General features: G+C 37.9%; 6 protein-coding genes, 1 long non-coding RNA gene and 7 pseudogenes across 8 annotated transcripts in view; 9 read left to right on the top strand and 5 right to left on the bottom strand.

Annotated features, from left to right (window-relative positions):
- Positions 1 to 14,802, bottom strand: part of LOC109063912 (zinc finger CCCH domain-containing protein 7B-like) — a 16,252-nt gene extending 1,450 nt beyond the window's left edge. The window contains 23 exon segments of the mRNA XM_042767503.1: positions 1 to 1,504; positions 1,606 to 1,739; positions 1,874 to 1,982; positions 5,495 to 5,600; positions 5,786 to 6,051; positions 6,208 to 6,284; positions 6,881 to 6,906; positions 6,908 to 7,060; positions 7,196 to 7,296; positions 7,402 to 7,607; positions 9,089 to 9,250; positions 9,356 to 9,458; positions 9,585 to 9,643; positions 10,033 to 10,327; positions 10,429 to 10,679; positions 10,786 to 10,828; positions 10,959 to 11,018; positions 11,110 to 11,190; positions 12,733 to 12,891; positions 13,045 to 13,242; positions 13,356 to 13,392; positions 13,515 to 13,575; positions 14,557 to 14,802. The exon segment at positions 1 to 1,504 is cut by the window's left edge and continues 1,450 nt beyond it. Of these exon segments, the coding sequence (XP_042623437.1) occupies positions 1,463 to 1,504; positions 1,606 to 1,739; positions 1,874 to 1,982; positions 5,495 to 5,600; positions 5,786 to 6,051; positions 6,208 to 6,284; positions 6,881 to 6,906; positions 6,908 to 7,060; positions 7,196 to 7,296; positions 7,402 to 7,607; positions 9,089 to 9,250; positions 9,356 to 9,458; positions 9,585 to 9,643; positions 10,033 to 10,327; positions 10,429 to 10,679; positions 10,786 to 10,828; positions 10,959 to 11,018; positions 11,110 to 11,190; positions 12,733 to 12,891; positions 13,045 to 13,242; positions 13,356 to 13,392; positions 13,515 to 13,573 (2,727 nt within the window). The 5' untranslated portion in view covers positions 13,574 to 13,575; positions 14,557 to 14,802 and the 3' untranslated portion in view covers positions 1 to 1,462.
- Positions 14,803 to 17,416: 2,614 nt separating this feature from the next.
- Positions 17,417 to 19,390, top strand: LOC109063911 (protein chibby homolog 1-like). The gene is made up of 5 exons (XM_042767502.1): positions 17,417 to 17,655; positions 17,882 to 17,987; positions 18,072 to 18,177; positions 18,266 to 18,378; positions 18,481 to 19,390. Exons 2-5 carry the CDS (start codon positions 17,910 to 17,912, stop codon positions 18,559 to 18,561), a joined length of 378 nt encoding a protein of 125 aa, XP_042623436.1. The 5' UTR covers positions 17,417 to 17,655; positions 17,882 to 17,909; the 3' UTR covers positions 18,562 to 19,390.
- Positions 19,391 to 19,523: 133 nt separating this feature from the next.
- On the top strand, positions 19,524 to 24,159 carry LOC109063909 (monocarboxylate transporter 3-like). 2 transcript variants are annotated; one of them, XM_042767500.1, is made up of 5 exons: positions 19,524 to 19,817; positions 21,735 to 21,963; positions 22,062 to 22,205; positions 22,827 to 23,657; positions 23,775 to 24,159. In XM_042767500.1, the coding sequence occupies exons 2-5, from the start codon at positions 21,747 to 21,749 to the stop codon at positions 23,948 to 23,950; spliced, it is 1,368 nt and encodes a 455-aa protein (XP_042623434.1). In that variant the 5' UTR covers positions 19,524 to 19,817; positions 21,735 to 21,746; the 3' UTR covers positions 23,951 to 24,159. The 2 variants fall into 2 exon arrangements, with proteins under 2 accessions (XP_042623434.1, XP_042623435.1); XM_042767501.1 differs by lacking the exon at positions 19,524 to 19,817 and having other exon boundaries at positions 21,252 to 21,963.
- Positions 24,160 to 26,187: 2,028 nt separating this feature from the next.
- LOC109063910 (28 kDa heat- and acid-stable phosphoprotein-like) lies at positions 26,188 to 30,842 on the top strand. The gene is made up of 6 exons (XM_042767499.1): positions 26,188 to 26,432; positions 26,826 to 26,908; positions 27,026 to 27,094; positions 27,950 to 28,074; positions 28,171 to 28,322; positions 29,717 to 30,842. Exons 1-6 carry the CDS (start codon positions 26,420 to 26,422, stop codon positions 29,749 to 29,751), a joined length of 477 nt encoding a protein of 158 aa, XP_042623433.1. The 5' UTR covers positions 26,188 to 26,419; the 3' UTR covers positions 29,752 to 30,842.
- A 1,263-nt stretch (positions 30,843 to 32,105) lies between these two features.
- LOC109063908 lies at positions 32,106 to 43,494 on the top strand (annotated as a pseudogene).
- Positions 43,495 to 45,418: 1,924 nt separating this feature from the next.
- LOC122146993 lies at positions 45,419 to 48,948 on the bottom strand (annotated as a pseudogene).
- A 368-nt stretch (positions 48,949 to 49,316) lies between these two features.
- On the bottom strand, positions 49,317 to 53,223 carry LOC109053140. Its single transcript, XR_002011650.2, has 3 exons — positions 53,008 to 53,223; positions 50,233 to 50,658; positions 49,317 to 49,436 (listed from the first exon to the last, which is right to left on the bottom strand). It is a non-coding gene; the product is annotated as an uncharacterized LOC109053140 (long non-coding RNA).
- An 18,028-nt stretch (positions 53,224 to 71,251) lies between these two features.
- On the bottom strand, positions 71,252 to 74,183 carry LOC122147130 (annotated as a pseudogene).
- Positions 74,184 to 74,951: 768 nt separating this feature from the next.
- Positions 74,952 to 81,898, top strand: LOC122147129 (annotated as a pseudogene).
- Positions 81,899 to 96,076: 14,178 nt separating this feature from the next.
- LOC122147128 lies at positions 96,077 to 104,005 on the top strand (annotated as a pseudogene).
- Positions 104,006 to 107,167: 3,162 nt separating this feature from the next.
- Positions 107,168 to 111,277, bottom strand: LOC109053147 (transcription factor MafF-like). Its single transcript, XM_019070566.2, has 3 exons — positions 111,075 to 111,277; positions 109,386 to 109,447; positions 107,168 to 108,562 (listed from the first exon to the last, which is right to left on the bottom strand). The coding sequence occupies exons 2-3, from the start codon at positions 109,419 to 109,421 to the stop codon at positions 108,119 to 108,121; spliced, it is 480 nt and encodes a 159-aa protein (XP_018926111.1). The 5' UTR covers positions 109,422 to 109,447; positions 111,075 to 111,277; the 3' UTR covers positions 107,168 to 108,118.
- A 7,792-nt stretch (positions 111,278 to 119,069) lies between these two features.
- LOC109053222 (mitochondrial import receptor subunit TOM22 homolog) lies at positions 119,070 to 122,177 on the top strand. Its single transcript, XM_042767498.1, has 4 exons — positions 119,070 to 119,314; positions 120,134 to 120,252; positions 120,362 to 120,479; positions 121,239 to 122,177. The coding sequence occupies exons 1-4, from the start codon at positions 119,222 to 119,224 to the stop codon at positions 121,311 to 121,313; spliced, it is 405 nt and encodes a 134-aa protein (XP_042623432.1). The 5' UTR covers positions 119,070 to 119,221; the 3' UTR covers positions 121,314 to 122,177.
- A 765-nt stretch (positions 122,178 to 122,942) lies between these two features.
- LOC122133914 lies at positions 122,943 to 127,981 on the top strand (annotated as a pseudogene).
- Positions 127,982 to 129,709: 1,728 nt separating this feature from the next.
- LOC122146992 lies at positions 129,710 to 140,839 on the top strand (annotated as a pseudogene).
- Positions 140,840 to 144,179: the final 3,340 nt, after the last annotated feature.

The raw sequence follows: 144,179 nt of genomic DNA, 5'->3' as shown, positions 1-144,179 counted from the left end.
GGTGATTCAATTACCTTTCTATAGCATTTTTTAGGCAGTTTGAGGCAGCACATTCTCATCTAGACCTCACAAATCGGACACTTCTGGAATGACTCATAAGGAAGAAAAAAAATAAATCACTAACCATCTAATCAGCAATACATGTCATATAGCATAGCTCAATAACAAGAAGTTCTATGTAATCAATACAAGGTAAGGTTATACTTAATTAAGCTTAACTGCTAAGTTATCAATAATCCTTAGTAGTATGCCAGTATAGTAGATATATTTGTGTGTGTGTGTGTGTTTGTGTACATATTTATATATATATCTCATGTCCACTGAAAATAAGGACAAGGCGTACTAAGGGTAGCACTGCATGTCTTGACAGTATATTATGAATATAACTACAAATAGGCAGGGCAAGTACAGCTCTTTTTCTTATATTCTTGTAATGCATTTCCGTTCATGCTCTTAATATGAAATCTATAAATGGTACATATGGAGAACTAATGAGCCACTGGCCCACGCTGAACCGTGGCAAACAAGAGTCTCTTAATAGCATGTTTATGGGTGTCACAGATTATGCACTTCAAATCCTAATCTATTATCTTGAACGAACACAGAAGCATCTTCCAACTGCCAATCACTTGATCAAAGAAAAAAATAATAATAATACAAAGTGTATTTTCAATCCATATAGTCAGATCACTCAAGACTGCAAACAGCCCTTGTGTGCATTCTACCCTCTTCTTTATCAAGCACTGCCAAACTCACTCAGTGCAAATGGAAAAAAATGATGAAATGAGTGCATGTCAGTGCAAGATCTGTGACTGGCATTATGCGAGTTGGGTGGTTTTTAGTCCGTTATTAATTGCCATGGTGTATCAAATACATTCGACATCTGAACAAATCTCAAATTTCTTGTTAATGGCCACTTTTGGCTGTACATTCAAACTCTTCTACCAATATGGCAGGAACAGTTAAGCACCACTTCATAACTTCAGACAAAATCATCAATCTGCCACCTGCCACTACATACTTGTCTGAAACATGAGTGGCCTTCATGACAGGTGCTTTGATTTGATACGGGGACAACTGGTCTTTTTTGGTTTCGAGTTAAAAAGCACTGTGGGAATAGATCTTCAACTCCTAAGAAATGTGTTTAGGGAACGTAAAAACAAACTGCCCTTACTTGAGTTAGCTGTAAAGGTACCAGTGTGCACTTACATACACCCTATAAGCCTGTTCCAAGAGTCATGACAATGAGTGGGTTTGATAATGGGTGTTAAAGCATGTGGGATGTGTGTATGTGGCAACAATCACTGTATTAGTCCTATAGTCAAGCGCTCTGCCCTGAAGGGCAGCAGAGTCTGGTACTTCCTAGAGTGGCACTGAAAGAGTTGGAAAGCGCCTAAGAAGCTGACATCTGAACAGGAAGACTCATCCAGACTGCCTGTAACCACACACTTTCAGGCCCAGGTCACAGATCCCCTCCTCCACCACCAGACATTCGTCGCCCAACCTGTCAAAAAGAGCACGGACAACGCAGTTTAAAAAAAAAAAAAAAAATCTAAGAGCTTTCCACTTAATCCAAACAAATCACTTTCTTCTGCAGCCACCCACCATTGACTCAGAATAGTCAGTTGGCATGGCGATCTGTTTTTCTTCTGGGGGTGGAGTCATGAGGGTGTCTTCTGCACGCCGGTTTTGATTGGTCAATGAAAGCCACATCTCGTACATCTGCTGCATGTCTCTCACTTAGAGAGCACAGAGATACGCAGATTGTATTAAAACACATTAATGGATTAAGGAAACATCACTGAATCACACCCACAAAAATGCATAAAAAATGAAGCTATAAATCATTCAGTTGAAGGAAATGGATTCTCACAGCTGTTGTTTTTCATGTAGGTCCACACATCCCGCTCCTCCAAACTGTGTGCAAAAGAACAGTTCCCAATATAGTGGCACTTCTTCTGTTTCATGACATGAACACACATCTGCAAATAAAAATAGAGAGTCGCAAAAACATGAACTAAAAATGCGTATAAATTGTAACCAAACTCAAATTTCTCAATTCATTTAAAAGTCATATTAAATGGGAAACAATGGTAAAAAATTCAGCTGTGAGCGATTAAACATTTAAACTTCTACAGTTTATTTTTAGATTTGTTTGCTGGCAACTTTTTGTAGTTCAAAGCCCTCAAAAAGATCTGTTTACGAACTGTGCTTCATTCAAATTAAGCTAAAAATGACCAAAAAGGGCTGTGTGGGGGGCTGAAATGTTTCCATTTCCACACCACTATTAAAGAAGTGTTCTTTCGGTGGTTCATGATACACATAAATATTGATTTTACATAAATAATGTCAATTAAGGGGCTGGTTGAAAATTTCTACACACCTGACACCCTTTAATGTGACAAATGAATGAGGTCATCTCAGTTCAAGTTGCAACTTGGAAAATGAGTGAAGCAATCACCTGTTCCACTTAACCACTAGTTAATGAACATCAGAAGGTATGTTTGTATTAAAAAGTATAAAAAAGTACAACTTTCTGAAATATGTCACATGTAATCGCTAGTAACTCGTGAGTTAGCTGGAAAAAAAAAAAGAACTCTAGAGGGGAACATATAGATGAATATATGTACTCTGTAAATTAAATTATATTTCTTTGCCTGTTAGTGATGTCTTAATTATTTGTATTACATTATTATTACATTACATTATTGTATGTCTGAAGAAAATCTCTTCTGCAAACTAATTATGACAGGTGTTTAAACAATTATAATTCAACACAAATTAGAAAAACAACCCTCAAGGCACACCTTGGCAATATAATTGCCATTGGCTAGTAAATATTTTATTTTACTCGCCGGACTGATATACTATACTATACTATATTACACACACACACAGACAGACAGACAGACAGACAGACAGACATAATGTATTTAATTCTACCAAATCAGCTTATCTTTGTAAAATGGCACAGCTTCTTAAATGTGACCCTGGACCACAAAACCAGTCATAAGCAGCAGAGGTATATTTGTAGCAACAGCCAAAAATACACTGTATGGGTCAAAGTTATAGATTTTTCTTCTATGCCAAAAATCATTAGGATATTTAGTAAAGATCATGTTCCATGAAGATATTTTGTAAATTTCCTAACTTAAATATCTCAAAAATGTATTATCATTAGTAATATGCATTTCGACAACTTTTCTTAATATTTAGTAGTTCTTAATATATGTAGTTCCTGTAGCTCAAGTGGTAGAGCATTGTGTTACGAAGCGCAAGGTTGGGGGTTCGATTCCCCAGGAACACATGATAGGTAAAAATTGATAGCCTGAATGCACTGTAAGTCGCTTTGGATAAAAGCGTCTGCTAAATGTATAAATTTAATTTAATTAAATTTAATTTAGATTTTTTTTCACCCAGATTCCAGATTTTCAAATAGTTGTATCTGGGCCAAATATTGTCCTATCCTAACAAACCATACATCAATGGAAAGCTTATTTAGCTTATTTATTCAGCTTTCAGATGATTTCAATTTTTTTTTTTAAATTGACCCTTATGACTGGTTTTGTGATCCAGGGTCACAAATCTTAGTGCCTCATACATACACATATATATAAAAATGATAGAACTAAAATTTGTAACCATGTATGAATGCATATTTGTCATTTTAACTGAACTTAGGACTGGTGGTGATGCTTAAGGTATTGTTGGTCATTCGGGGTTTCTGTAAAAAAAAAAAAAACTATATTTACACAGTACAGACCAAAAGTTTGGAAACATTACTATTTTTAATGTTTTTGAAAGAAGTTTCTTCTGCTCATCAAGCCTGCATTTATTTGATCAAAAATACAGAAAAAAAAAAAATTAATATTGTGATATATTATTACAATTTAAAATAATAGTTTTTAAATTTTTCATACTTTAAATTATTTATTTCTGTGATGCAAAGCTGAATTTTTAGGATCATTATCATATGATCCTTTAGAAATCATTCTAATATGATGATTCATTATCAAAGTTGGAAACAGTTCTGCTGCTTAATATTTTTTCAGAACATGTGATACTTTTTTAGGATACTTTGATGAATAAAAAGTAAAAAAAAAAAAAGAAAAAAAAAATAAGCTATGTTTTTAAAATATAAATATTTTGTAATAATATACACTACTGGTCAGTAATTTTTTTTTCTTTCTTTTTTTTAAATAAAATCAATACTTTTATTCAGCAAGGATGTGTTAAATTGATAAAAAGTGATAGTAAAGAAAATATATTATTAGAATTTTTTTTTTATTTTGAATAAATGCAGTTCTTTTTAACCTGTTATTCATCAAATATATTAGACAGCAGAACTGTTTCCAACACTCATAATAAATCAGAATATTAGAATGATTTCTAAATGATCATGTGATAGACTGGATGTTACATGTGACACTGAAGGCTGGAGTAATGATGCTGAAAATTCAGCTTTGCATCACAGGAATAAATTATTTTTTTAAAAGTATATTCAAATAGAAAACTATTTTAAGTTGTAATAATATTTCACAATATTACTGTTTTTTCTGTATTTTTGATCAAATAAATGCAGGCTTGATGAGCAGAAGAAACTTCTTTCAAAAACAGTAAAAATAGTAATGTTTCCAAACTTTTGGTCTGTACTGTATATAGTAATAGATAAATAGCACATTAGCTCCGCCCCACTACTGGAGAAACCGCCATATCTTAACAGGAAAATACAACAAAGAATATCATTTACATGTAGCGCGTCAATACAGCGTGGTATGTTTAAGACTCTCACTCTCTCTCTTTGCATGTGTGAGAAACAGCACTCTCAGCAAAGCGATGGCGAGTAATGCGCCTTCACACTAGAGCAGGGATCTCCAACCCTGCTCCCGGAGAGCTACCATCCTGCAGACTTCAGTTCCAACCCTGCTCCAACACACCTGTCTGTAAATTATCAAGTAGCCCTGAACACCTTGATTAGCTGGTTCAGGTGTGTTTGATTGGGGTTGGAGCTGAAATCTGCAGGACAGTAGCTCTCCAGGAGCAGGGTTGGAGACCCCTGCACTAGAGTTTACGGTACGTCAAATACAGGTATGCTGTGCATCCATTGAGTTGAACTGAAATAGTACAGATCGCTTGAGGGAGAGTGAAACTCAATCCCTCAGTCAGAATGTTCAGTGAGTGAAAATATATCTATGCTAAACAGCGAGTAAAATCTAAGAATTTATTAGCCAATGGCTAGCGACAGACATTTCGCCCAGAGTGAAGATTAAGTCGCATATTACAAGTGATTTACTCGCTGTGAGGAGGGTTGAGAAAATTATATCATTACAATTTTTTTTTTATAATAACTGCCTTATGTGCAATTTAAATGTTTGCATACATTTCAGTTTACCATTAGTTGGTAGAGTATTTTTACCTGAAATATCAACAAATCGAATCAATAACTTGTGAATCAGACTCAAATTGTGAAATCTGTAAGAAAGGATTGACTTACATCATATTGTTGGGGGTAGGTACGGGAAAAAGGGAGCGGTCGCACTACCACCCACTTTTTCTTCTCAAATGATTTCACTAGCAACACCCTGCGCTCTTTTGTCCAGCTGGAAAGAAGAATAGACAAAACAAATCATTATCGACCTCAGGCAAAGCTGCTGTCTACTGTGTCCAATAAAAGAAGTCACATTACAACTGTTGCAGTAAACATTCCAGGTACGTTAATTTTTAATGAGCTCATATTGTGCATCCTGGTGGTAAGATGATGCCTGCTTGAATAAGGGAAGCTAACCTGTGCCTGGCTTTGGCAGTGCAGTACTTCAGTGACTTGTCTGGCTCGTTGACCTGACCCTCCCTCCAACACTGTCCACACACAAACTTCATCTTCAGATTCAAGCCGCGCCCTCGACCGCATCCTACAAGTCCTCCTCCACCTCCTCCGGTGCTTCCAGCCCCGATGCCATCTCCTCCTCCACTGACAACTCCTCCAGAGACCACAGCACTACTGCTGACAGCACTGCTGCTGCTCCCGCTGGGCTGGTGGGGGCCGAGCATGGGCTGAAGACGGCGGGTGAAAAAACAAAGACTTACTAGACTTAAAACAACAGAATTTACATCAAATGTAATCTGCTGCAGGGCCAATCAAATAAAAGGACAAGATTCCGGCAAAGATGAGCATTTGTGAGGTGGCACAGTGTTGTTGTTCAGCCTCACCTTCTGTCTCTGCGCATTCTGTTCCAATCTGTGCCAGTGTCTCTTAGACTCCTGCACCATCTCCTCATGGGTAATTCCTGCCCCAACACAAATCACAAGCAAAAATTTTATTTTTACCATCAGTTGCTTTAGAGTTTAGACCGTAATGAACCAGAGCGTGGAGCAAAATAAGACACAAAAGTGACAGTGATTCCCTACACTACTGTTTAAACATTTGGGGTCAGTAAGATTTTTTAAACATCTCTTCTGTTCATAAAAACTGCATTTATTTGCTCAAATACAGTAAAACAGTAAATTAAATTAGATTAAAATAACATCTATTTATTCCTGCGATAGCAAAGCTGTATTTTAAGCATCCACATAACATTTCTTATTGTTGTCGAAAATATTTGCTTAATTTTTTTGGTACTTTTTTCACAATTATTTGATAAATAGAAAATTCAAAACAACAGCATTTATTTGAAATATTATAAAATATATTTACTGTCACTTTTGAGCAATTTAATGCATCCATGCTGAGTATTCTTTTCTTTCCAAAAAAAAAAAAAAAAAAAAAAAAAAAAAACTTACTGACCCCAAACGTTGGAATGGAAGTGCAAACTTAATTTTCTTAAATTTTCTTAAGATTGCTGTGTGCATGCATAAAAACATTATTATAGCATGTCTTATGTACCTGTGTCCTGCTGAAGCACCCAACACGAGTTCTATGACTGAATGTGCAAAGGAGCAACTGTCCTCCCGCTGGCAGCCATATCGCACCTCATGGCGGCACACATCAAACTGGCAGAGTGGGTGAAGAGGGCGTACTTTACTGTAGCGCACGTTTGCTGAGCGAACCACGTGAACCAGGCACCTGTTCGTTTAGACAGCATCATAAGACACAAACGTATGAGAGGTGATACGATGCAATGGCTGCTCAAGTGCTGCAAAATCATATTAGTGATCCAAGTCTCAATGCAGCAAGGAATTTAAAAAAAAAAAGACTCACTTGTTATCATCAAAGGGATGTCGTGCAGTGAGGTTGGAACACACAGCGAGATTCTCCTTGCTTCGCTTGCTAATGATACGAGGCTTACTGTCAAAACATTCCTACAGGAAGCCAGAGACCAGAATAACCACTTAGACAACATATCAAAACAAGAATGTAACATTTCAAGCTGTGAGACTGGCATTAAATATGAAGGTGCACATTACCTCACAGAGGAACATAAACATGCCCATATGGAGCTGAAGGAGACGGGTGACACTGAGGGCCCGTCGTTCATTGGTGCCCAGAGGGTCAAACAGAAGCTCACGACTAAGAGCGCCCTTCCTCTCTTGTGTCCAAACATCTATCTCCTCCTGGCAATAGGCAAAAGTGCAGTTTTCACCATACTGGCACTCCTGACGCTCTTGTACTTCTGCAAAGAGAGAATGATCAGTGAGCTTAATTATTAAATGATTTCATTATTAAATCATAAATTAACATATTACATACACATACATATAATAATTTTTGAACTAGAAGAAAAAGATCCTGATATCTGTTTCCAGCATGAGCTGATTTCTAGAGGTGTTAAGCATCGGGTAAACAGCGAATGGATTTGATTCACAGGTTTTTGATTTTCAAAATTCAGAATAATTTGATTTAATCCGATTCACAATGGGATTCAATTCAATTATAGATTTGATTCTATATTTTAATGCATTCATAGGATTATGTTAATGATTCTCCTTATGTGTCTTAGGTTAAAAAAAAGAAAAAAAAAAAGTACTTAATATGTAAGATTATTACACTTTAAAGTAAACATTAAACATGTACATACAGGCTATTTTGAATATAACAGAGTGCAATGCACCGATAAAATATTTCAGAGCCAAGCAAACCTAGAAAAGCATTCCATAATAATTTTTTTTTTTTTTTTTTTTTTTTTTTAAGATTTTCTTTCCATGAGTTTTCTGGCTTTTATTAATGTTTTTCACGCATCTGACTCAAGACCATAGTGCTATTGTCAGTGAGCAGTCATCTGCTCATGTGACAGCCAGTAACATTCCTGAGGAAAGATCAAGCATTAAGTGTTCAGAAAGCTACTCAGAAAAGTGTCAATGAAATTTATTGACGAAATGGAAAGGGATACGGTGATAAATGAGTGTGGCACATGTCTGTGAGGGACAGCTGTGAGGACGTGAATTACACCACACTATGTCTACAATCATTTGTGAATAGGAGGAATTTAATGTTTCTATATTTTAAAATATTGTAAAATACTTTTACAAATATCGCAAAACATTTTAAGATTAAAAAAAAATGATTGATGCATATACTGATATACTGCAGGATTTGTAATCAATCAAGAAAACGAGTGAATCATTAGATCTCTAGCTGATTCAGAATGATTCCAATAATAAACCCCACTCTAACACTGGCCACTCCCATAATCTATTCAGTACTTAAAGGGGTCATAAACTGCCATTTTTTTTAAATTTTGTACTGTTCTCTGAGGTCCACTTATAATGTTATCAAGATTTTTACATAAAAAAAAGCCATCATCATTTGATTTCTGCATAGACCTGCGTTTGCCTCTCTCATTATTTACACTACATGTGCGAACTGGTGGGCGGGGCTTAACAGGCAGTGATGTCGAAGCAGTCATTGATCATCAGCGGAGGCGGTGTTTAGCCACACTATTACGTCATAAAGTGGCACATTCCACAACCTGTCGTTTTGGCAGACTGGCTTCAATATAAGCTGTTTTTAGACTAAAAAAAGTTTTGAGTTCTGAAACTTACAGGATGTTTTTATAGTACAGTGATCTCAAATGTTAAAGATCAAGAGAATTTTGATTTCTCAGTTCATGACCCCTTTAATTTCCACAATTCTTCAATAAAGACTGAGCCATACCTTTGCAAAGAACAAACGCCCCAAGAAAGTTATTACGAGCAGGACGGGGTCGCACCCTCTTCCAGGTGAGGTCATCTAAGGATTTGAGGCGGCAGAGCAGCACATCTCTCTTACAGCGATGCGCAGCATCAGGTTGATAATGGTAGTCCATGACCCGTGGCCCTAATTTTGAAAAGATTCACGTTTTTTTCAGACAGGTACAACATGTTTAGGAATAGTTCTGCTATGCATCTCATTTTTCATATCACATAGTAAGAGGTACAGTACCTATGCGACTGTAGCAAGCATTACAGGCTTGTCTGAACTCATGTGTGGCACCCAGAGGGTTTCGTGACAGCAGAGAAAGGTTGGTACCAACTGGTCCATTCTGCTGGAAGCAAGAACAATTCTCTGACTAGGTGAGCGCAAACCATTTTTTTTTTTTAACAAACATTTTAAGTTATATAATAAGGATTGAGACTGAGCAGTTTATAAGTACAGATCAGTTCAAACTCACTGCATTGGAGGCATTATGATTCCGCAAACTGGGGATGAAACTGTGAGAGATTCGTCCACCTAAGATTTAAAAAGAAAGGAAAATACATGGGATAAATATGCTTGCTTTATCAATATTAAGTTATTGTCATGTCAGGACATTTTATGTATTATTTAAATACATGCATAAAGCCAGTAAGGTTTTATAATTTTTTTTTTCAAAGAAGTCTCTCATGCTCACCAAAGCTGCATTTTTTTGATCAAAATGCAGTAAAGCAGTAATATTGTGAAATATTATTACGATTTTATGAAGCATTTATTCAAAATGGAAATGTGTAGCATTTTAAATGTCTTTGCTGTCACTTTTAATCAATTTAAAGAATCCCTGCTAAATAAAAGTTTAAATTTCCTTCAAAAACTCAGTAGTGTGTTGAACGGTAGTGCATCACATTCCAAGTTAAAACACTCACCAGGAAGTGTGTACTCAGAGAGGGAATCCAGTCCTCCTGTGCTTAATGATCCTGACCCCCCCTTCCCAGCAGTGTCTCTAGCTCCAGAGCTAAAGGAGCCAAGGGAGTCCATCGTCTGAGAAGAGGCTTCGCTTTGACCTAGAACTGAGGAGGACTCCAGTGGGGGGAGCGGACTGACAGCAGAGTTGAAATATGGAGTCGTAGCAGAGGATGCTGGGAGACCTGGAGAATATGGAGGCCTCAAACCCACTGCAGTGTTTGGTAGGTTAGTAGGAATAGCCCCTTGAACTGTGTTCTGATGGATAAAATAAGAAAATCAGTACTTTTACATTGATCACTCCAGTATTGAGCAACTATGTCCCATTGTCCCTCCCTACAGCTCTCTATTTCACTCACCACACTGACCTCAGCTCCTTTAGGAATACTTTCCATCAAGGTGTCCAGACATGAGGTGTCCTCATTCATCACACATTCATCCATGTGTTCAGATACAGGCACAGAGTACGGCACCCGCCCTGATGGCTCCAGGCTTGGGCTTTCTGGCATGTCTTGGGGCAAAACTGGGCTCAGTGAGGGCATCTGTGGGTCATCGCTTACTGGGATCGGTGTAGCCAGAGGAGCAGGGATGCACTGGGCACTTGTTAAATCTGTGGGATAAAGATAAGAACACTGAATCACCCACTTCATTTTTGCTTAATGAAAATTCAATAATGTACATTGGAATTAGATTTTTAAATACTATTATGTATATACCTGATCCAATATCAGTCAAAGACTCAAGACCATTTGATGAGGTCTGAAAAGAAAGAACTTGGAGGTTTGTTAATGTAATCCAAACCATGCAATTCTCAATTTACAAAATAGCTTTTAGTTTATACAACAACTTTATGACCAACAGAGGGAAGGTCTGGTTTTGTAAAACTTGCCTCCCCTGTAGGAGAATTAGTTTCTCCATTGCTGTCTGCCGCAGATGTTGTAGAATCAAGCTGAAATACAAATGTGTGATATGATGGGATGAGTACAACTATATAAACTGAATATTTAAAATAATTTAACCTAACGACTTAAAAGACAAACCTGAGGGCTGACATACGCTTTGCGGATTTTTAAACCAAGTTTGTTAGCTAGATCCTGAGCAAGCTCACTGACTTGCCGGTCCTGTGTAAAATAAATCAAGCAATTAACAAATGTTTTGTTTGTTAAAGGGGTCATATGATGCGATTTCAATTTTTCCTTTCTCTTTGGAGTGTTACAAGCTCATGGTGCATGAAGAAGGTCTGTAAAGTCTCAAATCCAAAGAGATATTCTTTAATCAAAGTCAAGACTCTGCCACGCACTCCTAAAGCGGCTCGTTCAAACACGCCCCCACATGTCTACGTCACTAAGTGGAAATATTTGCGTAAAGCCGCCCAAATGTTCACGCAAAGAAAGGCGGCGTGGTTTCAGTAACCGCAGTTAGTGTTGAAGCAGCCATGTCAGGGAGATGCTGTGTGTATCTAGGCAAAAGCACTTTATTAGGCCTTCCGAAAGTAGATCCATTTAGGAAGCTTCAAGATTACTTACAACAGAACAGCAACGCATTTTATGGACAACCGTTCTGTAAACCTAGGAGAGGAGGTAATTCTGACTTTGCAACGACAATCTGGTGCTTCTGAATCAGCTACTGTAAGTATGTTCTGTTATTAAAGTATTTGCTATTGACTGTTCAAATGTGGAGTTTTGCACGTTGTGTATGTGTGTGTGTGTGTGAGAAAGAGAGAGAGAGACAGGGTCACACATTGGAGTCAGCTGTCTTAACCGTCCATGGCTTGTGTACTTGAAAACACATAGGAGCTTCATCACTGTGTCTGTCACGTGACTCTGTTCCCCTTTGGGCTTGAACTGATGGTAAAACTAAGGACATTATTAACTGTCTTTACATTTATTTTTAAAGATGAAGCTTGAGATTATGGAAAGGGGCATTACATTTCCAACGAGCGCTTGCGATGTTTATCCAATCACAATGCACTGGGTCAGTTGGCCAATCAGAGCAGAATGCACTTGTCAGAAAATAATGATCTTTTAAAAAAAAAAAAAAACACATCATATGACCCCTTTAAGCATTACATGAACCGGCAATACAAGTCATACAAATCTCTATGCATAAAATATATATCAAATTATATATACTACCGTACAAAAGTTTGGGGTTGATAAGCTTTTTTAATGTTTTTGAGAGAAGTCTTGCTCAGTAAGGCTACATTTAATAAAAATACAGTACAAAAACAGTAATATTATAAAATATTATTACAATTTAAGATAACCTTTCTATTTTTATTAATTTTAAAATGCAGTTTATTCCTGTTATGCTAAAGCTGAATTTCCAGCAGCCATTAATCTAGTTTTCAGTGCCACATGATCCTTCAGAAATCAATCTAATATGCCTACTTGGTTCTCAAGAATCATTTTGTATTATCATCAATGTTGAAAACTGCTTAATATTTTTGTGGAAATCAAGATACATTTTATTCAGGATTCTCTGAATAGAAAGTTCAATAAAACAAAATTTATTAAAAAAACGAAATCTTTTGTAAAATTATAAATGTCTATACTGTCACTTTTGATTAATGCATCTTTGCTAAATAAAAGCATTAATAAAGAAACAAACAGTAATACAAACTGCAGATTAATGTGCCATTCATTCAGCATATAAAAACATACGTGAGGGGCAGTTAATAGGCATCCGGTGCCACACTCATAAGCCTCTCTGAGTCTGCCCAGCTCCCTCAGACAAAGTGCCTTCCTGTAGAGTGCCCTGCGACTGCCCTCCGACACACACAGTGCACTATCACAGTCCTGCACGCCCCGCTCGTACTCCCCTAACATAAAATACAAGAGAAATCAGACTTGCAGAAATTGTCTTTGCAACCCTAACGGTTGAATTACTACAGAATTTAAACACATACTGAATTCCATTACATCTCTAGTTTACATTGACCGATTTAAACTTTAACCAATAAAAATCCAATTTACCAGACTATAATGTGCAGCTGCCCGGTTCACATAAAGGCTCTCTAACAGCTCAGGGGGAATGACCAGTGCTTCAGACTGAGCATAGCGAGCTACATTCACACCCTCGCTGTAATGGATGGCTGCCTGTCTCCACTCTCCATTGCGATACACTGCGTTACCTTCATCCAGCAAATTGCATACAAGCTGAGTCAGGAACGCCTGAGGAAAGCAAGCAAGAGTGTTTCTATTTAAATTAAGCTCATGAAATACAATAAATATGGATTATCTAGGTGGGGCAATTTTTCTCCTGCGATTATACATATAAATCATACCTCATAACCTTCAGGTTCAGGGAAAGGCAAAGATGACCTGTGGCAAAAAGAAAAATACATTTAGCAATTTTGGGACGATAAACACATCAACACAGTAGAGAGGAAGCAGTTGATATTAAATCTGAATTATGGAGATGCAGCACATGTGTACACACTTACTGAATGAATCCCAAAGCTTTCTGAATTTCTTCCTTACGCTTTTGTCGTTCTAGATCCATAGCTGTAACAAATCACAACCAATAAACAACATTTTAAACGTTTTATTACATTTAAACAAAACCTAACGTACAATGAAACAAAATAAAAATACACTTTTATTGACAAAACTGATTTTACAAAGAATAAAACCACAAAATGTTAAGTGAAAGCATTTCAGTTATGTGTTTAACATTCTTAGTAACATTTGAAACTGATACACTGCTGTATAAAATGTAGTGGTAGTAAATGTAGTTGCGGTAATTAGTCAGAAAAAGACTAAAGATTCAAACATTTCTAAACATAACTGAGCACCATTAAGTAATTTAAAACATAATTATATGCACAAACAGTTGATATTGCATATATATAATCTCTAAGGCCTAAACTTCGAGATAACTCGGACTCGGATCAGATCCCCGGGTTCGCTTTGGAAAAACACCCACTAACGCAACTCTCTCCGGACTTCAGAAAACAAAATCAAATACCAGCAATCCTTTAGTCGTACTTGAAACACTCCTCGATATAATTTACAATATATAACATTTTACCGACTTAACGTTGAAAGATGATTCCAGCAGAACACACTAATGAGAAAGTGAACTTGCACGGTTCGGGTTAGCATTAGCTTTAATGCTAGCTAGCGGTCGGCTAATGCTGTCAACTTCAGGTTTGTTTACACCAATTAATATCAATGATGCGTTTTATATACCGACACAAAACAGTTCCAACAAACATCCAAAACATATTCCTGGAGTCTAATATTTTATAATTAAATTCTAACGGAGCTTTTCTACAAAATATTGCTTAAAAATCGCTTTAAAATTCTCCTGGTAGCCAATTAGCAAGCTACATTTCGCGAGGATGCATTTAAAGACTGGAATAAAACACCAGACGATAAAGTAAACACTAGAGCGGTTTGGCTATTAAAATTTTAAATACAAGCGAGTCTTTATTTCACAAGTCAAGCTAAAACAGAACCGTATCAGAAGGAAAGCCAACCCACCTAAGACTTTAGATCTTCTTTTCCAGCAGGAACTGTTCGTTTAAGCAACAAATCCCTTTAACTATCAGGTAACAGGTTTGAGTGTTTTATTCCTTCAAAATCATACTTTTAATAATTAATTCGCCTCCTTAAATCAACGGACAAAACACGTGCGACTTCAGTCGTTTCCCCAAGTTGAGCACAAGCTGAACTAAAGCGGCTGTGAGGTCCTAAAGGCGGAGAGATGGACACTTCTTCTTTTTTCTTCTTTTTTCAAGAGGAGCATTCAGCCACTAGGGGCCTGGGTGATTTCCTTCACAATAACTTGACAACTCTTTCATAAAGCAAACCCAAAACTCTATCTTTCTTTAATAATAATAATAAAAAAGGGTTTATTAATACGGGTACAAATGTCAGTCTCTGGTTTGAGGAACAATTGTTTATATGGATATAGCATTAATATTTATCTATATTCGAATTTTTTTTAGCTTTTAGTTCATAGGAAAGCATAAATCAATTAAATAATGTATTTTTTTTTGACTAAATACTAAATAATAACAGTAGCGGAGACTGTATCACATCAACATAAGGAAATAAATACATAATTATTTTCCATTTATCATAGCTAATAGCTTTAAATCAGATTTAGGTGTTTTCCAAGAATTTGTAATATATATTTTCCTAACATGTTTAGTGATTTAAAATGATTACATCTCCAAAATTATTCATCTTGTGTAGTAAAAATTAAACAGAGCCTATATTAATATAATAATCACAGAACAGAGCTCATTCAGCATGTCATTAAGCATTCAAAATGATTTGTACCTAATGAAAGTGGAAGAGGGCTAATGTTTTACAAAGCAATTGCACTGTATACCTCTAGATGCACATTTCTATGTGATCTGAGAAATATAACAGGAATATTATTGTTATTATTATTTGATATTTTAGAGAGTGTCAGAAGGCTGGCCTGACATGAATATGTCCAGATTTTAACCTCATGCATGGAAAGCTTCTCAAGAAGGGTCAAAGCATAATGTAATCATAACAGTGGTGCGATTTGTGCTTTTTTCTTTCTTTACCAGCTAAGAAGATCAGCACTTTTAGAGTTTCATCTCCCTATCTGATGTGAGCGTAAGCATTGGAACAGTTGGCTCACAGGTCTTTCTAAGTGTTCAGCTGTGTCCTGTTGCATTAATTCTTCAGATATTAACAGCAGGGAATGTGTCTTATCAGTTATATCCATTACTTCTGCATTCTAAGTCTTGCATTCGATGATGACACACACAAACCAGTATGAAGATGAGGAAGCCGACTCTGAAAGAAAAGCAAGCAATTTGAATGCTAAAAGAAAAGAGGAAGTCAATTAGAACTATAGGAAAAACAAAGTGCATGGAGAAATCAAGAGTTTGGAAACTACCGGGGACATCAGCAACCGACGATGACCTGATCGGCTGAGAAAAACAACAGTAGTTGATGACAGACAAATCATAAAAGCTGTGAAAATGAACCCTAAAATACATGTCTGTAAAATCACCAACAACCTCCAGAAAGCTGGGGTGATGCTCTGTCAATCTACAGTCCGCAGGAGAATTTGACACAGAATTACAGAAGCTACAAACCTCTGATCAGCACCAAAAATAGAAAGTGAAGTGACATACAGCCAAGTATGGTGACCCATACTCAGAATTCGTGCTCTGCATTTAACCCATCCAAAGTGGACACACACATACGGAGTAGAGGCCAGCCATTTATGCTGCGGCGCCTGGGGAGCAGTTGGGGGTTCAGTGCCTTGCTCAAGGGCACCTCAGTCGTGGTATTGCCGGCCCAAGACTTGAACCCACAACCTTAGGATTAGGAGTCAAACTTGCTAACCACTAGCCCATGACTTCCCGAAAGATTCTTCACAAATGTGAGGAAGTAGAGTTTTGGAACTGATTTGATGGACCGATGAGGCAAAGATTAACCTTTATCTAAGTAAGTGGAAAGCAAAAGTGTGGAGAAAAAAGGGAACTGCAAATGATCCTAAACATACAACCTCATCTGTAAAGCTTGGTGGAGGTGGTGTCATGGCATGGGCATGCATGGCTGTCTCTAGAACAGGACCTCTTCATTTTAATGATGACTTAATGTATGATGGCAGTAGCAGAATGAATTTGGAAGGGTGCAAAGTCATCTTGGCTATCAATATTCAAGAAAATGCCACCAAACTCATTAGAAAGCACTTCATATTAGATCAGGACAATGACCCGAAACACCCTGCCAGTTCAGTCAAGGACTTTATCAGGGCAAAGAAGTGTAAAGTCTTAGATTGCCCAAATCAATCTCCAGATTTAAATCTGATTGAACATGAATTTCACCAGCTGAAGAGGAGACTAAAGACAGAAACTCCCAAAACAAGCAACAGTTGGAATTGGCTGCATTAAAGGCTGGACAAAAAGCATTTCAAAGCATGAGACCAAGAGTCTGGTGATGTCTATGGGTTGCAGACTCACTGCTCTGATTGCATGCAAGGGATCTGCAACTAAATACTAGCTTTAAATCTGCCTTAAATTCAACTGTTTCAATACTGATCCAATGCTCACATCAAATAGTGGGTGCTGTCCTTTTTATTTGGTAAAACATGTATGTGTCGAAAGACCTAATAATAAAATGTGACATTCTGTAGTTTTGTTGCATATTCATCTTTTAATCATATCTGCAAATGTCTTGACTCCACAGCAGAGAAAGCAATTTTGTCTTTACTGTTCCAATACTTATGGAGGGCACTGTAAATCTCTCACCTTGACTAATATCACTTCACACTCCAGCACAGGGGGTGGCGGTATGCACATAAAAAACTGGTATGCGACCCGCCAATAAATCCAAAAGAAGAAGAAGAACTTCCGGCGTTGCTAGGCTCCTCCGGAATTAGCCGTTTGTTTACACCTTTCTTTGACTTTAAGGAGCGTCATTAAAGCTGCCTTGAAGAGAAACTAAAACAGAGGAATACGTTTTTTTTTTTTTAAATACGTTGTTACGGTGTTTTTTGAATCTGTTGTGCTCGATCGATATATTGAAGAATATGTATTTATAACTAGCTACTTGCCTGTTACAGTAACTAGTCCCTCGAACATAACGGTAGTCACCTTATTATTATCATTATATCTTATTTTGTTTCTTATTTTATATCTTATTACCATATCGCCACCTTATTTGACTGCCATTTTGAAATCAAGAATAATTGCCTTTGGTTTGCTTAACTGGACAGCTGTAATGAGCCTCATCTGGACACTGGCTGTCATTATATATTGGCTACAGCGATTCATGCTATATATCTTATGCAAAATATGTTATGTTGATGCAGGTTGGAGAGTTTGAATATTCACTCCAAAATGCCCTTGTTTGGCAACATTTTCAGTCCCAAGAAAACACCGCCTCGGAAGTCTGCATCCCTTTCTAATCTACATACAGTAAGTACAAGTTTCTGTTAGTAAGGTGCATTTCACATCATATAAAATGTATTTAAAGGCCGAATCATTTATTGTCTTTATCAGCTGGATCGGTCAACACGAGAGATTGAATTAGGTCTGGAATATGGATCTCCGGTGATGAATATTGGCGGCCAAAGCTTGAAATTTGAAGATGGCCAGTGGATCTCCGGTTTGGCCTCTTATAATAAAAAGACCAATTAAATGTAATGTAGTTAAGCCTGTCTGAGGAATGTAATGAATGTCTCTGTCAATCACAGAGTCAGGAGGTAATGTAGCAGGAAAAGAGGTCCAGCGACTGAAGAAAAGGAATCTGCAGCTGGAAGAGGAGAATAATCTCCTCAGGCTAAAGATTGAGGTTCTTCTTGATATGGTGAGTGATGATGAATGTGGAAAATTATGTAGGCTAAATTTTTATACGGTTATAAATTTAATTGTGCAAACTGCAAAGTGATTTTACTTTTTTTCCCTTAAGCTTTCAGAGTCAACGGCGGAAACACATCTAATACAGAAGGAACTTGAAGATGTGAGGAGTAATTCTAGGAGAAAGAAATGATGAAAGGAAATAAAGGGGATTCAGTCATTTTTTTATATGTGTATACAGTATAGGGATTTTATAATGAAACTGGTGTAACTATATTACACATTTCTATTTTATTACTGTTTTTTTGCCAATTATATGAAAAAAATATTGGGTTTTTTTTCAGTTTCAATTAATAATTTAAGGTAATCTTTACGCAAGGATCTATTTTTGGCATTTTTTGTTTATTCACATAATGTTGTGTAGAAAATACCTTCAGACTACTATTGTCAAAAAACAACTGCTGAATTAAACAGCATGTTATCAGGTTACATAAACTCAGCTGAAGCTCACTTATAATGTGTTTAGAATACAATATCTTGTCTTATAGCCAGGTATGACAAATCTTCATTCCTTTGGCCCCAGTAAGTGCTCTTACATGACAGTCCCAAAATCTTTCTGCATTTTAGATCTGAATGTGCATTCAAGTAACAGAGAACAATTACACTCTTTCTTTGGTTCAGCAGTAAGATTAGTCAAGAGCTGTAAAGGTTTAAACATGTACATGCTGATTTAAGAGGATTTTCATATGGAGTGTGAGGCACGTATTACACGCCTAGGGTGGCAAACTCTTGATCTGGCTTTTTTTTTTTTTTTTCAATAATAATAAATTGAATACATTTCAATTATAATAAATGTTGTACAAATTTTATGCCAAAGTGTTATTTGAAAAATATAGCATTGTTTCCAAGTTTTGCTATTTTGTAATTTGACCTGTCAAAACATTTCATTTAATATTTTGCTGGCAAAAAAAAAAAAAAGTGTATTTCCAAACCAATAAAAGAACACTTGTTATTGTATCACATTTTGTTTTCAAAACCGATCCAAACTACTTTCATCGGGGTAATGACTCTGTGTTGTTTTAGAATTAAAATGCATTGTGCAAGTTATAGTAGGGACAAAACAAGTAAACAACCAAACAAGAATTCTGTAATAGCACTTGTGCTGTCCAGGAATTTCACCTCATTACTTATTAATAAGAGACTTTTACAGGGACAGATTAATTCCAGATTATTAGCAGGAAGTACAAGTAAAGGAAGGAGGTGCACCAGCAGTTTATTAAGTAGATTATGCTCTGAAGTATTTCATATGTAGCTACAGTGCAATAGGGCTTGCTTGATGACAAGACTTGGTGCCTTATGTATCTGTATTATTATACATTATGTCTACTAAGAAGGCCAGGTAGATCATACAGCTGTTTGAAGAGATTTTTTTGCTATTTCAAAAGCCAGGTAAGACATTTACTTGTGTTTGGAGTAATTTAAGAACAATCAATTGTTCTCAAGCTGAGTTTTGTTTATTTATCTACACTCTCAATGCTGGGTCAAATATTGAACAGAACACATGCTGGGCTATTAACTCAACTATTGTTTAAAAATGACTAATATTGTTGTCTTAAAATGGTTTGGAAATAAGAAATCACACACAGAATTACTAGAAGCAACAGTAATAATCAAAAGGTGAACAAGAACAACCAAGGACAAAAATATGAGAAATTTACTGGGATGAATACAGCATAGTTCACAATATTACATTTAAACTCGTTTAACAAGCACTTTAGAATAGATTTTTTTTAAGTATCATTTTAATTCAAGTGTATCCAACCTTTGTGTGAAATTTCTGAGTCTCCTGGCGTTTAACTTGTAGCTGAAAGGTGCTATAACTGACTCCATAACCTTTCCATAAACAAACACTACTGAGATTAGATAACATATTCTACCATCGATAAAATTAAGTTCAATAATATAACGAATAAAATCAGTTAGGCAAGGCAAAAGGCGTTTCCATCACGAGAATCATCCGCTGCAGACTATCTCGTCTCTGCATGTATGTTGCGTTATGTTAAATGTATACAAAGATTAATTTCAATGAAGAAGTGCACCATTTAGTCAGCGCTGAGAACCGCTCTCTCCCGAAGAAGACGGACAAAGCCCAAAGTCACTTGATTTCAGAAAACGAGGTTTTGTAACGTCACAACTGTTTCAAAATGTTTCATTTTTCAAAATTCCAATGGTTCGTATTCCTCATATTAAATGGTTTTGCTAATTGTGTTTAAAATATTAACTTGAATAAAATATTTACAATGGGTTTGTAAAACTGTTTTTATGCATATATTATTTCTTTGGGTTGAGTTTTTGTTGCGTTCACACAGTTTTGACCAGCAGGCGTCGCCATCGTAGGGTCACACTGAAAAGCTGTGATTCAAAATCTAAGTTAAACAACATTTTGGATTTTGAAAAGTTTAAAAAACTATTTATGAAAAACTGCTTCAGAGATATTTAATAATCTGCATTATTTGTATGATAACCAAATACAGATTATTATCTGAACATTTAAAAAGTATGTGCTGTATAAATACAGTAACCCAATAGCTGGGTAACACAAAAACTACACCAATGCTAAGAAAAGAAAATTAAAATAAATAAAAAAACAACCCCAAAAGGCTCAACCCAGTGGTTGGGTATAAAAATAACCCAGCATTTTTTAGAGTGAAGAGATTCTGTACAACAATGTATTGTCATGGACACTTATACAAAATTAATAGAAATTATTTTAAATAATGTGAGCATTACACATTTGCTTGATACAAAGAAGCAGAGTAAAAAACATTTTATTGTGTAGCGGTTAATTTCTCAATTCAAATTAAAATTTTACAACATTATATTGATGAATTGCAGTAATGTAAAATTTAGTTGTACCTTTAAAAAGTCTGTCCCAGTTGTAATCTGTCAGATGTTAGATTACGTCCAAGGCTAGACATTTTAAATCAGATTATACTACAGTAATGCGCAAAGTAGGATAAAATATTTTTTAAAGGAAAAATCCACACCCTTAATGTATTCCCTCAACATTGTACAAATAATGCATGCTGTTAAATGAATCTCACAAGGACTTGGCATATATAAACTCAATATGAGATTATATTGTCAGTGTAAATCACATCATGAGTAAATTGGCCTATGACTGTACTTCCTGGGGGTGAAGGGAAACATTTGAGCTTGTGCTCATGTACTCACTAACTTCCTTTGTGAATGTGATGCGAGTGCTCTATCAGCAGCACATGTTCAGTGTCAACTGAATAGAAATTGTTCTGTCTGAAAAGTTTTTATTTTTTATTCTAAAAACCTTTTACGTCTTCTGTTTTGGAGGCTTGAGCAAATATGGGAATAATTGTAGAGGATGGAGAGATGGTAGGTGCCCCGGATGGTGGCTGGGGCTGGATCGTTTTGCTAGGATGTTTTGTCGTCACTGGCTTCTCATATGCCTTCCCAAAAGCTATAAGTGTGTATTTCAAAGAACTGATGAAGGACTTTGATTGTGGATACAGTGACACAGCCTGGATTTCATCTATAATATTAGCAATGCTGTATGGTTCAGGTAAGATGCTGTAAACTGAATTATAAAACCTTTACAAGTTTCAGAAAAGTTTTTTTTTTCCTGTAAATGCTATGTATATTCATTTTCATTTAATCCAGGACCAATCGCCAGCATCATGGTAAATAAATTTGGATGCCGGCGAGTCATGTTGGTTGGAGGATTGCTGGCCTCAGGAGGGATGATAATTGCATCTTTCACTACTAATATTATCCAGCTTTACCTCACTGCAGGAGTCATTACTGGTAACTAAAATACATTTGATATCAAAAATATATAAATCCATAAACAGTTTTAGTGCTCAAACTGACTTTTCACTGTTTGTAGACTTTAGTTTTGTTCTGGCTATGAAATGTGGAGAGTTTTTATGAATGTTTCAGCATGTTATGTTGTTATGCCAGTAGGTGGCGTTGTGGTACTGTCTTTATTAGGGAGTCATTGAATCGTTCGTTCATCCAATTCGTTCAAATACACTGATTTATTCAAGAACTAAACATCTGTGTTGCTTGGAGACATCTGGTCTGCTTTGACTTATATTTAAAATAAAAATATTTCCTTAGTAGTAACTTGGTTTCGGTGACGATTCTTAAAGTATTTTATGTTCTGTGGTGAAAAATGTTATGGAACAACATGTCAAGAAAGTCACACGTCGCCACCTACTGGCGTAACAATGTAACAATATCACAATGCTGATATTCAGACCAACAGGATGATTGTGTGTTATATTTATATTTTGTTTTTAAAAAAATGGACTGCTTTGTTTTATAAACAAAAAAATACTATTAAAAAACTAGTCCTTATGTTGTTAATGGCAAAGTTTGTTAAATTCCATATTTTGAATGAATAATGCCTTTGTCTCTTTAAAGGTCTTGGATTGGCATTAAACTTCCAACCATCACTGATTATGCTGGGGTCTTATTTTGACAAACGCAGACCTCTTGCCAATGGACTGGCGGCAGCCGGAAGCCCTGTATTTCTGTCAGCTCTTTCTCCGTTAGGACAACTGCTGCTCAACCGCTATGGATGGAGAGGAGGCTTTCTCATCACTGGTGGTCTTCTGCTCAATTGTTGCACCTGTGGAGCAGTTATGAGACCCCTGAAATGCAAAGAAAGGAAAGTGATAGCCTGTTCCCAAGAGCTCAAGGAAATGCTCCCTCCTGAGGCTGGACAAGAGAATATTGTTTGTGAAAACAATAATGATAAAAAGCCCAGTAAAAAGAAACTTTTGGACTTCAGTGTACTTGCTGACTTAGGGCTTATTATATATATTATTGCAAAATTTATAGTTGTACTCGGCCTATTTGTTCCAACTATTCTACTAGTCAACTACGCTAAGGACCAAGGAGTGCCTGACCAGGATGCTGCCTTTTTGTTGTCTATTATAGGATTTGTTGACATCTTTGCTCGTCCCACGTGTGGCGTAGTGGCCGGTTTAAAATGGATCCGACCCAAGATGCCTTATTTCTTCAGCCTTGCCTTGCTCTTCAATGGCCTAACAGATGTTTGTTCAGCTACAAGCACAGACTATAAGGGGCTGGTTATATTCTGTGTGTTCTTCGGGCTGTCTTATGGCATGGTGGGTGCTCTACAATTTGAAGTGCTGATGGGTATTGTGGGAAAAAGCGGGTTTTCCAGTGCACTTGGCCTAGTGCTCCTTGTTGAGGCAGTGGCTGTACTGATTGGACCTCCCTCTGCTGGTGAGTTATGATGAAAACCTGTATTAGATTGAATCATCCAATATCAAACAGTAATTTTTATGATAAATTGGTAAATTTAATCTTTTTTTATTTATTTCATGTATTTTTTTCCCACAGGTTATTTGGTGGATAAGTACAAGAACTATGAACTGATTTTTTACATGGCTGGAGGAGAGCTGATCACTGCTGGAATATTTCTTGCCCTAGCGTCGTTCTTCTTTATTAGACGAAAGAAACACAAAGACAGACAGCAGAAACATCATGGTGATGTGCCAATCAATATTAAAACATAAACAATGGAGAAAGCTGAAAAGTGGGACACTTATGTTCAATTAACTGTTTTGTTTAGATATGTGTGTTATTAATATATTGTGTGTTAGTGTTTAGATTTTCCTAATTTCTAACACTTGCATATAAATTACATAATGCCACAATCAGCAAAACCACTTTTGATCATGCGGATCAAGGAAGTCTAAGACAATAAAAAGGATTTTGAGTGCCATGTTCTTAGAAAGGTTATTTTATATTCATGTTGGTTTTATGTGCTAAATGCCTATATATATATATATATATATATATATATATATATGAACACAAAAAATGTCATGTTAAATAGATATTTTTATACATTTTAATTGACTCTATAGAATCAGTGTTATTGCTAACTAAAATGGAAACTATTAAAAATCATTTCTGTAATTAAGATGAAGCTGAAATATTGGATAAATACATGAAAGACTTAAATTTAAAAATGTTAAACGAAAACTAGAAATGTTGCCTTGGCAACTAACAGACCTAACTGAAATAAGTTTAGGTTGAAATACTTCATTTAGTAAAACTAAAACAGAAATAAAAAATAAATAAATAGTATAACTATTTAATTATTTAAAAAATTAAATTGACAAAAGCACATGACTTAAACAAACTAAAATTAAAGTGAAAAGTGAAAATATTAAAATATTCAAAATATTAAAGAAATTCTAAATATTAAATTCTATAATGATATATAAATAAAATATAACAAGTCATATAATAAAACAACACTGCATATAATTATTATATATATAGTGAAATATCTAAGACATAAATGCACACAACAGAAGCATGGACGAAAGATACAGCAGTAATATCATCTCAGGTGGGAGGCTGGGACGAGTTGAGGCTCCAAATGTCAGACTGACCCGGTATACTCTACTTTACCAAGCCTCTGAAAGCTTTTGGGATATTTGAGTAATATGATCTCCTTAAATTTGTGCACATTCTCTTTATTTTGAAAATGGGGTGTGCGGTGATACTGGTTTTCTTTCAAAAGCCATTTTCATCTTGAAAAATGATCCTCAAGAGAAAGTGGATTAAAATCCTCAAACATGCTGTCATGAACTGTTTGAGCACAGTGATGTGGTGCTGGTGATCTCTCTCCTCAGCTCTGGAGGGGGAGCCTCTAGAATTCTAGAGAAATCATAACTGCATCAAAGAAAAGACCCAACTGAAAACTCATCTCTTCTGTCAGCACCTTACTGAATGCTGTTAAAAAAAATAAAAAATAAAAATAATCATCCCTTTCACTATTCTTGAATCCCTCATTGTTCTGTCTTACACTATTCTAAACACTGTTGTATTAATAACTGTAACTGTGTATTAAACTGTGCTTCTTGTGTTTATTTCCTCTTAATGATGAAATGAAATTCTTCATTTGTATAAAAGTGAATAAATAAATGAATAAATGTAATGTAAATGTAATGAGAAATGTGATAAATTATACGAACATTGCATGACTTTGCATAGAGACAGAGCGCACAACACGTCATAATCTGAAGACCACGCCCACCGCGGGGTAGGGGGGTGGGGGGTGCATCAAACGCTCTCCATTGACTTTGAAATTTCTGGCTTTTTTTTTTTTTTTTTTTTAAAAACAGAGCAATGCCTAAAAGCTGCTATGTGATAAGGTGTGTAGTAAACAAGCTAAAAAAAACAGTACTACGTTTTTATAAGCTGTCGACCCAAAAAAACACGAGTATTTAGGTATTTTATGTTGGGCCGTTCATTTGTATAATTTCTCAAACAAAAGGATGGTTATGAAAAGGGACACTGGCATCGACCAATAAAATGTCATCTCATCTCAGATTCACATAGGGTGGTGAAATAATCCTTTGACATGGTTCACAAAATAATGAATGTTTCCTGTTTCTCTCTAGTGGGCGCAGTTTTCAAAGTAATATGACACGTTGCGCTCTACTTTTGTGTCCTAAACGCTCGTTTTTTGGGTCGACAGCTTATAGTTCCCGGGGGGGGGGGGGGGGGGGGGGGGGGGGTATTTATTTATTTATTTATTTTAGTTTGTTTGCTGTACGCCTTGTCACATAGCAACTTTTAGGAATTGCTCTGTTTTTTTTAAGTCAGAAATGACAAGGAAGCAGCTTCCCGCGATAGAGAGTCAATGGACCCCGGTGTGGGCGTGGTCTAAATGCGCTTTGTCTCTATTGGCTAAGTTACTCTGTCGTAGAAACTATTTAGAATTTTGATTGGCCAACCCAGTAGTCAATCATCAACAGTACGGTCGCCTAACGTCACTCTCAGGAAGCGGCAAAATAGTGCTTTCATCGGTATCAATTTGAGTCGGCGTTTAACTTTAAAATAGCCCATTTTTAAAAGGTTTACAGAACACAGTAAAGTTATTCAGTCCTTTCGGTTGTATTTAATTTAAGGACCAGAAATAATATTTTTCTCTCTGAGGGTTTTCATCGTCACAGAGTGTTTCAACAATGCCGAGAGGAGGCGAGTATCGTCTGCTTGCTTGATCGCTATTTTACATACACTACTGTAATAAAATACATATATATGCAAGTTTTATTGGAAGTGAAGGTGATTTTATGGCCCTAGAGGGTACTGTTAATGGTTAGAGCGTTTCTATAATGGGTAAATCACGGTGCATGTACCCTAGCACAAACTCAGGCCATGCTGGACCAGTGCAGCCACATGTATTGTCTGATAAGTGTAACTTACAGTTTCATCGACGATTCTTATTCATGCTTAGTCTAGTCGTAATAATACATAGCTGCATGCATTGTCATTGCCTCTTAGTGTTTTTGTGTGTGTGTGTGTGTGTGTGTGTGTGTGTATTTATTGATTTTTTTTATTATTATTATTTTGCCTTGCCCACCACCTTAGGCAAAAAGAACCATAAGGGCCGTGGGAAGCAGTTCAGCAACCCTGAGGAGATTGATCGGCAGATGAAAGCTCAGAGGGAAATGGTGAGTGTGCTAGCGTTCATCTTCTGTCACCTACACACTCCTGAAAGTGATACAGTGGAGGTGATGATTGCTCCGCATCAGTTTGTTTAATGGAAACTGTGATTCTTTTGGGTGTAGGAAGAGAACGAAGGGGCCGAACGTGGAAGTTCAGCAGAATCTGAAGAGGAGAGCAGCAGTGATGATGAAGTATGAGATTTGAATTAAATTAACTTAAAGAGTTCATCCAGAAATGAAAAGTTTTATGTACTCGCTCTCTCGTTTCAAACCCGTAAGACTTTAGGTAATCTTTGAAATGCAAATGAAGATATTTCGTGTTGAAATGCAGGAGAAATCCATTTCTGAAATTCCACCCAACCAAAATTTTGATGTTTCAAAATATTTATAAAGACATTGTAAATGAAATCCATATGAAACAAGTGGTTTAACCCAGCTATTCTGTAATTACTTTCCAACAAGAACATATTTAATTTTGGCTTTTATTTACCTATAAATATTGATCAACGCACATCAAATATGGTAAACATAAGCTCAAATTGGCTTGATGTGAGAACCAAAGAGGTTTGTTCTAGCAAATCCAGCAAGTACAGTTGAGCCTTTGCGTGTTTATTTATGAATAAATATCTAAATTAAATCTGTTCATCATATTAATCAATTATGTCTCTTCAGAAAACTTGGAACGACTCAATTCAAATGGATTACTTTTACAATGTCTTTTTATACTTTTAAATGATTTTTGGTTGCGAGAACTTTCAGTGGATGGACAAAAATGATGAGAGAATATTAGAAATATCTTAATTTGTGTTCTGAAGATGAATGTAAGTCGTTTGAATGTCAGATGAATGTAAGTTTGGAATGGCATGAGGCTGGGTAACTGATGAGAGAATTTTCATTTTTGAGGGAACTAACCCTAATATTATGAGTATTTGTATTAATACTGAAATTATTTTATATAAGATGGAGAAGGTGCTACAATGGCTGTTTATGATTTATGAAGGGTTTTATTATTTTTTTTAAACTGAGTTGATTTCTTTTCTCTTGAAGCAACCTAAAAGGAAAGGTGTAGAAGGACTAATTGAAATCGAGAATCCGAATAGGGTCTCCCAGAAGAGCAAGAAGGTTGTGGAAATAGATGTCGATGCACCTAAAGAGCTCTCACGTCGGGAAAGGTATGGGGGACAACATATACTTGAGAACCACAGAGTAAAATAAACTGTAGTTTTTTTTTTGTTTTTTTTGCTTTATATATGTGTTTCCCTGTGTAGGGAGGAGATTGAAAAGCAGAAGGCTAAGGAGCGATACATGAAGCTGCATCTAGAGGGAAAGACGGAGCAGGCCAGGGCAGACCTTGCCAGGCTGGCCATTATAAAAAAGCAGAGAGAGGATGCAGCAAGGAAGAGAGAAGATCTAAGGAAAGGTGAGCTGATCGCATAAAGTCTTCTAATGAGAGATCAATCAGTAGCTATGTTTCCATCCAATATTGCGAATTTAACTTAAGCACAAGATTGGAATATCGCATAAAACATTTGTGAATACAGCACAGTTTCCATCCAACAAAATTGTTTTTTTTTTTCCTGATAAACTGGCACTAAATATCACTAAGAAAAAGGTAATTTGCTGCAGTAGGAGAAGCCACTGTGGATCTTTTTTTGTGTAATAAATTACTTATGCATCATAATGCGTAGATTAAATGCAGTCATGTTTTATTTTACTTTTGGAGTTTCGATGCAGCTTCAAAGGGCTCTACACGATCCGAGGAATAAGGGTCTTATCTAGCAAAACGATCAGTCATTTTCTTAAAAAATTGTTTAAATTAATATACATTTTAACCACAAGTGCTCGTCTTGCACTAGCTTGACTTCACACATTATGTAGTCACGTGTGACGTAGGCTGAAGTACTGACCCAGTGTTTACGAAGCGATTGTGCAAACACCCTTCACCAAAAAAGGTAAAACGACGATTTTGAAGTTAATGGAGAAAATAAGTTTTTGGCCTTACCTACCTTTCTGAACTGGATAACACAGATGAAGAACTAACCGTGCGTGACCTTTCCAATGTGATTATGTAATCCGTGAATTTGCGAATCCTTTAAGCGCATATGTTTTTTATGCACATTTTTAGAATTTATGCGCATCTTGGCTTTCCATTCAGCATTTTTTGAATGCTATATCCCAAAATGTGCATAAAAATAGGTAAATGGAAACATAGCTAATGACCACCTAAATAATGGACAAAGCTTCCTGTTTTGTGGTGTGTGCATGTTGAGAGATGCCCAAACCAAAGTTTGCCCATGATAACCTTTGATATGTACGGAGCCCCGCACACGGCATGCAGGAAAAAATGGTAGGCTAAATCGTGCGCACGATTTACTAATTCGTTCCCTCAATTTACTAAAACGTGCACATGATTACTATTGCATTCCCTTGATTTACTATTTTGTTCACTCGATTTATAAATTGTGTGCACGATTTAGCAAATCGAGTGAACGCAATAGTAAATCGAGGGAATGCAATAGTAATCGTGTGCACGTTTTAGTAAATTGAGGGAACGAATTAGTAAATTGTGCACACAATTTATTAATTTTTTCTTTCTTTTTTTTTTTCTTTTGCATTGAAGCATACCTTTGTAAATGTAAGCGGATTTTTACTTTTTTTTTTTTTGTAAATTTAATATAATAAAATTGAAGATGCATTTACTTGAGAGATAATACTGATGAACTAGTTAAAGGGATAGTCCATCCAAAAACTCCTTATTCTTACTTATTTTTAATAATGACACTGATCTTGTTTGCTTTATAATATCTCTTTCAGAAAAAGAAGCAGAAGAGCCAAAGTCGAAACGCTAGTCCAAGCATCATCACACAGGACAGGGCTTTCCTGGGGAGGGAGGGAAGGGGACTAGTTATTTAGAGGAAACAGCTCAGGGGAATCCATACATGTCATCCTTCCATCCATCCAAGGTTGGAGGATTTGGACATTTGTAGGAAGTCAAATGGGAGGTGTGTGTGTATGGCGTTGGAGTTTGTTGGGTTTTTAATTTTAAATACCACCAAACTCCGCTCACCATATCCCTCCCCTGACACCTTCACTGTGCTCAGACTCTAAAGCTGCTGGAGTTTACTCTTAGTTTCTACATTTCTATGATGCTATCACCATAACTTAAGATTGGGATGTTATGGAAGAGTGAGGCAGGGTTGCAGGTGTGCTCACGTGAGCTGATAGGAAAGAATGAAGCAGGTTGTTGTGTGGGACAGTCGAACACTAACTAGACATTTTGTCTTTTTGTGTAAAGAACGACATCAACCCTTCTACAGTACTGTCTTTGTGGCCTCATTCTGTTTAAGTGCAAAATACATCTGTAGTCATTTAAAGTTTAATAGGAAGGGTATTTTGGTTGTTACCTGGTATCAGGAAATCAGGATGCTGCAGATTACATCCTCATTTAAAATGTTATTGTTTTTAAGTACTTAAACACAATATAATGCAATATCAATAAAAGGCATCACTAGGACAGTATTAAAGTAGCTGCTTCGTCACAGCCTATTGAGCTGTTGCATTTCTCCACATTCACCACATCATCTTCTATAATGCCCCTTTACTCAGGGGTTTTGCATTTCTCTTGAGGTGGGACCATGGTTTTTGTTTTTGTCACTACTAGACTCACTGGTGTATCCTTGTAGTATTTTGAAGAGTTTTATGCTTTAGCCCATTGCTGGGACCTGACTTGCCTTGACCGTTAAAGGAAAGCAATATTACCCTTGATGATGCTGATGGTGCAACTTTTTTTTTCCCAGTTCTTAAACAATTATTTACAAAGTATTTTAGCATTTGTAAAGCATTCACCTGTACTGAAGTAATTACATGGGTTATTGATATTAAATCAGTGGAATTCCTTATTTGAAACTGTTGTATACAAATAAATAAATTGGTAAAAGAATAAGTGTTTTCTCTTTGTCAGTCAGTACTTTTACATTTCAACGCAGGGATATTTAATTCACATTACTGATGTAGAAATTTGAAATAAAAATTAAATAATTAAAAGCAACTCGAATATTAATTTCTTTTATTTATTTATTTAAGATTAATTGAAAAGTTCATTTTACGTAACTTATTTATTCTAAGGATGTGATCAATCTTGACGTTGAGAATCCAGAAAGTGGTTGAAAGGATGAGACCTGCATGCGAGTAACATTTTTAATCGATTATTTAGGTATTCTTAGCTATCATTAATAAAATACGCTTACTGCTTCAGCTACGTCGCATGATGAAGCCGAGCAGCGAATGTCACGTGTTCCAGTTACTTTTCTCAACGCTGATGTGAAAGGACCAATTATATGCGCCTGTGGTTACACGAATAGATGTTTTCCAGTATTAAATACAGTGTATAATAATTGAGCAATAGTTTATTATTCTGAAGTGAATCACTAGTTTTTTTTTCATGAAAATATCAAAGATTAATCCGTGTTATTTAAATATTTAAAATACGCGTTCCTTATCCAATGTTTCTGACTGACGAATCAAAAAACGTCCAGTGCGGATTAATCTGGTCACTTACAAAAACCACAGCTAACTATAGTTTGCGTGCGCAAGTATGGCACGATTTAGTTATGATTCATTATTTATTTATTTTCTTACATTACAAACGATTTCGTATTTTTCTGTGTTGCAGTGGGCCCCCTGTAGGAGGCTCCATCTCCCCCTCATTGCTTGTTTACTTGGACATTCAACTGGTTTCAGTTCATTGTCATAACCACAGTGTTTCCCAAAATGATTATTTGTGATGACACTACAATATATATATGACATAAAAAATGATTTCCCCTTTTACCTATCTTTCACATCCTGCTGTTTGCACACACAAACATGCATTTTTAATGGTTGTAATGGGACGGACACTTGAATGCCAAAGGCAAGACAAGAAAGGGAACATTTATTATTGCCACAAAATTAACTATGGTGAAGCAACTCCCAGTTTACATTTAACGCCGATGTATATATAAGTAAATATTTACATTATTAATTAATATTATTTCTAGTAGGCTATATAAAGCCCCTTACTCCAGGCAGTTGTATGACAAATGAATGCTCTGTGCTGTCCAAATCTACTTCAGTGTTCTCTGTGGCCAGAGAGGACTGCATGACTTTCACAGCGTGATACGAAAATGTCTTTCCTCTTATGCATTTGGTAACTTCCTCTTTCTCGAGTCGATGAGGTGTGTGCACAAATGTGAAACAGTCAAGCAGAAACTGTTGCTGACACAAGTCTGAATGACATGCCTGTTTACTGACTTCAGGGAGCAATATTCTCCATCAAATGAAACTAGTATACTCTTAACCTGCATGTACGAAACAAGGACTTAAAGGCGACAGATTCTTCACAATCATGCTAAAGCAGTTTAACATCTTAAAACAGTTTGGAAATGGGGGGAAGTAAGTACTTTCATTTGTTGCTTTCAGACTATGTTTGTGGTGTTTTTCGTGACACTGTTACAGGAATGTCACTACATGTGACCAAGTGACTATTTTATGCAGTAGATTTGCTTATCTTTTGTATCAAAAAACAAAATATTAATATTATTGATAGCTGTTTTATTTCTCCTAGTATGAGCCATTTGTGGGTTAAGGTGGTCTGAATTGAAGAAGGCGATATGTTTCATATTCTGTGAAAATGTTAATCTGATAACAGTACAATTGTTCATTTATTGATATATCTAGAACTTTAGCAATTCTTACATTCAAATCTTGTTTAAGCCTGAAAATAAAATGTCGTGCCAACAATGTGTACCAACATTAGATTTTAGATTTTAATGGACATTTCCGCTCTCTGTGCCTAGCTTAAAATATGATTTCAGAACATATTTCACATATAATTATGTAATATAAATAACTTGACGGTGATTAGGTGATTGTCTTGAAAGAGGCCATGAAAGGTGTCAGTTTTTAGTTTGTGAGGGTGGAGAGCACATCTGCAGGTTGCAAAGAAAATGATGCTAGGTTTGCAGCTTGCACTGATATGACGGTAACAGGATATTAATAAACTTCTTAACCCCAGACTCAAAGGAGAGACAATAACACGCTGATAAAATTATTTGTGTGACCTTTGAAGCGGAAAATGTATACCACGTACTGCTTGTGCTTGTTTTGGTCCTATGGAACAGTCTTTACAATCCGCAATTCAATTAAGCCAGCAAAAAAATACCTAGTATTTATTAGTTGATATACTGAATGTACACTAGTGTTCAAAAGTTTGGGATCAGTAAGATTTTTTTAAAATAAATAATTCTTTTATTTCATTAAAATTGATCAAACGTGATAGTAAATTTATAATGTTACGCTGTAAAAAAGAACTCATTTTTCACTGACTAATAAGATTTTAAAAACACAGATAACAAGAATATCTGATGCAATCACAGTATAAACTGATCACCACTTCAGTGACACAAAAATGCCTTCTCATGATTTTTGTGTTCTTGTATGCTTTTAGAAACATTGCAAAAGTAAGCAATGACATAATTCATCTGTCTCTGTGATTATATTTCAGGCTCGAAATTATGTTCTGTGTATCTACTAATATTATACGTGCTGCAAAACAGACTGTGGTTAAAAACGAGAGAGTAAAATGGTTTGTGCTTCAGTTTGCAGTCCACTTCCCCTCTACCTACTTTGTTTGGCCTGTTTTCTACAGCGGCCTTGGCGCTCTAAGTTTAGTTTTAGCTGCTTTGAGTGACAGTGGGTTGGCAACTTTTTCTAGGTAAAACTTCTGAATTTTTTTTGAGCTTTCTACATTTACATTTATTCATTTAGCAGATGCAATATACACGAGAATTGCTAGTAATACAATGTTTCCGACATCGTTCAGAAAAGTACAAGCTAGAACAAGGAGGAAATAAGGAAAAGTGAAAGCGTAGAGGAAAATAAATACTGTTTAAATACTAACTAACTAGCTAGTTTAAAATTAACTACTAATACTTACCCTTATTTACATGTCTTTATTTGATTACATGAACACTTTCTTTATGAGTCCAGTACATTTATACAGCAGTTAGTTCTGGCACTTGAATTTGATCACCAAGCAGCGTTTCAGGAGTACACATTCCAACAAAACTGGGAATTTTTTTTTCTTAAACCTTTGCATCACTGTCAGTCTGTGTATAAGCAGTATCTGGTGAAAATTGTCTCTCTTAGTAAGTTAGTCACTGAATCATTAATTCAGCAGATTTGTTTATACACACTGATTCATTCAGGAACACTAGCTGCGTCAAAAATCACAAGTAAATAATTTGTATATGAATGTGTGTACTGTAGTAGGATTGAAATCTCAATGTAGCACAATGTTGTTATCATCATGTGACCTATCAGCGTCACTGCCATTCACAAATACTCTCCTGTGGCCTTATGGGATAGTAAAGTGTCCATTGTATGCATACCATCAGTATCTTTCTGGAAGTAGCGGATTATCTGTGTACTCTGTTTTATGAATATTGTAAATTGGGGACATGCTACACTTCACATACCTTTTTTTACCTACTAAAATAGTAGGGAACTATGCATATTCAGATTCAGCCACTCTCTTTATGAGTGAGTCATTGAATCGTTCATTCATCCGATTTGTTCAAAAACCACTGATTCATTGAGGAACAAAAAGGTCATCACGAGTCTTTCAATTCAAGTCATTTCAAACCAATTTACTAAGTAAATAACTTGTTTATTGAACTTATGGCTTATTAAGCAGTTTTACATTTGCAATTCATGCTGTTGTTCCGAAAATCAACATAGCTGCAGCATCATGGAGTTTGCCATCTGTATTATGTAAGTGATGTTCAGTGTAAATGTTTTTTTACTGTAGGTCACAAGATGCAACTGACCTTCTCTCAGAGGATCTTGTTATGGTGAGGCATTTCCACCACTAATACACTTAAACTAATAAATCTGCACAAGGCACAGTTCTTGAGGCGCCTATATACATACAAGCTGTTTTAACAGAATATGAATACAGGGCCCTGTAAATGATTACTCCATCTGGTTCTTTTAAGGTGGAACAACGTGTGGAGCCAGCAAAGAAAGCTGCCCAGATCATCTACAAGAAGTGGTAGGCTGCCTGCAGAGTCAGCAGGGACTGGACCTCAGAGAGAGGATGGTAAGCCCCTATTCAATCATGTGGATTGTAAGTGTGTTGGATGAAAATTTTGAAGCAGATTAAGCAGCTGCTGTATATGAAAAATGAGTAACGTTCAAAAAGACTAATGAAATGGTCATATGAAGAAATGCTGTGGCTGTGAAGATCATCTACATGGACCACCATCACAGTGGATGGAGGTGGGATTTCTTCCAATAGTATATCTTGGCCTACCATTTTGTTAAAAAAAGCTAATCCCTAATTGCTGATGGAGAGTCCTCGAATCTGTCTTCTGAGGTTTTTGTTTTGTCTGTAAATGTGGATGATTATGTCTGGACAAAAAGTTTTGGATATGCGTTGAACATGTTTGAGAGCTGCTCATAAGTGCTAAGTACAGGGCCTTTATTTTCTTTTTCCTCAAAAATGTGTATTTTTTTTCTTTGTAAGACAGAATTCAGTGTGGAAAATCTGCTCAGTTTCTCAGATTTTTGTCAGTTTTGCCCTCTTTTCCTTCCTTTGCATCTTGTCTTGGGCCATGAATTTACACAGTTATTTTATATTGTCCCTTAGCTGTGATACCCGTGTAAACTAATATAAGTAGATAGGTTCTAAAGCAGAACTATCCAAAAACTTGCTACGCAATACTTCCTGATTTCTTCAATCACTTCGCTCATTCAAATTTTTTCATTGTTTACAGAAAAAGTTACCCCTTATGATGCTGTCTGTCAGTATGGCTGAAAGCTTTAAGGATTTTGATGGCGATTCCTCCATAAGGTGAATATTTTAACATTTGAGTGTTTTAACACTGTGTAATGTTCATTTACCTCGGGCAGAGTTAAGAGTAAATCACAATATGGCAAAGTTGCCTTGGAAATACACCCTTTACAGTCTGCTTCTAAGCACACCTGAACTTTCCTGCAGGAAAGTTCTGGAAATGTGCTGCTTTATGCAAAATTTCCTGGCACGGACTCTGGCAGACTTTGAGATGAAGTTGGAGAAAGAAGTTCTTGTGCCTCTGAATAAGCTCAGTGAGGTAGCTTCTTTCTTACTACTAAGCTATATGAACTGAAACAGGCTGTATTCATGACCCATTCATGAACCATGTTATCTATGCAGGATGATCTGCCAGAGATCTTGAAAAACAAGAAACAGTTTGCTAAACTCACAACAGACTGGAATAATGCTCGCGTCAGGTGATTTTTATTTTCAACAATTATGACCAGAATATGTCTCAACTTTTCTTTCGGCATAAGTCACACCTTCATAATTTGCGATCCTCTTTTATGAAGATGTAAACTTTTATGCAATATGTGTCTCACTTTTAGATCCCAGGCCAGCACAGGCCCACAGGCCAAGCAAGATGGACTAAGAGAGGATGTAGAGGAGGCCTGGAAGAGACTGGAGTCTATCAAGTGTTATACTTGGATATAGTTGGTTTCTTCACTAGTCACAGATTTATTATGCTATTATGGCCAATTCAATATCTAGTTCAGTCATGATCAGTGGTGTCCAATCTCATACCTGCAGAGTTTAGCTCTCAACTGCCTCAACACACCTGCCTGGAAGTTTTTTAGTACGCCTAGTAAAATCTTAATTAGCGGTTCAGGTGTGTTTAGTTAGGGTTGAAGCTAAGCTCTACAGGAGACCGTCTCTCCAGGACTGAGTATGGACACCCCCAGCTCTAGATGGCGCAATTACATCATTTACTACATGGTACAAGCTGATTGATCTGTTTCTGCAGGTAATTAACCTGTTTGTTCAACATTTAAATAGTTTGGTTCAGTGTTCGCTGAATTCTTCTGAACCCTCCACCTCCCCCAGCTCCACCTGTCTAAAACTGCTATGGGATTTATACCTGCCTATACATGCAGCAGCAGCAACATCAGCATTTCATACATGTTCACAGTAGTGTGGTTGTGTATCTACTGGCAGTAGAAATGCTAAGCAGATCAGGGGTCGGATTCACCGAAAATCTTCTTAAGAAATAAATTAAGAAATTTCTTAAGATAAATTCCAGGAAGTTTCGTAAGAATGTTCTTAAGTGCAATTCTTGAAAAAAATTCTTAATAAGTTCTCAAATATATTCTTAAGAACATCTTAATTTTTTTTTTATAAGAAGAAACCATCAGCCGTTATCTGAATGAAAACATGACGCACTGATAAAATCACACTATTGTCTTATGCCGTATTTATAAGCTAAAATTAAAAGCGTTCAATTAAAGCTCCCTATCTGACTCGTTTTACAGTTGCTACTGAGTTTTGAAGTCAGCAAAAAGTAATGTCACACATAGGCTAATCATCATGACCGATCGTGTTTACATTAACGGTCATCGATCACTTCAGAAAACTCGTGCACATCCCTAGTCCTACTATGTATTATATGTAGCTGTTGTTGTAATGCTTAAATATAACAATTAATTTGAAATAACCCAATATATTAAATGACCGATTTTAATGTTTGGGATTTAAGACCAGTCTGGGGCTGTCCTGAATTTAAGAATTATTTACGATGATTTTCAAGAATTTGAATTCTTCTTAGATTTTGTCTTAAGAACAATCTTAAGAAAAAAGATAAGAATATTCTTAAAATGGATTTTTGGGATTACAAAATATTCTTAACTGTTTTCTAAAGTTAAAAAATAATAAGAAAACTGCAGTTAAGAAGAAATTTCTTCTTAAGAATGTTTGGTGAATCCAGCCCCTGGTCTGTCAAGACCAAATACATTAGCATTGTCATAGCCATGATAAAACTCTCATGGTTGGACTATTTTTTGTCATGCTCATTCTATTACCTACTACTTCCTTCTATCTGATCTCAAGCCAGAATCATGAAAGAGGATCTCTTTAGATCGTTCTAAACTAGGGTGCTTATACAAATGATTATGATAAAATGCCATTTGGCTAACAAGTGTAACTTTACAGCTTGTTCAAATTAAACTCAAACGACTTGATTATCTAATTTCCTTCCTCTGCTGTTCATACTGTCAGAAGGCCAAGAAAATCCATGTTACTTGTACTGTGAAAAAGGTCAGCTAATCAAATATTTTCGGGTTTGCCAAGTCGACATGAAACGTGTTGCTTCTTCAGAAGAGGTCTTAGTATTTTCAAGGAATGCACAGCAAGGGAAATCAATGACACAGTACATTTTCTTTCTCTCAGGATCAGTATTCTGCAGACCTTTATCATTTTGCCACTAAAGAGGATGAGTATGCCAGCTACTTCATCCGTGTGAGTACATATGTCCTAAGTGTTTCTCAAACTTTGGCATCCCCACAGGCCCATCAGTAATGCTCAAGTGCCCTTTTTCACCAATACCATGTCAGAATTGTGTTCCTTTTAACTCTTATTGCACTAGATATCATTGATCATTATCATTATTATTATTAAAATGTTAATTATTACAGTTATTAGATCAACAAATAGTCAATACAGTGAGTTATATCCCTTTCTTTTTTTAAAAAAAGCTTTAGTTATCTTAACCCTATTTATTTGTTTATTGTTTTTCAGTTAACTTGGTGTATATAATTGTGTTTGTCTGACATTTTGCGTTATTTGTATTATATGTATAAAATTTACTTGTGCTTTGTTTATAAATCATTATCTTATCATTGCCATTCAGTTTTCCTCGGATGACTCCTTGGAATGTTTTCAGTCAGTCACGGGGTAAAAAAACATGCTTAAGCTTATTGTATGTCTTTTCTGATAGCTTCTAGATCTGCAAGCTGAATATCACAAGGCCCTCATACGAATTCCTGGAGAAAAACATAACCGAGCTCAAAGAGAGTCATAGCCACACAGGTGAGCAGAGGAAAAGAATGTAGCATTAGCAGTGATTAAAACATCTAAACATTCAAATCTTACAAACAAGAGTATATCTGTCTGTTTGAAGAGCCCCAAATGAGTTCATCAGAAGAAAAGGTTTTCGGAGAGCCTCTGCTGTCTCACCTTCAGAGCTGTGGAAGAAAGATTGCTGTCCCTATTGAGGAGTGTGTCGGCATGCTGCTACGTACAGGGCTCAGGGAAGAGGTAAGCACACACACGCACACATGCATATTTAAAAGCCACAAATGCACCTACACACAGATGATTGAACAGCCACATAACTGCATGCCCAGTATTATGAGCATAGTGTTTTCACTTTGCACTCTCATCTTAACAATCTCTCACTATCTATCTTTACATCTGTTAGCCTAGGGTTTGTTCAGGCTAGCAGCTGCTGCATCTGTTGTAAAAAAACTGAAAAGCTGTCTGGATTCAGGGACTGTTGACCATAATGAGTTCAGCTTTGACCCACATGCTGTGGCAGGTGAAAGGCCATCGTAACTTCTTTTTGTGTGATTTGTATGACCTTGACCTTGTTTGTATGAGTTTAGTATTAGCTTATGGCTTAACTGACAATAATGGGGAAAGTGCTTTGTGACACACCAAATGTGGTTGCAATATGTGGGTGAGGTGACAAACTTGCAGCATCAAGCATTTAAAAAAAGCCCAGATGTGTTTGTTAGGATCCTCATTGTCTATTACAGAAACATTTCAGCCATCATTTATTCACGTTGTTTCAAACTCGTATGATTTTCTTATGTGGAAAACAATAAGAGAACTTTAGCAGAATGTTCAAGCTGCTCTTTTTTTTTTTTTTTAAAAACACTAATAGTAAATAGTGACTGATGCTGTATATAAATGACTGAAATTAAGCTTAAACATCTGTGTTATATATTCATATACTGGTATTTAATATTATTTTGTTTGTACTGTCTTTGGCAGGGGCTCTTAAGTGTTACTTGAGAGAAGTTGCCTGAACCGCTCATGACATTTGAGTTATACAATGAATGGTTCAAAGCTGCAGCGTAAGTCTGTACATGCAGCTTGTTTGTTTCCTGTATCAGTGTTAAAACTGCTTAGATACTGAGTTTGAATGCTTTTTTTAATTGTCTTGTCATTTTTTTATTTTTTAGAGAAAAAGAAACAGATGAAAAATTAAAGCAATTGCGGACAGTGTTGGAAAAACTTCCCACCAGAAAACTATAACAACCTCAAGTACGTCAGAGTTTCCACTCTGAATGTCTCCATTTCCACGTCAAAACTATTAACACACATTTTCACACTTCACAATTCACATTCGTGTGTCTGGCAGTGACTTATCTCTTTCTCCATCAGATACCTTGTCCAGTTCCTGTCACACTTGTCAGAGCAGCAAGCGGTGAATAAAATGACACCCAGTAATATAGCCATAGTGCTTGGACCTAATCTTCTGCGGCCTCGCAGTGAAGAGTCAGTATAGCACCCAGTCTAGACTAAAGTATGCATCTAAAATGTAATCTCCTAAAATGTCACTCTGCCTTTCTCTTTTTCAGTTCATTGCTGGACATGGCATCTGCCTCTTCGGTGCAAGTTGTGGCTGTCATAGAGCCGCTTATACAGTATTCCAAGAGCCTCTTCCCCGAAGGTACAGGAATATTACATAAGTCATGGTTCACTGTTGTAAAAACAGCAATCAATAACTTTAATTATAACTTTAATCGTATTACTTCCAGAATTTTTATTTCTGTTCATCCTTTAATGCAGAGGTTCCCAAACTTTTTTAAAATAAAACATTTACTTGAAGTACCACGTGGTATTTTTAAGTTAATATTTTAATCATTTTACTAAACTTTTTCATGTTTACAATTCTCTGATGTCGCTTAATGGTAATATGGCATGCAAACAGATAAAAGATTTTAAGTTTTTAGTAAGTGTTTTATTTTAAGCTTATTTTGTCTTTAAGGTAGACACAAATCTCTTTTTAGCTGTGACAGGGTCTCAGTCCACATTACATTCACACACTGCTGTTTTAGGAACCCAATTAAATTGAATAATACTAATAAAAAACTATATTAATATTATTATGTTTTACTCTAATTACAAAAATGAAAATATATTTTTGTTGTAACTTACAATTGTACTGTAAAATACAAATGAATATTTGCTAATAATTATAATCATTTTATTTAACACTACAAGTTATAACATTAATAATTATGTTTTAAATTTTAAACGTCTAAAGCTTTAAACATTTCAAATCCTCAAGCTTTTAGTTTGGTGGAATACTGCTGAAATGCTACAAACTTTTGCTCACAAAAAATGTTGGAAATTATGCAAATGTGTAAAAAAAAAAAAAAAGTGAACCTAGCATACATTTGCATTCCCAAATGTATGTTAAACTCGCAGTTATTTAGTATGTTATTTAATTAAATCTTTAATTTGACTGAAACCTTTCATTTAAACCTTTAATTTGATAATCACTATATTGTGATTATTGTGCTGCCCTATTCCTTTGTTTTCATTTTATTTGGAATTTTTAGCTTTCCATCAACTCATGAACCTCCTTTGGGGAAACCCTGCTTAATTCTACGTAATTAGGAAGTTTAACATTTTATTTTTGCTGAATTATTTATTAAGTATTATATATATAAAATATAATTAAAACACTGAAGTGCAATTTTATTTTGTGAAATTCAAAATATTTTTTTAAACACAACTTCTTTTTAGAGGTTGACTTTGAGGTCCCAAAACTTCCTGAAAGCCCGATCCCGAAAATATCCAAGAGACCTCTTTCTGACAGCATCTTACCCTCTCCCCTTTTCTCCTCTGGTCGACCATCCCTATCAAAAACTGACAGGTAGTCAACCAACTTGGTCATTTTTAAGGTCAAGATTTTCTACTAAATGAGACTAACTTAAACTTACAAAAGGCTTATTTTTGTTTCGGCTTTGTGTGCTTCTAATTTCAGCTCGGCATCATCTGAGGATCTTGGGGTGACAGTAGTTGTGAAAACTCAGGTGAACCGTGATGCTGTTGTGTGGGATAACAATGATTCTAATCCAATTGCTCAGCCACCTACACTGAATCACATGCCTTCGGCACTTCCTCGTTACACTCCGGTACACGCCCACAGCCAATCACAGGCTAAGACACAGTGCTCCAGCCAATCAGAGCCAACTCAGGAGCTGGCCTCCCAATCCCAGGACCCCTCCCTGAAGATCACTGCCCCTTATAAACGTATGTTGGTGATGATCATACAGTACAGACCAAAAGTTTGGAAACATTACTATTTTTTAATGTTTTTGAAAGAAGTTTCTTCTGCTCATCAAGCCTGCATTTATTTGATCAAAAATACAGGAAAAAAAATGTAATGTTGTGATATATTATTACAATTTAAAATAATTGTTTTTGAATTTATTATACTTTAAATTATCATTTATTTCTGTGATGCAAAGCTGAATTTTTAGGATCATTATCACATGATCCTTAAAAATCATTCTAATATGATGATTCATTATCAAAGCTGGAAACAGTTCTGCTGCTTAATATTTTTTCAGAACATGTGAAAAAATATACTTTTTTAGGATACTTTGATGAATAAAAAGTAAAAAAAAAAAAGAAGCTATGTTTTTAAAATATAAATATTTTTTAATAACAATATACACTACTTGGTAAGTAATTTGGGGTCAGTAATTTTTCTTTCTTTCTTTTTTTAAATAAAATCAATACTTTTATTCAGCAAAGATGTGTTAAATTGATAAAAAAAGTGATAGTAAAGAAAATATATTATTAGAATATATATTATTAGAATTTTTATTTTTATATTTTGAATAAATGCAGTTCTTTTTAACCTTTTATTCATCAAATATATTAGACAGCAGAACTGTTTCCAACACTCATAATAAATCAGAATATTAGAATGATTTCTAAATGATCATGTGATAGACGGGATGTTACATGTGACACTGAAGGCTGGAGTTATGATGCTGAAAATTCAGCTTTGATCACAGGAATAAATTATTTTTTTGAAGTATTTTCAAATGGAAAACTATTATTTTAAGTTGTAATAACATTTCACAATATTACTGTTTTTTTGATCAAATAAATGCAGGCTTTATGAGCATAAGAGACTTCTTTCAAAAACATTAAAAATAGTAATGTTTCCAAACTTTTGGCCTGTACTGTAGATGCTTTTTGTGTTGTCTCATTGTGGTAGAACCTAAATTTCCAATTGATTTCTGCAGCAAGGAGGTCTTTCATCCAGCACAAGACACCAAACCCTGCCAAAGGCCCTCCTGTGAACCAGGCAGGTGCTTTCCCAGCAGCCCAGACGAGAGTGTTTCCTGTTCCTCTGCCGAGAAGCTCTGAAATAAAACCACCACCTTCGCCCAAGCCCGAAAAACACCCAAGCTTCATTGCCCCCGTTGCCTGAAGGAGGACCACAAAAGAAACCCCAAGGCAGAAGACCTAAAGTTCCTCCTCCACAAACCACCCCAAGCACTGAACAAGCAGCTCTCCTCTCCAGCTCAGTGAGTCTTGGAGAAGAAAGTTAAACTGGGGGAAAAAGCACTGGTTTGCTATGACATCTAACAGTTTGTACTTTCTCATGTGCAGTATCTTCTGGTTAATCTTTTAACTGCAGTGGTTTTTTTAATACACTAGTGTTCAAAAGTTTGAGGTCTGTAAGATTAGAAAAAAAAATGTTTTTGATTTATTTCGTAGCGAAAAATACAGTACAAAAAAACAGTACATATATTGTAAAATATTGTTACAATTTAAAAGAACTGTTTTCTATTTTAATATTCAAAATGTAATTTTTCATGTGAAGGCAAAGCTGAATTTCCATCCACTCCATTACTCATCATCACTCCAGTCTTCAGTGTCACGTGATCCTTCAAAAATCATTCTGATATGCTGATTTGGTGCTCAAGAAAAATTTTGAAAGCAGTTGTGCTGCTTATTATTTTTGTGAAAGCCGTGATGCATTTGTTTCTTTGATGAACGAAAGTTCAAGAGAACCAGCATTTACTCTAAATTGATAAATATCTTACTGTCAGTTTGATCAGTTTAATGCAATCTGAATATAAAAAGTATAAATTTCTTAAAAAAAAAACAAACCTTTGACCCCAAGCCTTTGAACAAAAGTATATGTCTTTTGGTTAACCTTTATTATCTTAGATCAGCTTTAGAGATACAAGTTTTAAGAACTGTCAAACACAAATATACCACAGTACAATCTGACTTCCTTTGGTTTTAGTTTAAGGCGTACTGACAAGCTTCACATTAGATATTTATATATAAGCTTATACTGAAGCATGACATTTGAAACGCCATAACCGTAAGATTATGTTCGCACTTGTTTAAAAGCCTTTTAAGGCTGATGTGGTTCATAGCTTCTTTTAATGAAAACTTTATTGCTGTCATTGAAGGGTAACATACATTGCTATTTTGTAAATTTCTTGTGCAAAGCCGCTCATACGTACAGTGTGTACATATTATATTGTGATTAAGGGAATGGAGAGGTTAACTTTCATAATAAAACTTAAAATCAAAGAAAATTCATATTAATATTTCAACAGAATTCATAATACATTGATAAAAGTTGTTGGGCATCATATAATATTACCGTATACTGTGTTGCTCTTAACATATTTATCATGTAATAAAGGAAAGAGAAATGAAAGTCATGGTTGGTTATTTGATCTGTTTTGTTTGTGCTGATGTGAAAACATAAAGCACATCACAGCGACCAGTGGGTCTTCGTCTTATCTTTTAAAGATCACTGGTTTCTCAGGAGATATTTGTTTTAAAAAAATTAAACTGCCACACAGTGTTCACGATGGGAATATGAGCTATTAAAACTACATGAATGCAAAATGCAAAGTGTTAGATAAACTTGTATTAGATACAAGATAGCTAGCAGGTATATGTCTGTACTTCTACATGGTATCACTGTACATTACATACGATAGAGGTTTACTTGAAATCTAAATACTGTAAACTAAAATTTTGCATATTTTAATGGCATATTGTTACCACTGTATAGCTGTGTTTATGTGCATTTACAGAGCATTTGTGGCAGGTTTTATTTCCCTGGATCAAATCTAATATTTAGGAATGAGAAGGTAGGATCAAACATAGGTGAAAATCTGAGATGCCAGAATTTATGTTCTTGTCCAATTTTAGAAAATTGATAGATTTACTCATATTGCATGTAAATGTGATGTTTTTTGTTCTGTTTCTTTTTTGTGATACTTTCTTTCTTTGTGTAGGGGTAAATAACAAAATAATTAGCTTTCATTTTCCCCATTGCAAAATTTTTAAGGAATAGTGCTTCCCAAAAAATAATGTCATTATGAACTTGTATGACCTTCCTTATTGGAAACAAAAATTTTAGGTGAATATCCTTGGTGTTCTTTTCCATATAATGAGTCTGAATGAGAACTGTAAACTCCAAACTCCAAAATGACAAAAAAAAAAAAAAAACACCAAAAGTTGAACAAAAGTAATCCCGTTGACTTGTGGGTTGTAAGTAGTCTTCTGGAGTCATACCATAGCTGTCTGTGAGGAACAGAACAAATTTCATTATTGTTACATTTACACTTTATTATTTAATTGTTATTAAAGGGACCCCAGCCAAAAAGAAAAATCCTGATCTCATTCCAAACCTTCCACACATTTCTTTCTTCTGCAGAACAAAATATTTTGAACAGTGTTGGGAACCAAACAACATTGAACTATCTTTTCAATGAATCAGTTTTTGAAGTACAGAAAACCAGTCTGGATGATTCGTTCAAAAATCAACTCGAACCCGAGTTGATTTGGTTCACAAGTGACTTAATGATCCAGTTCACAGCCTAAAGGAACAGAATATTCGAAGTCGATAATGACTTTTGGGAACTTTGGTCTGTGGCATTTTGTGCCAATCTTTTTTATTATAGCACAGAAGAAAGTAACAGGTTTGGAACAACATGAGGCTGAGTCAATTATGACAGAATGTTCATTTTTGACTTTTAAAGTATCCCTTTAAAAGTGCTGTACGATTTGGACGATAGGCGTCTCATAGTGTTAGACTTTGATTTCTTCCTCTTCTTCAGGATAGCTGTATATGGTCCTCTCCTATGAGAGTTGTTGGTGTTTGTATTCCTGAGTCCTCCACTCCCATAATGACGTGCCAGCACATCAGCAGCCCTCTGGAAACTCTCTGGCTTCATGCCGTGATCCTCAATGGACATGGAGCGCATCCAATCCCCCAGCATGGATTTTTTGGGTGACTCACTATTACAAAGTCTGAATGCTTCCACTCTCCTCCATATAACCGTGTCCTACCGTCATCATCTTCTCTCAGGAGAGAGTCCACCAAAGATGTGGTTGCGTCTGAGTCCACCTCAGAGTTATCATCGGTGGACTGTGTTTTTTCACTGATGGGATCAGCCTTCTCACACACAGGGCTGTCAATCATGGCAAAGACTTCAGACATGAGGGAAGGGCCCAGGTCAAGAGTGAAGGAGTTCATGGAGTCAGAAGGACTGATGGAGTCTGAACAGGGGAAGGACGGGATACCCGTGTCCGTGAGTGAGCCTCTGTGGATTTCAGGCAGGCAGGCTGAGGGGAGAACTGCCCTGGGCTGGACGCTCAGTGCGGGACAGTCTCGGCAAGGTTACAAAGCCAGACTCCAAACCTGCAAAACAAAGAAACATGAAAAAAAAATTGTTCTTGCTTATGAGTTTGACCAACAGAGGGCAGTGAGAACCAACACACTGCATTTAGCAATTCCAGACTGCAGCTAAGAGTAGCAAATAATTTCTGCAATATGGCTGGATGCCCTTAAAGTGATAGTTCACCCTAAAATTAAAATTTTTTCATCATTTACTCATCCTCATGTCTCAGTGTTTTTGTCCATACAATTATGGACCCCACTGACTTTCATTATATGGACAAATACAGCCAAAATATCTTCTTTTGTGTTGCACAGAAGAAAGTAAGTCATACAGGTTTGGAACAACATGAAGAAAGTGAGTAAATAATGACAACATTTTCGGTGAAACTGTCCTTTAAAGATCTGTGATTCTGACCATATACGAGCTCTGTAACACTGCACACTTGGCACAGAAAGGGCAGCATTTACAAATTACAGGGAAAATCGTGGATATAGAAACTCTTCACATGATTGACAAACAGGGCTCTAAGACGGGATTGTGCGCTCAGCACTAAAACATCTCATTCATAGCTCCCGGTCAGAAAACAACATTCCAGCCTTCTGTCTGAGTGGTTAGTCATTCAGTCAGCTGAATTAAACACTTAGTTTGCTTACTAAAACTTTCCATATATTGATAATTAAACTCATCAGACTGTTTGGGTGTGCATTTGGTGTATGTAGTTTTTTTTGTTTTTTTGGTATGCGGGGGGTTGTTTATGAGCAGCTCTCCTGTAGAGCAGCCAGTGAGGCATGTTTGAGGTATTTGAATGGGTGAGGCAGACGCTGATCACTGAACTGTAATGTCGGGTCTAAGGACTGTGGGATTGCACAGGTGTTTAGATGGTTTATCAAACAATTTCTGTTTGATCTGACACATGTTTCCCTGAAGGACACAAAGCTAGTAAACAAACATATTTAATTCAGACAAAACATACATGAGACACAGTGCCTACGTACACTACCATTCAAAAGTTTGGCATCGGTAAGGTTTTTATATGTTTTTAAAAGAAGTCTCTTATGCTCAAGAAGGTTGCATTTATTTGACCAAAAATACAATAGTACAACAGTAAAATTATGAAATATAACAATTTACAAATAACAAATTTCTATTTGAAAATATTATTTATTTTTGTGATGGCAAAGCTACATTTTCAGCAGCCCTTACTCCAGTCTTTAGAGTCACATGATTGTTTCTGAACTCATTCTAATATGCTAATTTGGTGCTCAAGTAAAACTTCCTTATTTATTACCATTAAAAACAGTTAATGATTAACATTTATGCTGATATACTAACAATGATTAATATTTTTGTGAAAACAGCTATGAATACTTTTTTCCAGGATTCTTTGATGAATATAATATCTTTTGTAACATCATAAAATGTTTTACAGTCACTTTTGATCAATTTAATGTGTCCCTGCTGAATAAAAATATTATTAATTTTATATATTGCTTAATCCTGTTCAGTACACACATTTCAGTTATTAATATTTTATTTTCTTCTGTTTTATTTTATTTTATATTTCATTTTATTTTACTGCTTTCTACAACATTTTTTGCTTACAAAAACTGCACATTCACAACTTCATTTACTGTATATTTAATCCATGTTATGTGTATAGAACTGATTCTGAATTTATTAATGCAGTGATGACTATCCTTTTAGATGCTCCTTTGTCTGAGATGTGGTGCTACAAAAAAATGTGCAAAATTATATTCATCAAGGTAACGTTCATGATTTTTTCAAGCTTTATAAGGATTTCATTTATTTTCATGACCTTCTAAAGCCTAGTTATCTCACATTTTAAAATTCCTTGATTTTGTACCATCATAACTTCCATCAGTAATGCGGTTTCAATCATATCAGGAGTGACTTATGTACACACACAGAAGGCCCATAACTTATGGGCTTCACTTCTGCATTTGAATCTGAATCTGACAAAGGTGAACAACACTTACAAACTCACCGTACAAGTATGTGGAGTTCTCTGGTGTTTTGGGTGAACTAGGGAAAAGCACTTTCACAGGACAGCCGTTGGGTGAGTCCACGTCCAGCCGGGGGAGGGAAATGGCATTCTTTATGATTGGGGAAAGAAATGGGTGGAGGTGGGGGGTGAAAGGTCCTTGGAGCTGCCGCGGGGCCTTTCGGGGGTCCTGCGGACATGGCGAAGTGTGCGAGAGAAGAATCCCTCATTCTTCTCTGAAGTGCAAGAGTCTCCATCTGCGTTATTTCCTGCTCCACCATGGTTGCTGAGGAAACGAGGGTGTCCCCAAACACATCCCCTCCACGGCCCACATGCATGGTGTGGCGGAAGTCGCCCAATGGGGGGCTGATCATGTCTGGGGTGAGGTCACCTTTAAATCGACGCTTTCCTGAGGAGTGGGAAAACCAGGCCCTTTCAGGCCGACAAGCTTACCCAAGTTCATGGCTTCTCCGGGTTCAAAAAAGTATGTTTCCAGAATCAGAAAAAAACAACAACACAAAAATTGTTTAAAAAAATGGTGAGAACACCGTAAAAAAGCAAAATTATACACGTATCAAGCTTCAAAATATCTCAGCAGAATAACAACCGCAGTTGAGTGGAAAGTTTCTTTGCACAGTTTCTCAAAAGGCAGAAGCATTCAGCTATGTCCTGTTTTGGCCATCGGTCTTTGTTCATATCCAGAAAGATTCTGTGAAGATAAATGTGAGCTGAAAACATGCATGACTCCAATTCCTGAAAACCTCGGCTGCATATGTGGTTAAAGATTCTGGGCTTCACAGTTGTTCTGGGTTTGTGCTTTTGAAAAAAAAAAAAAAAAAAAAAAAAAATCAGTTCAGAAATAAATTCAACTCAGACTGCAGATGTGTGGTTTAGGACTGAAACCATGTGCTCCTTCTTTAGTAAGGTCCAGAGAGTCTGCTGCTACATGCTCTGAAAGATGCACAAATATTAACAAAATATCTGTAAACAATTCAGTTGCTAAAAAGAAAGTGATACAATATGGTATGAGACACAGGCACAGACATGCTACACTAATTATCAAAATTAATGTAAAAATGTTATAAAAGGTTTTTAAAATGCATGTTGTGTAAAACTGAGTTAATTTGACTTAGTTTTTAATGAGCCTTTAATGAGTGTAGTGCCCTTTAAATACCTAAATTCAGCTTTAACGCACTTGCACTGTACAGTATTTTGGTTGTTAACTTTAAGGGCATCCTTTACCAAAGTATGCATCTTTACCAGAGAATTTTTCCACTCTCAGATTGTAAATGTAAAGAGGCGCTAAGGTTACATTTCACAATGACATGAAGTTTGAAAATTTTTCCAATAAAATTTTCTAATAAAACAAGTTTTCTCAATAAAATTTCCCATATAAAAAACATTTAATTAATAGATCAAAACATTTTGTTTACTATTAATAACTATTCATACCTTTTTTTAGCATTGGGTCAGCTCAGGCTTTTAAATTGTTCTTGACTAGTTAAAGTCATGAGAATCATTTCAAAAGGAGCAAAGTCTCATTCCATCAAACCACGACAAGCTTTACTTCGGCTGTGTTGCACATTTCATGCTAAATTACCAGTAAAGACTCACCATGTGTGATAAGGACAAACTCTTTACCTGATTAGTGTTAGGTCATAAATCATATCCATTCTGCTGGACCTAGGAGAAACACTACAATATATATATTTTAAATATACTGCTAAAAATGACAGAGGCCACATACCTTAATCAGACTTGTGTAATCAATGAGATCGCATGCTTTTCCAATACAAGTTCATTCAGTAACCTTTGACCTGCACCCTGCTAAGGCGACAGGGAGGCTTGTTGCTTTATCCCTGCATGTATACTCTCCTCATGCTCCTCCACTCCCACTGGCCTCTGCTCCTGATCCTTTGTTTTTAAAGATACTCAAATCCAACGGCCCACTCGCCAGGAATCTCCAGGGGGAGATAAAGGGTCTTTAAAGGCAATAAATTAAATGTAATTATCTGGGCAATAGTAGCCTACGGCTTGACGGAGGCTCCTTAAGGATTGGTCATGTTCAGGATAAGCCCCTAATCCCTCTTCCCTTCCTTCACCCCGAATCCTGCTGGTTTATTCCAATCAGTCGTCCCAGTTTGAAGGGGTTTTTGTAAAATCAACAAATGTCCTGTATGAGAGAGTGAAACAGGTGGATGCGTAACAGACCATGATTAAAGCAGACCAAAAGTCCAATACAAATGATATTATCAGCATAACAATTTGAGTGAAAATGTGAATTTAAAAAATAACATGAATTTCAGAATGTCTTAGCATTTGGTACAGTTTGTTTATTAGTGACCTAGAAATAGTGTATTTATTATTTTTTATTCATATTATTTATTGTTTATGTTATTATTTATATATGTCTTTGTTTTACATATATATAATATTAAATAATACTACACTGCCCAGTCAAACATATGGAATAATTAAAAAAAAAAAAAAAAAAAAATATTAATGTATTCTAAAGAAGTTTCTTTTTCTTACCAAGGCTGGATTTATTTGATCAGAAATACGGTAATATTGTGGAATATTGTTATTTTATTACTGTATCACCAATTTTACTGTGTTTTTAATCATATGAATTCAGCTTTGGTGAGCAAAAACATTAAATAAATCTTAATTATTCTAAACTTTTGACTGATAGTGTATATAATATATCATAACATTGTTTTATTTTGTTAATATGTTTTCAAAGTATTAATATTTAGCGTATTTCATAAGTATTGGTCAAACATGAAATCACATGTGTCCATATAGATTTACGGTCAAAAATGTATTTTGCGAACATTGTCCCCAAAACATAATTTTTTTCCAACATCTGCCGAGAAATAAGAAAAGGTTGTTGGTGTATGTCGTTGTGTAATGTGCTAAACATAACTTAACAAACTAATACACTGACATTCAGCAGAGCTGCTGTTGGCTCTTGACATGACAAATGGCAATAAACCAAAACACACTGTCTCATAATTCTTGCAGCTGTTTTTAGTGAAATCCAAACAATACAATTATGTTTGTGCATTGTTTGAGAGAAGGAGATGTACGCGTCAACCCTAAACGGCAGTCTAATAAATCCCGTGTGTGTGTGTGCATGCATGGGGTAAACATCTCTGTCCATTACAGACATCCATTACAGTACCCACATTCAAGATTGGAAACATGTTTGGGGTTTTTCTCTTCTTTCCCTCTGCGGGACTGTCGGCCTTCCTTCATGTGGGAATAAAAAAGTTGATCTGTCTGATCTTAATAGCACTTGCTCTTTGCAGCCGTCCAATGCAGATTCATATAATATAATTAAAGTAAATGATTTGAACATCAGTCACATTCAACATTTGTTCTTTTGAACTGAAAAAGGGTTCAAAAAGAGTTTCATATACAGTACTTAACATATTTCTCCCATTCTTGATCAGCTAGGCTACACTACTGTATAACTTCGCTAACTAGGTGAACAAACATTCAAGATAAGGCCTCATTTTTCCTTTTCACCCAATGACCTCCACTTTTTTCTTTCATCTCATGTGGTCTAAAGAAGAAGAAAAAAAAAGGCTGCCAAGGCGTAAATCATGAATACAAATAAACTAATTTCATCATTTGAACATATCCTATTATTACAAAGCACTCAGCACGACCGTCTGGCAGAGCGAGTCCATTATGGAAAATACCACCAATGCAAACAATCTCAATGGTTTTGTGTGAAATTATACTGTAACTGGCCCTGTCTGTTTTACTCATATATTTATTCCGTATATTTTCCTATTTACACTTCTTTATTTTTGATCAGAAATCTAAATGCTATCTTCAGAACAATAACCTAATCTAAACTAATCTAAAAAGGCACAGTGGCACAATGAATACTAGTTAACGGACCTCTAATACAGTGTAATGCAAAATATAGCCTAAGGAAAATGACAAATAAGAGTAACTAAATATATGGGACAAGGACAGATCAATGTTGCTGAACTAAAATGTTGCTGTAGCAGTCCATTGATCTAGTCATTTGTGAACTTTGGATTTCATTCACAGAAATGACATCCTAGTTTATTCACAAAAGTAGGCTACAGTTTAACATAAAAGCAGAGTTGCAAGACAGTGCATGTTTTCCTCATCAGTAACCAAAATCAAATCTTGAATAAAGCTCATTGACTAGTATGTAAACCTTAAATTCCACCATCTAATTAAATTGATTTATCATAAAGAATGAAGTCATAACTGCCGCTCATAACGGACATGAACTGTAAGTAGCCTATGCAGTGGAGCGCGCATTCTAATTTTACAGCAGCACAGATTAGGTTTCCTCCGTCATGCACTCAATAACACACGACTTGTTGACTAAATTAACATTGGTTACGCTGTTAATAGTACGGACTAAACAAAACGCGAATTTAGCATACTTAATATGGTATGCTCCTAAATAAGTAGACACAATTCAAAATGCTGAGACATTAATGTGACAATTGAGTATACCAGTACAACTCACCTCGTGGGTTGATAAATACAAGTTTATCATGCCCCAAAAAGCGATGAATGAGATTTATCTCCACATATAGTAAGAGCCTGCAGTCCACCATAAATCTTTTCTCTTTTGTACAGTCTTCCGTTTGAGAGGCAGCGGTCAGTGTGGAGCTCCGTGTCGCGTTTGGTCAGGAGAGACTCGCGGGGCGGGCGTTTCGAACGCTACTTGGACAAGTTCCATGTTCCCAGTGTGTTCAGTGCCACGACTGTATATCTCTCGAGTAGTTTGCAGTTTGCAGACATTTATCGCGTGTTTAGTGCTGAAACGTTACATATCTGAGGTTTAAAGCTTTGTTTATTTAGCCCTGTTTATTTATCTGGTGAAAATGAAATGCATTTTTTGGGTAATGCTATTATAATGATGCATATGGTTATGAAATCACATGACCAGTCCTGTCAAATGTCTATGCTACTGCTTTTCAAACTTATAATACATTAGAATCATAATAATACATTATTAATTAGAATAATTAACATTATTAATTTAATAATAATTCATTAAATAGTTATGGAAAATATATTTTAAAGGTTTATCGCTCGGCTTAGCAACAAGATTCCATTTTAAGTATCCTCTTTTTTTTTTTTCAAAGCATGTGCTGTGTTCAGGAATTGTAATTATAAAGTCTTCAATTTTCAAATGTAAATAATGCATCCCTGCTTGAGGATGTTTGCTTTCAGCAGGGATTGCATAAACTGCAAAAAGGCCTGTGATCAAAGTCTAGATGGCTTTAGTGTTGGTGTCACCATTGGGTCAAAATAATTCATAACCCAGAGCAGTGTTATTGATGTAAGCAGATCAGTAGATCAATGGAAGTCCTGCAGTTTGTATCCAAGGGCAATGCATGAGCATCAGTGGGAAATTGATTGTGATTCAGAACAGTCCTCTCATGTATTGAGAGGGAAAATAGCCCGGAAAAACACGCTGATCCATTCAAAACCGCTGCTGCTGTTAGAAATGAGAGATGGATTGGTAAAAAAAAACAAAAACAAAATCCATTTGGGGAGGTAAAGTTTCTAAAGTCATCATGGAGTATAAAACAGCCATCTCAGAGATGTAACTGCATCGATTGCATTTAATATCAACAGCTACAAGATCTTTTCTGATCTTTTCTGTCATATATTTTCATCTTTATTCTCTGTTTTTCTCTCTGCTCCTTTATTGTCCCATTAGCTGCTCTATCTTGTTCTTCTTAGAGTAAACAATCCCCTCTGCTCAAGCATGCCAGGTATTTGCTGTGAATAACATGTAGCTTTTGGATACTTTTCAGATGCTAGTCCCAAAAGGGAGGCAGGGATATAATTTTAGGTTTTTCTCTCCCCTTTTTGACTTCACAACAATCTGTCTTTTCCTTTGTCCACCCAAGTCTGTCTCTCTCAATCTGTTTCCCCCAGTTCCTCCTCTTCCTTTCAGTCCAATGCCTAGTCTTTTTAATTATTATTGTTTTATATTAATACAAATGCAATTAGGAAACAAAAACCACAGTGTCCTTTATCAAACCCAATCCTAAAAAACTATTACATTTTTTTCTATAATATAAATAATATAAGTATTTGTTTACTTGAAATGAAATGAAATGAAAGGGTTACACTATAACATCAAGTGTGTTAAACACACACACACACACACACACACACACACACACACACACACACACAACAATATATAAAACTGTGGTAACACTTTACAATAAGATTTCAGTTGTTAACATTAACTATATTAGTTAACATTAACATAATTATATAGCATTTATTATATGTTAGTTAATACTAAGTTCAAAACTAACTAATACATTAAAAGGTTGTTTAAAATTGTATCTTTTAACATCAGTTAATGCACTGTGAAATAACATGAAGATTAATATTTTTTATTAACTAACATTAACAAAAATTAATAAATGCTGTAAAAATATGTTGTTCATTGTTAGTTCATGTTAGTTAATGCATGCAAATGAGACCTTATTGTAAAGTGTTACCAAAACTTTTAATGTAAAAGCTTTGTTCGTCTTCAGAACACAATTTAAGATATTTTGGATGAAAACCGGGAGGCCTGTGACTGTCCCATAGACTGCCAAGTAAATAACAGTGTCAAGGTCCATTAAAGGTATGAAAGTCGTCGTCAGAATACGTCATCTGCCATCAGACATGCAATCTGAGTTATATGAATCGATGGGAACACTTTTTGTAAGCGAAGAAAACAAAAATAACTATTTTATTCAACAATTCCTTGTTTTCTTCGCTTACAAAAATTGTTCCCATTGCGTCATATAACCTAGATTGCACGTCTGATGGCAGATGGAGTATTCTGACGATGACTTTCACACCTTTTTATGGACCTTGACACTGTTATTTACTTGGCAGTCTATTTGACAGTCACGGGCCTCCCGGTTCTCATGCAAAATATCTTAAATTGTGTTCCGAAGACGAACTGAGCTTTTACGGGTTTGGAACGACATGGGGGTAAGTGATGAATGAAAAAATTTTCATTTTGGGGTGGAGTATCCCTTTAAGTAAAGCAGCACAAGGCAAATGGCAGATAGAGTACAAACCAGTGAAGTAAAGAAACAGTGCAGATACAATTATTGTAGTGCAAGAGAGCTTATTCAGTCTGATTAAAGTGACAAAAAGCTCAGAGAGCAGTTCTTTATTAAACTGTCTGAAGAGGTAGCTGAATGAGGTAGTGAGCAGACCAATTCTACACACAGTTTCTGGTGCAGGTCACAGTTTGTTAGTGGGAGGGAGGAGTGAAAGGACCTGGAGATGTGGGAGCTGGGGGGGGGGGTCCTTCAGTCTGCTGGTCCTGGCCTGGAGACCCCACATTTTCCTCCATGATGGAAGCAGACTGAGGAAGCTGTGTGTCAGGTGGACGTGATCACCTTAGGGCTTTGCGGTTGAGACGGGCTCCATAAATGTCATGGAGGGAGGGGAGAGAGACACCAAAGATCTTCTCAGCTGCTTTTACTATGCGTTGAAGGGTCTTCTGGCAGGACACGTTGCAGGCGCCATACCACACAGTGATGCAGCTTGTCAGAATGCTCTCGATGGTGCCTCTGTAGAAGGTGCACATGATGGGGGCCGGGCTCTGGCTCTTCTCAGCTTGCGGAGGAAGTAGAGATGCTGCTGTGCTTTTTTGGCCAGTGCTGCTGTGTTTTTAGTCCAGGAGAGGTCCTCTGTGATGTGCAAACCCAGGAACTTGGTGCTGCTCACTCTCTCCACAGTCGCACCATTGATGGACAGAGGAGTATGATGAGTGTGCATTCTCCTGAAGTCAACAACAATCTCCTCTTCTCTTCTCCACATTTAGAGAGAGATTGTTGTCACTGCACCACCCGGCCAGGCGGCTCACCTCGCTCCTGTAGTTTGTCTCATCTCTGTTGCTGATGAGACCCACTACAGTTGTGTCATCCGCAAACTTAATGAGGAGGGTGGAGTTGTGTGACGGTGAGCAGTCATGTGTCAGCAGAGTGAAGAGGAGGGGGCTCAGCACACATCCTTGGGGGGCCCCAGTGTGATGGTGCTGGATGTGTTATTGCCGACCCGTACTGCCTGAGGTCTTCCAGTCAGAAAGTCCAACAGCCAGTTACACAGTGTGTTGAGCCCCAGCTGGACCAGTTTGTGAACGAGCTGTTGAGGGATCATTGTGTTGAATGCTGAACTGAAGTCTATGAACAGCATTCTGACGTATGAGTCTTTTTTAGTCTACAGTCGTGGCCAAAAGTTTTGAGAATTACATAAATATTAGTTTTCAAAAAGTTTGCTGCTAAACTGCTTTTAGATCTTTGTTTCAGTTGTTTCTGTGATGTACTGAAATATGATTACAAGCACTTCATACATTTCAAAGGCTTTTATCGACAATTACATGACATTTATGCAAAGTCAGTATTTGCAGTGTTGGCCTTTCTTTTTCAGGACCTCTGCAATTCGACTGGGCATGCTCTCAATCAACTTCTGGGCCAAATCCTGACTGATAGCAACCCATTCTTTCATAATAACTTCTTGGAGTTTGTCAGAATTAGTGGGTTTTTTGTTTGTCCACCCGCCTCTTGAGGATTGACCACAAGTTCTCAATGGGATTAAGATCTGGGGAGTTTCCAGGCCATGGACCCAAAATTTCAACATTCTGGTCCCCGAGCCACTTAGTTATCACTTTTGGCTTATGGCACAGTGCTCCATCGTGCTGGAAAATGCATTGTTCTTCACCAAACTGTTGTTGGATTGTTGGAAGAAGTTGCTGTTGGAGGGTGTTTTGGTATCATTCTTTATTCATGGCTGTGTTTTTGGGTAGAATTGTGAGTGAGCCCACTCCCTTGGATGAGAAGCAACCCCACACATAAATGGTGTCAGGATGCTTTACTGTTGGCATGACACAGGACTGATGGTAGCGCTCACCTTTTCTTCTCTGGACAAGCCTTTTTCCAGATGCCCCAAACAATCGGAAAGGGGCTTCATCGGAGAATATGACTTTGCCCCAGTCCTCAGCAGTCCATTCACTATACTTTCTGCAGAAGATCAGTCTGTCCCTGATGTTTTTTTTGGAGATAAGTGGCTTCTTTGCTGCCCTTCTTGACACCAGGCCATCTTCCAAAAGTCTTCGCCTCACTGTGCGTGCAGATGCGCTCACACCTGCCTGCTGCCATTCCTGAGCAAGCTCTGCACTGGGGGCACTCCGATCCCGCAGCTGAATCCTCTTTAGGAGACGATCCTGGCGCTTGCTGGACTTTCTTGGACGCCCTGAAGCCTTCTTTACAAGAATTGAACCTCTTTCCTTGAAGTTCTTGATGAACCTATAAATTGTTGATTTAGGTGCAATCTTAGTAGCCACAATATCCTTGCCTGTGAAGCCATTTTTATGCAATGCAATGATGGCTGCACGCGTTTCTTTGCAGGTCACCATGGTTAACAATGGAAGAACAATGATTTCAAGCATCACCCTCCTTTTAACATGTCAAGTCTGCCATTCTAACCCAATCAGCCTGACATAATGATCTCCAGCCTTGTGCTCGTCAACATTCTCACCTGAGTTAACAAGATGATTACTGAAATGATCTCAGCAGGTCCTTTAATGACAGCAATGAAATGCAGTGGAAAGGTTTTTTTTGGGATTAAGTTAAAATCATGGCAAAGAAGGACTATGCAATTCATCTCATCACTCTTCATAACATTCTGGAGTATATGCAAATTGCTATTATAAAAACTTAAGCAGCAACTTTTCCAATTTCCAATATTTATGTAATTCTCAAAACTTTTGGCCACGACTGTAGATGTGTGAGTGCTGAGTGGAGGGCGGTGGCGATGGCGTAATCGGTCGAGTGGTTGGACCAATATGCAAACTGAAAGGGGTCCAGAGAGGGGGAAGGCAGACTTGATATGGTGCATGACTAGCCGTTCAAAGCACTTCATGAGAATAGGAGCAGGATGGAGACGGCTTCTTCGGGACTGGAATGATGGTGGTAGCTTTGAAGCATGTGGGGATAACAGCCTGATTTAGTGAGAAGTTGAGAATGTCTGTGAAGACACCAGTGAGTTCCATTGCACAGTCTCTCAGTACACGCCCAGGAATGCTCAGGACCCGGAGCTTTGCGTGAGTTGATCCTGCTGTGGGATCTCCTCACGCTGTCCGGGGACAACGTCATCACCTTGTCGACGGGAGGAGGTGGAGTCTTCTGTGCAGTGGTGCTGTTTTATTTCCTCAAAGCGAGCAAAGAAGGCGTTAAGCTCATTCAGCAGGGAGATGGTGCTGTCACAGGTCCATAGTGGAGCCTGTAGTCCGTTATGGTCTGTATCCCCTGCCACAGGCTCCGAGTGTCTCTGCTGTCACTGAATCGATAGGCTAATCTCCTGGAGTACTGTCTCTCAGCCTCTCTGATGTAAGGGAAACAGGTCAATTTAGCTCAAAGGGAATCATTTAAGATTTTAAAGGGAATTCGAACAGAATCACTGTTTCACGGCTGATCACTGAAACGGCCAGCGATTCACTGAACGAGCCGTATAACATCAAATCTGCGCTGGATATTAATATCCAAAGTATAGTGAAAACACTATTAATTAGCACAGTAACAAGATCGGCAGTTTAAGACATTAACTTGTGAGCACAAAACACAAGATACTTCTCTTTTCAATATAAATAAGGCTTTATTAGATAAATCTAAGACATATAAACTAATCTAACACATAAGCACACGCACTCACACATTCACACAAGTTGCAGGAGGATAGAACGTTAGGAAAGAATGAGTTTAAGAGGATGAAAATGTGAAATCCCAAGTTTACAGCATTACGTGAAATTGCATAGACATGATGAACAACCATTAATCACTTAATTAACCCTCGCACTGAGTTCCTCAATGAGGTTAAAATTATATAAGATAACACCAGTACAGATGTGAGTCTGGAGGTTACTTGCGTTGCCTGTTTTAACGGGGTTCCCCTTTGTTGTCGCTGAAAAGGGGGTTTCCCGAAGTTGCTGATTGGCTGGAAGTTCAGTAGTCGTTGAAGTGACGTCTTGGGAAGCCCGTGGGTTGGGCGTAGGCTGAAGGTGCGGAGTTGTGGGCTGGCTGAAGTTTCAGACGGGCACTCGAGGTCAGACTCGGAGACACGGCGTTACAAAACTTAACTCAGAACACGAAACTCTCAAACGGAAAAGAAAAGAAACTAAAGTAAAAGGACAGAAGTAAAGTTTGACGAGACTAGGTGGTGTTTCTTCTCATCGTGGCTAAGTAGCAGCAGGCGTGCAGGCCGAAGCACGCTGGAACGGCGCTCGAAGAACGCTAAAAGTGATGACATAGCATGACTAAAAGCTAAAGCTAAAAGCTAAAGCTAGGAGCAGGCTAAAAGCCGGCATGACTGATAGCAAAAGCTAAACGAAAGCTAAAAGCTAAAAGCATGACTAAAAGCTTAAACTATAAGCAAAGCTAAAAGCATAATTTGATGGTGTCCTGAGTATTTAAACTGGCCTTTTGGCCACACCTCAAATGTTGTCTTGACCAATTAGATATTGTCTTTTCTCAGGGTGTTCCGATGTTTGTCCCACCCATTCATAAATCATATGTTATCTTATCAAGCTCGTGGTCCGAATTTTCTCGCTCTTGCAGGGTATAATTTGGACATGATTCCTATAACAAGAATATGATACATTTGACAAATAACTGATGGTCAGAAACGTTTCAAGCAAGAATATTCGAACACACACATACTAAACATGAATATGATCCCTTAAGCTATTCAAGAGTTATTTAAAAAGACATACACAATAAGTGATTAGAAACATTAAAATCAAATGTGTGGCTTCATGTATGATATGGAGTTGAGCAATGGACTGATATCCATTTAGAAGTCTTTTTTGAGTTCATTTTGGTGCATATATGCATTGGGAGGCATTCTCTGTGCCATTCTGGGGAGAAAGGATATGTCCTGTGAAGACCAGAGGGGTTAACAGGTCTCCTTAGGAATTTCAGTCTGGTTTTGCTAGGTGGGGGGAAGTCAATCCAACGATCTTGTTTACTCTCATGGCTTTACATGTGAGGTTCAGACTGTCCATTTCTTCGATTACTTGCCCCAAATTAGACAGTCTCTTCTTCGAATTGAAATTGTCAATAATTGTTCTAATGGTGTTAATGTTGAAAGCTGTTCTGTGAAAGAGTTGGTTAGTTATCTTGCTTCAGACTGTGGTGCTAGGAGTTGATTTACAACATCCTGCCTTTCTGTGGAATTCGGCTCATGTTTCAACCAGGCTCCCGATCGAATCTTTAATTTGTCTGGTTCACGCTACACTGATGCTGCAGGATAGGTCGTCCCTAGATGTCCTCCGGCCCACCTCATCTCCAGCTCTGAAGGCAGCATTCCGCGTCTTCAGGAGTCTGTAGACCTCCCCTGTCATCCACGACTTCTGGTTGGCCCGGATAGTGATGGTCTTTGTGACTGTTACATGATCAGTTATTGTATGTGGCAGCCTGCTTAAACATATTCCAGTCAATGGTGTCAAAACAGTCTTGAAGAGCCTCTGATGACCCTTCCGGCCACACTTGTATTTGTTTGTGAACTGGTTTGGTGACTTTAACGAGCAGTCTGTATGCAGGCATTAGCATGACAGTGAAGTGGTATGAGGCACCAAGGTGGGGGAGGGGGAGGAACTTGTAAGCTCCTCTCTGGGTGGTGTAAACAAAGTCCAGAATGTTGTTACCCCATGTTGGAAAGTCTATGTGTTGGTGTATTTTTGGGGACACACTCTTTAAGTCTGTGTGGTTGAAATCCCCAGCTATGATGAGAAAAGCATCAGGGTGGGCTGTCTGCTGCTCACTGATGTGTTGGTACAGGTAAATTAGTGCCTCGCTCCTGTTGATGTTTTTGGAGCTGGGAGGGATGTATACAGCAATGAGCAGAATGGCTGTGTATTCCCTCAGTAGATAGAACAGCTGGCATGTAATAATCATAAACTCCACCAGGGGTGAGCAGTGTTTGCAGACCACAACAGCATTGCGGCACCATGCATATTTAATGTAAACACAAAGCCCACCGCAGCGGGACTTACCTCCCTCGACGAGAACTAAGTAAAGGATCGGGCTTAAAGATTTCTTATCCTTTGAGTGAGAGAGGGTAGGATAGATCAAACTTTTAATGATCTCTAAGATTTAAAAAAAATGTAATGCTCTATAAGGATTTCTAAAATAATTATGTAAAAGTGACAGTACAGTACATATCAACTGATCCTATGCATTTATTTGTCATTCTAATAGATGGAGATTATGCAGAACAAAGTAAAGCTTAAAAGATTTTTTAATCCTATGAACAACCTTAGTTGGACATAATGTACAATTTTAGTATTACAGCCTTCATCTGTCAGCTGAAATGTCTGATAGTTTTACATTTTCTGCTGGCCCCTGAGGATTTTAAATTTACGAAACTAAGCATGTTTCCTCAGAATGACTTGTTCTTCATATGGAAATTATTATTATCATTTTTATTTTTAGAGTTTGGATAATGCACTTTATAGATAAAAGAAAATTAATCTTTTTTTAATTGTTATTTTTAATAAAAACCCATGGCGACACCATTCAAGATATCCAAAATCCTTTCACAATTCAGCATCTTCATTATCTTGGCATCATGTTGACAAAGTTTGTTGTAAATTGCATCATTCTCCTAGAAGGAGTATCCATTAATTCACCCCAAAACTCCCAAAAACGTGAAAAAAAAATTCTTAGAAGAACAATAGTGCCCTGCGCCCATAGTGGCTTCAGCCTTAAAGAAATAAATAGCTGAAAGTAGCCACCCTATGTGTCTACCACATCCATGAGTTTTGTCTTCCTGCATTTTTCCTAAAGTCTCCCATGATTATGTACAAATTGCTGGTGTTCAGGCCCATTAACTGTGATTCCTGTCTTGAGATCAGTGCCAAAAAGGGAACGGATCCAGCAGAGTATTCTTAGCTTATCATGGCAATGTTTATTGAGCTCAGATTTGAGCGATGTCCTGGGGCTGGCTTTCCTCTATGCTACCTCATAATGAACTCTGGGTTAAAAAATAGAAGTGTTGAAGTTTGTAATATCATGTTTTGCTTCAAAAGCTTCAAACAGTCCACAAAGGCATTTAAACGTGCTGAGTTATTTTCACACATGATCTGATGATGACAAATTTCTTTGAGGAAACAATCTGATTTTTTCTTTCCCACACTTGATGCTTATTATTGATAGTGAGGTGATTTTTAAGAAATGTAAGATAAGCTTGTAACTGAGTGTATGTATGTACAGTACACATTGTTACAAGTCTAATGTTATCAGAGTTTCCTCCCTCCTGTGCTTTGAGTTATTTTCTGCTTTGGGCTTTTTGTTTATTTCCTTTTTGACATTAGACATGTTTTGTATTCAAAACTCACTTCAGTCTTATCCTGTTCTTGAGTTGCACTGTTTTAAAAGTGTTTCTTCTTGCATCCGCTCCTCTTACCAATATCACTCTTGAGTTTAGTCTAGGCCATCATCTCTTTGTAGAGATATGGATCATCCTGTATTTTCCATGATGAGAGCTTGACAAAAGACTAATTACTCCAATCCACAGAGAAACTGCAGGGCATGTCTTTAAGGGAATAGTTTACCCCAAAATTAAAATTTTCTGAAAATGTACTTGCCCCCAGGCCATTCAAGATGAGATGAAAATTAATATTACATCACTTACTCACCAATGGATCCTCTGCAGTGAATGGGTGCCGTCAGAATGAGAGTCCAAACAGCTGGCATTACAATGATACACAACATGACTCAATGAAACACCATCTTGTGAAATGAAATCTGCATGTTTGTTAGAAACAAATCCATCATTAATGCATTTTAACTTTAAACCATTGCTTTTGACCAAAATATGTGTCCATGATCTATAATAACTCTTCCTTCAGTGAAAAAGTCCATCCTCTGTCATGCTGTGAGTCATGCTGTAGATCGTTAATGTTATTTGTCAGATGTTTGGATTCTCATTATGACGGCGCCCATTCACTGCAGAGGATCCATTGGTGAGTAAGTGATGTATTGCTATCTGTTCTGATAAAGAAACAAACCTATCTACATCTTGGATGTCCTGAGGGTGAGTATATTTTGGGTAAAATATTTGAGTTCTCACTGGATGGATCTTTTTGCCCAGTGTTTTGTCCATGTGACTGGGACTGGGTTTCTTGCTTACAGCAAAATACCATTAGATGTCAATAATGTTATCTTTCTGGATCAGTATAACAGGGCTTTGGTTAAATCCTAAATGTAAATATGCATTTGAAAGACAAGACAGGCAGTGATATCACTAGTAAGTAGATCAAGTTTCAAGAAAGAGGTGGATAGTGCAGTGTAAGGGATAAGGATCAAGAGCACTTTAAAGTAGTTGGGGTAAAGGAAGGGAAATGGAGGCTGGGGAAAGGGGGCCATAGTAAAACAGGACGAAAAATGTTCCTGGTGAAAAAGGATTTCTCCTCAGGAAATTACTTTTGCATAGGTTACAAAGCCTGCCAAGGATTTAAACTCTGTCAGCATTTCATGATTTTTTTTTTTCTTTTTCACATGCTAAAACTATTTAATCCACATAGTAAACTTGATGTAGTAACATCTTGATGTAACAAAAATGTAGTGACCTATTTAGTTAGTTCTCCTGTCTGGGTGTGAAATAAAATTCCGTCAGTCCCACAAAGCAACACAATCATGCTCTTTCTCGTCTCTATGTTGTTATAGGCAATAACAGGCATGTTTATATGTTTATTTTGTCCAATTCAAGTCTTTAAAGGACAAGTCCAATTCAAGTATCATATCCTTTTTGGTAATATTTTCTATACTCTGTGCACCCCTAGAAAAAAAAATGGTAGAAGTTGTCACTGTTGCTATAACCTTTCAAAACATGTACCTTTATGGTACTGATATGCATCCCTTTGGGGTAAATAACGTACAAAGATGTACCACTTGAAAGAGTTTCCACACCAGTAACAGCTTTTACCTTTTTTTCTGACAGTGCAGGTAAGTTATATAAACCTTATTAAAGAGCAATCCATTTCATTTTTTCCCCCAAAGTCTCCAATTTTGGTGTCCATGTCAAGTCTCAAATAATTTTGTTCACAAATCTTTGTTCTGTAATGTAGATCAGCTGTTTAAACTGCTAAAATATATATGGCCAGAGCATTCGCTTTTGCTAGCGTGTCATTGTTTATTATAGTATCAACACAAATGTACTTAGAATTTTTAGCAATGGATGTTTCACCATTGTTTATGTTTTTCATAAGGGCAGTCTGAAATCTGAACAAATTCTTTGTAGACAAGAGAGAAAAAATGGGGAAAAGTGGCATTTGAAAAGGTTTAATATCTTCTTAAAAGTAAACTCTCGTATAACGACCACACACACAACAAATGAGAAAAAAAAAAAAAGAAAAAAAAAAAACCTAACCTAACCATACTATGGAAACCTATTTCATATTATATGAGATATTAAGTCATAATTATGAGATTAAAAGTCATAATTATGATAAAATAGCAATGTTGTATTATGAAATATAAAGTCAAGATTAAAAAAAATTGTGACAATATATATATATATATATATATATTTTTCATAATTTTGGTTTTTTCCTCATAAGTTCAGGGTTTTTCTTATCTCATACTTAAAACTTAGTATGTCATAAGATTGACTCCATATCTCTTAATTATGACTTAGTACCTCATAATTTGGACTTTTCTCTAATAATTATAACTTTTTCTGTCAAAATTTGCCAAAATTTTCACCTTATGTGAGGGAAATGGACTTCCAAACTTAAAAGCATGATTAAAAATCAGATTTTAATCAGACTACAAACAACATAGTAAGTTTTTTGTTGACTGAGCTTGTGGAATTTCGTTTTTTTGATCAGAAGTTTCCACCTCTGAAGTATGCATTTACGCAAGCAGTTAAGAACGTGTCCAATGTCATTTTTGCTGTTTTGGAGTTTTAAATTTAGGATTTTGGAATCCATGCAGTTAATTATTCAGTGAATTATTAACTTGCCGAACGTTACTCGACTATCAGAGATTCCCATCTGTCTTGTTTAATGGTCATTTTCCTGATATACACCATCATTTACATTTCTGAAGAATGCACTATGTGGGATTCTGTGTGTGTGATTTGTGTGCTTGGTATTAAGTGTCTGACAAGAACAATAGAGAGTTTCAGAGACTGTCAATTATACAAGCATCTGCCAATACATGTCATGCTCACAAACTCCAATATATTTTTTCTCATATTTCTCCATCCAATTTTCCCCTAAAAGCAAATATTTGTCTAATTGTTGCGCCAAGGCACAGACACAGAGCCCAGTGGTCAGATCTCCTATTTAAAGTCTATTAGTAGCTGGAAAGGAGCATTGACTTGAGTTATGAAAGCCAGATGTTGCCGTCTGAAAAGGAAAGAGTTTTTTCTTGTCTCTGTGTGTGCGGGTCCCGGGTTGGATGGAGGATAGGGTGTTTAATGTGTGGGTCGGGGCTATTAGAGAATTTGTAGCATTTAAAATCAACCTAGAAACTAAAGACAGAGCATTTTTATGACCTTACAGACTAAATTAACACATAATTAAGATAAACACATCCATCTTTTTTTCATTAAGTAGGCTACATGAGAAACCAGTCATATTCCTGACTACACCTGCTTCGCCCTGCTTTTCTTGATGCTAATTAACTTCCTGTTGGGAACATGCCTTTTCTTGGCACACGTCTCCTTGGAATGGCGGGTGCGATGAAGCCGGGGTGGAGGTGTAGCCCAAAGAATTTGTTTGGACTATGTCCCTGCTTCCGTGAATTCTGCCCTGTCAGGAAGTGTGACTCGGCCCAGACAATAGGCAATTGTGATGCTGGACCTGAGCTAGCAGGAAACTCAACACACACACACACACACACACAAATGCCCACAGTGTCAGAATCAACTTTTGTAACTTAAAACAGTCCCCTGAAGTCAAAGTAGCTAATGAGATATGAAAAGTCTACTGTGGATCACATGGAAAATGTCGTACCATTCCCTAATCCTAAATCTAATTGCTTGTTGTGAAAACACTTGGGAGGACAGTTTACATAACTGTGTTTGTTTACTTAGTTTAGCCTGTCTTTAGATTTTGTCCAAGGACAAAAACACAGGTCAAGAGTGTGGGTGTGTGTGTCCAGAGCTATGAGGAATGTTGTAGTCTGACCTCTGACCCCTCTGTGTGTTTGTGTGTCCATGCCTTGCTTGTCTCCACTCATGCACATACACGCATAAAAAGATCTGAAATCTTTCCCGCTGGCCCTTGACAAAGACTTACACATAGTCAAAGTAAAGCACCTGAAAATGTACGCTTCCTAAAACAAACAAATGAACCATTGTATCCTCACATATCTGTCATTCTTTCAGAGTAAGCATCGTGTGTATATTGCCAATAAATGCTTGTGTCTGTCTGAGCAAACTTGGGGTTTCCAATCTGTTTCTCTTAGATCCTTTTGCCTGTGTATTTGAAGTCTGTGCACATATCTCAGTGTAATTACCCTTGTGGTGTGGTAGGTGTGTGTCAAGGAGGGCACAATGCATGGCACTCTAAGTCATTTGTGTTTTCATACAGTAGCAGCATTTAAAGTGGAAGCTAGTTCATACACAGATATATAGAGATATATTATAGATGTTTTTGTCTTTTCATAATTTCTTACTGTTCAAATCAGTGTAATGCAATGGACATTTACACCAAAAAAAAAAAAGGTCTTATGAAAGTCAGGGATTTATTGAATTAAGTGCATGGATTACATATAGTTTATCTGTATGAATACGTTATGTCCATTATTGGGAAAATGCATGTGTTAATTTGTAGAATTTTTTACAACAAGGTAACATTTGTTACTGCCTTTAAATTATGATGATAAATCCAGAATTACAGAATAACAAAATAAGCTGTTTAATGATTTTGATATATCAAATAAAAAAAATATGGGGCTAAGATTTTTGATTCTAGAAGTTTGAGGGTCACTGGTCTACTGGAGAAGCATTATTGTAATGACAATTAGTTGGGTGCTTTAAAAAAAAAGAGCAAAATATAATTTGGATTTATTCCTTTGATTTAGAGTAAAAAGTGACCTGGACATGTTTTTATGAGTTTCAAATCTGTCGTCTCATTAGCACTCCATCAAAAATATTCATCTGCGTCCTTCAGCTAAAATTCAGGGATGTAAATATTCACTGGCAGGCACAGACTATCTGGTTGTTATGTGGTTTACCAGAGCAACAGGACTCTTGGAGGACCAGGCTGGAGCCTGTGGCTTCTGGGCTGCTGTGTGTGAAGGCCTGTCACTCTGTGGCTCTATGCCCAGCCACCACTCCGGAAAATTCCTCATAAGGGTCAGCAGCGGAGACGCAGTCAAAGCACAGCCTTTTCACTAACTGCACCGTTAAATGGTTAAGTCAAAATGATGCACATTCATATGGTTCCGCATTTTTAATAAATCTTACATTGGTCTTTTCTTGCTGACAAACATTACACTAGAACTAAATTAGAGTAATTGCAATTGGTTTGGAATTGAGAAATGCAGTAGAAAAAGTCTGTGTGGTCCATTGATTTTGCTCATCTGGCTCATAAGGTTCTCAGTCTGTTGATGTGAGTCTTTGCTAAGCCTAAAGTAATATGCGCTTACCAAAACATTGGCATTTGCAGTTTCTTAAGGACACTCAGCAACTGTGCTGCGTTTTTTTCACACGGCCAACGAAAACTGCCATAGGCCCTCAAAGGATTTCAAATATTTTTTTTTAACCCAAAAAGGTTTGTTCTGACAGATCCCAACAAATGTGCGACATGGGGTAAACTACAGTTCAAACAGTAACATCTGATTATGTGAAGGCCCAGCCCATGCTTAACAGGAGTCCTGCAGCTTCGAAACAGTTTGTTCTTCTTTGCCTTTAGCTGTTTTTAAGGTAAGCTGAATAGTGCATGTATGAAAATAAAATAAAAACAGGATATTACACAATATTATAGCCCTTTTTATTCTAGAATTGAGTATTTAACACAAAGTATATAAGACAGTTTAAAACCTCAGGGTCTAATAAATAAGTTTAATAATGCCAAGTTGTTTCATTTCAAGTAAAGTCCAAGTAAAACATAATGAGACTTGGAAACATTTTCATGCCATATGTGTACCAAATGCTTTATCCCCTGGATGACACAGAGAGAAACCAAAACAGAACACAGATCAGGGACAAAATACATATTCATTCAAGTACTTCTTATGATTATGTTTCAAAACCTCTGGTTTGCCCTGTAGTTTATTAACTCCCTGAATGATATTTCCTGTTGGCTGGCAAAGAGTAGCAGATTCCAGTGTAAAGCACTTTTGTCTTTCTGTATGAAATTCACACTTTAAAACATCCTTCCTACTGCTACTTTAAAAGTCTAGGCAAAACATGCTAAACTTCCCAAATTCCAATGTCATCGCGTAAATGTCATTTTCATGCTTACAGATGGCAGCCGTACTAAAAATGTGTTTTTGCAAGACTGCATGTGGCATTCTTGTGTGGTCCAGCTAATGATGGGCTGTGAATGTGCAGAGCTGCACCCTCTGTGTGAGCAGCTGTACCTGAGGTAGGATTTAGCAACTGGGCCTGCGGTGACGGGTGTAGATGGTCAATAAAATTAAAGTAGTTCCCTTCAACTCTAACTGATAAGAAAGATATTAGGGAGGACTAAGCAAAATATTTACAACAGTGAAAAGACATGACACACAATGAATAATCTTACAGTTGCTGCTTCTGACATATGTGTCCATATTCTGGTTCCTGGCTCCCTCTTATGGTCAAAATGTTGTTTCTAACCAGAGATGTAAAGAGTACCACACTTCAGTAAAAGTACAGATACCTTACAGTAAAAATGACTCCATTACAAGTTACAAGCCACCAATTCCAAAACAACTTGAGTAAATGTTTTAAAGTAACCGATTTTAACAGTATTTAAGTATTTTACTTATTCTAAATAGGCTCAAAGATGCACTAGTCAAAGAGACATGCCAGTGAAAAACAAGAAGGAGTTGATTTCTGAGAAGAGCAATCACGTTTATTTTCTAAAACCAGAATATAACTAAACAACTAAAAAAAAAACCAATATCGTTCAAAAACATTACAGTCATCTCATATAAAACACCTGTGATTCACGACAGCTTGCTAAGGAATTCACATTAACATAAAGTAGCCTTGTTGACAAGTTTGGGTGTGTAAGGGCCAAACGCACAAGATATTGTACTTTCAGTGTCCTGTAGTTGATGATATAACTTCTTTTGTAGCAGAAATAAACTGCTGGAGAGAAAACTAGGTGCCATGCAAAATGTAATGTGTAATTGCTGCACTCATTACAAATGCAGTGAAGTAAAAAGTACAAATACTTACTCAAAAATGTAGAGAAGTAGAGAGTAAAAGTTGCTAATATCTTTGATACTACTACAGAGTACAGAGTATCCAAAAAGATACTCAAGTACAGTAATTAATTACATTTACTCAAAAACATTACACCTGTTTATAACACCAGAATCGGCAGAGTCTTATGAAATGTTCAAAATACTGATATATTTAATCTGTGTGAAGACTAAATTCATCGATTTTTAATTAAAAGGAAAAAAAACTGAATATTTGTACTATAAACAAAGATGACCTCATTAAATAAAGACCTCATTAAATGCTCAATTAATAGCATGCAGGCTGTCATAAACAGGGACATATTTATTATGCATCATTAATAATAACTGGCATCAAGCAGATGTTTAATTGTTCGCCTTTTTTCACAAAGGGAGTAATGGAGCTCTATCTGTTCAGCAGACTCAAAACCTGGGCTAGAGAGAGAGGATGCAGATTAAATGCATGTCAGTGGTGCCTGTTCATTTAATTCACAATAAAATGTTGTTTATCCAACCTGAAACTTACCCACCAGGTGTTTCTAGAATCAGAGGGATATTATCCAGTCGAGGCTCATTAACAATTTCTCGGAAAGCAGTAATTGCTATTTGGCCACGTCCAATGTCTTCATGGCGGTCCAGATGGCAGCCTAATTTTCCTATTTAAGAAAGATTACACAATCTCAAAAGAAGTAACAGTGCTACATAATATGGGATATATAAGCTAAACTGGTCACACTGTCAGTGTATTGCATATAAATTAAGTCATTGCATAAACAATTACAGTAATAGAGTGCTGCAGTGATGACATATTTTTGTATGTATTTTTGCCAGCCAAGAAGTTAGCTTCACCCTGGTTCCCTCAACAAAAATCCATTGGATTTTTTTGTAATTGAAAAAAATCATAGGGGCAGATTACTGATGTATTTCAAGATGTAGAAACGTCAAAATGTACTGAGCTTGAGTTAACCAAAGCCTTATTTCTGGCATTTAACCAAAAATTAAAAAAACAAAAATGAATGATATCCATTGGATGAATGATGAAAAATGAATGATGAAAACTTTTTATTTTGGGGGGAAACATGTATCATCTGTAGCTTCTGAAGGGCAGTACTAAATTTAAAAAAAAAAGAAAAATATTTCAACAAAATAAAAATAAGTTACACATCTTCATAATGTCCAAAAGTTTTCACCCCCTGGCCCTTAATGCATCTTTTTTCCTTCTGGAGCATCGGGGAGCGTGTGAACCTTTTGTAATAGTTGCGTATGAGTCCCTCAGTTGTTGTCATTGTGGAAAAACTAGATCTCAAAATCATACAAATCACTGCTGGAAAGTGTTCAAATATGCAAAAGATCCTGGAAAACCAAAGAATTTGCAGCACCTGGATGATTTTTCTGTAGAACAGTGGACAGTTTAACTATTCAGGAAAAACAAGGGACTCATGAACAACTATCTCTAAACAAACTGAAAACATTTGTGGAGCATCTAGGTGACAACACACAGTATTAAGACACACAGAATCAAGCGTGGTGTAGGTTTGCTGGTGTGTGTGGTTAATAGCTTGGGCAATTTTCTCCATGCATTTCTCGGGGGTGGAGTCTATAGAAGCTCCAGGGTGAAAGTTAAACTGGCTGAGGCCCAGTGCACTGCAGCGACTCAGTTCTTCCACAAGCATGGTCTGGCTCTTACTGAACACATCTGGATTACAAGATGCAGAGTCATTTGACATACAGTCTTATATACAAAACATAGAGTATTAATTATTGACTGGGTATCGATGAAATCAACAGAACTGTTTTTAAATATGCCAACATTGCGGCTTCATCTTTAAATAATCAGGATTTGGTGGATGCACAGAACCACAGCGAATACAGGGGGAACCGCAGTTCATCAAATAAGATCCATGTGGCAGGATGTGTATCGGATCAAAGCCATGTAGAGCACAGGCTTCTTGAAATTGAACTGCAGCTGCTGTATCAAGAGCTGGTCTCGTCCAGGAGCGCTGGGAGCCCAAGAAAAGGGCAAAAGCATGACCTGCTATGGCCACACTTGATTTAACTGCGTTCAATATTCTTCCTTAAGAATATTATTGTAAAATGTATGAATGTATTCAGAATAAAGCATCTTTGATCACCTGATACTGAGACATGAGCGTCTATGTATTTTTTTCTTTGGCTTTATTTTCCTTGCCATGCCATTTTTCTTCTCTGCTGCTGCCATCTGATGGTTCTGCATCAGAATGTTGTAACTCCTTTGTTTCAGTAACCTCCTCTGTCTTTCTTTTCTTCTCGCCTTTTTTTTTTTTTTGCGCGGCCATATTTTTCTGAGTCAAGAATAAACACGTGGTTAGACATTCTTGTTGAACACCATGAAAAAATAAAACTATAGTCGTGAAAACATTACTAATGCTAATCTGTAGGCATACTTATGAAAACATTACTAATGATGAAGCAGAAACTGGTGTGTTTTTTTTCTAACACACTAATAATATTCTGAAATTTAAGGGCAGGTCATTTGTGATCTGACATTAAACACACATTTCAAACATTTTATACTTGATACTATAAGACATTTTATACATGATACTATAAGACAAGTTTACAAAACTTCAAAACTTGGATCCGGGGACCCCCCAAGGGACCAAAAAAAAAAAAAAAAAAAAAAAAATAGAATAAATAAATAAATAATAATACATGACATATTATTGTTTAATTCTGCGTTCTAAACACATAACTGATTTATCGTGATTATTTATTCTATGGGCAATTTGATTTAATTAAAAAAAATATTTTTTACAGATAATATTTTTGTCTTTAATAGCTTTATTACAATGTCAACAAAAAAAGCAATTATTTAAATGTGCAAACATGTACTTTTTTAATCTCACCTTATAAAATGGATGTTTTTGCAAAAAAAACAAAAAAAAAAAACCCTGCACTGCACTAAAACATTTTCTATATTCAAATAACGTGAGATTTGAAATGATGGCGGTAATCTTCAGCCTGCAAACCGAGGAGCTTTATTGCGCAATCAACAATCATACAAAAAAGAAACTAGACCTCAAAATAAACAGTGCATATTTTTTATTAAAGAAACGGCCAATTTTAAGAGTTATTGGACTTTTAATATTGAAGGTCAAAAATCTCCCTCGGCTGCCCCCCTTCCGTCAGATCTGTCCAGACACACACAGACACACCGAGCAGGAAAATGGGCCGACCGTCAACCAACTGACTTTACAGCGCTTTAAACACAGATTCCGCCTCTTTCGTTTACATTATCGTATTTCATATTTAAACAACTATAGAAGGAGTGGTTTCATGACTAGCTATTAGATTTTGATGGAGTATTGTATTTCACGTTGCCTCAAAACCAGAAAATTCGCACTTAAGCACTTTAGCTGCAGCTAGAAGACTAGCTGCGGTGTATGTATTAATTCCTGAGGTAAGTGCTTTGTTTCAAAACAGCAGATCATATAAAATGTTGTTTATTACTGATGACAAATAGTATGCATTTGAAAAACCGAAGTAGAGTGAAAGCCATTTAGGTGTGGTACAGTTTTTCCTCGTCGATCATCTGTTAGCCACTAGCTCGGTTTTGCTAGTTAAATTAGCCCAGCCAGCTAGTTAGCATCCGTCTGGCTTGCAACTTTAGCTTTCCGCTGGGCGATCGTCAAACATACTTGTGCTTATTTAATACATATTACATACTTAATCTGGACAATGTTTTTTTGCATTAAATGAAATCAAATATGAGGCGGCTTTGTGGTTTTGGTGGGCAGTGTGTGCCCAAAACTCACAGTCCTGGCTTACGTTACTATTGCTTCACAGTATTTGACCAGATGCATATTTATGCATGTCTGGGTTTTGACAGTTTCTTACGTGGTAACGTTACCCTTTTGATTTTTCTCGTGATCCGTTTGCAAATAATCGGCGGGCTTCTGGGGGAATGTAACAGAACTACCTGAGATTTACCTTTAATATGTGTCAATTTATCTTGCTAACAAACAAGCTAACTCGGGTAACATTGCATCCGAGTTTGGCAGGGCCACAAAAGCGCACGATTTAACACACTCTTTCAGTTATTGCCGTTTAAAACACTCGTTTTAATAATTGTTTTTTTGCACGAATCGTTTCGAATAGACGTTTGGAATGCATGGTAATGAGTATATTGCACCGGGAGGAAATGGGCGGGTGAAACAGAGCCCCTGTCCGAAAATTCTGCCTGCTTACTGCAGGCTCACAGACTGATAGCCGCAAGACATTCTCCCATTACGAAGAGATCGTGAATGATTTTTGATCGGCATCTCTTTTAAAGCACGCATTGACAAACTCAGGTTGAGCATAAAACGGCATACCTATGATGTTCCATATGCAGTGATTTGGTGAAATCATGATCATGTGTCGGCGCCGCTGTTTGTGCCTGAACGTCTGTTATGCATGTTGTTTGGTAACAAGGCAGCACCTCTGGACTGCTTGAAGGGGTGATACTCAATGAAACTGTACTGTATTTTACAGATGTTTAGTACTGCATAATCAGATAAAAATAGGCCTTTATATCATTGAGAAGGTTTTACAGTTAGCATGTTTTGTTTTGACTGAGACTGTTTTAAACAGTACAATTCATGTTTAGGTTTTTTTTTTTTTTTTGTAGAAAGCAGCATCAGGAAAGGGAACAGCAGGTCCTGGAAGACGCAAGAAAAGGAAAAAAAAAGGAAGCATAAAAGGAAACGGGGAAACCTCACAGAAGGTTCGTTGTTATATTATGTACAATATAATTATGGTGGACTGTTACATTTTTTTAAATTAATGCACAGCCTGTGGTCCATACGTGGGCATACACGCCATACCACTCTGTAGGGTACGCATTCATTTTACACAATTCTGTAGTCATTTTTTTAGGCGGGTGTGGCGTGTTGTAGAATGATTCAGTGTCTTGTTAATAGTTGAAAGTCATCCGAGCCTCGGTTAGTAATTTGTCAAAGTGTTATTTTAGAACTAGAGATACAAAAAATTTATCTGCTTTGAATGCTCAAGCTCTATGAAGTTGGGTGAATTCTAATTGGCTGTAAATGTTTCAGAATCATGCATCATGATATCTGCCATGAAGCACAAATCTGTGGAGGAATAAAACTCAAGCATTGGCCTAGCAAACATTGTTCTGTACTTTGAGTAGCCTAATTTAAATATCCATTGTCATCAATACTGACTCCTTTTACCCTTGTTTCAGGTTGCAGAGCAAAAAAAATAAAGGTAACTACACATTTTGTTGTCTTGCTAAGCGTTTTATAATAGTTTTTGCATTTTTTCATCTTTCATGTTTGTACTGTGTACTAATATCCTGAAAGTTACAAAGATAGATTAATGTGTCATTGTGCTGACAAACAAATGAAAAGTGTGTCACCGTGTAATGTGCGTAAATCTATTTTATTTCTTTCATTTACCTGAATGTAGCTTTTCTGCAGTTCTGCTTCATTTGCTCCTAAATTTTCCACTACACAGTGCCAGAATTGACCCCAAGCATCCATCTGCACAGTCTCCTGTCACCCCCAACTCAGGCTTCCCCCAGCCCTGGCCCCCGCCTCCCCTCTTCAACCCCATCCACTGCCACCCCGGCTGCTGGCGCCCTCCCTCAGGGTGGGAACAATGCTAAGCGGCGCCGGTGGTGGCCAACGGACAGCCCTCCCCGGCACACAGGAATTCTCAGCGCTACATGCTGTGCCGTGAAGTGCCCCCTCGATTCCGTTGCCAGCAGGACCATAAAGTGCTACTGAAGAGGGGCCAGCCGCCCTGTCCTCCATGCTGCTGGGGGGAGGCAACAGCGGGGGCGACAGCCCCAATGAAACAGTGGCTTTTCTGCCTCAGGTAAGAATCATCAAGGGAATCATTTGATTAACGGAGGGAGAAGGCTCTTTATTTAGAAAAATATGTGACAGATCACAAACAGTAAGTTCTTTAGATACACTTTAAAAAACATTTCATTTCAGTTGGACCTCTAAAACAATAATTTTCCTCTTTTTAAAATGTAACGGAAGCTTTTTAGTTAAATTGTCCATAAGTCTAACAAATCTTGATAATGTAAAGTGTAGCTAGCTGTCAGCTCAAAACACAACGCAAGGTGTTGTACCAGTCTGTATCCAAATTTTAGAATATACATTGTGTCCTGTGTATACTTTGGAGTTACACTTACATGCTGTAGTGAAATTTGTAAGTTAGGGTTACATACTTCTTTGGAGAGAGGTTGCAGCTTGCAGCAAAAAATGAAAGTTCATAAAAATGTAGTTCTTCTGTGAAAACACTAAAGACATTTTGATAAATCTGTGTTTTTGTCAATACAGTGAAAGTCCAAGTGTTGCGAGTCCACTATTGTTTTGAAACCCAATGACTCAATTTTTTTAACAAAAGCAGTTTTTTCAAAATATCTTATTTTGTGTTTTCACAGAAGTTTATGCAGGTTTTGGAACGGCATAGGTGAGTAAATGATGACAGAACCTTTTTGGGTAAACTATCCCTTTAAGACTTTCAGACTCATTTGTGTTACATTAGTTTATTTGATACATGTAGGTTGTGTCATTAAAAATCATAAAAGAATCATCCTACGGAGGTTCATGAAAAAGTTTGGTATTTTGTTTCCAGATCCAAGTCAGGGCCCTGTGGGTCCAGCTGCTCCCTCACTGCCCCATACGTCATCCCTCCTCATCAATCGCTGCTTCTTCTTCTTCAAATTATGCAAATTCCATGTGGGGGACCAGCTCTGGCAGCCAACCCCCCTCTCAGGGCAGGGAAAAAGGTGATAGTGGAACGGTCAGACCTGGAGGAATGGCCTAGTATTGCTGCTGGAGATGGGTCAAAGGTTGTGGATACAGCAGGTACCGGAGGTGCGGACAGTAGCGGAATTCTGAACCGCAGCGCCTCATGGGGTGAGAGGCATCTCCAGCAGCAAGCAAAAAAAGTTGTGGGAGGAGGAAATGGGAGGAAAGGAGTGAATTCCAGCAGCCCCTCCCCACCCACATCCTCTGGTTCACCAAATGACATGTATGCAGTCTGGTAGTGTTTTGGGCTTCATCCCTCCCATGAAACTCATAGTGGGGAATGCAGTAGCAGCATGCTTCATTGCCCCCCATATCCAAAGCTGCCCCTCTCCCCAGGGAGTCTCCTGATAGCTCCCTCGGTGTCAGCTGTGGGATTCCAGGTGCCAATTTCACCCCTAATGCCAATCCCTCTGCTTGGCCAAGCCCTGTAGGACAGGAAGGAGCTGGGACAGTTGCAACAGAGGGTGGCTCCTCTTCTCTCCCAAAGCTCATCTTTGTCTGCCAGCAACCTTCTTTCTGTGAATCAAGCCTCTCATCAGCACCAACTTCACACCAAATGCAATCCAGAGACAGAGAGCCGCCCTGTGGAGAGTGGGGTGGTGCAGCACTGGAACCAGGAGCAGGACCAAAAAACACAGGGGTGGCAGAGGGGGGCTGATATGGACTCTGGAAGCACAGGTGGAGGGGATGGCTCCACTTCCTCTTCCTCCTTCCACCAGCTAATCATTGTGGGAAAGCTCAGCCTTTGCCTGCAATCTCCAAAAACGGGGTGCCTCAAGGACTGAATCTTGGGAGGAAGGGGCAGGAGGGAGCTCTGTGTCTGCTGAAGGCGGGAAAGCCTGGGGTTTTGCTGGGGTCAGGATGATCGAGGAAGATTTGACAGGGGCAAGTGCGTGGGGAACTGGAAGTGGGGGTCAGACCCCCGGGGTATCTCAGGGAGCGTGGGGTGGGGACCATAATGTGGCGGGGGAGTGGGGGGCGTCCAGTGGTGTTGAGAGTGCAGCAATCCAGGTGGGAAAGATGGTTCGAGCAGTAACAGCAGCAGCAGCGGCGGTTGGGTTAGTGCAGGTAACCCGACGACTTCCTCCTCCACACCTCAACTATGACAAGAGCTTGGGACAATCAGAGAAGGAGTTGGGGATGTGGGAGCAGGAGAATCGAGTGAGTGGGGGAGGCCAGGGTTAGCAGAGGTTGGGGAGGTACCCTCATCCTCCAGTGGCGGAGGGAACTCCAGAAGTGGCAATCAGCGCCAAGGCTACCACCCGCTCTCATCAACCTCCCAACCCTGAAGTGGCCTTACAGAATCTGCTTAACCCGGTCTGACCTGGATCCCCAGAGTGCTGTCCAACTCTGGTTGGGGTCAGAGGCAAGTCCGTCAGAATGTGGCATGGGATTTGGAGGTGGGAGGTGGCGGAGCAGCAGCACCAGGTGGAGGAGACTCCCACCCTACAATGAGAGTGCACCTGCCAACGCTCAACCATACTCTGGTTCTTCTGGCACCAACAACTACTGATCCATCTTCCTCCTCTCTGCACCAAGGTGCAGCTCTGAATGCCAACTTGAACTCAAACTCCATCCTCGGGCCACCCCCCGCTGTTTCACATGGTGAAGGTTGGGATAAACAGTACTAGCAACAGCCAGTTCTTCTTTGCATGCCGAGGCCCTCCACCCTCCGGGTGTCAATATATCCAAAAACCCTGTCGTCATCCACAATCTGTAGGTGGAGTAGGTAGTTCAGCCGGGGGACAAGGCAAGCCATTCTGGGGGTTGGGGAGGGAAAACTGCTTCATCTCAGAAGGCCCAAGGGAAAAAAGTTGGGACAGCGAGGGACATGAGTGGCGAGAATGTAGAACAGGGAAGCTCGTCAGGCAGGTGGGGAGATTTACCAAACACAGGGTACTCCATCAAATGGAAGCAAAGTGGCTGGAGGAGTGACAGTTCAGGAGGAGAAAGGAACAGGTGGGTTGGAAAAAAGAAAAGAGACGGGGGGGGATTGCAGGCCCAATTTGGGGAACGAGATGGTAGTCAGTGGACTGGGTAGAGAATGAAGCCTGTGTCATCATGCGGAGGGGGGTTTGGGGGGAGGGGGAAGGGTGGTGGATGGGTACTAGTTGGGGACGTCAGAAGAAGGGTACATGGAGTAATTGGGACTGAGGGAGGCTCTAGCGAGGGGCATGGGGAACTGGAGGTACAGGGTGGGGTGGAGGGACATGGGTTGGGCAAACCCCCTCAACCCAAGGCTGCGGGTGGGAAGAGGGCACCGTGCACAGATGCCAAAACAGCCAGTCGGCCTCACAGAAAGGCCGGCACAGGCAGCAGCCAACAACAATCACAGCCTCAACAGTGTCCAGTCGTGGGACACAGGGGCCATGACAAGGGGGCTGGGGAAGACACCAGGTCCCTTCAGACCAGAGCCAAAGTTAAGGGTGGACTCTCGGGACCATTACCACATATTTCCCAGTGGCCCTTTAGACACTTTAGAGTTCCAGCGGTTGGGGAGGAGCCTTCTCCTCAGTCCATCAGCAGGGAAATGGAGATTGATGATGGAACATGCTGCTTGGGGGATGACCCCAGCAGCCTGCAACAAAACTGTCAACTTGTGGGATAAGAACAATGCCCCATCTGGCCAGGCAAACACAATCAGTGTCCCCTCAGCAAGGGACCCCCAACCCTACAGCAGCAGCCCACCTGGAAGGCCGGAATGCTTAACAGGCCTCGGGAATAGGGACATGAACCCTGGCACATTCAAACAAAACAAGGGGGCCAGGAATATGTAAGAATATATGCTTTCCTCTTTGAAGTCTTTATTTTAATTGGAATTTCCCTGCTGCTTTTTTTTTAACCCTTTGGCAAACATGAAAACATGACGTTCAAACTCTAAAAGACACATCATTTTTTTAATGTAAACCTCCATGGTAGTTTTTTTTTTTTTTTTTTTTTTTTTTTAACATGAAAATCATTTGTCAGTGCAGCATGAAAGCCCAAAAACTCTGTGAAACAGTTACTTGGTTGATATTTAAAAGAAAAACTACGTGTCAACATTATGTTTCCATGTCGTCTACCATAGAACCTATTTTATTAAAGCATTTGCTTTGTTTATCTCTTAGGCTTCTTCTGGAGATGGGGGAGGCAGTGGCTCTCCTTCCAGTCCATGTGTGGACAATGGTACTGCAGCCTGGGGGGTAAAACCTACTGATGCACCCAGTCATTAGTCTTGGGCCAAACCCTGATTGACACTGGCAGGGCATCAAAGCTTGGGGGGACCCCTCTCCCCATCCACGTGAAGTCTGGTGAGGTCTTGGATAAATTTTGTGATAGCAGTAATGTAAATTGTTTGAAAATTGAAACTCTTCCCGAATGTATTCCTTTCCTTTTTTTCCTTCTTTTTTCAGTCATACTTGTGGAATATTCTATAAAGGAATAATGTTTTTTAATTTTTACAGGGTTTTTCAAAGTCTATGCAAGAAGAGAAGGTTGGGGTGAAGGAGAGGGCTCAGTAGTGCTTCACGTCACTCCAGCTGGGAGGAGGCGGATTGAGAGTGGGTGTGCATGGAACAGCGATGGTTCCCAAGGCAGTAGCTCATCCTACAAACTCTGGAGGCAGTTGGGGAGCCAAGCCCTCCGGGCAACAAGGTATGCCAATGGTCAGGCTAGGGCCTATATTCAGGCAAATCTGGTACACAAGTTACCTCCTGATTTACTAGTAACTGAGCTTTCCGTCTAATTTTATTCAGGGTTCCTTGAAGGGTGTGCAGGGGACTCTTGGAATGAACACCAATGACAAGCACCCAGTTTTTCCAAACATGGGAATTTTGGTAAAGCAACATCTATAAAAGAATGGTGTTCTTAGAGGAATATAGTTTTGGGGAAAAAACATTTTATTAACCGTTAATGCACTGTATATGGAATTTACCTGTTTTTTTAAAAATGCAATTACAGAATCAATCACCTGTAAATTCCACCAGTAGCTTTAATAACCCATTTAATTTTTCCTAGGATATAAGCCAATAGTATAATTGCTTCATATGATTACATCAGCACCTTTATTAACACATTTGAGTGAAGTCTGGTCTATTGAGGTTTTTCCAATGCAGTGATTTGTTAATAGGGAGAGGACCACAGTGGTCGTTCTTTGGATCTGGCCCTGGTCCTCCGCAGGACCCAAAAAAGATGGAAGGAGAGAAGCGTGGCATGGGCTAAATGAGTACAATGGAGAGATGCGTAAAGGAGGACGCGGAGGTAGGAGGGAGCAGGAGCAGAGCAGTTCCGTTCACCTCGTTTTCCAAAGAAAGTGGGGGCATGTTGAACCTGGGACCTTACTATGACAAGGTATTTGCATTTCTTTTATGTGTCTGAAAATGGTAATCTGTAACCTCTGCTGTCACTGTGAGTAATGGTGAGTATCCTTTTTCTTTAGGTGAGTGGTCAGTTGTTTAAGTAGCGGAGGTGGGATGGCACAGTTCCAGGCACCAACCAGGGGTGCCTCCCATCAAACCCATCAGTACGAGCGCAAGTGCCCTCATCAGTTCCTGTCACCGCAAGGTACCTTGATAATACGGGATATATAATATTTACTTCAGTAAGTTGCAAAAAACTGTTTTTTATGGTTGTTGACAGAAAAGTTTTGTTTTAGAGGCAGACATTTTGTTGAGCTTTCACATTTTTTCATCTTCAACGATACGTGCACTGATTATGCACAATAGGATTTCACATTGTCTTTAAAGATAAAATTCTGTTAACCCCAGAAATGCCCCACAATTGGCCCTGTGAAAATGTAAGTCAGATGTGATTTGGTTTAATAAGCTGAACTAATTCTATGCTGAAGGTGACAGGCTCCCCTGTGCTGACCGCCGATGCTCTTTCCCAGTGGGGGTTTTGGAGGTGTTAGGGGAGGCATCTTTTCCTCCTACAGCCTTCCCCATTCAAGCACATCTGCCATTGACTCGGCAAAATTTTGTACCCCTCATAATTCAGTTCCAACTGGTGGGTAGCTCCATGTTGCATGCTCAGTACTTTTGTCCTTTGCAGGCCAGATTAATCACTCACTACAGTTCTGTTTGATTTTTCTTTTGACCCTGTGAGTCGTGCTTTCTTGCAGGCCTGTCAGCTGCTACTTCAACAGCAACCAGCAGCAGCAACAACAGCAGGCACACTGCTGCAGAACCAGCGCAAGTGAGCCCGCTCCCCCCCAAACATACGTCAACTATTTTAAGCAGACCCACAACAAATTACCGTCGAGGAGATTGTACCTCGTACACTGCTTTTTTTTTGCTTGACTACTATTTAACTGTTAAAGCTGCTGCGATTTTAAATGTATTCTGATAATTCTACAGTGGTCAGATGCTCTCAGAAAATTCTGAAGCTGGCAGAAAATGAGTTTTACATTATTACATTCTTTGTACTGGTTTCATATTGCAAAATGTATATTTAATTGCTTGATCTAGCATAATTCTCTATTTTAAATGCCTTATTTATAAGGCCATAATATTATAAGGTCACTTTATAAACCTCAAAATATGGTAGAAATGTTTTTTATTTATTTTCTTTTTTTTATTAGTTTTCTTCCCTGCTTATCATAGCCTTCATTCTGAAATAGTCTATGCGTTGAATATTGGTTCAATAAACCCATTATGTTCGCAACTCAAAAAAAAAGTTAAAACTTAGTTGCATTCATTTGGTCACAAAAATAAGCTTGCACTCCTCAATTTGTTCTTTTTTGACTCATTGTGGCTTGTATACGGTAATATTAATTATTCAGTAACTTTTTTTGATACAAGCAGCTGTGGGGTAAACCGCTGGTTTTTGGCGCTCTCTAGCACACACACCACAACCCACACACACACACACATAATATATATAATATATATATACTATATATATATATATATATATATATAGGACTAAATATTTGTGTAGATGTCCCACCGGAGGATACATGCTGCTAGGTTTGAAGTGCAAAACAACCATAGCACAAACAGATTAGAAAGATGCAATTGTGTTGTCACATCGTTCTTCTTTAAAGGGGGAAATGAAATGAGGAGTGGTGTTTTAACCCTCTGCAGTTGTGGACACGTAAAACAATGAGTTTTCCTGTAGAGTTGCAGCTGTTTATATTCGAAATCATACGTTGTATTCATTCCCTAGCTCTGCTAGAATACAAGGATGGTTTCATTCAGCACGAAGAGACAGCAGCATCAGCAGTGGGAGGAGCTACAGGAGGCTATCTCCAAACGTCTCGTCCTATGCTTTAAACTATGCCTTCCTCTACCATTGGTGGTAGTGGCCCAAAGCAGACCAATGTCAGACACCCGCTCACACAGCCGTCTGGCCTTAGGCTGAAGCTGGAAGCAGACCTGCCTCAGAAGACAACCAAGAAACTTATTCATGGTGAGTTAACGGTTTTAATTTTAAAGAAAACACAAACGAGTGTCGTTAGCCTGTTTGAGAACATTTATGTAAGTTGTCTGTATTTATGTAACATGACACCTTCTGTCCTATTGCTGTGTCTCGAAGGGTTTGAGGCCTGGAGCGGAGCCTCATCTGGTCTGGGAAATGGGTTCGCATAGTTGTGTGGCCCAGCTTGGGGCGGTAAAGACAGTGGGGGTGGCAAGCAGTCTTCCGTTCAAGTGGATGGATGGAAGGTAATGCGTTCCCAGCCCCTGTTAATACGTCTGCTGCCTGATAGCATCTCATATAAAAAAGGGTGCAAAAGTACCGTATTTGTGACGCCTACTAGTTTGGGGTACACAGATCAAGAGATAGTGTCGAAAATTGTACTCGGAACAAGTTGGACAGTCAAGCTGACTCTTCTTTTCTCTCAGGTCTCTACAATGGATACCATAGGTCCAAGTGCTGATCTCCCAGCTCAAAATGAGAGGCGTTCTCTTCATACTCTCCGAGTAGTGAGGATGGCTCCTCGCGATGGTGAGAGTTTGGGGGGGTTCCTTCAAAAAGGGCCGTCACAATCACTGGACACGTGGAAAGTCCATGGAAACAAGATTGGGCGCCAAGCACTAGGTAAGACAATCAGCAAGCTGGGCCTCCAGGTACCACACGGGATGCACCTCTGACAACATTTTAATGGGGTCCATAGTGTTCGTAACAGGGTGGTGCATATAATCTGTTAGCATTGAAATAGTGATTCTTTCTCCTTATGCTTCGCGTCTTCAGAGTTCCATACACAGGAGTGCCCCTTGGAAAAGGAATTAGAGATGGCGTTGGGACCTCCTGAATCGGATCCTTACATGACCGTCTGCTGCGGAAGTATGCTGGGCTCATCTGATGTCAAGCTTCTCAATGACACTTGAGCACCGATTGTTGCTAAGAGACACAATACAGTTAAAAGCTCCCCTACACTTACAGATGATGGTTTAGAATGGTAAGTGCATGTTTAATATAATTAGTTAGTGGTTGTGTCACGTTTTTGTTTTATTGAATCACGTTTTCAAAAGGTTTTTCTAAGATCTTTATAAATCTTTGATTAAATTGGGTTTGTTCAAACATTTGACCGGTGTTTTATGACATGATTTCTTTCTTTCGAAGAAAGGTAGTTGCAACTCTGCCACAAAAAATACTTGGAGAACTAGGCTCTGAAATTTTTAAATTTAATTTACATAGTCATGTAATACTAGTAACAAGCAAGTCTTGTAGTTTTGCATGTGTTTTGCATAGCACATCAAATCCCTCCCTCAACACTCAGTGCTGCCTTTACCTGGGTGCCTGGCCCTGGGATCGACAGTGCCCTATCAGAAAGGCCCCTCAACAATGCGACACACCCCAGGTAACATCAAAGCACTGCTTCTCACTAGATTTTTTTTTAATTTGATTCAGAAAGGCACATAAAGGACTTAATGTTTTTTTGTCCACCGAACTGAATTACGTAATTTTCCTGTTTGTTTCGTCTCCCAGTATGAATACTCTGATATATTGTGCTTTTTATTTCCTGTTCTCAAGCTAAGTACACAGGACTACAAAGCCCCAGCTGGCCACTTGCATGCAATAGGGCACAACAAACCTTGGAAGACCAATCGCACACCAGCTCTTATCTGCCACGACCCAACCTCCAGGACTGTGCACATCAGAAACAGCCCTCTACGTTCTCCTTGAGAGCGGGAGGAGGGCCAAACGATTGGGGTAGATAACTTTTGCTGGGTGGTGGCTGAGGCGTTGTGAGGCGGCCAAGGAAACCGCTTTGGGCCGTATTTTTTTTCTATTTGCGGGCCTGGTAATACTAGCATCTTAGAAGCCGTAAAACTTTATTGAAAATCGCACGGTGTTAAAATGAAACACTATTTAGAACATTCACTTCAGTAAAATTCAACCTGTTGTTTAACTTTTAATAAAGGGATCAGATCATAAATGGCCTCACTCGTTATCTGTGCAGGTTCTGCATGGATGTGATGGAGGAGCCTCATAAGGGGAGCTGCTGGAGGTGTTGAGTAATCTTACCCCTCAGTTATCTGTTTATGACTTATGTTGTTCTTTTTTTATTGAGTTCTTTTGATTTTCATTGCAATGATTTAGTCATCATTTTGTTCTTCTGCAGATTGAATGGCTCCACTTTGAGGACGATCTGTATGCAGCACGGTCCGCTTTTGGGACCTTCACCTCGGTTTTGACTCAAGGTAGCTGCTCTGATTCGCTACAGTTACTCGCCAAGAAGCAGCCAAAGCCCAAGAGCGCACTTCACATGTAAGTGTCTAGAAATCTATATCCTGACCCAAATCAAAGTAAATTCTTCATAGAATTTTTCACATTTTTTAGCACCGTGTTCAATCTCGACTCCCACCTCAGAATAAAACATAAAGAAGGTATTTTTGGTAGTATTTAAAAACTAATCAAATGTGTGATTTGCTGATGTTATGGCACAATTGCAAGAAAGTTACAATTGTCTGGAAATAATTACGATGGAGAAATAGTCACAATCACGACCAAATATAATAATTAAATTGTGAGACAATAACATTACAATACAATTTGAGAAATAAAGACCAAATTAAAAAAAACAGGTGCAGTTACAAGATTTAGTTACGTTGTGAAAATAATGTCTCCGGCAGTTGCAAGTTGGAGTAGTAAACAGGCACAGTTACGAGAAATCGGCGACATTGTGAGATGCATCGTCACAGTTGTGCTCAAATAGTTAGTCCACACCTTACAAGAAAACCATATGGCTCAACTGCAAGAAATAACTACATGGTGTGTGTGATCTATATTGTGTCAGTTGTGAGAAAGTTATTAGACACAAAGCTGCAAATGCAATTAAATTACAATGTGAAGTTGACCTATTTGAATATATTTTGTTTTACTCTGTGGCAGAAAATGGGCTTCCATACCTTTTACATGTCTTCCTAACTAATCTCTGAAAATTCCTCCCAGGTGTGTTTTAGGGTAACACCACAATCCTGGCCGAGGTTCGTGAGCGAGGAGGAGGTTGCTCGGTATTTTGCACATTCCCAGGCTGGAGCTGGAGGGGAAGTTGGCAATGGAGGCAGCGGAGCGGTGGTGTGCCTGACTCCACGGGCCGGCAGGCGTGACGGGTTCCATCAGGGGCCGGGGCCGTTGGTACCATCAGCACTGGGAGTGGCGAGCGAGAAACGGGGCTGGAGTGGGAAGTTTGACGGTGGAGGAAGCAACAACAGTGGCGGAACCGGGCCCTCTGGCTCTACTGGGCAGAGTTTTGGAAGGTTACGGGCAGCTCCCCCTGACCCAGCCTCTGCCCAGGGAGCAGGGCCTAAGTAATTTTCGCCCAGTGGAGCAGCAATGGTGCTGGTGGCAGCGTGGGCAGCAACACAGGGGGCGTTGATCCCTGGCAGGGCGGGGTTGTGGGGCGGCATGACTCCAGGGTACACAAGCAGCAGTCTGTGGGGGTCTCCGGCTGGCTTGGGAAGATCGGCACCCAGATGAGCAGACCTGCAGCAGCGCTGTTGCCTGGAGACCTGCTGGGAGGAGGTGCAGACTCTATCTGACTGACTGAGCGCCACTTACAGACAAATACACATGCAAACACACACACATATACATACGACAAGGGAGGCGATATATAAATAGAAACAGCTATCCTCCTGATATTATCACAGATGCAGGAATATAGGAACATTAATCAGAATACAGGCAATTGTGTACATGCCCTCTGTCACTCAGTTGGGGAACCCGCACCACATGCATAAATATACATCACAGTACCCCCCCTAGAATACATTCGTACACCTATGTAGACGAGATTCCAAAGGTAAGCACTCAAACATCAGCCAGATGCAGCTAATAAACACTGCTGCATTTTGAAACCTAGCAAAATGCATTAATACAAAATGATATAGATGACACTCGGTTACAGATGTACCACCCACATTTGTCACATTTTAAACTCCGAGCAGTGTTTCGAGCTAACACCCATGATCTGATCTTCACAACATTGGGAGCATGGAGGAGCAGTGTGTGGTAGTAAATCAGTACTGATACACACGTACACGCACAACAAACACATACCATTTCTTTCTTATCCTTAAATGAAGACTTCAGCAAGATCTTGAACAGGACATGCAAAACAGTTGGACTTCAATGCTGACTCAACTGGATCAATCCTAAAAACTTGAGGTCATAAAGATCACACACGCTGGAAATATTACTGACTGACCGCTCTCAACACTCAGGCGTTGCACTGTAAAGGTGAAACCAGGACAAAAAAGGACAAAAAAATATGGCATCATACAATGTTCGTTGAACGCTTCACATGTTTAGGCTCCATTTTTTTCATGCAGACAATTAAATTACTCAAAACACTGTTCTGATGTCTGACAAAAACTGTATTTCTCGTTGTCTATTTTTTTTTGTTTTTGAACTGATGGTGTGAAATCCAGAATGTTTCGGGTCGTTTTTGTTTCCAAACGCTGACCTAGTAGTTTTTCTTTTTCGTTAATTGAGTATGTTGTCATAAATGACGATCACATTTGGATGTTACTCGTAGCTGTACAAGGTGCCCTTAGTTCTGCCTGTGACATGGCATCTGAGTGAAGTCCCAGGTAATGGAGGCGGACGTTCTCTTTCGTGCTTTTCTTATGGCATCGTGAGGGAATGCTGTGACAGCCAGAGATTAACAAGCGTGGTGTATTTTACAAGATCAGTGCTGGATTAGGGGTGGTGAGTAACTGTATGAGTGGACAGCTTATTTTCAGGTGTTTGATGTTCTATGTGTGCATGATACGGTATGCAGGTGTGTGTGAGTGAGTGAGTGTAGGGACCGCAAGTTCAAGAACATTGGCACTAATGAAATATTTCTAAGTTGTGGTTTTTTTTTTTTAGCAGGCCTTTTTTTTGCTTTTATATATTGTCTGAAATTTGCACCATAATAATAATAAAGAAAACGATGTTTTTTAGAGAACATGCAACACAACTGAAGGCATTCATACTGAAACATGAAACATGCCAAAAATTATAGTACCAAGCTGAGCTGGATGGGTGTTTTAGGAAACACTTAAAAAGTTACCAGTTGTATTATTATTGTGTTGTCGTGTACCATTATAAATTAAGGCGGGGCTTTATCACATCGTGTTCAGGTTTTTGTTTCTGATTTTACAAAAGAAATTAATTAAAAATGAGAAAAAACAAACAAAAAAAAAAGCAAGACAATAATAAAGGATTGAATTTAAATTTTCGTTGTCAATTGTGTGCCATTTTTTCTTTTCATTGTCATTATTTAGGTGTGTTCTTCTGTTAAAACATTTCTCACAGCTAGAATCTACTCTTATAATATTACAGGTTTGTAGGGGACATGTTTTGTTTTATATCACCTGTTTAAATGGATGAACTTGCTTATCAGGCTCCTTGTTAAATATTTTAGGCCAGTGGTCCTCAACCTTTTTTTGAATCCTGGGCCCCCCCATTGGGTCCGACAAAAATATTCATTCAAAGCCACCATGAATTTTGCATGAATTTTTTTTTTTTTTTTTTCCTGAATAAGGATTAAGGATAAGGACTTATTTTACTCAGTGTCTACCTGATTAAATATTTTAGAGCTTGGCATAAACAATAAAAGATATTATATTCTTTATAAAAAATGCCCATAAGAGTTATTTAAAAAAATGGTACAGGGAACTTTACAGTTCTAGAATATCTATTATACACTTTCTATATCCAGGTTTCCAAGACAATGAGAACCCCTGGTTATTCAAAGAAAAAAAGTGCAGTGAATTAAACTAATATAATGAGCGTTTTTTTATGTCATTGTTTTATCCATTGTGTTATTTTTTAGTGCTTGTTCTGTCTTTTTAATGATTTTTAAGTCATTTCCGATTTCGAGGCCCTCCAATCACTGGTTATTTAACCAGTCTTGTCAATGTTTACGTTTTTTATTTTGTAATAATGACTGACTGTGCATTATCCCAGTTATTAACACGGCTACCTAAATGAGCAAATACTAAAATATTACTTCTTTTTTTTTTTAAATAAATTAAAAAATATTTTTGCGTACATAAAACACGTATTAAATTAAGGTGCCAGGGAGTAAGGTAATCAAAAAATCATTAATAATTGTATATTTTTAAATAGTACATCTTTACCATACTTTCCATTTTTTAAATAAGATAGAAAAGACCATTTCGCTGATTAAACGGAGTGTGGCGGTGTGTAGGCTTCATCATGTGTGGATGGAAGAGAGGCTGCGTACGCACGTCAAGCGCGCGGCCCCTTGAAGTGATCCGGGTCCTTCCGCTAGTTTGTGAATGACATCATTTCATTCTGTGAGAAGTGCGCTGGGATACAAAACAAGGGAGGCTGCTGCTCGCTAGTCCCGCTAATGCAAGTAGGTGCACTAATCCATGTGCTGAGATATGAAATCAAGGATTTAAAAAATCTGAGAGGGAAAGCAGTGGTTGGGAATTACATTTGTGATGAGACGTTTAAAAATTACGCTTGCACTCTTCGCTGTCCAGGGTCCTGTCTTACGAGCGCGAGCCTGTCGACCAGCCTCACTTTTTCCACCATCCTCACGTTAGGTAAGAAAAGATGTCCCTGCTTTAGTGGTCGTATCAGGACATGAGTCTTTAGGATTCGTTTTAGCTGTACCTGAATAAATGTAATTATGTCAACACTCCGAACAGTTCGTGAAATTTCGGGATCAACATGGTCTTGGGTGCGGGCTGCTACAAAACATGGCCTGAAAATCGCTGAAGACAACTTACGGTCTTGTGTGTTCGAATTATGGCAACACGCCATAAAACACTCACGAGAAAATGATTCGTTTTCAATAGATTTCCTTATTCTAACGCTTAAAGCTTGCACACTGATAATCGCGATGGTGCAATAAGAATTAAAATATTAAACCTGTTCGTTGCAAGTTCGTAGGAACTGAACAGCAAACTGTGTTCGGATCACATCACATGACTCAGATGTCAGATGTTAGATGCATTGACTGCCAGTGCTGACTGCAGGTCCATTTCTTTCCCTTTTTTAAAAAAAAATCTGAATGTTAATTAAAATCATGAGCTGGTGAGGATCATCGAAGGAAGGCTGAAGTGAGCATCCTAGTCCACACGCTGCTGTGTGCTGAAATTCAGATCTGTAATTGTTTGAGACTAATGTATTTTGCTCCTAAATCAGGCTCATATTGTGTAGGAATCTAAGGGCTGCTTTTTTAGGGGAAGGAAGCATGGAGTTACGTTTTGTTGGAGGAACTACCGTCTTGGGCGGAAAAGTGGACGTGGCCTCCTTTGGTGAGACTTAACTTGGGTACAAAGAGGAGTATTTATTTAGATGAATTGGCTACTGAATGTATGTATTTAATGGAAGGGGGTTTGGGTCCTGTATGTTTGTCACAAAAAACAAATATGTCGCTCTACATGGTGGCTTTTAATTTATTTTTCAAGTCTTAAATTTTGACCGACAGATAACGTCCGAGTAGTGAGAGCGAGTGAGCATTTAAACTGGAGAGCGTTGAAGACTATAACATCCACAAGTTACATATTGAGCGCAAAGTTCTAATAAGATTGATGCAAGGTGGAGGTAGGAGAACTGATTTCCTTTGGTTTTCTTTTTGATGCTGTGTAATGGGTTTCTAGACAGATGTCTCTTCAATCTTCTTTCAACTTCTTGGGGGGTGGGGAGTTCCCTCAATCAAATGGTGTGGTGGCTGAATGGGGACTACAAGTGTCCCATGTTGAGTTTGGAGCTCCTGGTCGCCACAAGCTTGGAAGACCGCGGCCTTTCAACTTCTGCTCAAGGAATATTCACACTTAAACTGTCCTGCTCCTGGCAGACGCAGGATGGTATTGAAGATTATTTTTTTGGTACACGACACTTTGTGTCTAGATTGAGGGGATGCGTTTGTATTACGTTTGTAAGTGATAAGAACTTGGTGGAGGAAAATGGGCAAAAATCCTATCATATTTATATTGAAAGAGCGGTGCCTTGAGGCCATATCTCAGGGATCGGAACTCATGACAAAAACTGTAAAAAACAGCCACTCAGAACACCCTAGAACAACCGCCCATGGCAACACACTCATAACTCCAAAAATATCATAGCAATTGTATAGCAATGCCATGGCAGTTATCTTCAATGCCCTAGGGGTCATTACAATGCAAGTTTTTACCTGATATAAAATGAGAGCAATATAACATTTATATAGGTTTAGTATGAAGTGATATAGTTTTTTTTTAGTTATTTATTATCATTTGAATAACGGCCCGGCTGGCTGATATTCATGAAGAAAAGCAAATATTTAAAATCTCCTCAGTAAATCACTTTGGGTAAAATGTGTTTTCATGTGCTTATTCTTTCCAGATTAGCCGAATCGAGTACATTCACTCCAAGAGAAACTTCACCTTCACAGAGACATTAAACTGATATTTTAGCTCCTGACTTTGGGGAACTTGCAACAAGGGAAACCTGGTCTATACATCAGAGTATAAGACTTCTGGCTTGGCCAAGAAGCTATCGGGTATCGGGTGATGAACCCCGCGCACAACAATGCAGGCACGATTCCCGTAATCGTTGAGAAATAAGAACGTTGACTGGCACTGCCCCCGCTCTATGCCTCCATAACACACTCGAGTTCGGGGGCATTGTGTAAGGGCACTAGAGGGCCACTGAAATGCAATCCATTTGATAAAAAATGGACTCTTTATTTTGGGGTTATTCTAAATGTCCCTTTCTGTTTCCACAGAGCAAGAATCTCGAACGGTGGATAGATCTCGAGTCTCTGGCTATGTTCTTATGTAGTTTAACTTGGGTTCTCTGCCTTGGGCAGGCCTTAAAGCAGCCACTAAAAGACAACAAAGTATGAGCGAATCAGTGAGAAAAAGATGTCAACCCCCATGAGGTTCTTTGCAAGGGCTATCCATGTGAGTGTGACTGTGATTTGATCAGCTAGAAAATCATTTGAAATAAAAATTTCTCATTTAACTCGGTTCTCCTTTTTTTATAACATCTCCAGCCGAATTTTCAACGCTACATCATGAACTGCTGCCGCTCTAATCCGGTTTGATGACAAACCTGACTACCTCCTACTGAGACAGCTGTTCATGAATCTCTTCCACAGACAGGGATTCTCATATGACTATGTGTTTGACTGAGAACATGCTGAAATTTGTGATGTTTTTTAAACATTTTGCATTATTTATTTGCAGTGCCAGTTCAAATGTGCATTATATTATATATGCATTATGTATATTCTATATATATTATAGTGCTCACATATGTGGGTTTTTCTGACTGTGTCAGGGCTCCAGCAGGGACAGCGGAAGATAAAGAAGAAGGAGCAGAGGGGTTCGAGAGGGGATAGGAGGAGGGATGAAGAGGACCGCGGAGGGTGCACCACCACCCCGGGTTTCTGCGGCTCAGTGAGTCTTTGCCTTCTGGCCCCAACCTCCCGGCCCCTAACAGGGTGCGCAATGGCCCAGACCCCGCCAGCTCAACACCTGCCTCCCGTGTGCCACAGTCTGGTTGAGTCTGAGGATGACCCGGAACGGTGTTATTGATGTCTGTTTTTATTTATGAGCAGGTTATTTATGAAGTATGTGGTTTCTCTTTCTTCTGGAAACCGCATCCGCCTGACCTGACCTTTCTGTGCTGTCAGCACTTAGAACTTAGCCTGTTGATTTGTCTCTCAGGGAACGCATCTCCAAGAGCAGGCCGAGGAGCTGAGAAGGGAAAGGAGAGTGTGTTTACGGCTGCACCGCGGTGCTCCTGCCAATGCCTCCCTGGACCTCCCTCTCCGTCACGATCAGATCCGCATCACTCCCCCACAGGTTTTCATTCACGTGTACTGTTCGTTTTGCTTATTTCCCTGATATTTGTTTTTGTTCTGACCTTTCGTTGTCCTTCTCCACACAGGTTCAACAGCGTTCCATTCGAACACATGGGGAAATGAGCTCTGCAAGTTCTCTGTCATTTACCTGTTTTTAGGAGGTTAAGTGAGTTTTTGTGTGGATCTTTTCATTTTTCACAAATGCATTGAAATGCAATTCATACACATAATGACTTCTCATATATACAATACACCTCTTCTATGATGTGCATGTGTTTTCATTTCTGAATTTTAAAAATGAATCTGGATATTTCTGAGCGTTATGTTATGTCAGGCGATACAACTGTCGCTGATCTCATAATAAAGAAAAAAAAGCATTACGTTTTATTTGGTAAAATCTCTTATGATTTCTTAAAAATATTAGTAAAGCAGTTATAATTTAATTCTATAAATGTAAAAAAAAGTGTCCATCAGATTACAGGTGGTACGGTATGACCAAACATACAGAAATGTGTGGGGAAAGAAAAAAAACATAAAAACAGGAAATGGACATCAGAGAGATGACCCCTGCAGATCCTCATAATTGTTTGTCAAGGTCAATATGTCTATCAATGTGACATTTATGATGGTTAGAATAGGGTTTAGGGATGGTTAGTTCAGGTTGTTAAAATGTGATATGATACAACCCCCCTAAAAGCTTTGATATTTATGAATTAATAATTCATGATTAAATATCATTAACGATGCATTCATTGATCAAAATTGACAGTAAAGACAAATATAAATGTTACAAAAGTTTGATTTCAGAATTCTGTTCTCTCGAACATACTATTCGAAGAATAAAAAAATTTAAAAAAGGTATCAGGGGTTCCACAAAATATTAAGAAAACATAACTGTGTTCAACCTTGATAATAATAAGTTTTTTTTTTGTTTTTTTTTTGAGCACCAAATCAGCATTAGAATAATTTGAAGGATCACTGTGACACTGAAGACCTAAAGTAACGGTTGCAGAAAATTTAGCTTTGCCGGGAATAAAAATTACATTTTAAAATATATTAAAAACAGAAAGTTATTTTAAATAATATTTCACTATATTATTGTTATTACTTGTATTTGAGATCAATAATTAGGCTTCTTTCAAAAACATTTAAAAATCTCCAAAATTTCATGATAGGTATATGTTAGATTTTTTTTTTTATCTTGAACCTGCTTAATTTGACTCAGCTTCTAGTATTTTATAATAAATAACTTTCAGTATTTGAAAAGTACATATTTTCCAACATTCTGATATAATTAACTTGTTGCTAAACATTTACATTTGACTTCCATTTGCAGGATTACAACATTCAACTCCCCTAAAGCATGGTATATTCATCTTTCTATGTAAAACGGGAGTTTGACCAGAGGCAACAAGCAGAAGAAAGAAAGGAACCACATTTCTTGTACATGGACAAGCTCCCCCGTCCTCACGCACTGCAGGTTTGTCGCTGTTGGAATGAGACATCGAAAGATACCGACGCATGTGGACAGTGATAGATACAGTTTAACAAGATCACAAGACTCAAGGCTCAAACAGTGGAAGTGGAAAAGATAGTTTTACCTGCAGCTGATGAAGGTTCTGGTTGTTCTCTGTTTTGTCTGAAATGCCGGGAAGACGAAGGACTTGCTTGTTGGACTGTAAAGTTTAAATTGAAGATATGATAGAGTGTAACAAATGTATCCCTTTGCACAAAAAGTGTTGTATGTTGACACCTTACTGATGTATGAGGTTTTGTTTGGAAAACCATCGTTTCATGTTAAGTATTAAATACGCAAAAAGGTAAGAATTTCCAAGAATGTGGTTTCCAGTCAATTTCGTCGGTGGGTGTTTGGGCTGTAGAGACAACACTGAATGGATATTTTACGATTTGCACACTGTGAACAGATGACTGTTGAATGGTTGGAGTGATGATGATATAAATATGGGCTGTAGTGGGACTAACCTAAAGATCAATTTGTGCAATTTAAAGGCCTGAATTCCACTTACCATTACACAGCGGAAAAATGTGGTCTAATTTGAGATGAAGATTCCTGCATTGACATTAGCCATGACAACCTCATTTATAAATAAACACACATATCATACAGTATAATTGCTTCAGCTTTGCTGAACCTTAATGTGAACTTATTTAGCTATTTTGAACAATCAGCATTTTTAAACAGCTGGTGTAATATAACTCAGGTTCTCAAAAGGCGTTTTAATTCCAGTTTTTACCTCTTTTGAAAGTGGATTATTAATGGATTATTAAAACTGCGTTGGTTGCTTTATAAATCAAGATCACGTAAACACTGAAAACGAGTGGCATTTAACAGTTTACATGTTCGTAAACGTGAACATTTTGTAACTGAATTGATTCAACATAAAACTACATTTCAAAGTGTTATTGCATGAAATGAAACGAAGGATAAGAAGAAAAAAAAACATTTATGCATCTATTCTTGGATTATACCGTAATTCCCTTTCCCCAACAACTCCCTAATATTAAGTAAATATATTAAAATCTTAATTACTAATACAAATTAGTTGGTAGTTTGCAACTTACAGTCGAGCAACTGAGACATTTGGACGCAATTTAAAAAAAGACGTTCCTTTTTAGGAATAATGTACACGATAAATTTGGATTAAATGAGTAAATACTATTTATTAGAACAATACAAAGTATTATTTTTATTTATCTTTATGATTCTAGCAAATGACGTTCAGTATTACATAAGTTCTTAAAAATGCATTATTTACTGTAAATTGCGTCGCTGGAGTAATGACTTTTATTTTGAAGTTTCTAAAGCTACAGCCCCATTTTAGAAAAATAAGCCGCGTGTTGTTGTAGCAGACTTCACAACCGCTTTCCACTTTTATTCCCCGTTAAAACTAATAATCCGCGAGAGATTTATTCAGCAGCAAGGGGGAGTTGGGAAGAAGGAACTGCGTTTCACGGCCAATCCGCCTAGATTGTACATAAAGTCCTTTAGAACAGTCGTGAAATTCACTGTAAGCGGGACAATACGTGGGGAACAAAATAAAAGAACGGAGCGCAGATTTTCCAGCAGAGAATCAGCGGCGCTGGAATAGAAACATGGATGACGGGCAGCAGCGATGGCCTTGTGAGGATTAAGGCCGAATTGCTTGTCGTTTGTTTTCCTTTGTGCACGGCGAATGGTTTTTAAATCTACGTTTAATGTTATTGGTAAGTTGCTCGTTTATCTAGTCTTTAGATTTTTTGTTACCTTACTAATTTTAGGGCGAACTTCAACTAACGTTATGGGACCCAACTTAATTTATGACGGCTTTTCCAAATAAGGTCAATGTATAAAACACGGCAATTTGAACGCTGAAGGCATTCAACAGATGATTTACGGTTCCCTCTAACAATTAAAATACTGCGGAATGTATTGTTGATTCAGAACATGTTTGACTTTTTTTGTCCTATCCAGTCAGAATTGACCATGTGTGTCTTTTCTTCAATACAATGAACATGAATGACTCAGAATGTCATAAACATCTACCTTTTTGTTCCAGAGAACACACAAAAGAACGTCATACGGTTTCAACAACATTAGAGCGAGTAAACATTAAAGTACCTGGTTAAAAAAACATTGACCGTTAGCTTTGAGTTGGTGTTGTAAACAGTGAAGATGTTTACTCTTTTAATAAGAGGTGACGATACACACTAAGATGCTGACGTATGGATCAAATTATATATTTCCCGTTCTTCATACTTAGTAAATAGACAAATTAAATCCACAATTTCTGCAATTTCACAATTTTTTGTTTTTCAAGTACTTTTAGAAATTTAACATTGTGGAATCGAAGCAAACAGATGTGCAGCGTTCTTTGGCTCCACAGTGCAAATCACTGTTCAGAGTAGAATACTTAGAGGCAGTCTAGAAAATTAGCAGATGCGAACGTACTTAAGCATATGCCATTTCATTAAAGTTCGTATGAAATGAAAAATTCACCCTATTTTGTAAAAATGCATATTATTGATCTTATGGTGAATTGATTTTTCACTCCAGCAGCTATGTTTCATGAAAAAGTTGAGGAACTCGTAATTTTTAATCGCAAATAAATTATAATCTCAATCTTCCAGTGATGAACCACAGACTTCTCTCTTGCGATGTTTGCCAGACTTCTACAATTGTTTAGTCTGCTTGAAACCCTGGACCCTTTCTTACAATGACATCAAGTTTGACCTTCAGATTCGCCTCCATCCAATCAAACAAATGATGGTTAGAACCAAACGTCCCCACAACTATTATTTTTCAAATTACACCATATTTACTCAGATGTGCATTACAATATCAAGAAAAAGATCTGTTTCTATTCCGGTTCATTGTGATTTTAATCTTTTTTGACTGAGTTTAGTTTCATTTCTTTGCTTGCCCACACTTATCTTGCACCGTCGTACTTGTGAAATGAGTTTGTGGTGACGAATCACACTGTTTCACACTACTCTTTCCCTTCCTCTGGTTGTCATTGTCATGGCATCACATTTCTACTGTTATGCACACACAATTTTCTGAGGATCTTCCTACGGGGGCGATGATTACACATCACCACTGATTTTAACATCCCAGTCTCTATTGCCACAGCTTTTGAGACGCTGACCGCCATGTCTGTTCATTTGGGGAGGAAGTTGTCAGGATGGCTCCTGGTTCACTAGCCACAATGGCGTCCTACTGGGCCCAACATCTCCTGGCTCCAGAAGCTCCTCTGCTCACTCCAGAGCAGCCTCTTTTCCTCATGACAACTACGGCCCAGGCACTGTCAGGCTTCTTTTGTGTGGACGGGCCGTTTACTCACCTGCAACCAGGTTAAACCACTCTAAACCAGCTTGGCCTGAGAATCAAAACTCAATTCAGTGTATTTTCAAAGTGTTTATCTTTGTTTTTTTGCAGATCTACATGCATTTGCGTTACTACAGCTCTCCCAAGGAGCAGAGGCACATAGTGCGCATCCTTTTCATCGTACCCATCTACGCCTTTGACTCCTGGCTCAGCTTCTCTTCTTTACCAATGACCAGTACTATGTGTACTTCGATACAGTCAGGGATTGCTATGAGGGTAGGCTTTCTTTCAGCTGTCTTCGCATGAGGAGCTTTTAAAAACACGACACTTTGTGGCCTGTTTAATAGCCGTCTCCTGCTTAGAGCAGCTCTCTGGATCTGTAGTCGCTGGGATTTCCAGAAGCAATTGTCGCGTAGTAACCGTGTTTATCGCCACATCAGTGGAGCGGATGCACAGGGATAAACTAATAAACCAGGTGCTTGTTTGACACCAGACTAGTACAGTGCAGGGTTATTATTGAATTAAAACTAAAAACTTTTTCAATGATTAAACAATAACTGATAATGTAATATTTAATAAAAAACAAACTTAAAAACTACATTTCCCCCAAAGCTAAGTTTTATTTCGGCCAATGCCAGATTTATTATTTTTGGAAGTCAAACCTAAACATATATATTTACTCGGTGCAAATTATAGGGTTTGGTAAAACTGTATTCACACTAACTAGCCATCAGCTGCCACTATCTGTCTGTCTCTCTGCATCAGTGAGCAGCTTGTGGCTGCTGGGTGCATGTGTGCTAAATTATAGAGCTGAGATCAACTACACTCCACTGCCACACACACAATGCCCCACAGAGCAAGGGGAAAGGACAAATTAACACCCACCTGGGGATGACTGATTTTATAGAGTGCAACACTTAGTTCTGGAAGTAAAAAATCCCTGTTGTTTTCCCACAGTAACCTAAAGATAAAGATTTAGATTATAACAGGGAAGTTTCATAACAGTACTTTTGTGAATTTGTATCCACACGTGATAATGAAAACAACAAAAAATAATTATTATAATTTACATAAAAAAATGCTCATAGCAGCTGGTTAGGTTATATTATAATTATTTTTATAAAGAAATGTTATTCTTTATTCAGATGTGGTTAAATTGATCAAATTGACAGAAAAACATTAATAATGTGTAATATAAATGTAAGATATTTCTATTATAACTGTACACAGTAATCAATATAATTAAAATAGAAAAGTTATTTTTAACACTTGATGAATAATGATATTTTTACAGTATTAATGTTTTACTGTATAAATAAGCATTAGCGACATCTTTAAAAAATCGTTTTATTCCCCAAACGTTTGAACGGTAGTGTACTTTTATTACATCAAATCAAAGAGTTGTAATGGTGACGATTCATCTTGGATCTGAGTTGGTTCGGTTTCATGCCTTAGAATTCTTAATTTGAAGAAGTTTCTGAAAATCCTTATGGAGAAAATGACTGGTAAAAATGACAAGACTGCTGAAAAGCTATGTCATTTTGTGGGTGTCCATATAACAGATTCTCTGGTGTAGAAAAGCTGAGACGTATGGTGTACTCAACGGATGAAGGCTTCTGGTATTGCACAGTTTTTTTGTTTGCCTGCAGGATGAAGTCGGCCATGCTGTCGTCGGCCTGCGGCTCTCCCGCGCGGCCAGGAGGACAACGACCATTCACAAGGGCTATTTTGCCTTGCCCCACTGTATTGTTTAGCAAAAGTCTTTTTTTGGTGTTTGGTGAAACACTGATGATGGTGATTTAGTCAGAAAGGTCTGCTGTGCTTGACTGCCAGTGCCAAAGTATGAGAAATAATTATGAGGTTTACCACCAAATGTGTTTTTTTGAGAAGGACTCAAAAGAAATCACCCAGACTGAATCTTGTTTTTGTATCACTCACATAAAGATTATTTAATTTCAGTGCATAATTCAAATCCATCTTTTTTGCAGCATTTGTGATCGCATAACTTCTTGAGCTGTGTTAGAATACCTTGGGGGAGAGAGCGCTATCATGGCTGAGATCAGAGGAAAACCTAGTGAGTGAGTGTCAATTATTCCAGTTTTCTGTTTGTGTGAGTAATTTTTCAATGCATTCCTCAAATCAATGCACTGCAGGTATTTGTTTGTAATGGTGTTGTTTCATACGTGGCCGGTTTAGTTCGATTAAACATGACTTGCGATTGCTCTGTTAGTGTGGATCATTGAAATAAGTAGTGAAACGATGCCAATTGAAACGTTGGTGGGCCGAGACTGAGGTTGCGTTACACAACAACGATGTAGTCAAAAAAAAACTGAAGTTTTTACCTTGCGTTTTTAAAAAGTTCACATATACACAACAACGTTTTCAAAAAACGATTAGGCTTTTACACATATCCATGAAACGCCAGCCAGAAACGCTGTATTACATAGGCCCGTACGTAGAGTAGTTGGCGCTGTTACCTTGTTAGTAAACAGTTTACCGTTGCTGTGTGTAAATGATAGCGTCTCCGATGTTGGTTGCATAATATTCGGTGAAGTAAATCCACACTTTGCGGAAGAAAAGCTTTAGCAAACTCTTAAACAGCAACAACAGGTACCATGTACTCCGCCATTATTTTGTGTATGTTTGTTCACGCTTTCCTTTAAAAATCAACACATTATGCGCATGTCCTACATACCAACATGTACTACGCTTGCGCGTGACGTCACCGTTTTCAAAGATTCCCGTTTTGGCTGTTTACACTGGACAACGATAAAACGTTGCTGGCTTTTCAAAAACTTGCAGATTTTCGAAAACCTTTTTTTCAAAAATTATTATTTGTCAGTCCCCGAAAAAAACGCTGTTGTCGTGAGTAAACGAAAACAGGCAAAACGCATAAAAAAGTTTACAGTTTTTGGCTGAAACCTTGTTGTGTAAACGCCCCTGAGACCTCCTGCCACTGTTTTTTGACTCCTTTACATATTTTATGAAACTGCATGTACACACATGAAAACAAGCGCATTTAGACCAGCACGCAGAACGGGACCATATCCTTATGCCTTTTGTTTTTTAATCTTTAGTAGGCGGTGTTAAAAAATGAACAATGTGAACGCTAAGCGAAGCAGGGGACTAAATGCATCATTTTCTTTTTGGTTTGATCCCAAAGAACAAAGAGAACCTGAACTACACGTGTAACCCCCTGTACAAAATATTTAGGTTAAACTGATCTTGTTTTGCTTCAGGTCCGCTGATATACGGTACTAGTTGTCTTTGGTTTGCACAAGACCTACTTCCATTGGCCTTCCTCCGATTTTGCAAACAGGTTTGCTTTTTCGATCACATCGAGGCATCCTTGTTCCTATTGATGTTTTTGTTTTAGAGCTATTTTTTTGAGTAATTTGTTTGTATATCCATTTGCACAGGCCACTTTACAGTTCTGTGTAGTGATGAAACCCCTGATGGCCATGGTTACGGTCATCCTGCAGGCGTTTGGAAAATACCGTGATGGGGATTTCAAGTATGTGGCGGGCTCATGTGATGTGTGGCTATGTTTTACCCAAATACTCCAGATTTTAAATTTCATAACTGAATTGCTGATTTTAGAATTACGTTTTCTGATCCCACAGTGTTGCTATGGTTATGGTTACTGTACGTGACCAATCATCTACACATCTCAGTCAGCCTGTCTCTCTACGCACTTTTCTGTTCTACTTCGCCACCCCGAGACCTCCTCAGCCCTTACAGGCCAATGCTCAAGTTCTTCATGGTCAAATCGGTCATCTTCCTCTCCTTCTGGCAAGGGTAAGATCTACAGCTAAAGAAATATTAAAGTTCAATATGAAATCGATTATTGACCCCGTTGTTTAGATTTAAAACATGGTCCTGAGTCTTACTGTGCACATTTCATCAGTCTACATTATTCTAAAAAAAAAAAATCTTCATGTTATTTTCCATCAAAAACCTGCTTCACCCCCTTCACCCCCAATGTAACTTTTTTTTTTTATTATTCTGTTGAGGTCAATAGGCTTTTATGGTGCCCAATTATTGTATTTGGCTTCTCTATGTGATGTCCAGTTCTTCATGGATTAAAACCAAGCCCTACTTTTTTATTGTTGAATATTCTGTGAAATGCATTGTGTATTTTGAATGCAGTTTCATGTTTACTTTTTAACTATTAAAGTATTGGTAAACTGTGATCTTGCTGGTCTTCCAGGCAGCTGCCTGGCCATCTTGGAGAAATGTGGGTGCTTTTTTTTTTTTTTTTTGGATTCCTCAGATCAGCTCTCCTGAGGTTTCTGTTGGTGAGGGAACCGTTGCCGCTGGATAACAGAACTTCATCATTTTGCATCGAGATGTTCTTTGCCGCCTTGGCCCTGCGACACGCGTTTACCTACAAGGTCGACATGGGGACAAAAGGATGGATTCCTTGGTGAGCTTTAGACGTTTTTCTTTCTTTGTGTCATGACACAAATGGCATATGTTTTTTTTTTTTTTCTCCAATATATTATTATGACAATGTAGAAAAAGTAGTTTACACTACAGTTAAAAAGTTTGGGGTTCCCCCGGTAAGATTTTTTAACGTTTTTGAAAGAATTGGCTGCATTTATATGATAAAATTTTTGTAAAGAGTCAATATAGTAAAAACAGTATTATTATAAAATATTATTTACAATAAAAAAAAAAAATTCTGTTATTTTTTAAAATGCAATTTATTTCTATGATGGCAAAAATGAATATTCGCAGCCATTACTCCAGTCTTTAGTGTCACATTGATCATTTGTTGAAAACAGTTTTTTTGCTCCTTAAAGGGATACTCAACCCCAAAATTAATATTTTGCATTAATCACTTACCTCCATGTCTTTCCAAACCCTTAAAAGCGTTGTTCGTCTTTGCGAACACCAAATTTAAGATGTTTTGGATGAAAAACCAGGGGCTTGTGACTGTCCCATAGCTGGACAAGTAGAATAACAGTGGTCAATGTCCAGTAAAAAAAAGTATGAAAACACGTCAGAATAGTCCATCTGCCATCAGTGATTCAACCGTAACGTTATGAAAGAAACGACAATACTTTTTGTATGACGATAAACAGAAATAACGACTTTATTCAACGTAGTTTTTCTTATTCCCACATCAGCGTAGCGCCATTTTGGAGAATCTGAGCTTAGGCTCTTCTGTGTCAGCTCTTTTGATAAATAGAAAGGTTTTTTGGAATATATATATATATATATATATATTTTTTTTTTTAACATTATTAAATGCTTTAATGTCACTTGATTTAATTTAATCCATCCTTTCTGAATAAAAACATGTATTTCAAAAGTAAAAAACTTATAGACCCCTTGCTTTTTTTTTTTATCCTAATCTAGGAATGGTTTATTGAAGTTACAAGAACAGTCATTCTCTCTTAACATTTTGTCAGATTCATAATGGCTGACTTTCTCTTTTCTTCTTCTGCTTTTATTCTGTAAATTATTAATTCCTCAATCCATTCATTGTCATCTGTTCTTTCAATGCTTTTTATTTATTTATCTTTGCACATCTTGCTTTCAAATTCTCCTCATTTTATTTGCTCATCCCATGCAACACATCCCACCCTTCCACCCCAGTTTCCATCTTTTCTTTGTTTCTTTCTTTTAATGCTGCACTCAAAAGGCCCTTTTCCTACATATGGACAGTACGGTAGGCTACAGTTCCTGATCTCTAAACCACATCTCATTTCTATTGATAGTGTAGGGACAGAGAACTCTTAAAAGGATAGTTTCCCCAAAAAAATGCAAACGTCGATCTTGTGTTTTTCCTCTCTTTCTTTCTCTGAAGCGTCTCTTCAATCCTCATGCCACCATCCATCTCTACCATTAAGTTCTTTGTCCCCTTTCTCAAGGTCACTGTGCCCCCATGAAGAGCATCTCCAGCAGCTTGAAGGAGACCATGAACCCTGGAGATATGGTTCAGGATGCCATCCACAATTTCTCCCCAGCCTACCAACAGTACACCCAACAGTCCACCCTGGAGCAGGGGTCACCGCGCCGCCCATATCCCCGCAATCACAGCTGCGTGAGCGCCCGGGACAATGAGAAAACCCTGCTGCTTAGCTCCGATGATGAGTTTTAACTCGCTCACCTGTCGTCCTGAGCAGAGGTACTCCGTAAGGGACTGTTTACTGCTGTGGTAGTGTAATGATGAGGTTACGTTAACATAGGAACAGGTTATTAAAGGACCATCTTAAAGCAAGTAGTTGCATTCAAGTGCAGTAGAATATGAAATTAAGCTGCTTATACTTGCTTTGAGTTGTTGAAACAGTCTTTAAAGAACAATCTTGATGTGCGTTTATCTGATAATGTTGAATGACGTTAAATAATACATTCATCTGTACTTTTAGCCAATTTTGAAAACCCACATGGTCTGACACTTCAGCATTTGAATTGATGTATTTTTTTACGCTTGTAGTTTTATATAGGGGGTGTTTGGACATCCCAGCATATTTATAAAGAGCAATGTATTGGAGGGGCCCCCATTCGGTGGGAATGTTTCCGTTTTTGATTTACAAGTTCAGTGCACCTTTCCATCTGTTTCATCAGTGTTTATAGCTTCCCCAGTGATTTAAAGGGCAGGTACAGCAGTAATGAAAGAGCGGACTGACGGTAGAGAGAATACCAGCTGTTCAAACACACTGTTGTTGTTTTGACGGATGAATCAAGGGGAGGGGAGAGGTTGATGGTCCCACGATAAGATTACAGATTTTTTTTAGGCGGTCCTGGATTAAAAAGGATGGAACATTACTTGCCTGATGCAGATCAGCACAGGCTTTCAGAAAAGTGTGACCGTCCTTGACCACTGCAGGAAAAAGCATCTATCTAGGTTAGCCGAGCGGTTTAAAAAATAGATTTAGGTTACGCTTCTTAGTGTATGCTAGACTTTCACTGAGAAAGAACAGTCAAGTACCATCAGTTTATCAGTATTCTGTTGTCTGTCTGCTGGGAATGCGAAATTTGTATAATTTGAAATTTTAAAAGGGCACTCCACCCCAAAATGAAAATTTTGTCATTAATCACTTATCCCGGTGTCGTTCCAAACCTGTAAAAGCTCAGTTCGTCTTCGGAACACAATTTAAGATATTTTGGATGAAAACCTGGAGGCCTGAGACTGTCCCATAGACTGCCAAATAAATAACAGTGTCAAGGTCCAAAAAAGGTTAAAAAGTCATCACCAGAATACTCCATCTTCCATCAGACCTGCAATCTGGGTTATACGAAGTGACGGAAAACACTTTTTGTAAGCGAAGAAAACTAAAATAATGACTTTAATTTATTCAACAGTTTCTTTTGTCAAACGTCTCCTCTGTGTCTCTCCATATCACCATATGCTGCATATGCTCTTCTGTATCATCCGTGCCACAAGAATGCGCTGTTTCTACGTGTATTTAGCTTTGATTTGAAAGAAAACAGTGCATCCTTGTGGCACGGATGATACAGAAAGAGCATATACAGTGATATGGAGAGACACAGAGGAGACAAAGGAATTGTTGAATAACCCAGATTGCACGTCTGATGGCAGATGGAGTATTCTGACGATGACTTTCATACCTTTTATGGACCTTGACACTGTATGGGACAGTCTCAAGTCTCCAGGTTTTCATCCAAAATATTTTAAATTGTTTTAATCAATCAGAAATAACAAATTGATAATGTTGAAGACGTTTGGGTATTTTTTTATTTAAAATATATTATTTTTGGGGTGGAGTATCCCGTTAAAGCAGTGGTCTCAAACTCAATTCCTGGAGGGCCACAGCTCTGCAGAGTTTAGCTCCAACCAGCTCCAAATCACACCTGCTTGGAAGCTTCTAGAAATCGTAAAGACTTTGATTAGCTGGATCAGGTGTGTTTGATTAGGGCTGGGGCTAAACTGTGCAGAGCTGTGGCCCTCCAGGAATTGAGTTTGAGACCTGTTTGATTAGGGCTGGGGCTAAACTGTGCAGAGCTGTGGCCGTCATCATTTATTCACCTTCATGTCATTCTAAAAGTTTCTTCTGTGAAACACCCAAAACGAAAAAAAATCTGAACTGTTTCTTTTCATACAATGAAAGTCAGTTGAGTCCAAATCAAAATATCTTTTTGTTTTCCTCTGAAAGTAAATCATGTTACAGGTTTGAACAACCATGTGGGTGAGTAAATGATGACATAATTGTCAGTTTTGGGTGAACTGCATTTTAAATAGGTATTGTTTCTAGATATCCCACTAGAGGGAGGCATATCTCACAGTTGACACCCTTTATCTTTATGGGACATGCCTGTTATCCACTGGTCATTTGAGAGCCACGCCAAAGTCTCTCCCATTCTTCAGAAGCATCCGCCATTTGCGCTTTAACCTCCTCAGATAGCTAACTAGGCCCTCGATGACCAACCTTGAAGCTTGTGGTTGATTAGATAGCATCTTTGGAGTTACTTATTAACTGTCCTACACTTTTATTAGTACAACAGAGGCCAGTATAAACAATGCAGCTGGAACCAAGTACGACTATGTATAGGTACCTGCTTATAGTTACGTTAGTGTTTTGCAGTGTATACTTTATAAGGGGAGGATTTCTTTTAATAATAATATAGACGTTATTGTAACTTGCACTAAGCAGTTTTGTATATTTAGAAGTCTGAATATCCTAGAACCTTTTGGCAAGCTATTCATGTATGTTAATATTCAGAGAGTGGTTTAAAGTAACATAGGAAGCGCTGTTACATTTAAAATATATATATATTTTGCGAAAAAACATATTTTGAAGTTACACTAAGACATTCTTTGTACTATCTTGCTATTTTAAACAGAGCATTATGTATTACTTTGTCAAAGATTTTGCTTCTATTTTTTTTTCCCTTGATGCTCTGGCCTAGGAAACAATAAAGAATGTTGTCTGTAAACATTTGTGTGATAGTTTTTACTCAGTGAATACACATTTGTATATACAATATATACAACATTTATTTCAATTAAATGATATAAAATAGACAATGAATTTACCATAGAAAAATACAGATAATAAATACAAACATCAGTTGTTTTTTTTTTGTTTTTTTTTAGCTCTGCCCTCTTACAAAACATTCAGCACACTGTTCTGAATCACAAGTGTCAGGGACATGATATTACCAAGTAAGATTCTAAGTACTGAAAATGACATTGCTGACTACACTTAATAAAAAAAAAAATCACCAGAGATATCCACGTTTAACATGGCCGATCATTACCTGATCATACAGTGTCACCCTGTTTTACTGAAGTAAACCAGGCTTGTAGTCAGCAGGTCATCCTGACGACCACGGGTTAATGTAATGTGACATTATTTTTGTCTTTCACTTTCCTTCTGTCACTTTTCTTATCCTCCTTTTTTATCCTCCCCCTCCCATGTGAGCTGCAAGTGCTCACTTCTCCTTCTGGCTGGCCCTCTTCCCCTTTGTCCTCTATTTTCACATCTTCCTCAGATTCCCCTTTCTCTCTCCTTTCCTTCTAATGGAATTTTTAAAATATTCCAGCTGTCCAAAATATTCAGATACGTTTTAATCATAAATAGCAAATAATATATGGTCTTGGTTTTAAATACAAAAATACCACTACAAACAAGTCGCTCTAATATTAGTACAAATATGACCCTCACACGTACTGAATCATTTACGGGTAATAAGGCTGCATACCTTACCATTACTAAACTACTAACTCATTACAACAAGTAAACATTACAAAAAATACACAATAATTAAAACAATGACCCCAAACTAGTCGATCAGAAGTAGTATTTAGACCAATCACAGCTCAAATTACCTTCAAACATCTTATATTTCGAACACAAATAAAAATAGCTTCTATGTCTGTTGTTGAACATTTGTCTTTTATACAAACATTAAAATATATAAATGGCATGTACTGATAGATCTGCACGTTCTCTAGTCCCACGATTCATTAATACCATGGAGATAATCCACCAAAACTAACCAGCTTCGGAAATGTTGAAGACAAGTTGTTAGGACTAGGATTATTTTTTTTTTAACATGTTTCACCATCCAGAAAGCACCTTAATGGGCATAAATAGCATTAAAGCTATCTTTAGCAATAGCTTTGTGCAGACTTATACACTTGTCATGATATTCGAGGCCACAACAACAGTACTGAGATTACTCTTGGACATTTACAAGACTGTATATACAGTCTCTGTGTGTTTATATATTTAAGTGAATCTGTAATTCCCAACTGGTACTTGTTTTTCTTCCTGTATATGCGAGTATACATGGTCTGTCTGTGCGATCATACTGTGTACCTATGTGTGTCTGAGTATCCATGTGAGCGTGGTGCCCTAGGATGCTCCTTGCTCTCTGGGGGTGTGCACCTGCTTCGGTGACTTCACTATGGTAATGACGGAGGCTGTGTTCAGGCGGGGTGTGGTGGCCAGCAGACTGCCTCCTCCGGATTCCAAACCTCTGGCAAAGCGCTGCAGGGCAGCAAGACGTGCACCCAGCCCTTCCAGTTCCCGCCTCATGCCTGCATTCTCGGCCCCCAGCCGCTCCACCTCCCGCTGCAGCTCCTTCTTCTGCTGCTCCAGGGCTTCACGCTGGGACACGCGCTTTACCCGACAGCTCGCCGCGTAACCACGGTTTTTTAACGTGCGCCGCCTCTGCTTCAACTTCTGCACTTCCTCGCGTGACAAACCGCGTAAGTGCATGTTGAGCTCGCGCACAGACAGCGACATGAGCTCACTGTCGGACAGCACTGGGACGTTCTCCCCGCATTCCCTCTTCACCTGAAATAACGGGACATTATTTGCATTGTAAAAAATATTCTTGGTCAATATATTAGATTTACTGTTAAGAAAATGCAACTTGTTGCCGGAAAATTCACAGTAAAAAAGATGGTAAAAATATTTTAGGTGTTTCTGGGTGGAATATTGACGCCCAGCATACAACCATATATTTAATTAAGGGCTATAATGTTAATATACAAAAATATGCTTTCTACCTAAATGTGCTGTCAACCACTATAAAATAATAGAGATGGTAAAATAGAAAGCCACATGATGAATCAGAGTTCACCATAACTGGCCTGTCCATAAAACATAACCAATACTCCTTATATATACAGTTCACATGGCTATACACAGACAAAATGCCATCAGAGTAACACACAACACTAAAATAATAACTACTACAAAATAACAGAAAAACACCCTGATGTACATCACTGATAACAAAAACGAGAAGAAAAGAATTAAATATAAACATGTGATGTTGATGTCATGAAGTGACTTCTGGGAATGTCCTTTTTTTCCATAAATTATGTGGCAATCATTTTTATATAATGTTATCTATTACAGATCAGTGGTGGCAATTCATAGTTTTTGCCAGCAAATAAACCTGTACATTTAACAGTATTTACAGTAAAATTACATAAAACGATGGTACACCATTTACAGTTTCTCATCATATATGGTAAGGTAACTTACAGACAGTTTACCAATTATCAGGTTTTACTCTTAGCATTTTTACAGTATATTTTTGTACAAATATATATATTTTTTTACAGTGTGACAAAATTCACAAAAGTGTATTCAGTAAAATGTTCTTTACCTTCAGGGCTTTACTAGCTCTGCTGTCTGAAGTCATTCTCTGGATTTATGTATCCCTGAAACCTGTAAATGTCAAATAAACAGATTAAGTGAAAATGTTCATGGAATAAAGTCACAATATTGTGAATGTAGTCGAAGATAAAGGCCGTTGTAAGGCTTGACACAGCAAAATGACTAAATTCACACGTGCTGTAAAATCCTTGAGTGCTTTGCTTTTATAAAACATAATACGAATATCACAGACTCAAACGTATTAAATTGTTTTAACAAGTGGCATCTTCCACCAGAAGGTATAGAACCCTGACATAAAAACAGAGAATGATGTTATATACGACAGAAATAACAATCTGCTATGCGGGATGCGCAGTGATGATGATTTGCTTTCAGCTTTATCGGCACAGATTTGAGCAATTTCTTTATTTCTGAAAAATACTCTAATAGGATTACAGAATCAAGTTCTATCTGAAGTATAAATCTTTTTCATTTTATAGATTAATTTCTTTCCAATGAATTATTTTGAACTTAAATATACATTTTTTAAGATATCTGCATCAACCATTAAAAAAATATCGGTTGACCACTATGAACAGGTGTATCGTGTCATAGCTGGTAAAGGAAGGTGGGTTTTAGCACAGAATAAGGAAGAAAGAAGACAGGAACTAAAAGTTTATAAATATATAATGTGGCTGAGCAGTCAGCCTGCGAACACTCAATCTTAAAAACCATCTTATTTCATCTTTCTAAATCTAGGCTTCCCGTATCCAAAGAGTAGAACTTTTCTTTTTTTCTTGACAGTGAATCATGACTGGTCAAAGTCCAGATGCAGAAGTGAACGCTGCTGACCACGAGCTTCCCGTCATGCGTGTTAAGAGCGCCTATCATCCGCGAGCTGCTGCCTCAAATAACCGACGGAGCTTTTCCACAGAGTCACAGTGATTCAGCACAAGTCCTCCATTCCTGACTTCACAGCAGCTCTTGCCTTTCCTTTCGCATTTCGTCTTTCACAGCATTTATAAAAGTCCCAGTTACTCAGTCACAACAGATATTATCGCGCACACATAAACGGTTTATATAAAACTCAGATTTAGTAAACAACAACACGAGTTTTCCCTGAAACGTCTTGAGGTTAACATGCTCCATAAGAACTGCGTTACTTACAAAGCGACCATTTAATACAAATCTTTCAAATATTTGATTATATATAATTATTATATTAATTATATATAAGAATCCGTTCATTAACGTTACTTGTTCAAACCAAGATTTTGCTGACTAGTCGTTTCGCATCGAAAACAACATACATGTTTACACGTTTCGAGTAGTTCTGAACATAATACATACAGTTATGCTAATATAAAAATATATTTTAAACTTTCTGAATCGACATCATCTGAGCAGCTAATGTTATTTCCTTATTACGCGTTAGCTTGTTGCTAACAGTTACACCTAACATCGTGATAGTAACACGCCTGGTCGCCCTCACGAAGACTAATACTATTAAACATTTACAAAATACGACTAAATGATCTTAGTAGAAAATTCTAAACCATAACAGTATCAGTAGTGGATATTACGTTGAAACGAACACGGAGTGCGTGTACGTTACGTTACAGCAGGTTTGCTAACACCCCTCCGTTTCCTTAGTGTAAACAAATGTCGAAAGGAGGAATAAAAAAATAGAAAATCTTGCCTGGTATTGATTTATCCTCTTTGGGGATTTCACACGAAGCTAAATATGAATCAGTCCACGATTCTCACCGCTGGTTCGGTGTTTCGACTGACATACGTGATCGCAGCACGGCCCGTGTTTAGACGGACTAGAAAGCTAAACGCCTTTTTCCCGGAATCAGTCCACCATCAGCGGGCTGGATCCTTTCATTCACAAAAAACACACACACGATGACTTAAGGCTTTAAGAATGAGGGCGGGACCTCGGCACACACAAAAGTATCAGTCAACAACATTTTTTATTAACCCATTTAATCCCACCGACATTTATAGTTGAGTTTAAAAGAGTTGATGATGTATTTTGCACATAGTTGTCAACTAAATGAAAGTGTAGACTGACGTGAGCACCTTTACATGGTGTAAGTAGCCTACATATACACAGCCGTTTATTTCCAATGAATAAAAACTATCATCCATAACGAGTATAAATGTATCCAAGGAAAATAATAAATGTCTAATAGACTAAATCTTTCATTTTACGTTTTTAGCATGCTATTTGTTTTTAAGTGGAGTGGATTGGGGTAAGGCTAATGTAGGACCTTTTGAGATTTCACTTTAACACTTAATCAACTTGCTGATGACACTTGTTCATTTTTGAAAAACAAAGGTCCCTGTTATTCTGGAGGAACTCAAATTGTTCTCTGAGGCCTCATGTCTATTTGTGAATCAGTCTAAGAGTGAGATTATGGCTGTACACCAACTAGAAGACTCGTGTATATCTGGAATACAGGTTAAACAATTAGTTAGATACTTGGGCATTGTAATTAGTAAATCAGCCACAGAGAGACTAACAGAGAATTTTTTCGCAAAGATTACAAAAAACAATAAATATTTTTAACTGTTGGCTCCAAAGAAATTTATCTATTCAGGGTCGTGTATTGATTTCGAAGGCTGAAGGGATCTCCAGAATTGTATATCTGGCATTATCTCTTTATGTAGATTCTAAAATGTGTGCCGCAGTTAATAAAATTTTATTTAAATTTATTTGGAGAGGCAAGACAGAATAAGGAAAACCATAATCAGAAGTGTATCAGAAGGAGGACTAAATGCTTTAGACTTTGACACTATTAATAACATATTTAAAATTAATTGGATCAAGCACTGTCTTTGTGAAAATAACCTTCCGTGGTTCTTTATTCCCAATCTAATCTTCAAAGAATGTGGTGGTCTTAATTTTTTACTTGCTTGTGATTATAAATGCACTAAACTCCGAATTAAGTTGTCTAGTTTTCACAAACAAGCTTTGAATGCATGAGAATTAGTCTACAAACACAATTTCTCTCCCCATTCCAGTGTTATTTGGAATAATCAATATGTATTATTCAAAAACAAAACCATTTTTTGGAATGATTGGTTTAACAAAGGTTTAATTTTTGTTACAGAATTGATAAATCAGTCAGGTGACCTATATAATTATAATGAATTTGTTAATTATCTTGAGACAAATGTATCTTCTAAAGAATATTTCAAACTCATTCATTGTATCTCCCCGAAACTACTCTATCTTATAAAAAATGAAAAGATGTATAATCCTGTAGTTGGTTCTCTTCCTAATCTGACTGTTGGGGACCTTTCCATTTTGGTGATAAAAAATTGAATAATGTATATATATCAGAAGAATATTAACCAAAGAAAAAAAGTGCTTCACCTAAGGCAGTGGTGAAGTTGAAACAGGATGTCACGGTTCATGAATGCATTGTTTCCTGCTCGTCTCATGTTGACGTTGTTGCTGATTGTTTGATGTGGGCATTACCGCTGATCATCAGTTTTCAGCGGCAGCTGCATCTCATTCCCACAGCCTACTTAATGCCCGTTCTTTCGTCTCTTGTTTGTCAGATCGTTGTTTAAGGTCCTCTGTGCTGCATGTCTGTCTCCCTCCTGTTCAGCGTTCAGTCTTGTGGGTTTGTTCCGGTTCCGTGTTCGCTGTGGAGTACGTCATCATCGTCTGGATCCTTCATCATCTTTCACCAGCGCACTCTATTCACCATCTCTGCTGTCTATTGAGGTCCCTGTGCCACCCGCCGTCAGCTGAAGCCTTTCATATTTATTTCTGTCAATAAATCGTAACTTGCATTTTGCTTCCTGTCATCAATCCCTGACAGAACGATCTGACCACCTGATGGAAGCAGCGAGTAACCCCTCTTCATCGACGGAGGAATTTCTGAGCGCAAGCATTCGTCGAATGGATTCCCAGAAGAGGAATCCCACTGCGCCGCCCACGCCGACCGTTCCCCCCACACCACCAGAGGGCCCCTCCCAGCCGGAGCGCCGCCTTCCAGTTCCAGAGCCACATTCTGGTGAACCTAATTACTGCAGAGCTTTTCTAACACGATGCTCTATGCATTTTTCTCTCCAACCCAGGACCTTCAACAGTGAGCGAGCCGAGGTCGCATTTGTGTTAACACTGTTGACTGGGAGAGCGGCACTATGGGGGACGGCAGTGTGGGAGAACCAAGACCCATGCTGCGCCTCGTTCCAGACGCTCGCCGCTGAGATGAGACGGGTTTTCGATTGGGCCGTCACTGGGAGAGAGGCGGCCAGAATGCTTGTGGACCTGCGACAGGGAGAGAGATTGGTTTCTGACTTTTCCATCGAATTCAGAACATTAGCGGCAGAGTGTCAATGGAACGAGGAGGCGCAGTGGGACATGTTCCTGCATGGGTTGTCTGACCGCATCCAGAGAGAGATCTATGCTCTGGATCTTCCGACATCTCTCAATGGACTTATTGAATTGGCTCTGAGAGTAGATGCACGACTCTCCCGAGTAGAGTGACGGACCCTGCCCAGTCATACTTCTAGAGGAGCTGCTGGTCCACGAGTCAGTGGCGGGGATGCAGTCAGTCCCGTCTACGATCACGAGCCCATGCAGGTAGGGCAAGCTCGGCTTTCCCGGGAGGAGAAGGAAAGGCGGAGATCCCAGGGCCTTTGCCTCTACTGCGGGGGAGCAGGCCATTACGCTTACAACTGTCCGGTAAAAGGCCAAGCCCGATAGTAGCCTCATACTTACTATCGGGCTTGGCCTTTTAACGGACAGTTGTAAGCGTAATGGCCTGCTCCCCCACACCTCCACCAAGAAGACCTCATCCACATCTACGCTCCTCCCGTCAAGACTGAGATGGTCAGCACACACCCACGACTGTCAAGCACTTCTGGACTCCGGGGCTGAAGGTAATTTCATGGACCATGCACTTGCGCTTCAGATTCCCCTCAAACCACTCACACACAGGATCGCGGTACACGCTCTCAACGGCCAAGAACTTCCCACCATTTCACTCACCACTGGAGAAATTAACTCATCACGTCAGGCGACCACTCTGAGATCATCTCCTTTTATATATTAGACTCTCCTCTTGCACCCATAGTTCTTGGACACCCCTGGCTCATCCGTCACAACCCTAAAGTGGACTGGCAACTACGATCTGTCTTGGCCTGGAGCAATAAGTGTAATGAGTCTTGTCTTGTGTCTGCCTGTTCGTCTGTTTCTGTGTCTGTGTTTCAGGAGGAAGCAGTGGATTTGTGTAACCCGCGGAGTACCTCGACCTGAAGGAAGTGTTCAGTAAGTCTCATGCTGCTTCTCTTCCTCTGCATCGTCCCTATGACTGTGCCATAGATTTACTGTCAGGTAAGTCTCTGCCTAAAGGCAAATTATATTTGCTTTCTGTTCCAGAAAGGGAGGCTATGGAGAAATATATTTCTGATTCTCTAGCTACGGGGTTCATCTGCCCTTCCTCTTCTCCAGCGGGGGCGGGGTTCTTTTTTGTGGGAAAGAAGGATGGATCTCTGCGACCTTGTATTGATTACCAGGGACTGAACAGCATCACGGTAAAGAATACTTATCCTTTGCCGTTGATGTCTTCAGCCTTCGAGAGGTTGCAGGGAGTGTCGATCTTCACGAAATTGGATTTACATAATGCTTATCATTTGGTCCGCATTAGGGAGGGGGATGAATACAAGACCGCTTTTAACACCCCCAGGTGGCACTTTGAATATTTGGTCATGCCTTTTGGTTTGTCCAACTCCCCAGCGGTCTTCCAGGCATTCGTCAATGACGTGCTGCGAGATATGGCCGATCAGTTCATATATGTCTACCTGGATGAAATATTGATTTTTTTCCTCTTCTCTCCAGGAACACATGCAGCACGTCCGACAAGTGCTTCAGAGGTTGCTAGAGAATGGTCTTTTTGTCAAGGCGGAGAAATGCATTTTTCATGCACAGTCTGTTCCTTTTCTGGGGTACATCGTTTTGACTGAGGGAATGCGTACGGATCCTGAGAAGGTTAAGGCTGTGGTAGATTGGCCAAGTCCAGATTCTTGTAAGGCCCTACAGAGGTTTCTGGGGTTCGCCAACTTCTACCAGTGTTTTATTCGCAACTTCAGCCAACTAGCCGCGCCTCTGACCGCCTTGACCTCCCCCAGAACTACGTTCAGGTGGTCAGACACAACCGAAGCTGTGTTTGCCAAACTGAAAGGTTGCTTTGTTTCAGCCCCCATCTTAATTACCCCTGATCCATCACGTCAGTTTGTGGTGGAGGTCGTCTGAGGTGGGGGTAGGTGCAGTGCTATCCCAACGTTCTCCCACAGACGACAAGATGCACCCTTGCGCATTTTTGTCCCTTCGGTTATCCCCTGCCGAACGTAATTATGACATTGGTAACCAAGAGTTGTTGGCAGTCAAGTTAGCATTGGAAGAATGGCGCCACTGCTAAGAAGGCTCCGGGGTACCTTTTATAGTATGGACTGATCACAAGAATCTAGAATACATTAGAACCGCCAAAAGATTGAACTCCAGGCAGGCTCGGTGGGCACTTTTTTTTCCCGGTCATTTTGATTTTACTCTCTCGTACCGCCCGGGTTCCAAGAACATCAGACCCGATTCTTTATCGCACATTTTTGACCGTTCTGAACGCCCGTCTACTCCCGAGTGTATTTTACCCGAGACATTAGTGGTCTCCACACTCACATGGGAGGTCGAATCGAAGGTCAAGATGGCCTTAGAAGGGGTAACACCTCTGCCCGGTTGCCCACCGGAATCAGTTATTTGTGCCAGAGGGATTACGGTCCGACGTCATTCAGTGGGGGCATTGTTCCAATGTGGCTTGTCATCCAGGAGTTAATTGTACTAAGTTTTTGGTCAAGCAACGATTCTGGTGGCCACTTATGGCTCGCGACATTCACAATTCTGTTTTGGCTTGCTCGGTTTGTGCCACTGGTAAGACCTCCAATCGACCCCCAGATGGGTTACTTTAACCGCTGCCGGTCCCTTCGAGACCCTGGTCCCACATCGCACTGGATTTTATTACCGCCCTCCCGCCCTCTCAGGCCAACATGGTAGTTTTGACCGTGGTGGACCGGTTCTCGAAGGCGACCCACTTTATTCCCTTGCCCAAATTACCCTCAGCCAAGGAGACAGCATTGACTGTCGTAGATCACGTCTTTCGCTTACATGGCCTCCCGACAGACGTGGTTTCCAACAGGGGACCCCAGTTTGTGTCCAAATTTTGGTGAGAATTTTGTAGATTGCTGGGAGCGACTGTCAGTCTGTCCTCAGGGTTTCATCCCCAGAGCAATGGTCAAACTGAGAGAGCCAACCAAGATTTGGAAAGGGTGTTGCGATGTTTGGTCTCCAAGAATCCTTCCTCATGGAGCCAACAACTGTCAATGGTGGAGTACACCCACAATATGTTACCAGTGTCATCGATGGGCCTATCTCCATTCGAGTGTAGTTTAGGGTACCAGCCACCGATTTTTCCCAGTCTGGAATCTGAAGTCGCGGTCCCCTCCGTTCACGCCTTTTGTCCAGAGGTGTCACTGCACATGGGCTGGAGCCTGCGAGACTCTACTGCAAGTAGGGGCGCCTGCTTAAAAGGATACTTGATGTATTAGAAACATGATTGATATGTGATATAGGATGCAGAATTTTGATTTTATTGTTTTACAGATTCAAATGTCTTTGCATTCCCCTTATTGTTATCTCAATAAAAAAATTAATTAAATAATAATGTAGGACCTTTTTGCAATTTTGCAAAATGTATTTTCATATGAAGTCAAAACGATAAATCAAAATCTTATATCATGCTCAAATCAGGGACATTATGTTTTGGGTTATAAATAGGCCTAGTTTTATTTTAACCAAGCAAGCTTCACATTTAACACTCCTGGTTAAATGTGCATACCCATGGTTAATTAATTTAGTAGGTCTACAGTGTGTTCTGTCCTCATCAGTTTGTTTAAAAAAATATATATAGTAGCCTGTATGTTAACATTTGGAATGTTAAATACAACTATATAACAGAAATAACATACTATTTAAAACAATACAAAAAAGTCTGATTTCTGGCAGCAACAATAATAATAACCATGTAATGAACATAAAATTGGACTTAATAAAGATAGCAAAATAACTTCATAATTTAAAAAATATATTTAAACTTTGGAACATGGAATGTCTTGATATTGAACTGATATCAAACATCTATACTCTGCACATGGTTGGTAAGAATATGGAACATGTATTTCTAAAATCATGTGTTAAGCAAATTGTAACGATAAAACATTTCATAACAGAAATAAGCAGTCCTTGCCATGGACTCATTATGGTTCCGGATACCATTGTCTTGTAATCTCTACATTTTCAATTTGGATCTTAAAACAAATAATATTGTTGCATAAAATTAACAAAAATACATGCATTTAACTTTCTTTATGTGCATTTTATCAATTGAATAACATACTATATTTGACTGTCCCACATTAGTCAAAACATGCCTTCCTACTTTTGAAACATCCTTTTCAAACAAAGATCGCTTTAAATAGAAAATATTCTTAACACATCTTAATATTATTGCAACATTTGATGTACAAATGCATCAGAAATATAATTTGATAATTTAGAACATTGTTTTATTTATAACAGATTTATATCATTCATTGTGTCTGTCACTGACCTTTGAGTGAACTTCACAAGTGGTACTTCCTCACTGATGATTTTCATGACCACATTTAGGACAATTTTCCGAATGTCAAGTTATTTCATTAGCTTGAAACCCCTGCTTGAACGCAACACCAATCTTTTTCGCATTAATGTTGTATAAGAATAGACAAATGCACTGAAGCTTAGGTGTCAAACATTAGTCAGTGTCCCACATTACATGAATCCACCCTGTATTGTATAAATTCAACACTTCAACCCACATAAATGTTTTTTAGATAAATATGTAATTGTGTACATATGTAATTGTAATGTTTTCATATGCAAGTTATTGCCACCTGAATTTGTAAATTGAAATGGTTTAATGAAGCATTAAATTTCATGAAAAGATGATGTCACTGTCAAAGCTCCATAAAGGAGAGCACACGTAAAACACAATATGTACAGATGTCACTTTTTATAAATACAATATTTTAAGGCTATTAAGGTAAGACCACTTTTTCTCGTAATATACTGTGATCAAAATATAAACAACGTATTTGATTTGATATTAATAAATGTATTTTACCATATTTGTGAGATGCTTATTTTAAAGTAACTAATAAGTAATAATTCAATAAGTAATTGAATAACTCTTACTTTAAATGAAATACAGTATAATTAAAAAGAAATGGTTTATTTTTTTCCCACAAAATTGACTGAATAGTTCAAGTGTACACAAAGTGTAACCACAGATACATTCCTATCAGATACAACTGTGACCAGAAATAAAACTCACGCGGTCACTAACTTGAAAACTTTTAAGAAGCCGTATTTCCTCTCTCTTTTTTTTTTTTTTTTTTTTTTTTTTTTTGTATGAAGTGACGTGAATATCTACGTAATTTCAGTTCCTCTTCCACTTCACATTAATAAAACCAACAATCTTCCACTATTTCGTCGTCCACTAACACGCGGTCATGATCTGCAGTAAGACCTCCGTGTCGATAGGTGTCCTAACATGTCTTTGTGCCTCCTTACAAGGAACCGGGGAAGTAAATCCGTCCTCACGTGTAACCCAAGTGACCTCAGGTCTATGCGTGCTCTCTGGCTGTAAGTCATTGTGAAGCTCTGAAACATCACTGAGGGCTTTTCACAATTATAATATAACATTTATAGCGAAAAGTGACTAGTGGCATATTTAAATGGCCGAGATCCAGGAGCTCTCTCCAGACTCTGGCAGTGGGGAGACACGACCCCCCGAAGACGAGATCGAGGGTGATGATGAGGACGAAGAGGTACTTGATTGCTTCTACAGTTTTGCTTGACTTTATGAAATTGTCAAGATATAGGAAATTGTAAGGAAACAGACTAAAGTTATTAATTTGTTTGGTGCTTGCATAGCCAATATGAGCTATTTAGCCGGTCAAACCTGGCCTAAAATACGTTAAAATATATAAAACGTTTTATTTATTTATTAATTCATATATACATATACATATACATACATACATATACACATATATATATATACACATATATATACATACACGTATATACATATTATATATATATATATATACACACACACAAACACACACACACACATATACACATATATACATATACACATATATACATACATATACACATATATACATACATATACACATATATACATACATATACACATATATACATATACATATTTATATATATATATATATAAAATTAAGTTTTGGAATAAAAAAATATATATATACATATGTGTGTGTGTGTGTGTGTGTGTGTGTGTGTGTGTGTGTGTGTGAGTGATTGAATAATTATTTGTATAAGTAATTACCAATTTAAATAAATAATCCATTTAAAATAAGTTACTGTTATTTCTTGTTGAGATTAATATTAAAGGGCAATAATTAGTTTTTATATAAATCTTATATCAATCTTAATATTTCATATACACAAAGAATATAATATTTTAAGATTGCACACTCTTGATAGAACCAGTCAATTGTCAAATGCAGGGTACCTGCTTACCTGCACATGAGGAATAAGGTTTTCCACTGAGTGCATTTTGACTCCTACTTTGGCTCCAACTTTTTTTCCTGCTCTCCCAGTTGGATGAAACCCTGTTGGAGAGGTTGTGGGGTCTCACGGAGATGTTTCCAGAATCTTTGCGATCAGCAGCTGAAGTATCCGCACAGAGTTCGCTGTCTGTAGCCAAAAAACTTTACAGGTGAGGTGCTGGCAGTTGTATCTTATGCTTAAAACCGTACTGTCACATTATCTGTAGAAATAATCTAGACATTTCAGTATATTTTTTCCCATTTTACGCTTTCTTGTAGTTTCTCCCGCTCAGCTCTATGGGTCGGTACTACTTCCTTCATGATTCTGGTTCTGCCAGTTGTATTTGAGACTGAGAGGTTACAGCTGGAACAGCAACAACTACAACAGCAGAGACAGGTAAGTAGCACCAAAGTCCTGCATAAATACGAACAACTTCCTTGCAATTACATACCTATCTAAATAGAGGTGAGCTGCATGCCTATATCTTCTATAACAGCATGGGTTATGTTATATCAAAAGATTATCAATACAAATTAAAGAGTTATGGAATCACTGCAAAAACAGCAGCATGTTATGTAACGAATGTGTTTGAAACAAAAAACCCACAACAGTACTGATGATATAATGAAATCAGTTGTTCTGACACTGAATTTGGATTGGATGAGTCCATAAGGAAATTGATTTTTTGCAGTTATTTATAAATCTTTTAATCTACTTTAAGCCATGAGGATTGTTAATTGATGGAATATAAGTTTGTTGATGATAACAGCTTGCATAATTTCAATGGTAGAAAATGACTTTACCCATGATTATGCTTAGAAATCTCCACCAATCAGAGAATCATGAAAAGCAAATGCCAAAAGAGCTGTACACTGGCATAAAACACTGCTAATGACGTAACAGGGTCAGTCTCCCTATGCAACAACATTCAGTATTTTTCCATTGTTTTAATTCGGATGTATGTTATTTGCAATGCTTCATAGGATTTGTAGTTCTTTCGCACGCAGTCTTTTTCTCTTCTTTTCAAATGCTTTTTTGCTTCAAATCAAAGTTTGTGATGTTATTTACCTTACTGAAAAGCATGCATATTATGTGACTTTTTCATTGAAATATGAATTCATTTCTTATTTCCTTTTCCTTTCCTGCTTTTAATAGATTTTGTTGGGTCCAAATGCTGGCATGTCTGGAGGAATGCCTGGAATGATGCCTCCTGCTCCTGGGAAGCTGTGATGTATATATTGTAACATCCGTGAGTTGTAGAAGAAGAAGGAGAAAGAGAGAGGGAGCAAGAACTGGAGAAAGAAAGAAGTCGTTACTTTGTATAGTTTCTGTGTACACTGGAGACCTTGATAACTTTTATGAACTTCCCTCTCTCTCTGCCTTTCTCACAGAAACATCCTGCACATGTCGTCCAAGCTCTGATATTTTACTTTTTTTTTTTTATTATAGCTATCTAATAACATTTCTTTCAGAAAGAGTCTATAACAGCTGTTGGGGAAAACTTTGACTGTGTTGTAGGTGCATTATATTTCTAAGAGAGTGTTTACGGTGCAGTGTGGGCCATAGTAACACCGGATCAACACTGACGTGCAGAGAATCTATAACAGCATTCAGCGTTTATGAGGGCACGCAAGGCCAATATTGATTGTGAAATTTTCTTGGTCTACAGATTATGTTTTTTTTTTTTTTTTTTTTTTGTTCCTGTTCCATAAATGTTAAAACCTTTAGAAGTGGTTCTCTGCCAACAGTGTCTTTTAAGGTGATGGTACACTGGTTAACTTTTTTTTGAGCAATGTTGCTTGGGCCACTTTCCCATTAAGAATGGGCAGCAGATTTCTTGATACTTTAGATCGTTTATGTGCCCTGTGTCTCAGCTGGTTGCCCATTAACAGCAACATTGCTCAAAAAGTTGCCCAGTGTATCATCACCCTAAACTAATACCATGCAAAGCTACTGCAATGTTATTCCTCAGACAAAAGCCATACAGTGTGCAGAACCGTTGTGAAATAATTAAGAAAGAATGTTTGAAAACAGTGTACTTCAGTGAATAATAATGTTTGCTCCACATGACAGGAATAAAAACAAGTTCTCCAATGTCCTTGTCTTTTGTCTATACTCTTTATTACATAATATACTTTTTTTCTGATACTTGAGTAGAACCAGACTGGTGAAGTGCACCTCACATATTCATGCAAATAAAAGTCATATTTCAGTTGGACACTCCAGTGATGATTTGATAAAAATACCTATTTTTTTTAACCTAATACTAACAGCAATGGACAGTTTAACGAGGAATAAAATAAGCCCCCAGAAAAAAAACTATTTCCTCATAAAATAATTATTATTTGCCCTCTTACAGTTTTCATAGGTGGAAATGATGTCACGAAAAGGAATAACGTCAGTTTAAAAGTCCTATTAAAAAAAGAAAATCCACTCAAGAAATGCAGAAATGTTTATTATTAACTCGCTGTTTGTTTAGGGTATCATAGTTTACCGGAAAAAAAGTAAAAAACAAACTTATTTATTGTTATTTATTAATTTTTATAAGATTTTCATGTTTTGACATGTTTTCTCAGTATTAAAGGTTAAAACAGTCTTAGACAGATCTAAAAGTATATAGTTATAATAAAATTCTGGGACGCAATCTGTATATAGTTATAATAAAATTCTGTCCGTATCTGTCACCTGGGGTTATAAAAAAATATTTTTTGTACAATTACAGGTCAATTTTAGATTAAAAAAAAAAGAGAAAAACAAAACCACCTAAATATATGTTTCTAACAGTTAAAAAAATCAATCACAAATATTTAAAAAGCTGAAACTTACGTAAATTACGTGTGACATCCAGGTCACAGCAGTCTGACCTGATGAGCGCGGGACAGATGCGCGCGCTTAAGCGTCACCCAGCGCGAGATCACTGATTTGAGTAGATTCTGTCAGCTTTCTCTGAGGGATAAACGTGAGGTAAAATTTCGTTTGTATTAATTTATTTTGATCAAAATTATTATTTTACACATTTACGAGGAACATGACACTAACGCGTAATGTGACAGTTACAACAGGAGTCAAGTTTTTTTGAAACAGACGGCTAACATTGTTAACAGGCAGCTGATTAAAATATAAGCCAAAAAATGATACGTTAGATACTTGCAGACTGTATTTAACGGTTATCTGGCCTTCTAAACAATGTTTTTTATTGTAACTTCTTTTTTTTTGTAAACATATACATAGTATGAAAGCTTTAGAGGACCAGGCTTTGGAGGACGAGTCGGGGTACCAAGAAGATGAGGTGATTCACATTAATTTCTGTGAGCTAGCCAATCATTTCAGTCGTGTTAGTGAGGTCTTGTGTTTACACAGGATGTAGTTTCAAAATGCATTTAAGGAAAATATGAAACTTTTAAATTAGAATTTAATATATTTTTTTACTTGTTTACGTTGTGTGTAACATGATGAAAACTCCCCCCCTTAGGAATCCTTTTTTCAAGACATTGAGCTCCTACAGAAGCATGGGATTGTAAGTGATGATAATTTTATTATAAAGTTATGAAAAATGTCATCATTACGGTTTTCTCGGTGGTTCGTATCCCTCTATCTTAAGAACGTGGCTGACATCAAGAAACTGAAGTCTGTAGGCATTTGTACTGTGAAAGGCATCCAGATGACCACACGCCGCGCTCTCTGTAATGTAAAGGGACTGTCTGAGGCTAAAGTTGACAAAATAAAGGAAGCTGCTGGAAAATTGCTGGTAATTTGATGATGGGGCTTCCTGGAATTTACAGTGCCCTCCATAAGTATTGGAACAGTAAAGACAAAATGGTTCTGTTTGCTGTGGAGTCAAGAAATCTGTAAATATGATTAAAAGATTAATATGAGTACACTATAGTATCTGGACTTCATGTTGTACTTTACTGTGCACTATGTTCCTGATATTACCAGCTAAGAAGATCAGCACTTTTAGAGTTTCATCTCCCTATCTGATGGGAGCATAAGTATTGGAACAGTTGCCTCCACAGGTCTTTCTAAGTGTTCAGCTGTGTTTCTGTTGCATTAATTCTTCAGAAAATTAAAAGCAGGGAATGTGTCTTATCAGCTATATCCATTGCTTCTGCATTCTAAGTCTTGCATTCGATGATGACACACACAAACCAAGATGAAGACGAGGAAGCCGACTCTGAAAGAAAAGCAGCAATTTGGATGCTAAAAGAAAAAAGGAAGTCAATTAGAACTACAGGAAAAACAAAGGGCATGGAGAAATCAAGAGTTTGGAAACTATCGGAGACATCAGCAACCAACGACAAACTGATCGGCTGAGAAAAACAACAGTAGTTGATGACAGACAAATCATAAAAGCTGTGAAAATGAACCCTAAAATACATGCCTGTAAAATCACCAACAACCTCCAGAAATCTGGGGTGATGCTCTGTCAATCTACAGTCCGCAGGAGAATTTGACACAGAAATACAGAAGCTACACAGCAAGATGCAAACCTCTGATCAGAACCAGAAATAGAAAGGCAAGATTCTTCATAAATGTGAGGAAGTAGAGTTTTGGAACAGATTTGATGGACCGATGAGGCAAAGATTAACCTTTATCTAAGTGATTGGAAAGCAAAAGAGTGGAGAAAAAAGGGAATTGCAAATGACTCCTAAACATACAACCTCATCTGTAAAGCTTGGTGTAGGTGGTGTCATGGCATGGGCACGCATGGCTGTCTCTAGAACAGGACCTCTTTCATTTTAATGATGACCTAATGTATGATGGTAGTAGCAGAATGAATTTGGAAGGGTACAAAATCATCTTGGAAATCAATATTCAAGAAAATGCCACCAAACTCATTAGAAAGCACTTCATATTGGATCAGGACAATGACCCAAAACACCCTGCCAGTTCAGTCAAGGACTTTATCGGGGCAGAGAAATGTAAAGTCTTAGATTGCCCAAATCAATCTCCAGATTTAAATCTGATTGAACATTAATTTCAACCAGCTGAAGAGGAGACTAAAGACAGAAACTCCCAAAACAAGCAACAGTTGGAATTGGCTGCATTAAAGGCTGGACAAAAAGCATTTCAAAGCATAAGACCAAGAGTCTGGTGATGTCTATGGTTGTTGCAGGGTGCAGACTCACTGCTCTGATTGCATGCAAGAGATCTGCAACTAAATACTAGCTTTTTAATCTTTTACATCTGCCTTAAATTCAACTGTTCCAATACTTACTGCTCACATCAAATAATGGGATGAACTCTAAAAATGCTGTCCTTTTTATTTGGTTAAACATGTATGTGTTGAAAGACCTAATAATAAAATGTGACATTCTGTATTTTTTTGTCGCATATTCATCTTTTAATCATATTTGCAAATGTCTTGACTCCAAAGTAGAGAAAGCTATTTTGTCTTTACTGTTCCAATACTTATGGAGGGCACTGTATATAACACATTTATTTGATGAAGGAGATTGAATTTATGTATTGTGCATTCATTAAATTTTGTCTTCTTGCATGCAGATATGTGGATTTCAGACAGCATCTGAATACAGTATAAAAAGGAAGCAAGTGTTCCACATCACAACAGGCAGTTTGGAGTTTGAGTAAGAAATAACATCCTGTTTATAGCCCTAAAACACAAAGCCCCACAGATGATGTGGAGGAAACAAAACTAGATATTGTGGCCACGATTTAACTAAAAGAAGGGAAGGAATTAATAAAACAGGGCCACACAGTAAGTTGTGGGAACAAATTCTTAATTCGTGGCCACAAAATCCATATTTCCTACATCATGTATGGAGTGCGGTACTAAAGAAGGGTTTAACATTTCGTCTGATATAAGTCACATGACACCAGAAATGCTTTATTTCATATTTTGTTCAGCAAACTCCTCGGAGGTGGTGTGGAGAGTATGGCTATTACTGAGGCTTTTGGCGGTAGGGTGCTGTTATGATTACGAACCAAAATTATATTGGTATGCATTTTCTGTTCATTAGTTCTGCCAAAATTACATGTTTTTTAGAAATTGTTTTTCCCATGCTCCATTTAGATTCAGAACTGGAAAGACTCAACTCTCTCATACACTGTGTGGTAAGAGCAAAAATGGAGTGTATTGTGGAAATGTTAAATGTGGAATTTAAGTCTCATTTTTAGACCATTAATGTCACTTCATGTTCTGTTTTTTTCTTAAGTAACTGCTCAGCTTCCTGGTGAATATGGGTACACAGGAGGAAAGATAATCTTCATTGATTCTGAAAACACCTTGTATCATTTTCTGCATTTGCTTGCGTTGTGTCACATTCATTTTACTAATCCTATTCAATATGGAAAAGCCATATTAAACTTTTTTCTCCTTAATAATTGTGAAACACCAGTCGGCCTGAGAGGCTGAAGGACATAGCTGACAGATTCCACGTGGATCATGGAAGCTGTACTGGATAATGTGCTATATGCACGTGCATATACGAGTAAGAACATCCCTCGCAGAACTTTTGAAATGTTGTTTTACATTGGAGTTTAACAGGCCAGCCAATGAGATTCACAAAAGTGTTTTTCATTCATAGGTGAGCATCAGATGGAACTTTTAGACTTTGTTGCAGCCAAGTTCCACGAGGAAGGAGGTGTCTTCAAGCTTCTGGTAAAATAGAAGAAAGACACTTTCTAAGGTCTGATTTTTAGGAAGTGATTTTTACTTAATCTTGTAGCCATCAACAATTAATTTTCCATAGATAATAGACTCAATCATGGCTCTGTTCCGGGTGGACTTCTCTGGAAGAGGCGAGCTGGCTGAGAGACAGCAGAAGCTTGCACAGATGCTCTCCAGGCTGCAGAAGATCTCTGAAGGTATTATATATATATATATATATATATATATATTGTATATATCTTAATGAGAAAGAAAAACTACTCATATAATAGACCTGACCAATAAAACTGATGGTAGTCAGTCTTATCTTTAGTTAAGTAAGCTCTTGATTTTTGAGGTTAACTTTTATTTTCTGACTTTCTTTTAATGAGTAGTATGGTAATTTGTTGGATATAGAGTACACCACGTTGCAGTGTTTGCTTACCAGGGTAACCCGATGACTGCAAGATCCCAGGAGCTGGAATGACGTAAGTAGGAACAACACAAACCAAATGGGAGAGAGAATGCTGGTGATTTTGAAACTTGATTATTATTGATTTTAGATTTCAACAGCAAAGCGATCCCAAAAAGCCCATTGGAGGATCACATACTCGGCACAATGCCTCCACCACACAACCATCAGCCTGAGGAAAGGACGTGCTGAATTGAGAATTGCCCAAAATATTTGATAGGTTAATTTCAAGATTTTCCTTTTTTTCCTCAATAACACTTTACAGTAAGGTCCCATTACTCAATATCCAGTCATGCATTATGCAAGCAATGAGCATTAACAAAATACAACTGTGTCCATTGTTAGTTTCATTGTGTCCATTACATAATAGTAACAAATACAACCTTTGCATTTTAATATTGTATTTTTAGTAAAATGTTAACTAAGATAAATAAATGCTTTAAGGTATTTTTGTCATTACATTGTACGTTCATGTTAACTAATGCCAGCAGATGGAACTTATTGTAAAGTGTTACCATTTTCCTTTTGTTTCTCAACTAAGAGGAACACATACGATGCATAATTTTATCCATACATTAAAACTGTTAGGTAAATATATTTGTATATTTAGAGTTATGATTATCTCCAACCCTCTTTTTTTTTTTTTTTTTTTATGATTATCTCTCTTTTTTATTTTTTTTTTTCTTTTTTTTTTCTCAATGCTTGCATCAATAAAACCCTCGTGCTTTTCTACAGTCCAGACATGCCAGGAAAAACTAGGCTGAACTTTTGGCCAGTCACGCTGGAGGAATAACAGATGCCAAGACTAAAATCTGAGGAATGCACTTATTTAAATTTATATTACCTTCGCAAGTTCCCCACTACCTCGATGCCTTCAGTTTGAAATTCTGTTCAGAATCATATGAACCAGTTTCTTTACCTTACACATCTGTTAGTCCATATCTGTTTATTACATTGTAATTTATACTTTGTGTCTTACACACTACACAGCTTGTTTTATGTATTGGTGAAATTTTAAATGGTACAGTATTTTATTTTATCAATGCTAATTTTAATTCAATTAAAAACGGATTGAATAAAAACCTACTTTTAAAAAGTATTTACTGTTAATATTATATTTGCATTTCTGAACGCAGGACCTTACCATAGCATTACCACACACGGCCTTAAATTTGAAAACGCTGTTGAATGTGGCTATTATCCACACGGTCGCTGCTTTTCACAGTCCAGGGGGGGGGGGGGGGGGCGTTTCTGCACCTGTGCGCATGCAAGATCCAGGATCCGCTACTATCGTATCCATGGTGTCGGCATGAAGACTAGGCGGCTCATGCTACCATTTCAGCCTCGTTTCGCAATCTCTCATTTTACCTGGAATAGATACTGAAAAAACATATAGATTTAGGAAGGACCCCATAATGTATGGTTTAGTCGAACCCGACCTCGTGGGTTATAGCGCAACCCGCTAGAAAAGTCAGGCTAGTTCGAGTTAAAGCCACTATGGACTCGAGAGACACAGCCCCTGATTCGTTGGGAACAGGAGGACGATGTCGGCCACGGCTGATACCGACTTCAGTCCCCGCCCTTCACTCGGGCTCATACGTGAACGCTCCGGAATTCGTTACATTCCTTTCTTTTCCGAGATCCAGCCGGAAACCGCCTACGTCCCGATGGTTAAACTAACGAGCGTTTAATAAACCGACTGACAGCATTGAATGAGGTCTGCCCATAAACGGGCTTTTTTGCTGGAAGATGTTTTATAGTCAGGCTTAAGTTTCTTAGAGATGTATGCGGTTAGTTAAGCGCTATGTTTTCTTTGTCCGACTAGAAGATATTTTGTATTATATTTTCCATCACATAGTCCAGTTGTACGTCATCTACTGGGTACTTTATAAATGGTTGTTTAGAGTTGTCACTTTCAGTACACCTTGCTGAGCCCTTCATGAACTAACTACCCGGCTAGCCCTGCGTGGCCGGTTTCATTAAGCCGCCGACTTCACACCAGGATATCTTCTGTTCCTCCTCGTCATTGATTGTCTATTTATTAATACATGATAGTAAGAATTCCTTTATTAAAATTATGTTACACGGAAACATACGATGAAACCCCCCTTTGTATTAATCGTTAATATTATGTGTGTATTTCCACAGAAAGAAGACCCTATGTATCCTATTTCACAGCTGTTGTTAAATTCTACACAGAACCTGGTCGCCCCCCTGGTGATGTCCCATGACCCAACTCGGTCGCCGCAATTGTGCAACACTTCTAATAATACAGACCGAATGAACCTGCGGATAATTGTCTGTTTCAGGATATGTAGATAATTTTTTGTAAATTACAGGGGTAAGTTTGCACACCAGCTTTGAGGAAAATCGTAATATTACAGTCAACATTTTCTGTTTGTAAATTGGAATGTATATAATCCACAATAGTGATTTAAACAACCCAATATAACAATTCTTAAAAAACAGATTTATAACATTATAATCTAATGTTATTCAGATCCTCACACCCCCCCCTCTGGTCTGTCTCTGTCCGCAGGCAGCCGATGCAGTGGCCAGCATGGGACATCTCAGACCCTGTGGGTATGTTCACAAGCTAGACTGTGCTTTTCTGCTTGGGTTTTGTGTTTTGATATAGTGTTGCACTGCCTCTAATGCTTTGCGTCTTCATCAAGCCCATACAGAGGGCGCAACTTGGGCTTGTTACACTCAGCATGCATGTGCTTCAATGCAAGTACAGGCCCTACTTTTATCTCTGTCTACACCACGTACAACAACCCTTCCAAACCCCAGCTACTGAGAAGCCGATGACTAGTGTTTCCGACAGGTGAATCGGGTGCAACGGCCCAGACCCTGTATTCGCAGCTGTACAACGTGATTCTAAAGCATAGATTTTCACTACAGGACGACCGCATTGTGCTCCCTCCTTCTGTGAATCAGTTGTTAGACTTGCTTAGTTTCTCACCTGAAGTGGTAGTTGATAAAACGTGCATATATTTTGTAATGGGCATGTAAATAAAAAATCAGGTGGCTTTGTGAAAATTCCTTCTTTCCTGTCCTCTTTGACAAATATTTTTATTTTTTGCAGTGAGCTTCTTAACCTTTTTTTGCAATCCAAGGCTCCTCCCCTTTGTCCCATAAGTGCTCTGTTAATTCCCTTATATCTAAGCTGATATGTTTTTTGGTACTTTAGATTTAATGACATATAAGTATCCAACTAACATACCTGGCCTTCAGTTTATCTATGCAAAATTGTTCACATCTTTGCATCTTTACAATAACATTTTAAAGCGTCTTAGATTATTTTAATATAAATTTGTCGTTTAAATAAAGTCAAGTGAAAGTGACATACAGCCAAGTATGGTGACCCATACTCAGAATTCATGCTCTGCATTAACACCATCCAAAGTGCAACACAACACAGCAGTGAACACACACACACCGTGAACACACACCCTACGCAGTGGGCAGCCATGTACAAAATGCTGCTGCGCCCGGGGAGGCAGTTGGGGTTCGGTGCCTTATTGCTCAAGGCAAACCTCAGTCGATGGTATTGCCGGCCAGAGACTCGAACCCACAAACCTTAGCGTTATGAGACGAACTCTCTAACCATTAGGCCTTACAACATTCCCCCCCTTTACTTTTACTTTTAAAAATACTTTGTATTGACATTTTTCGAGGCCACCTAGTGGACCATGGCTCACTGTTGAGAACTACTGGCTTATAGTTCACCCCAGAAATTAAGATTCTGCCATCTTTTTACTCACCTTCATGCTGTTTTCACACCCATCATGTACTCCTTTTTCTTTTCTTTGGGAACCAAAAAGGAGACTCCCTTGCTGGTCGCGTCTTTACATGCAACTGCAATGAAAGGCAAAATGAAGCTTTCACACTTAAAAAAAAGGATGCAAAAGCACCATACATGTATCCCACAATAAGTAGTCCATACAACTTCAGTTAATTTAATTGTTGCATTTTAAAAATGGGGTTAAATGTGAATTAATAAACAGTTTTTGATTTGTCCGTTTAATTGCCAGTTGGATTTTTTTTTTTTTTTAAATGAATACAATGATAATTGATTTCTTCCTTTTTTGGCATTCTTAAAAGTATAGACCACCCAAAAAATTATGTCATCATATACTCTTATCCCAACCTATGTGTATTTCTTCTTCATAACACCAAGGAAGACATCTTGAAGAACTTAACATAAACAAAATCGAAACCCGTTGACTTTCATTGTATGGACAAAAAAACACAGAGACATTTTTCAAAAACCTCCTTTTCTGTTTTGTTTCACACAGAAGAAAGAAAGTCATATAATATTAGAATGACTTGAGGTTAAAGGGATAGTTTCATCCGCAAATGAAAATTTTGTCATTAATCACTTACCCCATGTCGTTCCAAACCCCTTAAAAGCTCTGTTCATCTTCAGAACACAATTTAAGGATATTTTGGGGATGAAAACCTGGAGGCTTTAGACTGTCCCATAGACTGGTCCGAATAAATAACAGTGTCAAGGTCCAGAAAGGTATGAAAGTCTTCGTCAGAATACTCCATCTGCCATCAGACCACAATATGTTATATGAAGTGACGGGAACACTTTTTCTAAGCGAACGAAAACACACACCCACACCACACACACACACACATATATAGTATACAAAATATCTTAAAATTGTAAATCCCGAAGAACACACTGAGGCTTTACGGGTTTGTGGAACGACATGGGGGTAAGGTGATATTAAGACAAAATTTTTCATTTTTAGGGTGGAGTATCCCTTAAGTAAATGATGACCAAATAGTTATTTTTGTCCTGCCTATAAACACCTCTTTAGAAATTATATGAAAAATCCTATGGGTTAGGGTTTTGTGGTTTGGTTTCTGGGTTTTAAAAAACAGATCACCGGTGAATTAGAGTAAATGAATGAGAATATATTTACATTTTTAGTGAATAATCCTTACTAGCCCGTACAGTCTCTTTTGTTTGCTTGTCTTCAGGGAGGTTCCTTCGCTGTTTTTTAGAATAAGCAGCATTTACATTTTTTAAAACATTTCCTGAGATGAAGCTAAATGACATTGTTTTTTTTTGGTTTTTTTTTGCATTTTTTTAATTTCACAAGGAACAAAATAACACACTGGTAGGGGTGCTACTTCCATTTGTATCATACATTTGAATGAGTTTACATAACAGGTCCATTTCCTCCAGCGTATTTTTACATTTATGTGCTTCCAGTCCCTCAGGTCATGGGTCATTTTTTCCATTCAAATATATTTCCTCCATGATATGTTCCTCCATTGGTCCAGACTCAAAGGCTCCACTTTTCAACCAATTCCTCGTTATAACTGTCTTAATTGATATCAGCATCACTTTAATTAGCTAAAGTCTTCCCCTCTCACAACATCTTTAGGTAACAGGCTAAATACAGAGTCTGTGGGTCATTCAGTATTTTGTAACCCAAATTTTTTTCCATTTCTGTTACAAGTAGATTCCCAGTAGGGGCGAATCTTTATACATGACCAAAATACATGAGAATGATTGACATTGACTTCCCTGCAGAGTCTCCAACACTCGTTGTTTTTTTGTTTAATTGTTTACTTTTGATGAAGGGTTGTAATAAAGTATCTCACCAGTTCTTCCAGCCAAATTCTCTCCATTGTCTGGGAGCTAGTAGAGTTTTTGTTGTAAAAGACAGATCGAATGCCAATCATTCCTCTGAACAGTTTAAGCTGCAGTTCTGCTTCCCATTTCCTGTTTTATGTATAGTGAGTCAAACCTATTGCAATTTTGTAAGCATTTGTACAGTCTGGATACAATTTTCGAAGGTAAAAAATTCTATATGCCCCTGCGATCATATCTATTAATTCTACTACCCTCTTGAGAAAGATGATTTTCAATGTCTGTATTATAAAGATGTCTTAGTTGGAGATACCTAAATAAATCAGCCACGTTTTTCAGGTTCAAATTCCCTCTTCAAGTTTTCAAAAGATTTTAAACTTTTTTTCCTCTCTGTTAATGTACACACTGCGGTGATTCCCTTGTCAGCCCATCTTGTAAATGTGTTATCCATCTGACCACTTCTGAATTTTGGAGAGTACAATGGCCAGATCAACAATTTACAATCCCCCCCTCCATTTTGTATATATTAAGTACATCCCACCAGATCTTAATTCTTTTGTGTCTACTATAGGATTTGGTTCTATAGGTTGGTTAGATGTTTTTTTCCTCGCCCAACCTCGTTTGTGGTTGGCATGTTCCGTAGTTAAGCTCAATTTGTTCCATTTGGAGTAATATTCTGACGAACACACCAATAAATTATATATCTCAACTGGGCAGCTAGGAAATATTCTTTAAAATTTGGAAGGGCAAGTCCTCCTCTTTTGTTCTCTAGTTGTAGAGTGTTTTGAGTTTAACCCTTTGGTCTTGCCCCCTTCCAAATAAATCTACTCACTTGTTTACTCCCATTTATCAATTTGAGTTTTTTGGTATACAAATTGTCAGTGAAATGAATAAGTACAGCAATCTAGGCAACACATTCATTTTTATCACCTCTATCCTTGAACTTAAATCCATAACTAGTGTTGCCCATTTTGTCAGATCTTTTTGTATAATTTCATTAACCTTATTATAATTAGCCTCATATAATCGTGTTCAGTTCTCTAGTCAGATAACACCTAAATATTTTATTTTTCCTGAATCCCATTTAATTTGTAAGATCGTCCTGATTGAGTCAGCTGGTCTATATTTTATACAAAGAACTTGGGTTTTTGAAATGTTTGACTTATACCCAGATTTCCCTCCTCAAATCTTTTAGTAACATTAAGAGTTTAGGAAACGTATAATTCCGGATTGCTTAGAGGTATTTGATAATATCATCTGCAAAGCAAAGAGACCTAACTTTATGTTCATCCCTTGGCGACTGTGATTCCTTTAAGTTCTTTACTTTGTCTTATCTACTGAGCCTAATAAGGCTCTATAAACAAGGCAAATAGGGAGGGGCTCAGACAGCATCCCTGCCTTGTCCCCTCTGAAGAAGCTCGAATCTGTCTGTTAAGTCGCCCATTTATTTTAATTCTAGCCACTTGGTTTATCATATAGTGGCCTGTATACATTTAAAATTGATATTTTTATCCAATCCCATTCTTTTCAAAACCGCAAAAAGAAAATTCCAGCAGACTCTATCAAAGCCTTTTTCCGCGCGTCTAAGACTTTCTAAGGCTGTAGGAGTGCTCTGGTTTATTGACTTCATGTAAATTATATAGTTGTAATGTACGCCGGATGTTATCTTTGCGTTTGGCGACCTTTTATATAAACCCGTCTGGTCCTCATTCTATCAGGTCTGGCGAGGAGAGGTTTCTAATCTTGCTAGCGATTATGAGACGTTGAATTAATTTATAATCAACTATTCAAAAATCGGAAATTGTACGATGAAGACTCACATAACTCTTTATTTTTTTAACCTTCCTGTGGTATGACTGTTATCATGGCCTCTTTCCATGAGGGAGGACATTTTGCACATGTTTGAGTGTCCAATTGAAGATTCCAACAATAGAGGGGCAAGGTCTTCTTTATAAACTTTGTAACCACTCGGTATTATTGCTTTTCAATCTATCTGATAGCCTTATCAATCTCTTTTTAGTAATAGGGTGAATTTAATGATCCATTTTGAGTAGTTCCTATGGATGGGGAGATCTAATTCAGCTAAATAACGTCAATTTTCTTTTGGCTATCGACTTGTTCTGAATGATTAAACTGAGATTTTATAATAGTGTATAAATAAGATTTTTGATTTCCTCATGTTCCTAATTGAGAGCCTTACTTTCTGGATCTCTGATTTTGTTAATTGACAATCCTTATTTGGCTGTGATCTTAATCTTTTTTGCTAATATTTTGGGTTGCTTTGGGACCCGATTCATAAAGATTTGTGTGGTGAATCTCATTTCTTTTCTGTCTCCTCATTTGCCATGTCTGATAATTGTTTTCTAATTCCTTTTATCATTCCGGCCAATTAATCACTCTTATCTGTATGCTGTTGTTTTTCTAGTTTTCTCATATTTTGTTCTAATTCAGCTTGTAGTAGCTTTTTCTTTTTTTTAATGTGAGCTAGCCTTGATATCAGGTTTCCTCTCATCACTGCTTTTATAGTGTCCCATAATATTGTTGGCTCTATTTGTTCATCCTTATTATAAATGACATTGTTTTACTAAACAGCTGAGCTGACACAACTGAAATTACACTGGGTTATGATTAAAGGGCAGTTATTTCAAGAAGCATTTTTGTTGGCTTGTTTCTGCACTTTCCAGGAACAGGTCGGTGTTTTAGTAAATCTTAACCTTGAATCATGCGTCATTAAACACAAACATGTTCATGTGGCTGTCCCTACAGCTGCAGTGGAGAATGGAGAGACAGATGCCAGTGCAGTGGAGACGTGGGAGCAGAAAGGTGAGCCGGATGAGGAGGAACCAGGAGGTGGATCCTCGGCGGACACAGGATTTTGTGGGGATGAGGCACAGGATGAAATGATGGAGGAGGATGAGGAGATGCCGACTCCCAAGCTGCCTCCTCCTCCACCGGACGCCCCTAAGAAAGAACACGTCAATGTAGTGTTCATTGGACACGTGGGTATGTGTTGTGTTGGAATATACACTTTTATATTTTCTTTGTAACAACACCTGCTGATCTAGCAAGCATTATATCCAGAATTATTTCTTTATTTGATTGATTGATTTTATGGTCTGATTTGTTTTTCTTTTGTACAGATGCAGGCAAGTCTACAATTGGTGGACAGATTATGTGAGTCAACCATGATCTTTTATAATAAAGTCTTGACTGACCTAACGTCCTGTTATACATTATGATATATGATATAACAGATGCATATTTAATTGTTTTTCATTAAGGTATCTAACTGGTATGGTGGACAAACGAACGCTGGAGAAATATGAACGAGAGGCAAAAGAGAAGAATAGAGAGACTTGGTAAACAGACATTAATGTCTTTTCATACACTACTGACTGAAAAGTATGGTCTCATTAAGTATTCCTGTGGTGGCAAAGCTGAGTTTTCAGCAGCCATTACTCCAGTCCTCAGTGTCAAAGTTCAAAAGAACAGCAGTTATTTGAATTAGGTATCTTTTGTAATATTATAAATGTCTTCAAATCTGATTAACATGAAGTCTAGTTGAAATGCTTTGTTTAAGATAAGAAAACCTTATGGCATAGTCAGTCTTAGATGTCTATGTGAGCACATCAAATGTTCATGTCTTTTTGAGTGAAATGTTTGCTCTCATGATGCAGACTGGGTTGAAATGACATCTCATACGTCTGTTTGTCCTTGCAGGTATCTTTCCTGGGCTTTAGACACAAACCAAGAGGAAAGAGACAAGGGGAAAACAGTAGAAGTTGGAAGAGCTTACTTTGAAACTGAGAAAAAGCACTTTACTATTCTTGATGCCCCAGGCCATAAAAGCTTTGTACCCCAACATGATTGGAGGGGCATCCCAAGCTGACTTGGCAGTGCTGGTGAGTTCCTCTTGAAACAGCAGGACTGATTATTGCTTAGTTATTTTAAATTGTATACCCTGTACAAATTGTTTTACTGTATATTTGATCAAATAAATGCAGCCATGATGAAAATTTAAACAACAATTTTTAACAACCCCAAACTTTTGAATGGTAGTGTAGATATATATTAAAACAAATCAATCAACTTGCCTTTATTTTGTCTAGTTTTTATTGACAGACATTTAAGAAAACATTGCTTTTCTTCAGGTCATCTCTGCCAGAAAGGGCGAGTTTGAGACCGGTTTTGAAAAGGGAGGTCAGACAAGGGAGCACGCCATGCTGGCCAAAACAGCTGGAGTCAAACATCTGATAGTCCTCATCAACAAAATGGACGATCCCACTGTGAACTGGAGTTTGGATAGGTGAATAAAATAGATTTAGAACGTTTTTATTCTTGTATCTTGTCCTTCTTTTACCAATTAGTACACATTTCCCCACAGATATGAGGAATGTAAAGAGAAGTTAGTGCCATTTCTGAAGAAGGTGGGCTTTAATCCGAAGAAAGACATTCACTTCATGCCCTGCTCTGGAATGACTGGAGCCAACCTGAAAGAATCTTCTGAGCTGTGCCCTTGGTACACGTAAGTATAGCATGTCATTTTTCAGGCTATCGTGTATATATGAAGGTGAAATCAGAGTGACAACTGGCAATTTACATCAACTCTGAACTTGTATAGGGGGTTACCTTTCATTCCACATCTGGACAGCCTGCCAATCTTCAACAGATCAAGTGATGGTTCCATCCGATTGCCTATTGTGGATAAATACAAGGTAAATTGAAAGATGGGATTGTTATCTTGACATTTGATGTCAGGTTTAATGACTTTGCAATGCTGACAGATACTAGAACAGTTAAAAGCAATCTCACTAAGTACATCTGCATAAGCAACATGCTCCTCAAAACCACATCTGTTTCTCTGAAATAATATGCTGAGTATCTATCAAGAGTGTCTTACTGCTCCAAATACTGCTATTGTCTCAGTTTCTGCTGATGATATCCAATTATTTTAATATCACAGCATGAGGGAGTGTTTTGGCAGGAAACTATCTCTAGTATAATGGAAGAAGGAAATTGTTTTTCTCAGCAGTTCTCTTCCCATTGAGACTAAATGTGTTATGATACCAATAAGCTAAACTAGGTCCTGTGTTCAGCACATGTAATGAGATTAAGTTTCATTAAAGGGATACTCCATCCCAAAATGAAAATTTTGTCATTAATCACTTATCCCCAGGTTGTCCCAAACCCGTAAAAGCTTCGTTCGTCTTCGGAACACAATTTAAGATATTTTGGATGAAAACCTGGAGGCTTGAGACTGTCCCATAGACTGCCAAATAAATAACAGTGTCAAGGTCCATAAAAGGTATGAAAGTCATTGTCAGAATACTCCATCTGCCATCAGACGTGCAATCTAGGTTATATGAAGCGACGAGAACACTTTTTGTAAGCAAAGAAAACTCCCCCGTATGCTGCGTATGCTCTTCTGTATCCTTGTGGTGTGGATGATACAGAAGAGCATACGATGATATGGAGAGACACAGAGGAGACTGTTGACAAAGGAATTGTTGAATAAAGTCATTATTTTTGTTTTCTTTGCTTACAAAAAGTGTTCTTGTTGCTTCACATAACCCAGATTGCTCGTCTGATGGCAGATGGAGTATTCTGACAATGACTTTCATACCTTTTTATGGACCTTGACACTGTTATTTACTTGGCAGTCTATGGGACAGTCACAGGTCTCCCGGTTTTCATCCAAAATATCTTAAATTGTGTTCTGAAGACGAACTAAGGTTTTATGGGTTTGGAACTACATGGGGGTAAGTGATTAATGACAAAATTTTCATTTTGGGGTGGAGTATCCCTGTAAGTTATTTAAAGCCTTGCTAGAGCTGGTTGAACCTTCATGCTTATTCCTAAAAATTGTACGCTTTCAGTTTTTACAAAGTAAATCATATGAATTCATACAAATTCAAAATGTCAAATAGTTATACTCTCTCATGAGATGTTTTATTCCGTGTTATGATTAGATTTAAAATTCTATACTATTCGTCTAAAAAAAAAGAAAAAAAAATGCTTAAATGCTACAAGTGAAATTAGGCATCACAACAGTAAAATTTTAAGTACAAAAAAAAACAAAAAGGATATTGTTGTTTTTTTTGATTACCTTTAAGTAAGTGTTGAATGATGGAAAAGGTGCATGAATAATTAATATAACTAATATAATACTGATCAATTTTAAAAAAAACCTCTAACATCGGCAGATAGAGTCTATAATGCTCCTTAAAAATCTTTTGTGTAGGACATGGGCACCGTGGTGCTTGGAAAACTGGAATCTGGAAGTATCATGAAAGCACAACAACTTATTATGATGCCAAATAGGGTAAGACTGTACAAAACAATAGTATGTACAAATACAGTTTGTTGTTATCACAACCATTATGAATCTTCTTGAATTTTCACATTCATTTCTTGAATTTTCACATTCAGTGTCTGAAACATTGTTTGTTCTGATTTCCCAGCACACGGTGGAAGTGTTGAGCCTTCTCTCAGATGATGTGGAAACGGATTACGCTGAACCCGGTGAAAACCTGAAGCTCCGGCTCAAAGGCATTGAGGAGGAAGAGATTCTCCCAGGCTTTATCCTATGCAATGCTGAGAACCTCTGCCACTCAGGGCGCACTTTTGATGCCCAGGTAAGAATTTCAACACAGGGAGAATATTTTGTTTAGGTCATTTGATTTAGTCTTTTTTAAGCATGACTTAATGGCTTTTTTTTCTTTGTTCTTGTTCACAGATTGTCATTATTGAACACAAATCCATTATATGCCCAGGTTACAATGCAGTAATACACATCCATACCTGCATAGAAGAAGTGCAGATAACAGTAGGTTCTTTTGCGTGCACTCCTAAAACATTCAGACATAAAAGGTGTAAACTCAGAGCCTAAACTATTTACCTCCACAATTAGGCATTAATCTGTATGGTGGACAAGAAGACAGGAGAAAAGAGCAAGACTCGTCCACGCTTTGTCAAACAAGACCAAGTATGCATCGCCCGTCTTAGGGCCGCAGGAACTATCTGCTTAGAGACTTTTAAAGACTTCCCTCAGATGGGACGTTTCACCTTAAGAGGTGAGGGTAAGATATTAGGAATATCTAATATGATAATTCAAACATCACATTTTCAGCAGTTTGCACATCAAATAAATCTGATGACAGGTATAATATCTAAATACTAAAACTGAAGATGTTTTATGTTATTTTTTTAGGTAAGACAATCGCAATTGGCAAGGTGCTGAAGTTGGTACCTGAGAAGGACTAAATGCAGATAGAAGGACTTCCCTGGTGCACTCTGGGATTGAGGAGGATGCAGTGATGTGTGCCTGCCAGATGTCCTCCAAAACTGCTCCATCTTCCCACTGTGGATCAGTCTAAGAAAATGACTTTGGAAAAAGGACATTATTAAAAGTGACAGTATCAATTTTAGGAAGAACATTAATATAGAAAGACAAGCTCAGTGTGACAGCTTTCTCATATTGAGAGCTCAGCTATGCCACTCATGTAGCCCAATTGTTAAAGCCAGTTTCTCTCCACTGTTACATAATCTTAAAATGGATGCAATTTTCTTTTATGGTATTGGCTTTTTAATTTTATGTTACATTATGAGAGAGAGGGAGTCTTGGTGTCATCTCTTTGAAAGGTTAATGCCATTACTGTGTGCCCCATTCAAACATAACACTCAGATCATTTTCTCTTATAAGAATGTTGGGTCTCTGAATGCATATCACTTTACAACAGCATCATCTGGGCAGTTAGAAACTGCTGACTGTTTGTTATGGCATGAAAGGGGTCCATACAGGGTCTAAGCTTGCCAGTACCCTTGCTCTTTACCTGGCAAGTCCTGCAAGGGTAATAATTGTCAAGATCAGGTCGTAAAAGAGGCCTTGTTCCTTCAAATAAAATGACACTTATGTAGAGATGTAATAATGCACAAGTTTGATATGACAAACTTATCAGCTCATATCAGCTGGTGTAAATTCTGTACACTCCGGTTGGGGATGTAAACATCAAACTTCCAAAAAATAAAACACTAAAATGACTTCAAATGAAAACAGATTTTTGCTCGTAGCTGTGTTTGTGTTCAGTGCCTTGGACCTTGCAAGACAGAGGATAATGCAGCGCCGCATTATTAATAAAGATACTTCATTTAATTTATCAAGTTGCTTACACTTACTTTTAGAACTTTTAAATTGGATGTATTTGTATATTTATAAACGTCCACAAGAAATGAAAACGTTGGTCTCTATTTATTTTAATAAATAATATACGATCATTTTATATTTATTATAATAAATATTTTATGAATATTAGAAAATCATATAATAATAAAAGTATAATATTAAATCAGATTTAATATTAGCACGGGATTGTTGTGATTTACTAATGTACAATTTATCACATATTATATATACAGTTTATAATCATATTTCATGATTTAAATGGGAGTGCACAAGCCGTGCTGTTTATGTATGCACAATGCTCCAGTCATACCAGATTTTTATTAAAGAAATGCAAGAATTGCATACAAACCAACAACAACAACACATTAAATAGCAATAAGGTTATATATCTCATAAAACATTAACCACGAGTTAAGACTATACAAATGAAACAATAATAATGTTAGCATTGCTTTCATGCACTTACTGTACTTTATTCTTATTAAGTACTTGTTTACTGTAATTACCCAATAATGTTGGAGATCCTACAGTTACACAAGCGAGGCTGACAATCACCTCGCTTACATAATGTTTCAAGTTAAAATGGAAGATTACACTTTTGGTAGGCTATCGTCTAAGGCTTAATACACGGTTTGAAATCATGGTTACTGTCAAGTTCAAACACCGTTAGTTGACATCTCTTTCTTGACTTTTACGCTACTAATCGCAGCCGGATGTGACGACACGCGCACGTTTCCTAAGGCACTCCGTAGAGTTGTTCGAGTTGCGAGTAAAGAGACAGGAAACGACTAAAAAGTAGCTGGAGATGTGGCGTTTACTCGGAAAGTACGATGCGTCTTCTTGCTTCTCTCTCTTTACACGTGTAAGCATGGCGTCCCAAACGAGATGGCATGCTCTCGATCGGTCTCAGGTTAACTAAAATATTTGCTAGGTTTACAGTACCGGAGGGATGTTTGTTAAACTGTAAAATATTTGTGTTGTATATTTACGTTTGGGTGCGCTGTACAGCGTAACTGCTGTAGCCAGGCAAAAACAAGTCGAAGTATATTAAAGATAAAAACATCTATGTGTTAGCTGTGCTGTTATGATTTGTTTGATGTAGGGGCCTGTGATGCAGTTGTTTTTAGTCAGGAGTTTGGGTGACTTGTCTTTGTTAAAATGTTCTATGGCTGATTCTGTGCTTTGGGTATATAGAGTGACTACTGTTTAAAATACATTAGTTAAATAACATGTATTACAGGTAAAGAAAGCTGTACAGGCATTACGAGCGTATATAAAGAGCAGCTCCTTCATCCCAAAAGCTCGTGGAGAAATGAGGGTCAGGCCCATCTCTACTACTTGTTAACTCTATGGAAAATCCCTAAAAATGGAGCAAAAAATACGGTCTGAGATCGCAAAGCTGTTAAGTGTTTCAATGGGAAATCAATCTAGAGTCATTGATTTACGAGAAACCTAAGTTCATTATGTGTTATTGTGACTTTACCAAGTGTGTGTTTGCCCCACAGTCCTTTACCATCATGGGGCCTGAGGACAGAATCAGGAGACGGGTGTCCCGCTCACCAGAGATGAACACAAAATGACCTCAGAACAGACAGTGAGATTCTACAAGAAGTTACGCTCAAAGTGAAAGGGATCAAAAATGCCATAGAGGTGAATTCATCTGTCTAATTGTTATAACGTGCTTTCAGCAAACCCTTTCCTTCTGTCTCAGTGATGATCATGGTTTTAAAACGTGTAAGAGTAATTCAGCGGGTATCCTTTTCGAGTGGAGCTTGTCTCTACAAACTTTGAAAACAATCATGACTTCCCAAGCAGGTCCTTTTTTTATGTGACAGTTAGGTATTATGGAATATGGTGTCATCTCGGCTGTATTTTACAACACATTTTGTCATGGCAGGTGATTCCTTTCAGCATGTTGAAAACCTGAGCATAGCCGTTTGAAACTTTGAAGCCCAAAAGGAAACTGCAACTGGGGGCAACTTTGATTTTGTTTCTGTCAGACGCACGCATCCGCCGCAAGGTTTACCCTCCCACATTGGGAAGCATTTCTAATGAAAGGAGAAGTAAGTTTGTTTCATAACTGTGAAGTGTACACACACACAACACACACACTGTTTTTGCAGTGGCGAGAACTTAGAGCGACATTTCTTGGTCATTTTTGTTAGTGAAAGTACTCCAAAATAATAAGACGTTCTGAAAGAAAGAAAGTAGTTAATAGACACCTAGGATGCCGTGAGGGTGATAAATCATGGGGTGATTTTTATTTTTGGTGTGAACTATCCCTTAAAATGAACACTATGCATTTATGAAAAAAAGCAATGCAAGATTTAAAAAAATAATTGCACTCATTGAGCTTTTGGAAAAGGAGAGTAGAAGCTCATAGACTCGTTAGGCAGCTTTGAAAAGGAGAGTACATGTAAACACAAATAATATAAATCTAGAATTCATACACATTTAAAAAAACTGGTCCATGTTTAAGCCCATCACTTTTTAATTTCTAAAAGGAAAAAAAAAAAAAAAAACAAAAAAACAAACAAGTGATTAAAACTGTTTAAACTGTTCAAAAATCTGCAAAGGAATAAGAGGTAATTTAACGGTGCGGGTTCTATTGTTCACGTGATCATGTAGATCGTTGGTCTTTGCGAAAAAGAGAAAGATGAAAAAAAAGAACGTGCGAAAGATTGCAGATTCCCCGCCCACCCGCCCACCCAGACTTTGCGACAGGTTTCAAGTTGGGCCACACGGAGTCCGGTCATGTTATCTATAATAGGGTTGGTCAGTCATTGTTGAAAATGGACACATCATTGATTAATGTTCTTTCTCGGATCAGGGCTCCTGTCGCGGGAAAATTGGTTGGTGGATTGGAGAGAGGAGGTAAACATCTAGCCCGAGGAAGGAGAATATGGAGCGCCCTAATTCATGGGGCACCACACTCACATGTCTAGAAAAATAAGGGCTATATCTTGTTGGTAGAACATTATTATTTTTTATTTTTTTCGTGTGTTACCAGTAGGTAGAAGCACTACAGCAAACCATTTCCTGCTCCATCACAGCTGGAAGTGGGTTAAAACCCTGCGATAGTAACTCATAGTGTATCCAGACGGGTCTCCTCATCTGTTGGAACCTGTCCCTACAAACTATGATACATGAGTTTTTTTTTTTTTTTTTTTTTTTTTTTTTTTTTTTTATTTTTATTTTTTTTTTTTTTTATTATA

Source organism: Cyprinus carpio, chromosome A12 (assembly GCF_018340385.1).
Source record: "Cyprinus carpio isolate SPL01 chromosome A12, ASM1834038v1, whole genome shotgun sequence".
Classification (NCBI taxonomy): domain Eukaryota; kingdom Metazoa; phylum Chordata; class Actinopteri; order Cypriniformes; family Cyprinidae; genus Cyprinus; species Cyprinus carpio.
This window is presented reverse-complemented; position numbering and strand designations above follow the sequence as displayed.

Coding starts and splice junctions, on each gene's coding strand:
- LOC109063911 (XM_042767502.1), top strand. CDS start 17,910: ATGCCCTTGTTTGGCAACATTTTCAGTCCCAAGAAAACACCGCCTCGG. Junction 18,178..18,265: donor AGATGGCCAGTGGATCTCCG/GTTTGGCCTCTT, acceptor TGTCAATCACAG/AGTCAGGAGGTAATGTAGCA. Junction 18,379..18,480: donor TTGAGGTTCTTCTTGATATG/GTGAGTGATGAT, acceptor TTTTCCCTTAAG/CTTTCAGAGTCAACGGCGGA.
- LOC109053222 (XM_042767498.1), top strand. CDS start 119,222: ATGGCCGAGATCCAGGAGCTCTCTCCAGACTCTGGCAGTGGGGAGACA. Junction 119,315..120,133: donor GTGATGATGAGGACGAAGAG/GTACTTGATTGC, acceptor CTGCTCTCCCAG/TTGGATGAAACCCTGTTGGA. Junction 120,480..121,238: donor AACTACAACAGCAGAGACAG/GTAAGTAGCACC, acceptor TGCTTTTAATAG/ATTTTGTTGGGTCCAAATGC.
- LOC109063910 (XM_042767499.1), top strand. Junction 26,909..27,025: donor TGAAAGCTCAGAGGGAAATG/GTGAGTGTGCTA, acceptor TTTTGGGTGTAG/GAAGAGAACGAAGGGGCCGA. Junction 27,095..27,949: donor AGAGCAGCAGTGATGATGAA/GTATGAGATTTG, acceptor TTTCTCTTGAAG/CAACCTAAAAGGAAAGGTGT.
- LOC109053147 (XM_019070566.2), bottom strand. CDS start 109,421: ATGACTTCAGACAGCAGAGCTAGTAAAGCCCTGAAG. Junction 108,563..109,385: donor GAGCTAGTAAAGCCCTGAAG/GTAAAGAACATT, acceptor CCGTTATTTCAG/GTGAAGAGGGAATGCGGGGA.
- LOC109063909 (XM_042767500.1), top strand. CDS start 21,747: ATGGGAATAATTGTAGAGGATGGAGAGATGGTAGGTGCCCCGGATGGT. Junction 22,206..22,826: donor CACTGCAGGAGTCATTACTG/GTAACTAAAATA, acceptor GTCTCTTTAAAG/GTCTTGGATTGGCATTAAAC. Junction 23,658..23,774: donor GATTGGACCTCCCTCTGCTG/GTGAGTTATGAT, acceptor TTTTTCCCACAG/GTTATTTGGTGGATAAGTAC.